Genomic DNA, 144,179 nt, shown 5'->3' on the forward strand with positions numbered 1-144,179 from the left:
CTAGTCGATGAATTTGACTTTTAGTCGATGATCAAATTTCATATCCCGAATGAAAAATTCATGCCTATGCTAGAGTTTAATCATCTTTGGTAATCTGCCGTGCATTTTATTTTATTTTATTTAGTTGAGCGAATTTATTTTCTCTTATTTTAGTGTGATAAATTCAACCCCCTATTATATATATAGTATAATTTTAGATAACCGAATATTCAATATTATTATTGTTCCCTATGGAGACGACCCTACTCACCGAACTACTGCATTTTGCAAGTTTTTTGTGGTGTAGAAACTGATACTTTATTTTGCAGCTTTGACGGGGCTAGCATCCACCTTATAGCATGTCTTCCTTCTTATTCTTTTATTCTTATGCAAGTTTTTTAAATCTAATTATTGAAAAGATTCAAATTTTTCTTTCATTCTAATTTTAAGTCCGACAAACACTCTATCATAAGATAAACCTCCATGACAAAATTGTGCTATTAAAGCTACTAATTTGGAAAACAAAACTTGAATTCAAACATATTTAAAACAAATTCAATCAACGGAACAGAGACGAGGATCCCTAAACTCTAAGAAATTGCTCCAACCCAGAAATCTAACTTTACTCAATCTAATCACTTGCCCATCTGGTTTCAATCCACTAGTTCAAACCGCAAGTTTACGGATTGAACCGGTGGTTCGGCCCTTATTTATTGTTGAGATATTTTAGATATTCAATTTTAGATTTAATAGATTTATATTTAGATTTGATCTTTTCCATAGATTAGATTACTTAGATTTGAGTTTATCGAGTCTATTTTATATGGCCTATATATAGGCTCCTTATTTTGATGATCAATAATACAATCTCATTATTTCCCCCTAAAATTTTTACCATGGTATCAGAGCACGGTTTTCCAAAACCAAAACCCTAGTTGCCGCCGCCGTTGTTCGTTGCCCATTGTCCGCCCTTCTCCGGCCGTCGTTTTTCGGTCGCCACCTCCTGCTTTGGTTCCCTACGTCGTGGTGTGGTTGGCTTTGTCATCGGAGTTGATTTCGATTTGCGACTGTTACCGATTGGATTGTTCGATCTACTTTCTTTATTTGGACTTTGATTTCGTGATTCACATATGTTTATACAGTTTTTTTTTGCTATGGAGCGTATGGACGTTCATTTACCTATTACTACTATCTTGTCCGGCGATAATTATGATCTTTGGATGCAGTCTATGAAAAGTTTCTTAATTGGTAGGTAGTTATGGCGAATTGCCACTGGCGATATCCGGCCACCTGTCTCTCCATCTCTTTTTGTGAATGTTGATCCCACCTCTCCTGCGATTTAGGTACACTTGACTCCTTTTGATACTGCAAAGGAGGCATGGGATTTCATCGCTGCTCGTTTTCAGACTATAGGTCTTGCTCATTATTATCAGCTTTGCACCACGCTGAGCTCCACCCGACAACAACCTGGTCAGTCTGTTAATGAGTTTCTTGCTTAGGTTCAGCCTATTCGTTATCGTCTCCGGCAGTCACAAATTAGTCAGGACCATCTTGACCTTATTCAGATCTTGATGGCCCTTCGACCTGAATATGAGGTTGTTCGTGCCTCACTTCTACATCGACATCCATTGCCTACTCTTGATGCTGCCATTTAGGAGATTACTTTTGAGGAGACCCGTCTCCAATTGGCTAAGACACCAAGTTCTGATTCTGCTTTAGTTGTGTCTCGCCAGTCCCAATCTGCTAGTATTGGATGTCGAGTTTGCAAGTCTCCTGATCACACTTGGTTCACCTGTCCGAAGATTGAGTGCCACTCATGTCGTCTGTGTGGCCATATTGCTCCGGTCTGTCCCACCAGATCTCAGCGTTTAGGTAATTCTGCTCCTAGACATTCCGGAAGCTCTGCTCCCAAACCTCGGGAGCCTAGTGGGTCTTCTTCGATTATTTCTTCTACGATTACAAATGCTACTACTGATGAGACTCAACATTCGTCTTACAATCCTCATGACATAGAGCCATTATCAAACAGGTTATGCAAACCAATTCTGCTATGTCTACCACTCCAGGTACATCTACTTGGTATTTTTATTCTGGTTGTTGTCACCACATAACCTCTAACCCTCGTAACTTGACCTCTATGTCTCTTATCTCCCATTTACCGCCTATGCATATTGCCAATGGTACTACCATGCATATTACTCACACCGGTTTTGCGTCCTCTCCTTCCCTATATCTCTCTGATACATATCTCTCTTCTGGTGGTGTGCAGGTTCAAAATTCTCAGACGGGTCAGCTTCGCGGGACGGGATGCAAAACGGGTCGGTTATTTGAGCTTGAGTCTCTCCATACCTCCTGCGCATATCCCCGCTCTGCAGCTCTTACCTCTGATTCATTTAGTTTTTATTGGCATCTTCGCCTAGGTCATGCGTCTTCCAGTAAGCTCCAGTCACTTCATACTAAAGATCTTAGGTCCAGGTCATTTTGAGTCTTTTAATTGTGTCGATTGTAAACTTGTCAAACAACCTGCTCTTAGTTTTTCAAAAAGTTCATCTATCGCTACTGAACCTTTTTCTTTAGTCCATTATGACATTTGGGGTTCTTCTCCTGTTGCGTCCGTCAGTGGTTTTTAATATTATGTTATATTTATTGATAATTTTTCACGATTTACTTGGATTTATTTTTTTAAAAATTGTTCTGAATTACCCTCTATATATGCTCAGTTTGCTCAGATGATTCACACTCAATTCTCTCGTCTTATTAAAGTCCTTCGTACTGATAATGCTTGTGACTACAATACGTCATCATTTTTACAGTTTTTATCTAGTCAGGGTACCTTGGTACAACGTTCCTGTCCTTATACGTCCCAACATAATGGGCGGGCAGAACACAAATATCGTCACATTCTCAATACTGTTCGTGCTCTCCTTCTTTCTGCTACACGTCCTGATCGTTTTTGGGGGGAAGCAGCCTTAACTATTGTTTACAACATTAATCGATTACCCTCGTCAGTCCTCCATGATGTCAGTCCCTTCGAGCGCCTATTTGGTCAGTCTCTGGATTATAGTTTGTTCCATCCATTTGGTTGTATGTGCTTTGACCTCCTCATTCCCCATGAACGGACAAAGCTTCAACCTCGAGCTCGTTTATGTTATTTCTTGGGTTATGGCGATGAACACAAGGGTTATAGATGTTGGGATCCTATTTCTAATTGGTTGCGCATATCTCATCATGTCATCTTTTGGACTGCACCTATTTCTCCACCTCATCCAAGTTTAGCACACCATTTCACTCATCTCCTCCCTTCTTTTCGTCTTCTCTCTCTGATCTCTTCCCAGACACCTCTTCCTCTTTTTCTCTTGCCCTTAAGAAAAACCCCTATTGGGTGCAAGTGGATTTTTAAAATTAAGATACACTCTGATGGTTCTATTGAGCGCTACAAGGCTTGTCTGGTGGCCAAAGGTTATTCCCAAGAGTATGGAATTGAGTGTGAGGAGACCTTTGCTCCCGTTGCTCGTCTCACTACTGTTCGTTGTCTTCTTGCCGTTGCGGCTATTCGTCAGTGGTCCCTTCTTCAATTAGATGTCAAAAATGCATTCCTACATAGCACACTTTCTGTTTATATGACCCCTCATCCAGGTTTCTCGTCTTCTGGAAAAGTTTGTCGCTTACGCCGTGCTTTATATAGGTTGAAGCAGGCCCCTCGGGCTTGGTATGCCATATTCAACGCTGCACTATTGGAGTTTGGTTTTACCACATGTGCTTACGACTCTGGCTTATTTCTTCATTGTTCTTCATTTGGGATAGTTATACTCTTCCTTTATGTTAATGATATGATCATCACGAGAGATGATCCATCTGGTATTTCTAATCTACAGGCATATCTTAGCCACCAGTTTGAGATGAAGAGCTTGGGTCCCCTTCGTTACTTTTTGGAGCTTGAAGTATTTGATTCTCCCGATGGTTTCTTTTTGTTCCAACCTAAGTATGTCTCCGATCTTCTTGCTCGAGCTGGACTCACAGACTATCAGGTAGCATCTACACCACTTGCCTACGACGTTCAACTTACCCCTCATGATGGCTCTATTCTTGATGATCCTACCCTTTACCGTCAGCTTGTTGTGAGCTTGATCTATTTGACTGTCACTCGACCAGATATTGCTCATGCAGTCCAAGGACCTCTCACCACTCTTCCTTCTTACATATTCTTTGTTATGTGAAAGGTACTCTTTTGCATGGATTACACTTCTCCTCTAACTCGTCCTTGACTCTCAACGGTTACTCTGATGCTGATTGGGCTGGTGATCCCACCAATCGTCGCTCGACCACTGGTTTCTACTTCTTCTTGGCTAATTCTCCCATTTCTTGGCGCAACAAGAAGCAAACTTCAATTTCTCGCTCGAGTGCCCAGTCAGAGTATCGTGCTCTTGCTGACTCTACTTTTGAACTTTTATGGCTTCGACGGCTACTCACTGATCTTGGTGCCCCTCAGCCATCTTCTACGGCTCTTCATTGTGATAGTTAGAGTGCTATGATGATGGCCCATAATGATACTTTCCACGAGTGCACCAAGCATATTGACTGTCACTTCATTCGACAACATGTTGTCAATGGAGTAGTTCATCTTGTTCCAGTATCTTCTGAAGATCAGACAACAGATATCTTCACCAAATCTTTTCTTCCAGGCGCTTCTAATTACTCTTGGACAAACTCAAGTTGGTCTCTACTGCCCCATCTTGAGTTTGAGGGGGGATGTTGAGATATTTTAGATATTCAGTTTTAGATTTAGTATATTTATATTTAGATTTGATCTTATCCATAAATTAGATTACTTAGATCTGAGTTTATCGAGTTTGTTTTGTATGACCTATATATAGGGTCCTTATTTTGATGATCAATAATACAATCTCATTACTTTCCCCAAAAATTTCTTCCATTTATATTTTATCAAACCGCCGGCTGCGATTGTGGAATGTTGCGAGCTGGAGGCGACTGAGAAGAAAGGAGAGGAAAAAATAAGGAAGAAATAAAATAATTGGAGAAAAAGAAGAAGATACAAAAAGAACCTAGTGCTGCTGCGGTGCAACCACAGAAAGAACGTGGTGCGGCTACGTCAGCGACCGTGAAGAAGAAGGAAGAGGAAAAATAAGGAAGAAATTATTATATATTATTCCCTCCGTCCCATAACAAAATATTCATTTTTCCATTTTAGCCCGTCCCATAACAAAGTATCCATTTCCTTTTTTAGTAACTGTACTATCTACCTAACATTACAAATACCCTTACCACTTACAATATATTACACAAATGTTATTACCTTTATATCACACATACTAATAAGGTTATTTTAGTCATTTTTACTTTATTCCTAATACATCCAAATATAATACTAATATTTCTAAAACTACGTGCAAAAGCAAATGAATATTTAGTTATGGGACGGAGGGAGTACTAATTATTATAGAAGTAAAAAGAAAATAGAAGAAAGAAGAAGATGGGGTTGAGAAAAAAGGAAGAAAAAAAATAATAGAATAGAGAGAAATTAAAGAGAAATACATAAAAAATATATAAATAAGGACATAATGATCAATTATATTAAAAATTTAACATGTGTTAGTCACTATAAGAAAAAATTATTTTTGTAACAAAATATTTTTATCTCTAAATCTACTTTTTCCGTTACTAATGACATTAGAGACGGAATTAGGAATGAAATCATGTTAGTTACGTGAACTTTAGGGACGTAATTTCGTTACAAATATATTATTTTTTTGTAGTGAATAAACTTTACAGGTGAGGACGAGTATGCAATATTTTAGAAACTAGAAGTAGTTTTTCTTTTCTTTTTTTTTTTTTTAAAAAAACAATGTGAGGTTTTCAAAAAATTTGAAAAATCACAAGTCAATTTTTTGCTATTTAATATAAAGTAAAAGTATTTTATATAATGTAAACATGTACTTTCTGTAATGTATTAATAAGAAAAATATTATAATTATATTTTAAATTAAAAAAAAATAATTGTTGAATGCTACTAATGTAGGGAGCAATAGATCCAAGTTTAGGGTGGCTACTAATCTAGGGAGCAATAGCTCCTCAATTTGTAGGTATAAGTGTGTCTATGTTAAATGATTCAATAGATCCAGCAATAATTATCTTTAACATATTCATACTTATATCTTCACTAAGACTGTGATTAGCATGCTAATTGTGTTGTTAATCGATTCGTTTGGATCGTTAGATAAGAATAAGATACATACAGAATCCAAAAATGGGTAAATAAGTAATTTTACATTTATTATTGCATATTCATTTCAGTGTTGACTATGCTCACAAATTGTGCAGTCTACACATATTGAAGTTACTAGATCTACACACAAGTTTCTGTGTACAATTACGTGAATTAATTATCTCTTTTTTTTATTTGTGTTGAATAATAACATACGCAATATTTTTTCGTTATGTTATGATTGCTTAGTTAGCATTGGGTTAACACAAACTATTTAATATTCAAAGATTGAGCTATATTAATTTATTTTTATATATTTGTATAGATTGTGACTAGGTTTTCAATTTTTTTATATGGTGACTATGTGTATAGTAAGTGCTGATCGACTAAAGCTATAGCAAATTGTGCCTTTAAATTGTTTGTAAGTTGAATTAAATTTTTATTAGTATATATGTATATAAAATATAATTAAATTGTTTTAAGTTGCAGTTATTATACCTTGAGGAAAAGAGGAATATCATCATAAATCAAAATTGACTTAATATGTTTTTTAATTTGAATTTAAATATATTACTTATCATAATCATAATTATCTATTTTTTAAAAGAAAATATAAAAGAAGATACTGCAGAGAAAAGAGGAGGAGGAGGAGGAGAAGAAGAAGAATAAGAAAATTTTGTTATTTTGAAAGAAAGAAGAAGTAGAAGCTGCAGAGCAAAAGAAAAAAGGAGAAGAAGATGTTAGTTACAGATAATAACACAAGAGATATTTATCTTTAATGCAAAATAATATGTTTTAATCATAACCATTGAATTATTTTACAATCAAACAGATTAGCCGTAATCACTAAATAAGACTTACTAGTTAATTGAATGAGTTCAATCCTCAATAGTTTAGCTCGTCTACTAACTTTAGTTCTCAGTAAAGTCTGCTGCATGCATAACTGATGCATATATGGTTTAAATAACTTCACTCCAGATTCTGTCTAATTAAATGTTTGTGTTCTTTTAGTCCCTGCAACTGCAAGCATATATATATATATATGTATAGGCTTAGTTAGTCAATTAATTTAGGCTTACTTATTTGATTTCACATATTTTATCTGTTATAATTAATTTGACTGCTATCAACTAAAGTTGTATAGCTGGGCTGGATATTAAAACTTTGAGTTACTCATCGCTGGAAATTCCACTACTTGTACTAGAAAAATTAATTGTCACTAAATTAAAGACACCAAGGCAGCTAAATTATAATGGAGGTGGTGGCGTCGGTGGTGGTGGTATAATTCACTTGCTGGCTGCGGCCTATATTCCCAAATTAATAATATGATGGTATATATTAGCTTTCATATCTGAAACATATTAAAGTGACGCTCTTTTGAGATTGTTTCTCATTTTCTTTATTATTCAATATGCAAATTAGGCTCAACGGACAAGTGACACTAGGCGACCATGTGTAGCAAGTGACCTAAGGCATCGGGAATTTGAACTCATGACTACATGATCACAAGTTCAACTCCACACTACCAAGCTATCCCTTACGGGACAATTATTTCATTTATACATATCAATATCATACCTTACAATTATTTCAACCTTAGAAATATATTAAAATGAAAATAATTGAAGTTAGATATTATTGAATATTACTATATATATATATATATAATAACCCTGCATAATTGGCCATTCATTGAATTTGCTAGATCTTTTGCCTGGCTACTAACATTTTTATTGATTTTCATTTTCTAGGCAATTTGAGTTATTAATACTTATATGTAACTTATCAACCCTAATTTTCTAGACACTAAAGAATTACAATACCGGCTACTCATTTCATCCATATGTCTAGATGGATTTAGATTTTTCCATCTAAGTTTTCTAAAATCTGATAGATTTTCATACACAAGATGGTAATGCAAATTAATGTTGAGAATTACTTGAAAATTTAGATACAGGAATGAGCGAAAAATTCAAACAAGCGCCAACTTCAGAAGTTTAATCCGATTATGTGAATTTGTATACTTGAACTACACAAATCCCCATAAATTAATATCATTGGATTTGCAAAATTCTTGTCTTTTTGTGTATTTGCTCGGAATTGACGGTCGATGTTTGTATAGATAGAAAACTAACAAAATATCAAATAATAGAGAAGGAAAATAAACTTTATTTCTCGATTCTTTTCTCTACAAAACTATTATAATATATATAAATATATATAATAGATAAACACAAATATTACTAATTTATTATCCAATATTCTCAATTATGATATTAATTGAGAATAATCATATATTATTATATAATTTATTATTCAATATCTACTAAATCAAAATATATATCAAACTTTATTATATAATAACCAAATTAATATAGGATTATTCTCAATTAATATCATAATTAAATTCTATCACCCTCCCTTAATTATGATATTCCGCATATTCCATGCTTGCGAGGCTTGTTTGAGTTCATACAAGGCCTTCTTCAATTTATACACCTTGTGCTCACTTCCATGCGATTGAAATCCGGGAGGCTGCTTCACATAAATCTCCTCTTGAAGTGGGCTGTGCAAAAATGCGAATTTTACATCCATTTGATGTATATTCCAACAATTTTGCGCAACTAACGCTATCAACAACCTTATTGTCTCCATTCGAGCTACAGACGCAAATACTTCTTGAAAGTCGAATCCGGGCCTTTGTTCATAGCCTTTCGCCACAAGCCTCGCCTTATACCTTTCTACTTCTCCATTTGTCTTCAACTTCCTTTTAAAAACCCACTTGACATCGATGGGTTTACAACCATATGGAGCATCCACAAGCTCTCAAGTATCATTTTTTTCGATGGAACTCAATTTCTCCTCCATAGCTTTCACCCATTTAGTATTTTTCATTGCATCATCAACCGAGGCAGGTTCGCAATCTGCATACATAGTCATATGCACAATTTCTCCATCATTAGAAATGATATCATCATCAGAGCTTTGTATCCTCCATGCGCATAACCCACAAAGATGGTCTTTTTCTCCACGATCATCAAGCTTTGTTCGAGTGGCCGCCGGAATGTGTACATAGACCACGGAATCAAATACTCTCAAATGTTGAACTTTAGGTTTGATTCCGCACCATGCTTATACCGGCGTCAAGTCACGAATAGCTTTTATTGGAGACCGATTCAACAAATACATCGAACAAGCGACTTCTCCCCAAAAGGAATTCGGAAACCCTTTGGATTTCAACATGCTTCTTGACATATCCAAGATGGTTCTATTCTTCTGCTCCGCAACTTCATTATGCTGAGGAGTGTAAGGTGGAGTTATCTAACGCTTGATATGACATGATCCTTTAGAAAACTCTTGAACTCGGAAGAAATATATTCACCGCCGCCATCTGTTCGAAACCTCTTTATAGTAAAACCACTTTGTTTTTCTACATGAGCTTTAAATTTCATAAAGCTTGTGAACACTGCAGATTTCTTAGGTAACAAATAAACCCAAATCTTTTGAGAAAAATTGTCAAGAAGTACATGTTGTTGCCATGAGATTCAACACTCATCGGGCCAAAAACATCGGAGTGAACAAGACCCAATAAGTGATTCGCCCGCCAATTATTTTCAGCTTTGAATGGTCTCCTACTTTGCTTTCCTAAAATGCATGTTTCACACACTTGATTGGGGTGATTGATCTTTGCCAATTCTTTCACCATATTCCTTTGAGCAAGCATTTTTAAGCTTTGAAAATTCAAATGACCAAAGCGAAGATGCCATAACCAAGACTCATATTTCACCATTGCATTAAGACATGTATACACATCGCTAGGAATATCAACATGAAACATACGATTCTTTGTTAAAGTGGTCTTCAAAATAAGTGTACCTTTTCTGTCGAGAATCGAAAAATCACGCCCTTTAGAATGCATTCCATATCATTTCTCCAACAATTGGCCCATGCTTAGGAGATTACTTTTCATAGCAGGCACATAGAAGACCTCTGATATAAAACTGTGATCTCCATTCCTTAGCTTAATAAAGATGCATCCTTTCCCTATAACCGGCACTGTGTTATCTTCGGAAAACTTAACTTGGGATCGGACTGATTCGTCAAGTTCAACAAAAAGCTCGCGTCTACCGCACATGTGATTCGTACACCCGGTATCTAGAAACCATGTATGAGAGTTTGACACTTCATTGGTGGAAGTAACCATAAAAAAAAGCATGGCCATGATCATCTTGATCGTCATAATCTTGCGCATAATGCGCCTTTTGGTCAATTCCTTTGTATTTGCATTCATTAGAATAATGACCGAATATATGAAAAGTATAACACTCAACATGTGACTTGTCAAACCTTCCTTTGTTCCGACCACGCCCTCGACCACAATCTTTGTAACTTTGACCTCTTTGATGGCTTTGATTGGAATGATCAAAATTATTCCATCCTACCCAACTTTTTCGTGTTGATATTGTATGTTATGGCGACCACCACGGCCACATCCTCTTCCACGTGAATTTCCACGACTTGTAGTTTCATCGCTTTGTTTGATATTAAATGACACCAAACCTTGGAAGGCTTGCTCAATTAGCTTCTCCATTTTTTTTTTCATTCATACGCTACTCATGGGCTTGTAATGTGCCCGGTACTTCATCAACGGTCATTGTGGATAAATCGTGAGCCTCTTCAATGGCTACGACAATATGCTCAAACTTTTCCGTTAAAGTTCACAATATTTTCTCCACCTTGTCTTGTTCACTAAAATCATCTCCACATGTCTTCATTTGATTTTTTAAAGTCAAAAGACAACTTACATACTCCGCCACCGACTCTGATGGTCCCATCTCCAGAAGCTCGTATTGTCGTCTCAATGTTTGCAATTACACTTTTGTAACCTTCACATCACCTCTATATGTCATCATCAATCTATCCCATGCTTGCTTTGATGTGGTGGCTCCAGCAATTTTCTCGAACACTTCATCGGTAACACCTTGATGAATAAGATATAGAGCTTTTTTATCTTTTTTCTTATTCTCTCGATTGGTTGTCTGTTGTGCAGCAGTTGCACCCTCCGGAAATGCTGGAACACCTTATTCAACAATATTCAGTAATTCATGAAAATCAAAAAGCACCTTCATTTGGACGGTTCATCGATTAAAATTTTTTCCATCGAGAACCAGCACGGATAAAGGGATTGAGCCTTTCATGGCTTTGGCTCTGATACCACTGATAGAAAACTAAAAAAATATGAAATAATTGAGGAGGAAAATAAACTTTATTTCTTGATTCTTTTCTCTACAAAACTATTACAATATATATAAATATATATAATGGATAAACACAAATATTACTAATTTATTATCCAATATTCACTCAATCATATATTATTATATAATTTATTATTCAATATCTATTAAATCAAAATATATATCAAACTTTATTATATGATCACCAAATTAATATAGAATTATTCTCAATTAATATCATAATTAAATTCTATCATGTATGAGAAGGAGTTCTTCAGTGTTGAGCATGGTTCGCCGTCGTAGATCGGTGTGGCTGATCGGTCCTTAATGTTCTAGATATGTCGTGGCGTATCGGTCGCGGCGTATCGAGCAAATATCAGCCTATATGATTATTTTTCACAAAAATTTGTATTTTTTAATAAAATAATAATAAGCAATTAAAATACATCAAATCATAAACATAATCATTTTTCAAAATATATAATATTAAAGAAAATAACCACGGAGGGTGCATGCCTCATACTGTTAACTTCTCAAACTGATCAACAAATTTTGTTTGCAATTTCACCGTATACAACAAAATATTAGACAACACCACATGCACTTCATAAATCCTAGGACATGTCAAAAATATAACAATGCAAATATCTCTATGTCCATAAATAACTATAACATAGATTTTGTATAGGTCGCATGGAGTCCCATTATCCAAGACCCAACAAAGGTATCATCATGTGCATAAACCTTCAAAGATGCACTGCATCGAAGACCAACAACATGAATGCCAAAAGTCATATTTTTGAACAAAAAAATAGCAACTGACTTTTATCTAGATAAAGATTCCAAAACCTAAGATTGTTACATTGAAACCCAACACCAAATTTCCACCATTCTAGCTCATACCATGGCCGTTCCCTGAAATTAAACAGTCCTCTGAAATTAAACAATCTTTATAAGTAAAATTATATTTAAGCAACCTCAAGTTGTTACATTTCAATAAAAATTAGAAATAAAATTTTATAAGATGTTTAAACTATGTTTATGTTAAACATTTATATTTATCATTCAATACCATGTGGAGTGTCGTGGAGCTTTAAAACCATTTCCATCTTCTGATCGATCATAGTATAAATATCATTCTCTAAATGAACCCCTTCCATATACATCAAAACCTCGATATTTTGTACTATCATTGCTTCTGCTTGATGAAACATACTTCTGTCTACGATCATCAATATTACCCGAACCAGATGTAATCCCTTCATAATATATTCCAACCGGTTGGTTGGATCCAAAGATAAGAAGATTGGCTGAATCCTGAAGATGTCTGGGTAGATTAGATAAAACATATCCCAAGTAATAGGGATAATGATATGCATTTGGTTGGTCCCACTCGTGTCTCCTCAATCTATTACTCGAACTTTGGGAAGAATCTTCATAGGATTAACCTATATTCAAATATTGCACATGTTCATGAACTCTAGAATATCTCCTAGTATCTGAAAAATTTGAAGCATCGGCTTCACTTGAAAATTCTGTTAAACTATTTAGAAAATCTCTTTGAGCTTCTATTCCAGGACGATATCCATGATTAGTGTCTTGGGTAGCATAATAATTTTCATTTCTTTGAGCCCATCCTATATCACTTGAGTATTGACTATCCCTATAGCTTCCACTCCCACCACTACCATCATCAGCACCACCACCACCACCACCACCACCACTACCATCATCACCATTATCATCGTTGCTATTATTCTTATCTTCACCATTAGTTGATGAAGATGAAGATTCCAATATGATTGCTTTTATTTTTCTTGCTCACATTTTTGTTTTCTGATTTTTTCTCTTTGGCCTTCTTTTTTCCATCGGCTATAAACTGAGATAAAAATATATTGTTGTCATGATCATTATGTTAACTGTCACTTTCATCTCCACTTTCATCAATAGCCTCATCCAACCAATTCAAATAACTATCATGAATAAGTGGAGATTCATTTTCTCTGACCCATTCATCTAAAATATTATTTTTATAAAAAATATGATTCAAATCAATCGGGTCATAGAAATCATCTGTGTATGTCCTTTGCATAAAATATTTCACCCGAACACGCATGTTGTAGTGAACATAGACTAGCTTATGCAGTTTCTCGATAGCTAATCTATTCCAAAGTTTAATATGAATCAGAGATCACGTACTCCAATTGCGCTCAGAACCAGATGATGTGCATGCTTGCTCAAAACTTTTAATGCAATTTTTCGTAAATTGGGGGCTTCATCACCATACATATTCCAAGTCAACTATTAAAAATGGTAAAAAAAAATTAATAATTATGCAACATATTATAACATGTCAAAAAAACATAATTGAATGATAAATTTTATAATGCATACCTGGTAAAGATGTAGCTACAGCTCTAATAGCAAGTGCGCTTCCAAATTCTCCAATTTTGTTAAATATGTATTTATCTATAAACAATATAATGTAAAATTATTAGAAAACAATATATATATATATATATTTATATGTTTGTATAACAATGCACAAATATATATATATTTCTTGAATGTTAAAAAAATTATTTGAAATATTATTTATAAGTTTCACACATTTTACCTCATTCATAGCCTTTACTTGTATATCCAAATCTGGCTCGAGTCTTTTAATAACTTCTTTACTCCTTTTCGAACCTCCGATGAATCAAATTCACAATTTCCAGAGTATTGAAGACCATGATTTAAAAAATAAGTTGCATCAAATATATTTCAAATTATAAAATAAAACAAACGAATGTAAAAAAAAACAAAAAAAAAAAATAATTACCTGCAACATGCAAATCTTGAAGCAATTGGTTATACCAACTTTCATCGATGATATCCCAATATTGCTAAAAATCTTTCACTGCGGTTTTAATTGTCATTTTTCCCTATCCATTGCCTCATAAATTATAGGTACTGTAGGTTTTTTTTATCTTGATCAACTACTTTTAAAACCTTCACCAAAGGTTCCATAACCCCACAAACTCGGCGTACCCATTTCCAAAATCTTTCATTCAGAATCATGTCTGATATATCTCCAGCTTTATGTCTTCTTCTCGAGGTATTATTGTACTCAACCTATTCTCTAGAAGTACTCATTCTTTTCAAGTCAGTTGCATATCTCAGAAGAATTTCCATTGCAACAAACTCGGTTGCAAATCTTGTTATGCCTGGTCGCAACAAATCCCGACCATTCGTATATGTTTTAATCAAATTGACCACTTTATCACTGTTGTATATAAATCTTGTAATTCTTCTAACTTCTTTTATCGTATCCTTCAACCGAAAATATATCTCTGATGTCTTCTAATATCAAATCAATGCAATGCAATGCGCAGCGCATGGAAACCAAAAAATGTGTTTCTTTTTCCTCATCAGTTTTTTCCCAACAGCCTTCATACTAGCTTCATTATCAGTTACAATTTGTACAATATTGTCAATCCTACTGAATCAACAACCTTATCCATTAGGGTGTAGATAAAGTCTGTAGTCTTTACCTTATTCGTACAGTCAAACAAACTGTAATATATCATATCTCTGTCACAGTACTCCATAACATTTATGATTGGATCTTTTGTGCGAGTACTCCAACCATCACAGATAATTGTACATCCATGTGTTTTCCATTTATGCTTTAAAGAATCAACATATTGTACAACTTTTTGCATATTTTCGTTCAAATATTCACTCCCAATTTGCTTACCAGTAGGCCCTTTAACTCCAGGTCCATCGGATGCAATCGTGTCAATCATTGTTTGATAGTAAGGACCACTATCGGCAGCGTGAAATGGTAATGCATTAAAATGAAAAAATTTTGAAATTGCTCTACCCACCTTTTTCGCATTATCTTTCGTAAACATACTTTTCAAAGACTTATTCTTTAATTGAAACATGTATGGATCAAGATTTTTTTGATGCAAACCTTCTGTCTTTTTCGTAGAGCTTTCGAAAAAATTTATTTTACCTCCTTTTGTATTTGAACTGCTTCCTCCTACAAAGATAAAAAAAAATATGATTATATATAATTGTTATTTCAAAATAAATATACTAATATTTAAATATATTTTATAAAATTCAATAAATATACCGGCTTTAAAATTCAAGCTTGGTAGATCTCTAGATACAGATTGTCTACGTTGCTGCTCTATAAATTTCATATTTCTGCTTTCAGCCATTGCTCTTTTTAATTGTTTTCTTTCAAAAGCATCTATCTCAACTTCATTTATTTCAAAAACTTTATCTTCTTCCTCATCATAATCATCTTCCAAACGAATGGAATTGTGCAATGCTTCTAAATTTTTTTATTTGCTACTCGCATACTTTTTCCTTGGATCAAATGTTTATTTAGTAACTCTCTTACTTCTTTGGAGCTCTCGTACATGCTTCAACTTGACCTGTAACATGTGCTATACGTTGTTTCATCCTAGTAATCCCACCGTGAACAATTTTTCCACAATAATTGCATTTTGTTTGTTTTCTATCTTTGCTGATAGGAGTAGCATAATCCCAACCTATTATGTTGTGCCATTTTACACCAACTCTGAAATTGAATAACAAAATTTTAATAACATTTATAAGTAGTAATTCATTAGTTAATTGGACAAATTATACATATTGTTTTATTAATAAATCAAACTTATACAAAAATTTAACTAGATAACTAATTCGTAAGACTTAGACTTAGAATATATATTTATTAAAATTATATATATAAAAAAAAATTAATTTGAATAAAACTTAATTTATATAGATTAAATTAAATTAAATACAATTCAAAATAATTAAACCTATCAGTTAAATAAATAAATACTTCAAAATTAATTTTAATCCAAAAATTAAATAACAAAATTGATTTTATACTGTATTTTAAAAAAAATTAAATTAATTAAAGTAATAATATAGTTAATTACCACACGCCTTTCTTCCACGGCGACTCTCCAGCCTTTCTTCCACGGCAAATGTCCAGCAGCACTGAGCGGACTATTCTTCCTCCCCAAATCTCCAACACGGCGACTGTTCTTCCTCCCCAAATCTCCAATACCGGCCGAAGCTGAGTTTTTTTCAACACAATACCAACAATCTTTCTTCAATAGGTGAAATTTTTTCTCCAACCCTTCATCCACATAGACGATTCTTAGAACCCACCTTCCCCAACACGATCGATAGCCAAAACTTACCTTATTCACCAACAACAATTATTCTCCATCCTGCCGCCAGGAACAGAGAGTAGAAGCGAGCGACAAAGAGAAAATAGGTAATGAAATGGATAAAAATGAGTTTTAGATAAGATTTGTGTGGATTGAAAACCCTTTCTAAAAAATCGGATTTTTGTATTAAACCGGAACTGTCCCGAGGAAGCACCCACATATTTTAGCCATGACACCACTTAAGTCATTCTCGGGGGAATATCCAAGAAGTTGATCAAGTTGCCCATGGCACAACCAATCTACTCGAGGCGCCCTTCTCATGTTGCCCGGGTCAGTTTGGATTTATTATCTGAGATTGCCTGGGCATATGTTCCTTATGCAGGGCCAGTGGTCCCCAGAATTTTGTCATGTGGCCAGAACGTGTCCATGTGCGATATCTTGATGCGTGCTACGCCACATTGATGGTGTCCTGGTTGTAAGTTTGGGGACATAACTAATTGTTGTATTTTTAAATTAAAATACCGATTCCCTTCCTTTCATGAATAAACATTGCAATACGGGATGTTGGCACTAGAAGCTTCCGCGAATACGGTTGACAATTAATTGGGAATCACCAAAGATGTAAAGAACCTTTGAATCCTTATTCAATAAGATGAAAAGTCTCATGATCAAAGTCTTTTGCCACAGAAAATGCAAAATGCAATATAGATATGGTGAGTAAGGTCATCTCCTTAGGGAAGCAATAAAGATTTAAAAACTTGGTAATTTATAATTAAATAACTATATATATATATATAAGGGGGGATTTGAGATTTGATTTACTACGCTAAATAAAGAAGGAGAATAATTCAAATTAAAAAGAAAATAAACTAAGCTAAAATATAACCAAATACCAAAATTAACTAAACTCTAGCCTAGACACAAATCCCCGTTCTGGTTATGAAAATTTGTTCATCGACCATAATCAAGTTTATTGGATAAATTGGTTATAGTTGATCTCCACGCATTCACAACCAACCTTTCCTTACTTTGTCGATACCTAAGGTACGACTGTTAGCTATTTCCCTAATCGAGTGAGAATCCTAGGTACGACCGTAGTATTGCAAACTTGAAAGCATTGAGAACTAGAAAGGCCCAATTCAAATTAACCAAATTCCTACGATGATTTGTTCGAAATTGATTTTAATTCCTCCTAGAGTATTCTTCCTCAAGGTTGCTACTTCAATTGAATGATTACACAATTACGGGTGTCAATCCTCAATATAGCTATGAAATCTTAAACTAATACGTGGCCACAAATATCAATTTAAGATTTCTAATCTCGCCAAGCAGAGAAATTAAAAATACCCAATACCAATAAACATCAAACTAAAATCAAAATCAAGTCCCGCAAATTCATATCCCAAACTTCAATTCATACCTAAGTTAGAAAATAAATTACTCACAATCCATACAAATCAAAAACACAAAGAAAATTAAGAAGTTTATCTTGCCTTCAATCTTTGAAAATCGACAACAAACCAATTTTAAGAATGAAGAAAGAATCCCCTCAAAGTTTGTCTGCTCTGCTCCCGGGAGTTTTCTGTACTGCGTTCTTTCTTGCGTCTCTTCGCCCTCAAAGGGTTGATGTTGTGGTGAAGAACGTGGTAGTCACTTTCTTTCCCCCTCTCCAATTGAAAATCGTGTCTCTTAATTCTCCATCACATGACCCCTTTTTAATAAGATACCCTTTGCAATTAAATCTCCACATAATCTTTTTATTGTCAATTTACTCCGAATGATGTTTTTGTAAATTTTCATATTTTCCACATTGTGTGCTTGCGTGATCACCTCTAAACTCTTTATGCGTTCTGCTCATTTTCTCCCAAACGCGCCCCAAAATTTGACAACTCCATGAAACCTATTACACAATAAAAAACACACCATAAGGAGCATATATACAAAATTCTGGATCAAAAAGTTGCCCAAAATATAGCAAAATATTATCATATATAACACATATCATCTTCTATTTGATTTTATTATTCAATGTGCTATCCTCAAGTTGTAGGACATACCGCTTCGGTCCACTAGTGGGGCTTGTTAGAATAACTCTTGCATCAAAACTATTCCTTGTTGTTGATCCATTGAACATCATTATCCATGAGACAAGATTGATATATTCCATGACCATTGGATCTTTTTCGGCGAGCCATTTGTGGTGAGTGTAAAGTATTCCATAGCCTGCCCTTTTTACTTCTTTTAATGGAGGAATCAATCTGACCACTTACTTCAAAAGTCAACCTTTAGGGTAGGTTAGTGTTGTAAATAAATCAAATAATTGTGTTCGATTCTATATTTGATTTAAAAATTTGATATTTGTATTCAAAAATTTATGATTCGAATTCAAATATAGATATTTGATTCGATATAAAAAATTATATAAATAATACTACATATATATATATGTATTTTCCAAAATAAATAAATCAAATCAAATTTATTTATTATATTACTTTTCAAATTAGGAAAACTATTTTTTTTGTTCCGTATATGACCACATCAATATTTTAGTAATATAATTAGACATTGTATTAAATTAGTCTCACAACTTCAAAATTTTGGCAGAAATGATATTCATGCGCCGGAATTGTTGACGTGACATGCCGGAGATTGTATGGGTGACACGTAAACAATATTTGAAGATCATTTATGCTAAAGATTGTTATATATGGGACTAATATAATAAATATTATAGTTATGAGACTAAAATGATTCTTAAATATTTTTTACGTGTCATCCATATAATTTCCAACGTGTCACAAATTGTGCTACAGCAGAAACTCTGGCACTTGAAGATCATTTATGTGAAAGCTTTTTAGATATGGGACTAATCTAATAAATATTCTAGTCATAAGACTAAAATGATTCTTAAATATTTTTCACGTGTCATCTACATAATTTTATGCGTGTCGCGAACCGTGCTACATCAGAAACTCTGGCACTTGAAGACCATTTACACCAATTTGTTTTATTACTTATGGGACTACTCTAATATATGGTCTAGTTATAGTCTTAAAATGATAAGAAGAGTCACATACCAGGCTAAAAAAAGATTTCCCTTTAAAATTTTACATAAATAAATATACAATATAATTAATATTACAATTATACAATGATATGTTTAGAATTGTTAGAGCAATAAAATCTATGTCAATTTGAAAAAAAATGATAAATAGTAGTTACGTGCATTCTTTTTTTTTATCAAGTTGGCTTAATATTGTTGTTGAAATTTTGAATGAAAAATTTCATAACAAAGAGCTTCAAATCGAATCAGATAAGAAAAAAATGAATGAAATCTTGAATTGAGTATTTGAATAATATTTTTACAATTGTATTTAAAAAAGTTTAATCGAATAATTTGAAAACTATTTCGAATTAAATACGGATATTATTTTAAGATTCTAAATGAATCAAATATCGAATCGAATAGTCGAATATTTTCACTAATCGAATCGAAGACTGCAATATTCACTTCACTTTGATTCATAGAAAATCCTAGGTTAGGTTGATTAAGTAACACGTTGACAATGTTGACGCCACAAATTACAAAGGTTTCTCGAGGCAAAATATAATGTACCAACTTTGTGCATGTATATACATGGGATTAATATAAATTTTCAATTTGAGAATATCTAATCTTTTTTCCATTTAATATTTTGCTCACGTAGTATATAGATTGTTTGGTATTGTCGTCCACACTTTGAGCTAACAAGGACCCAATAATATCCTCTACCGAGATGTATAATTTCAGTGGCTTGTCATCCTGAGGTGAGACGAGGACAAGAGGTGATGAAAAAGGCTTTTTTATTTCTTCGAAGGCCTATTTTTGTTCATGACCCCAGATGAAGTCATGTTTGTCCTCAAGTCGTAAAAGCTTAGTTCCAATCTTTTATTTTTCCAGCGGAGTTGAATATCGTATTCACGACATGTTGGTATGTGACATCTGCATTTTTAAGGCTGAATAGCATGACAACCTATTCGTAGATGCTTAAAGCGCTTGGAGGTCTAAATATAGTTTTGGATACATCTTTCTTACCTATATAAATATGATTATAGCCAAAATAACCATATTTTAAAGATAACCCCGCCACAACTTCAATTAACTTTTCCGAAATGGGTATTATATATTCATCTTTTCTAATAGGCAAGTTCAAGTTTCTAAGATCTATAAAAATCACATAAACTGGCCATTTTTATTTATTATGTTTACAATATTAGACAATCAATTTTGATATCTATTTCTAATGAAGTTTTCCTTCAAAAGGTTTTTCAATTTCGACATTAAGATTGGGTATCAGTGCTGGATCAAAATGCCTCAGCGGCTGCTTGTAGGGGTGAAAATCGTCCTTGATCGGAAGCTTGTGTTCTACCACCTCCTTTGCCAATACCAATAATTTTTATAAGACCAAATCAAACAATCTTATGTGCTAAGGGATCCTGAGCTTCTGATGATTGGCAAATATTGATGATAGGAGAAGGATTATCATCCAACTACTTTTTGTTCGTGGTCTTGGTTTGGTGCGTAGAGATCAGAGTGTCAGAAAGGGACACATACCCAAAAAGGTTCTCCAACTGTTGATATAGTTTCTGGATTGATACCAATATGTTAAAATTTAATAGTTGTGGTCGGCCTCATCCCACACTGTATATACAATTTGCAAACAATGGGATACAAACTCAAAAAGATCCCAACGCTTGGTTTCTATAGAAGCTATGGTCGCATCGGTTCTATATTTTTCAAATACAAGATCAATTCATATGGTTTCATTTATTTCTAGAAAACTCATCATCTCAATATCTGACTTTAACATATCATCCTTGGTTTTAGCAATTTTCCATAGTATTAAATACGATATGACATCCAAAAGTGCATCGTTGCCTATAAACACTATATCGATCAGCTTTCCGTCAAGATGAGGCTTAACGTATAATAGATTTAACTTGCTGGATGAATCGGGTGGTAGTGGCATGAGTGTATTAGAGGATGGATAGTGAAGTTGGGTTCTCATATGGTCAGTGGCTAAACATGCCCATAGATCCTCATCTTCAATCCATGTGTCAATTTTGGGCCTATATTCATCGTAAACTGCAACCATAAAAATATCTACCACTGTGTCATTCTCTGCAATCAAGAGATTGTCTTTCTGAATCAAGTTTCGAATTCAAAAACAAAAGTTGTTGGAATTGATCAAATTTTTTCGAGATTTCCAAACATATTTTTATCCTATAACATAGACGGATCAAATGAAATGAATGAAAAAAGAGATAGTGGAAAATCTTCTGATAAGTTTACCTATCTGAGCGTTGTTCCTTTGTCAATGCAATACATGTATCTAACTCTTGGAGATATTGTTCGTCTTCGGTTGCCCAACCCTTTGGCCACACTACATCCAAGTCTTCTTATGTGATATCCCAAAACATAATGACTATGAGCCCAAATCAATGCGATCGGCATGACTTTTTTTACGTCATCGTGCATCTTTTTTATAATTTGCAATGTTTCAGTAGAATATTTTGTCCATGATGAGACGACATAATCATTTTTTTTTGCGAAGAGTTGACATGATGGGCATGGTTTCTTCCTTTATCTATGTTGTACATCATCACCCTTATATCCCAGGATGCAGTCGGACTGTGTTTGTTGGTTGAACATTTGGTCCTCCTTCTAGGCTGTTATGTTTGGTCATAACATTGTCAACCAATGTATGTATCCCCAAATCTTCTCTCCGGTGATAGACAAAATTATTTGGTAGGGATCTTGACATCTTTAAGGGCGAGACCCAATTGCTAAGGTATCGGAGTTCCCAATTTTTATTATCCAACACAACAACTGTAATTCTTGTTTGGTCATGATTTTCTTTAATAACCTTCTGAACATCATTGGGGAGATCACGATAAATGAAATTGAAGAGTTTTCGTTGTTGTCCTACCCTTCAGGCCACATATTATATTTTCCGTTAGCGTAGCTAAGACCATGAGACTTCAAGATTTTACAATTCCAAGTCTCGTCTAGATATTTTTCCTTCTTGGCTTGGTGAAAATCCAAAGTTACCCTTGAATGTCTTGGAGAAAATATCATGGGTTCATCATCATATCATGGCGGCTCTTCGGAATACAAATGTACGACTTAGGGACAAAATTCATTACCATAATGGTCGCGGGTAGAATTTACCCACCAATTTTAGAGATAGATTATGCTAGCGGACTCATGGTTGGGTTGAGAATCCAATTTTAGTGTGTCTGCTATAAAGCCGTCCTAAAGGCCTAATGATACTTCTGAAATATCGGCGTTCTCAACTTTCGTCTTGCCTTTGGTTCACCTAGATAAAGACCATCATCGGGTGCTCTATCGTCTCGAGGGGGTACCTCCTTTAGTAGGCCGTACCATTATGGTAGCAATTTGAACCTTACCAAAAGATTCATTATCCACTTTCATACTAACGAGTTTGAGACACTTGCTCTTCAAGGATTTCTGTATATTCGTGTTGAAGTGAAGTCAATTTATGGTGGCATGTCAAAATAAATTGTGCCACTTGTAATAGTTTTGTCCCTTGATTTTTTGGGGAGGTCAATCTCTAACCTTTAGAAATACAGATTTTATTGTATTTTAGAAACTCATTAACAACTACGTCGGTCTGCGTAACATCGAAAAAACAATCCTTAGTTTGTAACTTAGGCATATTTTTAGCCTTTGGATATTTGAAATCGGAGCAAGTGTAAGGCTATGCCAGTACCAGCTCCACTACAGGCTCCATAATAACGTCCAGAAGTTCATACCTATCAATCATATCCTCCATATCAAATACAACAACTTTAGTGTCTGACTCATTTTTCTTTGATCTCTATCTCATGAAAAAAATGCTCCAGGCTGCGAACTTGGTTGTTAATTGGGAAAATATTTGAACTTCATGAGCTTTGAGTGGGTCGCGTTGTCGTGTCTCCATGTTCCTAATTGTGTTATTGGAGAGGTTAAATCGTTGATGGTCACTAACATAGCACCTTAGTTCTTCTGATTTTGTAATGAAGGCGGCGGTCGATTCCCTAAATTCTTGTTTTATTTTCATCAAATCAATGAAAGTAGTTTCTAATACGGGATTATAGAACCTGTCATGGGAATCTCATTCTATTTGAGTCCAACTATGTATGAAGTCAATGCAGAAGAAAGAGTACCACATAAAGGTGGTTCTGGCAAGACTTAATGAAAATAATTGTAGTTTGTAAAATTCATTAAAGGATAATTCCGCAATAAGGATTGTAAATTTTTCTACATGGTTTATAGACAACTAATTGTCTTCTTTTAAGATTAAGAGAGACCCTGTAATCCTAACTTGACAAGGCAACTAATAGTTGCCACTCTAACCACTTCGAAAAATATTTTTGGTGTACAAGACCTTGCTGGCCCTAGCCTTGGACATCAAGGTGTTGTTGCATGACATCTTGCACTATTTGTTCTACATCAGGTTATTTATGTGCGAATATTACTATGGGTTGTGGATTCCACACCGGCGGTTGTTCCAAAATAGTACTCATCCTTTAAGCTGTAGGTGCCTGCAATTGGTGGAAGTTGGGTACGGCTTTGATAATGTTGTTGTATTGCACATATGGCTATTTTATCCAATGTTACGAAGTGGGTTGTGGATACGGCTCGCCATTGTGTATGGGTGCCATAGCATAATATCTTTGGGTTTGTGATATACTTTGTGGTATGCCGTATCTTGCTGGTGTTGACGTTTGAAAATAGTGGAAAAAATATATATGGCCATTGTTGGCTGTGATTTCCAAACTCAGCCAAAAATATTGTGGATGACTTGTTGGCACATTCCTTCATATAGTAAATTTGTACTTGTGTGTGTAGCAAGGTTGATGCTTCTTGGCCTTTATATAGTGCTGGTATCTCCATCCTAGTTGGAGTGAATTCTTTCGGAATGGATGGTGGCAGAGGTGGAAGGTCCAAAGATGCAGTCTGGACAACATTGGTGTCTTTTGCTGATATCGCTGCTTCGAAATGAGTAATCAGGCGATGTAGAAGTTCTTCTTATCTTAATCTAATGAATTAAGGAGGATTTTTTGTGAAAGAAAATTTTTGCTCCCACTAGGTATACCCAAATATTATTATAGGTTGAAAATTTTCAATTGTACAATAACCAAAGACTTCTTTTTGACAATTTAGAGTAATTAAATTCTTAATTCGTACCAAATACAATATTCAGAAATTTGATAGTGAAGAAATCTAGGATGAAAATAAATATAGAAAATAAAAGTACAGGAATAAAGATAAAAATATTAAATTTGATCGAGATGCAAAATCTGATTTACAATGAATATGACACGCCTATTTATAAAATCTAAGCGTTGTCTTCTAAATTAGCACAATTTTTGTAATTGATTAACAATGTGAATGCATGCAACCATTTGGTATAAAGACATAAACTACCTAAAAATTTGTATATTTTTCTAAACATAATCTTAACCAAATATCTTGGCCCCATTCTTAACTAAATATTATGGTCATAATTGAAAGATATTCTTAATTTGATATCTTATATGAAAGATATTCCCTTAATACCAAACTCTACAATGAGTGGTAGGTTGGGAAAAATTGGGAGATAATATTAAGATGAGAATAAATTGCTGCCAAAATTATCTTTATTAAAGCATACTGGAGCCTATATATATAGGCTTAGTCCAAAAAATTCTCAAATGGTTAACAGACTTCAAAAGACTCTCAACAAATTTAATAACAAACTCTGACTTAGTTACTAGTAATTCTAGTAAACTCTTATTTAAATAACACCTGAAAAATGAAATAATATTTCAACACTCCTCCTTCATTTGAAGGTGGCAAGACCCAATTTTATGCTAAGTTCGTCATGGTTGGCTTGAGGTAGACTCTTTGTTAACACGTCAGCCACTTGCTCTTCACTTCGACAAAGTTCAAGCTGGATTTTCCCTTCATTGATCAGCTCCCTTATGAAATGATGCTTAATCTCAATATGTTTTGTGCGACTGTGATGGACTGGATATTTTGCTAGCATGACAGCTGATTTGCTGTCACATTTAATGACAGTGGGGTTGTTTTGTTCCTGTCCCAAGTCGCAAAGAATTCGTCGTCCCAGACTGCTTGACACCCTGCTGCAGTGGCTGCCACATATTCAGCTTCTGAAGACGACACAACTACTGTGGGTTGTTTTTTTTAGTTCCAGGAGATTGCAGTTGTCCCCAACATAAAGCAATTTCCAGATGTGCTTCTTCGATCATCCAAGTTTCCGGCCCAGTCACTGTCCGTAAAGCCTTTAAGGCTGAAGTCCTCAACTTTGCAGAACCAAATTCCAAAATCCTTAGTTCCAGCCAAATATCTTAAAACCCTTTTTGCTGCTCCAAGAAAATGTTGAGTGGGCTTTTGCATAAATCATGACAACACACCGACTGAATATGCAATGTCTGGTCGTGAGTGAGTGAGATAAATTAACCTCCCCACCAAACTTCGATAGACTGTTGCATCTGCGAACATTGTGTTGTCGCAAGCAGTCAGCTTTTCGCCAATGTTCATTGGTGTTGCAACTGTATTGCATCCCAACATATTAGATTTCTTTAATGTCTCCTCCATATATTTCCTTTGTGTCATGAATATGCCTTTACGGTCTTGAGTGATTTCCAATCCCAAAAAGTATTGTAATTCTCCCAAGTCGGTCATGTCAAACATTTTCTTCATTGATGTTTGAAACTCATTTATGAGATGCACAGATGAGCTCATGTATATCATGTCATCAACATAGAGACTTAGAATAAGTAAATCACATGTACCTCATCTTTTTATATACAACGTCGGCTCATTGGGACTTTTTTCGAATCCAGCTTTTTGGAGGAAGTCATCAATCTTGATGTACCAAGCACGTGGAGCTTGCTTAAGTCTGTAGAGAGCTTTATGTAGACGTAATACTTTTCCTTCTTTATTTTCGAATCCAGGTGGTTGACTAACATAAACTTCTTCTTGTAAATCTCCATTTAGGAAGGCAGACTTGACATCAAACTGATAGATTTTCCATTGTTGCTGTGCTGCAAGTGCCAAGAGAATCCGCACCGTGTCAAAACGTGCTACTGGAGAGAATGTTTCCTCATAATCGAGTCCATGTTGTTGTGTGAAGCCTCGAGCTACTAGTCTGGCCTTGTGTTTCTGAACACTTCTATCGGGCAGATATTTTTTCTTGAAAATCCATTTCAAGCTGATGACTTTCTTGCCTTCTGGGAGATCAACCATTTTCCATGTTTGGTTCCGCTCGATAGCTGATAACTCCTCCTGCATCGCATTTCTCCACTCTGCCTTCTCCATTGCTTCTTCTACTGTCACAGGATCTGCTGCAAACAGAACTAAAGATGAAGCATCCTCTCCCTCAATCTCAAAGCGACGCCTAGGAATTTGGCCACGTGTGCTTCTGCGTAGTGTGGCTGGATCATTGGGTACTGTCGACTCTTCCAGAGAGGATTCTGTAGGAGTGGTGAGATCGTGTTTGGTTGGTGTCAAAATCTGAGGTCCATCATCTTCCATCAACTCAATTTCAACCATTGCAAATGTTGTGTTTCTGATCTTTTTTTATGTCCAGTCCCACGTAGCCTGCTCATCAAACACAACATTTCGGCTGACTGTAATTTTATGATCCATAGGATCATAAACTCGATAAGCCTTTGACTTAGTACAGTAGCCAATAAATATGTATTTTCGTGATTTTTCCGCTAGCTTATGCTGAACACTTGAATGTAAGACATAACAAATGCATCCAAACACACGCAGATGGCTTACCAATGGCTTGTATCCGCTCCATACTTCATATGGAATCTTGTTCCATACCGCTTTCGTGGGTGAAAGGTTGAGAATATAGGTTGCAGCAGCCACTCCTTCAGCCCAAAAACGGTCAGGCATTCCCTGAAGTTTCAGCATTGATCGAGTCATTTCCATGATGGTGCAATTTTTTCGTTCGGCCACACCGTTCTGTTCGGGAGTGTAAGGAGCTTTGATTCCATGTTCATTGCAGTACACATCAAATGTTGCTGATGTGAATTCTCCACCACGATCTGTGCGAAGTGTTTTAATATACTTTCCACTTTGCTTCTCAACCAAGGCCATAAATACTTTGAATGACTCAAAGCATTCCGATTTTTTCTTTAAAAAGTATACCCAGCTCATCCTACTGAAATCATCAATAAATAGAAGGAAGTGCCTGCTCCCACCTAGTGATTTGGTTCGCATTGGACCACAAACATCAGCATTGCTGAGTTCTAAGACATTTTCGGCCCGCCGAGACTTTCCGCTAGGAAAAGACTGCCTTGTTTGTTTTCCAGCCATGCATGCCTCACATACATTGCCTAGAGGCTCAATGATAGGAAGGCTTTTCACCATGTTCTTATTTCTCAATAGCTGCAACCCTTTTATATATAAATGGCCATATCGCCGATGCCATAATTCACCTTCGGTAAGAGTTTTGCTCATCATAGGACTTTCTGTTGTAATAGAGAAATCCAAGGCAAACATTCGATTTGATGACATATGAGCACACACAAGAATTTTGTTGGCGATCTTATCTTTCACAACACATTTATCATCCTCGAATGTCACCGTGTAACCATATTCAATTATTTGTCCAACACTTAATAAGTTATGTGCTAAACTTGGAGCAAAGTACACATCTTTAATGAGAGTTTTATTGTTACCTGCTCCAACCGAGATGATACCACTTCCCTCAATTTTTAGTTGTTGGTCATCTCCGAGCCTTACTTGCGATTTCACAGTCTCATCAAGCTTTTTAAATATTGAGCGATCACCATTCATATGATGAGAGCAACCGCTATCTATATACCAGAGGTCGTTCTTCTCTTCGTGTGCACCCGCCAATGCCATGAACAAATAGTTTTCTTCATTTTCCTCAGCATATTGTGCCTCTTCTGGTTTGGACCAACAGTACTTGACTATGTGCCCAGATTTGTTGCAGTATAAGCATTTCAGTGCACTATTCCTGCCACGACCTCGTCCTCAATAGTTCCCTCGACCTCTGCCTCGGTTCAAGGGTTCAGGCTCTCCTTTGGTTTGAAATGCCTTCTCTTCCTCTTTAATGTTGAAGCGATTGATCCGTACTTCGTGTGCTTGAAGTGATCCCATCAATTCATCAACTGTGAAGGTTGATAGGTCTCGTGATTCCTCAATCGCAGCCACCACATGGTCAAACTTTGCTGGTAGGCTCCGTAGGATCTTGGCGACTACTGTTTGGTCGGTTATTGTATCTCCGTAGGACCTCATTTGTGCCACAGTTGTGCCCACCTTTGCCAAATATTCTTGCACAAATTCAATTTCAGTCATGGAAGATGTCTCGAATGTGCGTCTGAGTGTCTGCAATTTCACTGCTATTACTTGGGCAGATCAGATCCTTTATACTCATTTTTTAGTGTGGTCCAGGCTTCTTTGGTTGTGGTGGCTCCTGCAATTCTAGAGAAGATTGAATCATCTACTGCATGCTGAATGAAAAAGAGTGTCTTGGCATCACGCTTCCGCTGTTCTTTGTTCCGATTTTCATCTTCTTTGAATTCCTCATACCCAGTTTCCACATATTCCCATAAATCCTGGGATCGAAACAAGGTCTTCACTTTGATGCTCCAAAAATTATAAGACTCACCTTTAAATACAGGTATTTGTGATTGATTAGCAGAAGGGAGATTTGGAGCAGCCATGGCGAAGACGCAACCTGGCTCTGGTACCAGTTTTGTTGGGAAAAACTGGGAGATAATATTAAGATGAGAATAAATTGCTGCTAAAATTATCTTTATTAAAGCATACTGGAGCCTATATATATAGGCTTAGTCCAAAAAATTCTCAAATGGTTAACAGACTACAAAAGACTCTCAACAAATTTAATAACAAATTCTGACTTAGTCTACAAGTGATTTTAGTAAACTCTTATTTAAGTAACACTTGAAAAATGAAATAATATTTCAACATGGTAGCCGTTCCTCTCTAGATTCATTCTCACCCGGAATACCTTTTTACTTTACTTTACACACCCGGGGCCCCCTTATTTCTCTCTCTACGCCCGGGTGGTTCCAATCCATTTTACTGTCAGTTCCGAATTCTATATGAACCATATCTTCTTATCTGCAATTATTTATTCCTTGTTCATATTTGGTTCCGTGCTTTCTATTCCCAATTCTATCCGGAACACATCTGCACATGCCAAATACATCCTCACATACCATGGTTCGCCGTCGCGGATCGGCGTCGCGGATCGGCCTTTACCGTTCCAGATACGTCGCGGCGTATCGGTCGCGGCGTATCGGTCAAATATCGGCCTATATGATTTTTTTATATAAAATTTATATTTTTTCAAAAAAATAATAAATAATTAATTAAAATACATCAAATTATAAATATAATTAATTTAAAAATATATATTATTGAAAAAATATATTATAATTTATAATAGATCAAAATTTAAAATGAATAATATTTCAACTAAATTAGCGGATATATATATATAAATGTAAATGCTAAATTTTATGTTTTGCATATTGTCATTATACTAATAAATTTATTTTAATAACAAAATGATGTACCTTGTGTCCGTCAATGTCAAGATTTCATCTTTATCATCTGCATTATATAAATAAAAATAATTAGAAAAAAAATACAAATAAAATTTTATAAAATGTTCAAACTACGTTTATACTAAATATTTATACTTACCATTCAATACCATGTGGAATGTCGTGGAGGTTCAAAATCATTTTCATCTGCTGATCGATTATATTACGAATATCCTTGTTCTGGATTCATATTGCTTGGATAAGGAGAGATGTTCGAACCATATTGATTTTCTCTAAATGAACCCCTTCCATATACATCAAAACCTCGATATTCTCTATTATCATTGCTTCTGCTTGATGAACCATAATTTTGTCTACGATCATCAATACTACCCGAACCAGATGTAATCCCTCCGTAATATGTTCCAACTGGTTGGTTGGATCCAAATATAGGAAGATTGGCTGAATCCTGAAGATGTCTGGGTAGATTAGATAAACCGTATCCTGAGTAATAGGGATTATGATATGCATTTGGTTGGTCCCACTCCTGTCTCCCCAATCTATTACTCGAGCTATGAGAAGAATCTCCATAGGAATAACCTATATTCAAGTCTTGCATATGTTCGTGAACTCCAGAATATCTCCTAGTATCTGAAAAATTTGAAGCATCGGCTTCACTTGAAAATTCTGTTAAACTATTTAGAAAATCTCTTTGAGCTTCTATACCAGGACGATATCCATGATTAGTGTCTTGGGTAGCATAATAATTTTCATTTCCTTGAGCCCATCCCATATCACTTGAGTATCGGCTATCCCTGTAGCTCCCACTACCACCACCACCACCACCACCACCACCACCACCACCATCATCATCATCATCATCATCATCATCATCATCATCATCATCATTGTTATTATTCTTATCTTCACCATTAGTCGATGAAGATGAAGATTCCAATATGATTGCTTTTTTTTTCTTGGCCGTATTTTTGTTTTCTAATTTTTTCTCTTTCGCCTTCTTTTTTCCATCAGCTATAAATTGAGATAAAAGCATATCACTGTCATGATCATTATGCTCACTTTGACCTCGATCTCCACTTTCTTCAATAGCCTCATCCAACCAATTCAAATCACTATCACAAATAAGTGGAGATTCATTTTCTCTAACCCATTCATCTAAAATATCATTTTCATCAAAAATATGATTCAAATCAATTGGGTCATAAAAATCGTCTGTGTCTGTCCTTTGCATAAAATTTTTTACCCGAAGACGCATGTTGTAGTGGACATAGACTAGCTTATGCAGTTTCTCAATAGCTAATCTATTCCGAAGTTTAGTATGGATCAAAGCCCACGTACTCCAATTCCGCTCACAACCCGATGATGTGCAAGTTTGACTCAAAACTTTTAATGCAATTTTTCTTAAATTAGGAGCTTCATCACCGTACATATTCCACCAGTCAGCTATTAAAAATAAATAAAAAATTATTAATAATGCAACATTTTATAACAAGTATATTTAAAAATATAATTAAATGATAAATTTCATAATACATACCTGGTAAAGATGTAGATACAGCTCTAATAGCAAGTGCACTTCCAAACTCTCCAATTTTGTTAACAAATATGTTTATCTATAGACAATATAATAGTAAAATTATTAGAAATTAATATATATATATATTTATATATTATTTATAAATTTCACATAATTTACCTCATTCATAGCCTTTACTTGTATATCCAAATCTGGCTCGAGTCTTTTGATAACTTCTTTTACTCCTTTTCGAACCTCCGATGAATCAAATTCACAAGTGCCGGAGTATTGAAGACCAGGATTTAAAAAATAAGCTGCATGAAATGTATATAAAATTAAAAAATAAAACAAACGATTAGCACAATATAAAAACAAAAAAATAACAAGAATAGTTACCTGCTGCATGCAAATCTTGATGCAATTGATTATACCATCTTTCATCGATGATATCCCAATATTGTTGAAAATCTTTCACCGCAGTTTTTATTGCCATTTTTGCCCTATCCATTGCCTCATAAATGATAGGTAGTGTAGGTTTTTTATCTTGATCAACTACTTTTAAAACCTTCACTAAGGGTTCCATGACCCCACAGACTCGGCGTATCCGTTTCCAAAATCTTTCATTCAAAATCAAGTCTGATATATCTCCGGCTTCATGTCTTCTCCTCGAGGTATTATTGTACTCAACCCATTCTCTAGAAGTACACATTCTTTTCAAATCGGTTGCATATCTCAAAAGACTTTCCATTGCAACAAACTCGGTTGCAAATCTTGTTATGCCTGGTCGCAACAGATCTCGGCCATTCGTATATGTTTTCATCAAATTAACCACTTTATCACTGTTGTATATAAATCCTGTAATTCTTCTGGCTTCTTTTATCGTATCTTTCACTGACAATATATCTCCGATGTCTTCTAACATCAAATCAATGCAATGCGCTGCGCATGGAGACCAAAAAATGTGCTTCCTTTTCCTCATCAGTTTTTTCCCAGCCGCCTTCATACTAGCTTCACTATCAGTTACAATTTGTACAATATTGTCAACCCCTACTGATTCCACCACCTTATCCATTAGGGTGTAGACAAAGTCCGCAGTCTTCGCCTTATTTGTACAATCAACCGAACTGTGATATATCATATCTCTATCACAGTACACCATAAAATTTATGATTGGATGTTTTGTACGAGTACTCCAACCATCACACATAATTGTACATCCGTATGTTTTCCATTTCTGCTTTAAAGAATCAACATACTGTACAACTTCTTGCATCTCCTCGTTTAAATATTCACCACCAATTTGTTTACCAGTAGGTCCTTTAACTCCAGGTCCAACCGATGCAATCGTGTCAATCATCGTTTGGTAGTAAGGACCACTATCGGCAGCGTGAAATGGTATTGCATTAAAATGAAAAAATTTCGAAATTGCTCTACCCACTTTTTTTGCATTATCTTTTGAAAACATATTTTTCAAAGACTTATTCTTCGATTGAAACATGTATGGATCAAGTTTTTTTTGATGCAAACCTTCTGTCTTTTTCATAGAGCTTTCGAAAAAATTTCTTTTACTTCATTTTGTATTCGAGCTGCTTCCTCCTACAAAGATAAAAAAAAAAAAAAAAAAAGCATATGATCATATATGGTTGTTATCTCAAAAAAATATACTAATATTTAAATATATTTTATAAATTTAATAAATATACCGGCTTTAAAATTCAAGCTTGGTAGATCTCCGGAAACAGAATGTCTACGCTGCTGCTCCATAAATTCCATATTTCTGCTTTCAGCCATTGCTCTTTTTAAGTGTTTTCTTTCAAGAGCATCTATCTCATCTTCATTTATTTCAAAAACTTCATCTTCTTCCTCATCAGAATCATCTTCCAAACGAATGGAATTTTGCAATGCTTCTAACTTTTTTTTATGTGCTGCTCGCATACTTTTTCCTTGGATCAAGTGTTTTTTTAATAACTCTCTTATTTCTTTTGGAGCTCTCGTGCATGCTTCAACTTGACCTGTAACATGTGCTATATGTTGTTTCATCCTAGTAATTCCGCCGTGAACAATTTTACCACAATAATTGCATTTTGCTTGTTTTCTATCATTGCTGATAGGAGTAGCATGATCCCAACCAATATCTCTGTGCGGTGCCATTTTACACAAACTCTGTAATTGAATAATACAATTGTTAAAATATTTATAAATAGTAATTCATTAATTAAATAGACAAATTATATATTAGTTTATTAATATGTTTAAGTAGATAACTAATTTGTTTATATAAAAAATATAGTTAAAATATTAATTTTTTACAATAAATTTACAATTAATACAAATTTTGTCTAAAATAATATTAATTTTAAATAATAAGATTATAAGTTATTTTAAAATATTAATTTTAATGAACTCAATTTATATAGATTAAATAAAAATTAAATACAATCCAACACAATTAAACTAAATTTATCAATAAATTAAACAAATTATTCTAAATAATTAAATCTAAAATAATTAAACCTATAAATTAAATAAACAAATTAATAAAAAATAATTCAAATTTATAAATATTTAAATTAATTAAAATAATATAATAATTAAATTTACCTTCCTCCTTTCTTCCCCTCCCTCAGAACGCAGAACCCAGAACTCTTCCCCTCCCCCAGAACGCAGAACCCAGAACGCAGAACGCAGAACTTTCCCCCTCCCCCACGATTTCGTTCAGACGCGAACAACTTCCCCTCCCCCACGATTTTCTTCACCGACGCGAACGCAGAATCCTCCCACTTCTTCTTCCCCTCCCCCACAATTCTTCTTCAGACGCGAACGCAGAACAGAGGTCTTTCCTCCACGATTCTTCTTCAGCGCACTGGTAAATGTTTTCTTCTCCGATCTGATCGAATTGAGATGAATTGTTCGAATAATATGAATAAAAAGTAGAAAATCGGTAAAAATAAAATTTATAATGGGTTTTATAGATAAGATATGAATGGATGGAAAAATTTTGGGCAAATATCGGATATTTTTGACGAATGACCGTTCCGGTTCCGGATCGGCCGAGTCGGACCGGACTCGGCCGATCCGGCGAACCATGTCACATACCCACACATTCTTAAAATCCTAATTTGGCTGCAATGTTTGTTTTGATTCTATCAATTCACATCCCGAGGCGAGGCGTCCTTCACTTCATCTAAGTTGTCAATTTTGGACGGTACGTAATAGTTAAAAAATCAATACATTAATATTATTCAATAATAATTTGGCTAAAAAATTATGAAATCTCAAATAATTTTATATTGTTTGTTCTTTACAAGATATTTTGAAAGAAGATTCTTTCTCTGTGTGTGTTTTTTTTCTATTCTCTTTGATTTATAATTTTAATTATAAAAACATTTAGATATTTTCGTAATTAGCTCTGCTTACTTGCCATACTAATTTTTTTGGTTACACTGTATAATTTTTATAATGCCTATTTTGCTCTATTTAAATTAAATTATCTCACAATTGGTTCTAATATTAAATAATAGATGTGTGTTGCTCATGTGTGTGCTATCTTCACCCATATGATCACACTACTGTTTTTGACGTGTAGATTGCGGTTGGGTTTGTTTTCAGGTTTGGATTTTGGACTGTGATTTGAATAATAAAAAAATTTATAGTTGTATGATATGATATAAATATATATTGATGTGATGTTTTAAATATAAAATTGATTTTTAATATAATATAAAAAATAAATGTTTGATTTTATATTTTTGGGGAAAAAATTTGTATGAATAGTATAAATCCACACAAATTCTTCAAACAAACACACTTGATGAAGACGGATATTGTATTTTTTGGAAAGAATGCTGATTTTCCCAAACAACAAATGTAAAATATGTGTATAACATATATATTTATGTATTTCATACAAGTACATTTGTGAAATAAAGACATGTTCTATTGTTTATACTTGTAATGGTATTATATATGAGTACATCGTGCGCTAAAATTAACTGTTGCATGTTCTGTATGAGATTTTATCACGTATTGTTAGTTTATGTATTGTATTTATATTATATATGATCTGTTATCTGTAATAATATTGTGTGCCGTCACTATAATTTTTTAATATTGACATGTTAATTTAAATATCTCCATTTTCGTGGACACTTTAGATGACTAGACATACATATTAGAAGTAGGGTGCCACATAGGCAGCCCAATATATAAGTGTTAAATTTTGAAAGATCAAATCCTCTCAAATCATCCAAAGAAATAATATGGAAGATAAAGTGTTTCTTTAAATTCTCTAAAGAAGCCATTCAAACCAAATTGGAAAAGATAAATTAACCCATAAAGAAAATCAAATGAAACGTTTAAACAATATGACGGGTTTTAATCCAAAATATATGTAATTTGTAGACAATTATGTATTTATGAAATAACACGATTTTATTTATTTATTTTCTATTACTTCATCTTAATTTTGGAATGTACGATACATGTATCCTTTTATTCAAAATTTGATTTTTAACATAAGTTTTTCGGTAAAATTCATTGAAGCCCCTTGGATCCTAATTCCTGGCCCTGCCCATGGATCTTCTGTTCCATTAACACACCCCATCCCCTATCCCCACACACATAGTATGAGAGATAAAATTTATTTTTGGGACAAGAAGATCCAATTTGCTGGCCCTAACCCTTCTAGAAGGTTCCGTTTGCAATAAATAATTTGCAATATAGGGCTCATACGAATAAAACTCGAAATCAAACCTTGAAGATCAAAAGACTCCAAGATCAACACCGCATGACAAGTACAACCCCGATTCGAAATAAAACTTTTCTACTTTGCATCATGTAACTCCTCAAATTAAGCACATGAATAAACAATAAGCCACATGCTATTTAGATTACAACATAATAAAAGGGTAATCACCAAAATTAGCAAAGGTGGGGGCATAGGTAATATAATTTTTTAAAGTAAACTATAACATCTTATCTTTTTGTTAAGAAGATAATGGGAATATAAATTTTTCTGTGTTATTGTTGAATTTTAATCATACACTATAAAAAAAAACTAATATTAATTAAAGAATTGCACATGGATATATATCGAATGGAGACTGTGGGACTCGAATTCGAGGCCTGGGACCTGATACCATGATAGATGATCCGAATGACATTCTTACCTAAAAGCTTTAGATCATCTAACACAACCGTATCTACAGTACAAGATAATTAAGATGACAATCGATAAGTACAAAATTACCTAGAGCATGAAGCTAATTAATTCTAAGCTCCCAAACTTATAATAATCTGTGTATATTTGTGCTTAAATTAAAGTAGAGAGTAAGTAGTTATCTTGGTTTTGGTGCCGTGCGGTGCCTGCCTGATCGATCAGCCTCAAACTAGTCTTGCTAATAACAATATATAGGTAGGAGGAGAGGTTAATTAATTGGTATGCAATAATAATTCCAATTTATTAATAATATATCTATGTATATATATGGCGTACCTAGCGGCACCTCATGAATTTATGGACTTGTAGATCAAAATATGAATATATATATATATATATATACATATATAACTAAATAAATAGAATCAACGGTCTATTATGCTAATTTTATTTTATTTTAATTTAATTATTTGATTTAGTTTTAGCATATTTCGAACAGTTGTCTTTCAATATTCTATTTGAATAGATAACTTAACTTGTTTATATATGTAAAAAAAAAAAAATTACAATAACATAATCTTCAGTTCACTGTATCATTAAATCAAAGTCCTTTTATCTTCTTTAATTTTATTGGACACTATAGTGAAATTATGAAGAAATAAATAAATAAATAAAAGAAAAATATGAAAAATATGATAAACTGTAATGATATTTAGAATGAAAAAAATGTATTTTTTTTATATAATATTATAAATTAAAATAATAAAATTAGGGACAAATAGAGTAATAGATTTGAAATAGGGGGACAAAACTATATATTCTCTCTGCCCAAAGAAGATGTCTTATTGGGAGTAGGCACCACGAAGTAATAGTATCTAATTGAAAGTTAATGAATAATAATATTTAATTGAAAGTGGATATAAAGTAAAAACTAAAATACATCATTTTAAAAAGTAGGTTAGAGTAATAATTAAAGATAATTTAAAAAAATAAAAATAATTTTGTTATAAAATATAACCACCATTACTAAATAAATAAACAAGTCAATCGATTAAATTAAAAAAAAAAATTATTTTTACTTTAAAAAGAAAAAAAAAAAAAAAAAAAGAAAAGGTTTGCCAAGGCCCGATCCGTCTGTGTATATATATATATATATATATATATATATGAATACATGCATGTACTATTTATTTATTATGTGTATGTACTCCAAGCCAACAGTGAGGAAGATAGATAGATAGATAGAGCTGGGAATGAAGGTGGCGGTGGTAGGCGGCGGCATAAGTGGCCTGGCGGCGGCAGCCTTGCTGGCGAAAGAGGGTGTGGAGGTAGTGGTGTATGAGAAGGAGGCTGCGTTGGGCGGCCAAGGCCAGGCTATGCTGACAGTTACAGTTGATGATGGAACAGTGCTTGATCTGGGCTTTCTGCTCTTCACTGATCAGGTAGGTAAAGTAACCATTTGTATTTTCATTTTTCAGATGTAAGCACTAAGCAAGCAAGTGTCTGTTGTCTATATATTATATGCGGTGGCAAAACGTTGTGTTGACAATGGAGACTATAAATACATACAACCTGGCCTGGTCAGCAGGTTACTGCTTGTCCGGAAGTTGTGGAATTTTTGGAGAGTCTAGGGGTGGACAACGAAGTCTGGAATCGCATGTCGTTTTCTGTGAGCCTCGATGAAGATGACGATGAAGGCGGATGCGAATGGGGAAACCGCAATGGCTGGTCGAGTTTGTTTGCACAAAAGAGAAATGCACTAAATCTATCCTTCTGGAAAATGATACGTGAAGCAATCAATTTCAGGAAAGATGCGGCAAAGTTAGTGATGAGTAACCCAAAAGCTCCCATCCACGTATCTATCATTTAATTTCACATCACATCACATATGCATATGCGTATTGCAGCTACATTGATGAGCTTGAAAGAAATCAGGGCATCGAGAGGAAGGAAACACTCGAGCAATTTGTGCAGCGCGGTCACTACTCTCAGTTATTCCAGAAAGCTTTTCTTGTAAGCATATATATATATATCTTAACAAATAGTAAATGCTTTCTCTCTCAAGTTTTGCTTTCCAAATTTTCTTTGTGCAGATCCCGACATGCTCTTCGCTGTGGCCATCGTGCCCTTCACAAGTGATGAACTTGTCTGCATTTTCCGTGCTCTCAGTTCTGCGCAGTCACCACACTTTTCAGGTAATGAATTATGTATTGAAATTTAGCATTCCAACAGTGTATAACTATGATTCAATGCACTATCTATGACCATCGTAACAATTCTCTCAGCAGCTCTTCAGTTGTCCTCAAAAGCACACTGTGAAATGGCGTTCACAAAGTTATATCCACAAGGTTAGTCTCAGATTCCTAAATAGAAAAAGTAGTATCATTGATTTAACACTGCACTCAGCATTTGGTTTAATTTAGATTCTGACACAAGACATTGATGAATGCAAACATTTAGGTTGAGAAAGAGCTGGAAGGTAGAGGCTGTCGAATAAGAACCAATTCCCAAGTACATTCAGTTTCAACAAATGAAAATGGTGACCTAAGACAATAACTGATCTATTCTGTTGTCGGCTATATACTAATTACTATGATGCTACCTTCTTGGTTGCTGCAAGAAGAAGAATTCACACAAGAAATGAAAATTGTGCAGGTTGTATTGTAACCTGTAAGGATGGAATGGAACGAGCTTATGATTGTTGCGTAATTGCAACGCGTGCTCCTGATGCGGTGAAACTATTAGGGGAGCAGGCAACATACGACCAATTGCGAATACTTGGTGCATTTCCTTATGCCTACAGGTACAGTTGCTCCAATATTCTCTGCAACTCATCTGGTTAGATATCTTACCTATCTTGTCATGATGCATGCAGCGACATCTTCCTCCATCACGACACTAATTTAATGCCAAAGAACCCATCGCTATGGAGCTCAACAAATTTTCTGACTAGTGCTGATAACAAAGCTTACATTACCTACTGGCTCAACAACATCCAAGTACCTAAGATTATTATTATTTCTGTCCTTTCACAGTGAACCTCATTTGTAGTTTAATTAGCTAGTGCAATAACTAACTAACTCACAGAATATAGGTGAGACAAAGCCCCCATTGTTGTTGACGGTAAGTCCACCTCAGACTCACAGGCCTATAGGCATTGTGTTTGAGGGGTCGACCAGCCGTCCAATACCTTCCGTTGCTGCATCAAAAGCCTCATCTGAGCTCATCAATCTCATACAAGGAAAGAGGGGACTCTGGTTCTGTGGATCATATCAAGGTGCACCTGCCACTATCTATACAAGCTTTTTCAGAGTTTGATTCTTCATTCATTCAGTGTGCTTTAACCTGTTACTGTTTACAGCCTATGGCCTCCCGGAAGACAGCATAAAGGTACATGAACCTCCATCCTTGAATTCAATGCTCCACACTTAAAGCCACCTATATATGTCAATGTCAGATATTACAATCCGTATGTTGATCACCACAGGCTGGTATGCTTGTTGCAAATACATTGCTTCAAAAAAGTTTCTCTGTTGCCAACACCTTAAAACATTTAGTCCCATCCTGGCCCGAAACTCTGGCGCGCCTTCAAGTTACAAGGTTTTTCGAACGATTCATTGCTTCAGGTTTCCTAATGTAAGGTTCTTACACAGTCTCAGATCGTAATCGAACTAAGATGCAACATTAATTTAACTCATCTTAATTTCTATATCACACCCAATACAAACTGCGGCGAAGCAGTTTAATGGAAGATGGCGGAGCAACTTTTGCCTTCAAAGGTTGTAGAAAAAAGAGCAATTTAAAAGTGGTTCTGAGAGTACACAACCCCCAGTTTTACTGGAAGGTAATATTGCCTTTTGCACGCAGGAAAAATGCTTTATATATATTGAAACAACAGGTAGAATAAAATCTGTTACCACGCGTTGTTGTAGGTTGCAACAGAAGCAGATTTAGGCTTTGCAGATGCTTACATCAATGGCGATAGTTCATTCCTGGATAAGAATGAAGGTCTTCTCAACTGTTTCCTGGTAATGCAATGTAATTAAACAAAAAGCATTTCTTTTGATTAGAGGAAAATAGGACATCCTAACCTTCGAATGGATCTGCAGATGTTTTCGATCAACACAGATTTATACACGCAAACCTCAAAACTGGAAAGGAAAAGGTAATCATGTATGCAACGTACGATACACTCCTTTCCTTTCTCTGCTGCGAATTAAAGTCAAAGATTACCTGGTGCACAGGGGATGGTGGACACCAATGCTTTACACTTCCCTTGCTGCTTCAGCCAAATACTTCTTCAAGCATGTGGTGAGGTATAACACAGTGTCTGGCGCTCGTAAGAACATCTCACAGCATTATGACCTTGTAAGTATGTTTTTTCCCTCCCTGCATGTAAGACTACTGATCAATAAAGATACGCCAATCTCAAGTTTCCCATCTTCTTTCCAGAGCAACCAACTATTTTCACTATTTCTTGACGAGACTATGACCTATTCGTGTGCTATATTTGAGGTTAGTACGTATCTATTTTTATGCATTAATGATTCTTAAAATTAAAGATTCTACTTTATTATGTACATACATGCTCTCTTCTCTGTTGGTTGGTTTGAAGAATCCGCATGAAGACTTAAAGGCTGCACAGCTTAGAAAAGTTCATCTTTTGATCAAAAAGGTAAACCATTTTGAACACTCCCAATGCCTTTGGAAAAGGTTAAGTTTAATTGGTATATATATTGTTTCCAATTGTAGGCAAGAATCAGCAAAGAGCAGCATGTACTAGAGATTGGGTGCGGCTGGGGAAGCTTGGCATTCGAAGCAGTCAAGCTTACCGGATGCAAATACACTGGCATTACTTTGTCCCAAAAACAATTTGAGTATGCACAGCAGAAAGTGAAGGAAGCTGGTCTGGAGGTGAATGTTTAGTTTATTATATATTCATTTCAACAATTACTAGTATTTTGTAGAAAGCCATCCCCACTTAATTCTCAACATCGATCTCATTGTGGTTGCAGGATAAGATTGAAATTATTCTGTGCGACTACCGTGAATTACCTAAGGGCCCTAAGTATGACAGAATAATATCATGGTAACTTAATTATTATTATGCCAATTAAACTCTGAAAACTCCTACTAGTACGTACAAAACCACCATCAATATAATATTCTTTTTATTGAGAGTTGTGACGTTACAGTGGGATGATAGAGTCCGTGGGGCATCAATACATGGACACATTTTTCAGGTGCTGCGAATCTGCATTAGCCCCAAATGGAATTATTGTTCTTCAGGTAACATTAACCATTTTATGTAATTGCACAATATAATGGCTTCTTAATTGCAAAAAAACTGCTTGGGTATTTCATGGCTGCTCTATCCATTCCATACAGTTCATATCAATGGCAGAAGCAAAGTACAACGAGTACAGGCACAGCCCTGGCTTCATCAAAGAATATATATTCCCGGGTGGATGTATTCCTTCACTCAACCGAGTAATCTCCGCCATGGCCACCGGATCAACACTCAGGTAAATCAAATCCCTGCTCCTATATATATATATATGGTGCATTACACTACTTGAAGAATTAAAGTTTGTTTTTGGTTGTCATTTCCTCTTTGGGTCGCAATATGCTTTCAACATTTGTTATCTCCAAAATTTCAAAGATTGGATCTACTTATCATCTCATATTTCCACATTTCTTTTAAATAACAAGGCAAAAATACTTAGTGATTTAAAAAATTGCATTATTCTTTTTTTTTTTTGTTTTAATAAATACTACAGAAAATCTCTTTTTAGGGGATTCTATGCAATACCTTTTAAAATATAAAAAGATTTTATCCACTTTTTAAATCATAAGAGAATATGGTGCAACTTTTGAAATTAGATCGTGGGTTGTAATTAATTTTTTCAATAATTTTTTTATATAAAACATGATTTATATTAATAGTGCAATAATATATATATATATATGACATCTATAATGACTATACTGTTGAGGCATAACTTATATGACATTTAGACATACATTTTTCATATATTTGTAATCAACCTTATATCATCATATAATCAAACATTCCAAATAATAACCAAATAGCTAGAAACCTCTCTTTCCATGGACGGACTCTTTTAAGGTAAGCATACTAGTACATTTTAATTACACTTTTACAAATTAATGTTTGTATGTAGTGTGGTACACCTAGAAGAGATAGGATGTCATTATTTTCCCACTCTCCGGCGCTGGAGGGAAAAGTTCCTTCAAAATCAAAGGTAAATAATTATATACATATATGTTGCATTATTACACTCTATATAAATAGTTTAGTTCCAAATTAATAATTTTTTTTGGAATGTGTGGTGTTTTCAGTCAAGTAATGGCCCTTGGATTCGATGAGAAGTTTGTAAGGACATGGGAATATTATCTCGACTACTGTGCTGCCGGATTCAAACTTTGTATGATCGGAGATTACCAGGTATACATATATATATATATATATATATGAGATTAATGGTCATTGATTATTATATTTCATGTGGTGATAGAACTTGACGCCTAACTAAATTTAGTTATGTTATATAAAATTTCTTGGCATCCAGATTGTGCTGACACGACCGGGAGATGTTACCATCTTTGACAGCGGTCCATACAACCCAGTGCCTATGCCAGAGGCTCGTTGACCAACCTTATAGAATGATATTTTTTTATTAATTTTCGAATGGTTATGACTTATTTTTATAGCAGTTAATGTGGAATATACAATAAGAAACTACTATTGCCCCCATTAAAAATTAAATGTCTAAATTAATGTATTTTGAAAGAAATAAAATTTCAATAAAATAAATATATGGTATTTAATTATGCACATATGTTAATATTTGTACAATAAAAATATCAACCATTAATGCAAAAATCCGCTTAAAATCGAAGATATCGTACAAATATTATGTGCATAAATAAAGCCATAATAAATTTGGCAACAGAATAAATTAATCTTATCAATAAATGAAGTATATAAATTAATATCTTCCGAAAAAAGACAATGATATAAAGATCTTGGCGAGAAAGGAAGATGCACAATCAAATCCGTCAAGAATGAAAAATGACATCTGATGGAAAATGAAAGATTATAAAATCTTTCTATTGGCCAATCAGAACGCGCCATGTGGCATCATTCAAAAAGGAAGCCGAGGTCACCCCTCCCCTATAAACAGGAGCCATGGCCAGTTCGTTTAGCACATCGAAGTTACATCGAGGATTCAAGTAAAGGGGTAAGTCTCTACACTCTCTCTGTATTGTCCTTCATGTTCTTCGTGTCCTTCGAAGCGTTTTTCGTCGAAGGTCACTGATTTGGACACGAATCGATGAAGTTAACGTTCTTCGTCGTATGCCCAAACCGGAGGAAGGATCAAAGTTCCCAAAGCCGTTGAGAAATTCGTCAAATCCAAGGGAAGGTCTCCAAAGTTCATCTCAAAGCTTCAAGGTAGTCATCGCGTTCTTCACCAAATGATCAACTCGACCCTCTTCGATCCAAAAGTCAAAGGGACACGCTACCAAAAGTGTTGTGGGGCACAAAATCCACCTCTTCAAGGATCAAAGCTCCAAAAGCCGTTGAAGAATCCATCAAAGCCAAGGAAGAGCATCCAAAGTTTATCCCAAAGGTTCATGGTGTTCGTCGTGTTCTTCGTCACAAGCATCGACTCGGCCCTCTTCGATCCAAAAGTCAAAAGGACATGCCACCAAAAGCGCTATGGAGCACCAAATCCACCTCTTCAAGAATCAAAGCTCACAAAGCCATTTCGATCAAAAAAATAAAAAATAAAAAAAGCTCACAAAGCCATTGAAGAATTCGTCTAAGCCAAGGAAGAGCCTCTCAAGTTCATCCCAAAGCGTCAAGGTGTTCATCGCGTTCTTCACCAAAGCATCAACTCGGCCCTCTTCGATCCAAAAGTCAAAGGGCCACACCGCCAAAAGGTTATGGAGCACCAAATCTACCTCCTCAAAGATCAAAGTTGTGGATCATCCAAAGAAGATATCAACTCCAAAGACGATGATCAAATCACCCACATGGAGACCGAAACTCCCCAAAAGGCGGAAAAGCTGACGAGGACGTCCAATCTTCAAGCATTCAAATGCCCGTGGGACCCATCACTCGAAGCCGAGCTCGTCAGTTTCAAAAATCCGTCACTGCATTGATCAGACGATTTTTCATGGAGAATCAATTTAAGGATGATGCTAGGAGACCACTTAGCCCTCACCTGACGCTCTTTCAATGGGACCCGCAAGAATCCCAATTGAAAGATCAAGAGAATCACTAATCATGGAAGGTTATCAAGGGAATCATCACTTATTGAGAGAATCACTAATCATGGAAGTATATCAAGGGAATCCTCACTTATGGAGAGAATCACTAATCATGGAAGTATATCAAGGGAATCATCACTTATGGAGAGAATCACTAATCATGGAAGTATATCAAGGGAATCATCACTTATTTCCTTTAATTATAAGTTTCCATATAGTATAATTCCATATCTAAAACTTTCTTAATTATTTATTTCCTTATAGTTAGACTTACCTTTTGGTTTGTTTCCTTTATTATTTGTTGCCTTTTATTTTCCTCAAGGACCTCTATATAAGGTCATTGCCTATCATTGTAATGCGCACCTTTTTTACATCTTGAATCGAATTTCACTTTTATAATTTTCTAGTGTTAGGGAGTGATTTCCTCGCATTTAGAATCTCAAATCGGGTCTTTGGAGTGATTTCATCGGTACGTGGCTTCCAATCCTTTGTAGTGGGATTTAGCCTATTGTTTGTGTTTTACCTATGGATTGATTTCAGGTCCGAGACTTATTCTCGTGGTTGGTTATCATCTATACTAATTCACATTCTCTGCACTATCTTTCTTCTTCCTTCTTTTTTCTTTTATACATATTCTTAATCCATTTGTTCTATTGAACTTCGTGGGTAAGAAAATTATGTTGGTTATAATTATACGCGGTCGGGTCGTGTCATCTGGTATCAGAGCTAGTTGATACAATCTCTTTATTAATATCACGGTTCTTATTTGAAAAAAATAAAGCAAAAAAAAAAGGTCGAAAAAAAATAGCAAAAAAAAACGAAAAAAAGAGGCAAAAAAGAAAAAGTTATTATCAAATATAAAGATATTTGTTATTTACTTCTAGTTCTCGAATCATCTTTTCTTTTATCAAAAAAAAAAAAATCTATTTAGATTATTTGTCTTCTACCTTCATTCTGAACTTATATTTCTTTTGGTTTCCCTACTGTTTTGGATTTTTTGGCTATCGTCTTTGGAAGAATTCCATCGATTTGATTTGAGTCCTTTTTGCGAGACGGAGAGGTACATAAGGTGTGCAGTGATACACGAGAGTTCTAGTGAGGTTATTTTCTTTTTTTTTTCTTTCGTCTCTTTCTAATGGCAGGGGGTGAAGGATCCAATTCTCAACAAGTTGATGTACAAGGTCTTCTCAATACCATTCTACAAGAGTTCAAAACTCTTCATCATTCTGGATTGGAGTTGATGAATAATAGGATGGATCAACTGGAAGAGAATCAACAAAAGTTACAAGAGAATATCCGACCGTTACCTGAAGCTCAGAGGCGAAATGATGTTCAACCGCATTTGAGGCCAAGACGTAACATCCGGCCCCCATCACCGCACAACACTGACGAACCCGATGATAAGGAGTTTGGAGGAAATTGGGAACGACCTAGGCATCATAATAACCATCACCGACGGGATGGAGAAGAGGCGATCAACTCGATCAAGTTCCAAGTGCCACCATTCCAAGGAGGAGGAGTACGATAAAAAGGTTGAAAAACTTCTTCTACAAGCCGATATCCATGAAGATCAGGAGCAAACGATGTCTAGATTCTCGATTGGGCTTCAAAGGGATATTGCTGATGCGGTAGAGATGTACCAATACGTGGACCTCGAGGAGATGGTACACTTGGCCATAAAGGTGGAGAAGCAACTAAAATCAAAGCGGATGCAAGGTAATCCGTTTAAACTTTCTCCAATTGTAGGGTTTCCTAAAGCGCCCCTTCCACAACATATCAACAAAGGAAAAGAGATAGTGGGAGTTGATTCGACGCGCCCTAAGCCGCCAACACACGGGCCCCAAAGAACACTACCCGTAGCTGAGATGTGTTATGTTTCAAATGCCAAGGCCGAGGACATTTTGCGAATCAATGTCCAAACAAGCGTACTATGGTTCTTACGATCTCCGGTGAGTACGAATCCGAATCAGAAACTGAAGAGGTCATTGAGGCAAATTCCTACCACCAGGAAGCTGTAGAATCCATACCGGAGTCCAATTTGACGTTAGTCACTCTCCGAGCTCTTAGCACTCTTCCAAAGGAGGTTGACGATACCGAACAACGCGAAAATTTATTCCATGGAAGGTGTAAGATCGCGACTAAGGTATGTAGTCTTATCATTGACGGTGGTAGTTGTACTAATGTCATTAGTGACCTCGCAGTGAAAAGACTTAATTTAAGGATGAATTTGCATCCGAGGCCTTACAAACTACAGTGGCTCAATAATTGTGGAGAAATCAACGTCACCAAACAAGTGTTGGTGGAAATTGAACTACAAGGTTACAAGGATGAAGTAAAATGCGATGTAGTTCCAATGCAAGCATGTCATACTTTGCTTGGGAGACCATGGCAATTTGACAAAGAAGTTGTACATGATGGCCGCCGTAATCGATATACTTTCACACATGCCGGACGGACCATAGTTCTAAAGCCGTTGAGTCCTCGAGAAGTAAATGAAGATCAAAAATACTTGTACAAGCAGTTTGCCGCTGAAGCAAGAGAGAAAAGGAATCAAAGGAAATACAACAAGATGGTGGGCTATGTCCCTGAATCAACTCTATGTGAGGAATCCAACTTGAAGCCCTCCTTAGAATCACTCGCAACAAAAGGTACTCCGCATACAAGTGCATCTACTCTTTCATATAGCCTAACTACCCCACAACCTCTCAAATCTTCATCCTTACCAATAAATACATCTGCCCCGAGCCACTCTCAAATACTCTACCCTTCTACTCAAAAATCAAACACGAGTGTAGTGATTCAGGGTGAAACCAGCTGGAATCTTAAACACAAGAGTGAGAGGTCTAATCTTTTTATGTGTAGGAAGGAAGCTTTACACTTAGAACATGGAGTTCATTGTCTGCTATTACTTTCTAAACCTTCTTATTTTTCCATGAATGACTCTAAGAAACTTCCATCTAGTTTTTCTAACTTATTGTAGGCGTATAATGATGTTTTTCCTGATGAAGTACCCCATGGTTTACCACCCACTCGTGGAATTGAGCACCAAATTGATTTTATCCCGGGAGCATCAATTCCTAATCGGCCAGCCTATCGAGCCAACCCGGATGAGGTAAAAGAAATACAAAGGCAAGTCGAGGATCTACTGAGCAAAGGTTGGATTCGTGAAAGCCTAAGTCCTAGTGTTGTACCTGTCCTATTGGTGCCAAAAAAAGATGGAGGTTGGCGCATGTGTGTGGATCGTCGAACCGTCAACGCTATAACAGTTAAGTATCGTCATCACATTCCTAGATTAGATGACATGCTTGATAATTTGGGTAGTTCTGTAATTTTTTCAAAAATTGATTTAAAAAGTGGCTATCACCAAATTCGGATGAATCAAGGTGATGAATGGAAAACTGCCTTCAAGACTTCTTTTGGTCTATATGAGTGGTTAGTTATGCCATTTGGACTTACCAATGTCCCAAGCACATTCATGCGTTTGATGAATCATGTTTTAAGGAATTTTATAAATAAGTTTGTGGTAGTATACTTTGATGACATACTTGTTTATAGTACTTCTATTGAAACACATGTTGAACATTTACAAGTAGTTTTAGATGTTTTACGGGCTGAGAAGTTATATGCTAACTTGAAAAAATGCGACTTTTGTGTCGACAAGTGCAACTTTTTGGGTTTTATTGTAGGAAAAGATGGAGTATGTGTAGATCCTGCGAAGGTTGCAGCCATCCAAGAGTGGCCTACACCTACTAGCGTACGTGATGTCCGCAGTTTCCATGGCCTTGCAAGTTTCTACCGTCAATTTGTGCGAAACTTGAGCACTATTGCAGCACCCTTAACTGAAGTTACCGAAAAGGAGGATAAGTTTGAGTGGGAAAGTGAACAACAAAATGCTTTTGATACTTTAAAATCATAACTTACATGTGCACCCGTACTTGTTTTACCTGATTTATCTAAACCGTTTGAACTTGATTTTGATGCCTCTGGTGTAGGTATTGGCGCTGTCCTCTCGCAAGAAAAGAGACCCGTTGCATTTTTCAGTGAAAAGCTACATGGCCCTGCATTGAATTATTCAACCTACGATAAGGAATTGTACTCCTTAGTGTGGGCCCTGCAAACATGGCAACATTATGTACGTCCTCCCGAAGCTGAAGGTGCAATTCGTCGGTGTACAACGTGCCTCTCGTTGAAGTCTACTGTTCATCCACGCGGTTTGTATACTCTGCTACCTATTCTTGAATCTCCTTGAGTTGATATTTCTATGAATTTCATATTAGGTTTGCCTAGGAGTAGGTCTGCTAAAAATTCAATATTTGTTGTGGTTGATCGCTTTTCAAAAATGGCACATTTTATTCCATGCACAAAAACCACTGATGCTTCACATGTTGCTTCATTATTTTTCAAAGAGGTTCTTAGATTGCATGGTGTTCCAAGATCCAATTTTTTTATAGGGATTCTCGATTTTTAAGTTATTTTTGGAAAACACTTTGGGCTAAATTAGGTACAAAAATGTTTTCCACATCACACCACCCTCAAACTGATGGTCAAACAGAAGTTGTTAATCAAACTATGGGTAGCTTGTTACGTGCCTTAGTTAATGAGAATTTGAAGAGTTGGGAAGAATATTTAGCTCATACTGAATTTGCATATAACCGTACGGTTCATAGCTCTACGAATTGTTCTCTATTTGAGGTTGTTTACGGTTTTAACCCATTAACTCCTCTTGATCTTATGTCATTGCCACGCAATGAGCACGTTAGTTTTTATGGCAGAAAAATGGCTGAATTTGTACAAAAACTTCATTCTCAAGTTCGGGATAACCTAAGAAAGGCAGCTGACAATCACGCAAAACAAGCTAACCGTGGGCGCAAGAAAGTTGTTTTTTTAGATAGGAGATTGGGTTTGGCTACACTTAAGGAAGGAAAGATTTCCAGAATTGCGAAAGTCAAAACTTACTCCCCGTGGCGATGGATCTTTTCGAGTGTTGGAACGCATTAATGATAATGCCTACAAACTTGAACTCCCAGGTGAGTACCAAGTTCATGCTACTTTTAATGTTTCTGACTTAAGCCTTTTTGATACAGCGGATGAATATCTTATTCGGGAGAACAAGAAAGCTTTTCAAGAAGGAGGGAATGACGAGGACGCCCAATCTTCAAGCATTCAAATGCCCGTGGGACCCATCACTCGAAGCCGAGCTCGTCAATTTCAAAAATCCGTCACTGCATTGATCAGACAATTTTTCATGGAGAATCAATTTAAGGATGATGCTTGGAGACCACTTAGCCCTCACCTGACGCTCCTTCAATGGGACCCGCAAGAATCACAATTGAAAGATCAAGAGAATCGCTAATCATGGAAGGTTATCAAGGGAATCATCACTTATTGAGAGAATCACTAATCATGGAAGTATATTAAGGGAATCCTCACTTATGGAGAGAATCATTAATCATGGAAGTATATCAAGGGAATCATCACTTATTGAGAAAATCACTAATCATGGAAGTATATCAAAGGAATCATCACTTATTTCCTTTAATTATAAGTTTCCATATAGTATAATTCCATATCTAAAACTTTCTTAATTATTTATTTCCTTATAGTTAGACTTACCTTTTGGTTTGTTTCATTTATTATTTGTTGCCTTTTATTTTCCTCAAGGACCTCTATATAAGGTCCTTGTCTATCATTGTAATGCACACCTTTTTTACATCTTGAATCGAATTTCACTTTTATAATTTTCTAGTGTTAGGGAGTGATTTCCTCGCATTTAGAATCTCAAATCGTGTCTTTGGAGTGATTCCGTTGGTTCGTGGCTTCCAATCATTTGCAGTGGGATTTAGCCTATTGTTTGTGTTTTACCTATGGATTGATTTCAGGTCTGAGACTTATTCTCATGGTTGGTTATCATCTATACTAATTCACATTATCTGCACTATCTTTCTTTTTCCTTCTCTTTTCTTTTATACATATTCTTAATCCATTTGTTCTATTGAACTTCGTGGGTAAATAAATTATGTTGGTTATAATTATACGCGGCCGGGCCGTGTCAAAAGCCAAACCAAAGATCGAAGCCGCGGATCGTCCAAAGAAGACATAAAATCCAAATCTAGGGATCAAATCGCCTGCACGAAGACCGAAGCCCTCCAAAAGCGGTAAAGTCAAATCAAAGATCAAAGCCTCGGACCTTTCAAAGAAGACAGCAAGTCCAAAGCCGGCGATCGAATCGCCTACACGGAGACCAAAGCTCTCCAAAAGGCGGCAAACCCAAATCAAAGATCAAAACCTCGGATCGTCCAAAGAAACCACCAAATCCAAAACTGATGATCAATTTGCCAACATAGAGACCGAAGCTCTTCAAAAGCAGTAAAGATAAATCAAAGGTCAAAGCCTCGGACCGTCCAAAGAAACATCAAGTCCAAAGCCGACGATCGAATCGCCCACACGGACACCAGAGCTCTCTAAAAGGCAGCAAAGTCAAATCAAAGATCAAAGCCTCGGATCGTCCAAAGAAGACACCAAATCCAAAGTTGATGATCAATTTGCCAACATGAAGACCAAAGCCCACCAAAAGGTGGAAAAGCCAAATCAAAGATTAAAGCCTCGGATCGTCCAAAGAAGACACCAAATCCAACGTTAATGATCAATTTGCCAACATGGAGACCAAAGCCCTCCAAAAGGCGGCAAAGCCAAATCAAAGATCAACGCCTCGGATCGTCTAAAGAAGACATAAATCCAAAGCCGATGATTGAATCGCCCACACGGAGACTAAAGCTCTCCAAAAGGCGGCAAAGCCAAATCAAAGATCAAAGCCTCGGATCGTCCAAAGAAGACATCAAGTCCAAAGCCGACAATCGAATCGCCCACACGGAGACCAAAGCTATCCAAAAGGCGGAAAAGCCAAATCAAAAATCAAATTCTCGAATCGTCCAAAGAAGATACGAAATCCAAAGCTGATGATCAATTTGCCAACATGGAGACCAAAGCCCTCCAAAAGACGGCAAAGCCAAATCAGAGATCAAAGCCTCGGATCGTCTAAAGAAGACATAAATCCAAAGCCGATGATCAAATCGCCTACATGGAGACCAAAATCTCCAAAAGGCCGCGAAGCTAAATCATACATCAAAGCCTCAAATCGACCAAAGAGGACATCAAATCCAAAGCCGACGATCAAATCTCCTGCACGGAGACCAAAGCCCTCGAAAGTCCGGCAAAATCAAACCGAAGACCAAATCTCTTCGGATCAAAGAAGCCATAGAAAACCAACTTGGAAGACAAATCGACCTGGAAGGAGAATCAAATGATCCATTTAGAGAATAGGACCCGCTTTAAATCTAAATCAAATATAATTCGTACAAATTTTGTATTTATTGAAAATAACACAATTTTTTGTCCATAGATTTTTGGCACGCCCAGTGGGACCTCTCTACCTTTCATCTCTCCTTCCGACGAACTTTAAACAACCAATGGCTTCCTACAAGATCAAAACTTCCAATGTTGCATCGAAAGTTGTTGTTCAAGCCGCAACCGCCGCCAAAGAAGTTGGCGCACCCATCGTGTCAAAAACCTCAAGCGCTTCGAAAAATACTAGAATGACACCACTAAGCATGACCAAAAGAGCATTGTCATTATCTGAAGACACTTCTCCAAAAATCACAGAGCAAAGTCCACTCTATGAAGAAGACGACAACTTCAAGGGTACTGCCACACTGTTCACCCCTTAACAAATTGCAAGTCATTCAACTGCATCAAGCTCTGATCCGGTGATGACTACTAACACTTCAAATATTGAGAACCCAAAGCTTGTGGATCAAAGTCTGCTCTGAGAGGAAGACCAAAGCTTTAAAGGCACTCTCATGCCACCTACTCATCAGACGACTTCAAGTCATTTGACTGCATCAACTTTCGCTCCAGTAATGACTATCAGCACATCAAATATGGAAAACCAGCTTGCTTCATTGGTCAAAATCGTTGAAGGAATGTCTCAGCACATGCAACAACAAGATGCCCTCATCGGAAAAATTCTCACAAAGCTGGACAAGCCTGAAGAAGCCGGCCATGCAAATATGGAAAACTAGCTTACCCCATTGGTCAAAATCATTGAAGGCATGTCTCAGCATATGCAACAATAAGATGCCCTTATCGAAAAATTTCTCACAAAGCTGGACAAGCCTGAAGAAGCCGGTCATGCAACCGAAAAGCAACCATCTTCCTCCGCGGTCCAAAATTTTGCGGCAACATTTGTGGAGCAACGTCATGGCAAAGAAAAGGTGGCGGAATCAAATCCATTCCAAGGATCATCCTACTCATTCATCCATATATCTCAACTTAACAAAAATATCAAGGGGGCAGTTAAAAGAGAATTTGAAGGGAGTTCAAGGTCGATGCACACTTACGTCAAGCCTTACACTGCAAGGATTGATGCCCTCAAAATGCCAACGGGCTATCAACCACCAAAGTTTCAACAATTTGACGGCAAAGGCAACCCAAAGAAATATATAGCGCATTTTGTCAAGACATGCAACGATGCTGGAATATATGGAGACCTCCTAGTCAAAAAATTTGTGCGGTCACTAAACGGAAACGACTTCGACTGGTACATCGACTTAGAGGCTGGTTCCATCGAAAATTGGGAAAAAATAAAGTATGAGTTCTTGGACATGTTCTACAGCATGAACAAAACCGTCAGCATGACCGAACTCAGCAATATCCACCAGTGGAAAGATAGCCAGTAATTGACTACATCAACCGCTGGGAAAAAGTCTAAGCCTAAACTGCAAAGACCGTCTGTCTGAGGTTTCCGACATAGAAATGTGCATTCAAGGAATGCAGTGGGGCTTGAAATACATCCTGCAAGAAATCCGACCCCATAGTTTTGAAGAACTCGCCACTCATGCTCATGATATGAAGTTGAGCATAATGTCTAGTGGAATGTATGGATCGCCTACTGAAGATTTCTCAGAAGACGAGAAATACAACACTTCAAACAAAGGGGGGAAGTCATACCTACAACACTCCTGGAAATGAGAATAAATTTCACTCTCTTATAAACGAGGATAAACTTTCTTCACCCTCTTAGAAACGATGATAAACTTTCTTCACCCTCCTAAAAACGAGGATAAACTTTCTTCAGCCTCCTAGAAATGAGGATAAACTTTTCTACAACCTCCTAAAACCGATTTCTCCAATCTCCTAGAAACGAAGTTAAACTTTCTACAATACTCCTTAACACGAGAATAAACTGTTTAACAAAAAAAAACAAATTAAATTTGTTTTGAACTACATAGGCAACTTGGAATATAACTCCGAGTACAGTCCATTATGTCTGAAAAAAAACCCTAAAAAAATAAATTGGGCAAAAAAAAAAGTCCAAAAAAAATCGGGCTTAAAAAAATATTTGGATAAAAAAAATCTTTTCCAAAAAAGAAAAAGAAAAAGAAACAGCACTTCAACAAAAAAAAAAGAATAAAAAAAATTTCAATCAAAAAAAGAAATTCACTTATGTTCCGAGACTCATTTACGCCTTAAACGTTTTGCGTCGGCTTCAACAAGTCTTGATGGGGCATTTTGTAGGCATTAAAAATTAAATGCCTAAATTGAATTAAATATCATGTATTTTGGAAGAATATAAAATTTCAATAAAATAAATATATGTTATTTTATTATGCACATATTTTAATTTTTGTACAATAAACATCAATCATTAATGCAAAAATCTGCTTAAAATAGAAGACATCATACAAATATTACGTGCATAAATAGAGCCATAATAAATTTGGCAACAAAATAAATTAATCTTGTCAATAAAGGAAGTATATAAATTAATATCTTCCGAAAAAAAAACAATGATATAAAGATCTTGGCGAAAAAAGAAAGGTACACAATCAAATCCGTCAAGAATGGAAAATGACATCTGATGGAAAAGGAAAGATTATAAAATCTTTTATTGGCCAATCAGAATGCTCCACGTGTCATCATTCAAAAAGGAAGTCGAGGTCACCCATCCCTTATAAATAGGAGTCATGGCCAGTTCATTTGACACACCGAAGTTACATCGAGGATTCAAGCAAAGGGGTAAGTCTTTAGACTCTTTTTGTATTGTTCTTTATGTTCTTTGTGTCCTTCGAAGCGTTCTTCGTCGAAAGTCACTGATTTGGCCAAATGATCCAATATTGCTTGACGAATCGATGGAGTTAACGTTCTTCGTCGTATGCCCAAGTCGGAGGAAGGATCAAAGTTCCCAAAGCCGTTGAGGAATTCGTCAAAGCCAAGGGAAGGTCTCCAAAGTTCATCTCAAAGCTTCAAGGTAGTCATCGCGTTCTTCACCAAAGCATCAACTCGGCCTTCTTCGATCCAAAAGTCAAAGAGACACGCCACCAAAAGTGTTATGGGGCACAAAATCCACCTCTTCAATGATCAAAGCTCCAAAATCCGTTGAAGAATTCATCAAAGCCAAGGAAGAGCATCCAAAGTTCATCCTAAAGCTTCATGGTGTTCATCGCATTCTTCGTCAAAAGCATCGACTCGGCCCTCTTCGATCCAAAAGTCAAAAGGACATGCCGCCGAAAGCGTTATGGAGCACAAAATCTACCTCCTCAAAGATCAAAGCTGTTGATCATCCAAAGAAGACATCAACTCCAAAGCCGACGATCGAATCGTCCACACGGACACCGAGACTCTCCAAAAGGCAGAAAAACCGAACCAAAGATCAAAGTTGCGGATCGTCCAAAGAAGAAATAAAATCCAAAGTTAAGGATCAAATCGCCTTCACCGAGACCGAAGCTCTCCAAATGCAATAAAGCCAAATCAAAGATCAAAGCCTTGGACCGTCCAAAGAAGACATCAAGTCCAAACCCGACGATCGAATCGTCCACACGGAGACGATAGCTCTCCAAAAGGCGGCAAAGCCAAATCAAAGATCAAAGACTCGGATCATCCAAATAAGACACCAAATTCAAAGCTGATGATCAATTTGCCAACATGGAAACCAAAACACAACAAAAGGCGGCAAAGCCAAATCAAAAATCAAAGCCTCGGATCGTCTGAAGAAGACATAAATCCAAAGCCGATGATCGAATCACCCACAGGGAGACCAAAGCTCTCCAAAATGCGGTAAAAGCAAATCAAAGATCAAAGCCTTGGACCGTCTAAAGAAGACATCAAGTCCAAAGCTGACGATTGAACGCCCACACGGAGACCAAAGCTCTCCAAAAGGCGGCAAAGCCAAATCAAAAATCAAAGCCTCGGATCGTCCAAACAATACACCAAATCCAAAGTTGATGATCAATTTGCCAACATGGAGACCAAAGCCCTCCAAAAGGCGGAAAAGTCTGAAGAAGTTAAAGCACCGGAAAATACCAATCCCCCATAAATTAATTTTTCAGAAAATATTGCCAGTGGTAGTGAAGGTGATAAATGTACTGATAATACATAGTTAGATGTATCTGATTTTCTAGTACACCATGAAGGTGTATACTATGAAAATCTCGAAAGTGCGATATAATAGTACACATATAAATATGTGTATATTTTTGTAATCCATGTATTTTTTTATGCTCTCTATATTTTGTAGTAATATGACAACTATGTATGTTTTTTCCAAATTTCTGATATATTTATTTTTATATTTCTCCCAGAAGAATAAATATGAATGTTGAGCACACTATAATGAATAATATGAAAGACAATTCATGTCTCATTGATAATGCATCAACGCACACCATTTGAAATATAAGAAATATTTCACCAACCTGAAGTTGGGAAAAATTGAGGTAAATACTATAAGTGGTTGTGCGAAATTAATTGGGGCTCTGGAAGAGCGATAATATTTCTCCCCGAATGAGTAAAACTTGATATCCAAAATGCATTATATTCTAGTAAATTCCAAAGAAATTTGTTAAGTTTTAATGATATTCGCATAAATGGATATCATATTGAGACATCAAGTGAGTCAAATAATGAATTTTTGTTGATTACAAAATTCATTAATAGACATAAATATATATTAAAAAAATTGTCTTCATTGTCTTTCGGATTATATTAAACAAAGATTAATGCAGTTGAAACATATCTGGTAGACCAGAAGTCTACAGATTTTATGATTTGGCATGACCGGTTTGGGCATCCCGGTAATACTATGATGAGACAAATTATTGAAAATACCCATGGCCATAACTTGAAAGATCAAAGGGTATTAAATACAAATGAGTTTAAATGTGTTGCTTGCTCAAAAGGGAAGTTAATAACTAGACCATCATCAGCAAAAGTGGGAACTGAATCCCCTGCATTTCTAGAACGAATTGAGGGTGATATATGTAGGCCTTTAGATCCACCATGCGGACCATTTCGATATTTTTTGGTACTTATCGATGCATCTACTAGATGGTCGCATTTGTGTTTATTATCCACCCGCAATTTGGCGTTTGCGAGGTTGCTTGCTCAAATAATTAAATTACGAGCTCAATTTTCAGATCACCCAATAAAGAAAATTCGTCTTGATAATGCAGGTGAATTTTCATCTAAGACATTTGATGATTATTGCATGTCTATTGGAATTGACAATGAACATCTTGTACCTCATGTACATACTCAAAATGGTCTAGTTGAATAACTTATAAAACGGCTGCAATTAATTGCAAGACCTATGTTAATGAAATTCAAACTTCCTGTATCTGTTTGGGGATATGCAATTATACATGTTGCAACACTGATAAAATTAAGACCGACAAGCTATCATAGCTACTCCCCAGTACAATTGGTGTACAATGAAAAACTCAATATTTCACATTTGAGAACTTTTGGATGCGCAGTTTATGTGCCAATTGCACCGCCCCAACGTACAAAAATGGGCCCCCAACGGAGATTGGGGATATATGTCAGGTATGAATCACCATCTATCATTAAATATCTTGAACCGTTAACTGGTGATTCGTTTACAGCTCATTTTGCTAATTGTCATTTTGACGAGTCGCATGTCTCGACATTAGGAGGAGAAATTGATCAACTGAAAAAAGAAATTATTTGAAAAATACCATTCAGATTTCTTGATCCTCGTACAAGTCAAAGTGAATTAGAGGTGCAAAGAATTTTATATTTGCAGCGAATAGCAAATCAGTTGTATGATATTTTTTGTGACGCCAGTAGGGTCACTAGATCTTTTATAGCTGCTAAAAACGTACCTGCTAAAATTTTTATTCTTGGAGACAAAATACAAAGGGCTAATGAATCAAATATACTCCTAAAGCGTAGCAGACCTATAGGTTCCAAAAATAAAAATTCTCGAAAGAAAAGAGGAACAAATGAAAGGGTTTTGGATTTGAATCCTCAAGAAACAAGTAGTAACATGGATCAGATTTTTAAATAAATTGATCCTGATAAACTTGATGAGGATGGTAATCCTAATAGAATTTCTCCTAAAGAGAATGAAATTATTGAAAATTCAATAAATTATGTTACTACTGGAAAGCATTGGAACCGAAATGATAGAATTATGGATAATGCTTTTGCATATAATGTAGCACTTGATCTAATGGAAAATGACGAGGATCCAGAACCTAGATCAATTGATGAATGTCAGAAAAGAATAGATTGGCCAAAATGGAAAGATGCGATCCAGTCTGAATTAAATTCATTGGAAAAACAGAAAGTTTTTGGATCCATCGTTCAAACACCTGAAGGTGTTAAGCCTGTTGGCTATAAATGGGTATTTGTTCGAAAGCGAAATGAGAATAATGAAATTTCCAGATATAAAGCAAGACTTGTTGCTCAAAGTTTTTCTCAAAGACTTGAAGTTTATTTTAATGAAACATATTCTCCAGTAATTGATGGAATAACATTTTGATATATTGTCAGTTTGGCAGTACATGAAAATTTGGATATGTGTCTGATGGATGTTGTAACTGCATATTTATATGGCTCATTGGATAGTGATATTTACATGAAAATCCCTGAAGGATTTAGTATGTCTGATGCATACAAATCAAAGCCAAAAGAATGTTATTCTATTAAATTACAAAAGTCTTTGTATGGGCTCAAACAATCTGGTCGCATGTGGCATAATCGTCTCAGCGAATCATTATTGAAAGAATGATATGCCAATGATTCTACTTGTCCGTGTGTTTTTATAAAGAAATATCGGAGAAATTTTGTAATAATAGTTGTTTATGTGGATGACTTGAATTTAATTGGAAACCCTGGAGAGGTCCAAGAAACTGTTGAATATATGAAAAGAGAATTTGAAATTAAAAATTTTGGGAAAACGAAATTCTGTCTTGGTTTACAAATTAAACATTTGGAAAATGAGATTTTGATACATCAATCTGCATATACCCAGAAAGTATTGAAAGGATTTAAAATAGATAAAGCACATTCATTAAGTACTCCAATGGTCTTTTGAACTCTCGATCATATTAAAGATCCTTTTAGACCAAAACATGAGAATGATGAAGCACTTGGTCCTGAAGTAGCATATTTAAGTGCTATTGGTACACTAATGTATCTGGCTAACAGTATTAGACCAGATATAGCATTTGCTGAAAATTTATTGGCCAGATTTAGTGCAATGCCAACACAACGACATTGGAAAGGAATCAAACATATTTTTCGTTATCTTCAAGGATCTATTGATCTTGATCTATTATATCCAAAAGAATTTCGACATGAATTGATTGGATATGCAGATGTTAGGTATCTTTCTGACCCGCATAAAGCCAAGTCTCAAACTGGCTATATGTTTACTTGTAGCGGTACAGTGGTATCTTGGAGATCCACTAAACAAACATTAACTACCACATCTTCAAATCATGCAGAAATAATAGCAATTCATGAGGCCAGTAAAGAGTGTGTTTGGTTAAGATCAAAGATTCACCATATTTTACAGAATTGTGGTTTGAAATCTGAAAATGATAATCATCCTACTATTTTGTACGAAGATAATGCAGCTTGTATAGCAATTGAAAGAAGGATATATCAAGGGACATAAAACGAAACATATTTCACCGAAAATTTTCTTTAGTCATGATCTCCAAAAAAATGACGAAATAAATGTGCAGCAGATTCGATCAAACCAAAATCTAACAGACTTGTTGACCAAGGCTTTACCGACCGCAACGTTAGAGAGATTGGTAAAGATTATCGGGATGCGTCGATTGCAAGATTTCAAATGATGTCCACATCAAGGGAAGCGATATTTCAAGTGATGTCCACATCAGGGGAAACAATATTTCAAGTGATGTCCACATCAGGGAAAGTATTCTTAATGCATGAATGACGTACTATTTTTCCTTAACTAGGATTTTTGTCCTATTGAGTTTTTTCCTAGTAAGGTTTTAACGAGGCGTATTTATTGCAAATTAATGACACCTAAGGGAGAGTGCTATGACACGTGTAGTGTAGATGTCAATCATTTAATAGCATTTAGATGACTCATTATGTATTGCATTGGGTATAAATAGCCATAATATTATTCATAATGATGCGTATAAATTTCTCTCTACGACTCTCTCACTCTTTCTATAAATATATAATTTTCATTTACTATCTTTCAAAGCTTTCTCTCTCTCTTCCCATCTGTATATATATAATATAGTACATATATTTGTTACTACATACTTATATATTTATACTTTATATGGTATATTTTATAACAGTAATTATTTACATACTCAAAATTTTTTTATCTAACTTTATGATATCAACTCATATTTAATTAATATAATATTATATGGGCAAAATAGCATAAAATCTCCCTGTGGTTTCACAAAGTTGCTAAAAATCTCCCTGGTTTTAAAACTCCAAAAAACCTACTTGTGGTTTGTAAAACGTTGCACACTCGCCCCTCCCCTCTAAATTCTACTAACATAAGTTAAATTCTATCATAATGGACCGTTATACCCTTTTCTCCCTCCTACTTTTTTTTCTTCCCTTTTCTCCCACACGCCCACTCCCATCTTTTTTTTCTTCATTTCTCTTCTTATTTTTCTGTAATTTTCTTTCAGAAGATCTGTGAAAAAATTGTCGGCGGAAGTATTAACCCGTTGTTTGTTCGCCGAGGAAAGAAGCTGCTGGGAACCGCCGCCGCTACCGGTCGCCAGGATGGGCTGAAGTTGTTTGTCAATCAGTCAATTTGTGGAAAATATTTATATTTTTCTTTCTTCTGGGTCTTAATTGTTTGAGTTCCTTCTTCTCCTTCCCCAATTTTTCTTCACACTGCATAGCCACACCAGATTCTTTCTCTTATTTCTTTTCCCCAATTTTCTTTCTCAATTCTTCTTCACCCGCAGCCGCAGCCGCATGCAACAGGTATTTTTTCCCCAATTTTTTCCTTTCTTCTTCTTCCTCCCAATATTTTTTTTCCTTCTTCTACTTCTTCTTCCATAATTCTTCTTCTCACAGCCGCACCAAGTTCTTCTCCAATTATGAATTATTTCCTCCTAAAATTTAACCTAAAAATATCTGAAAAATGGAGAAAGAAACATAAATTAACACAGTTTCTCTGCACCTTAATAAATATGAGAAGATGAAAAATCACAATTCTCTATTGATTTTACTAAGTTCTGTGTGCCTTCATTTTTTATGAATATCGGTTGAGAACGTGATCTATCCGCTTCAAATTTTTTTATTCTTTGAATTAAATATATTATGAATTTTGAACCTGGACAATCGAGTGAAAAGAAGACATTGTGGAAGAACTAAGCTGTATTGAATTTTAAGGGAGAGAAAAATGCATATAATAAAGTCATAGGGTCATTTTAGTAACTTCACGTACAAATTTATCATTTTGAGAATTTTACGCTATTTTGCCTATTATATGCAATAAAATATGTATTCAACTCATACACATTTTTCTTGAAGGGTAATTTGCGTAACAGGGATAAAAAAATTAATAAACAATGGGCGGAGAGAATAGGTAAGTAGGTTGAGGTTGAGAGTGATCAAATTTCAAAAGTTGGGACTTGAGAATGGAAGCCATGAAAAGCCATGTATGCTAAACGAGATAAGATATTTCTGTAGGGATCTTTTTCTCTTTTGGCCTTGAGATAGCGAATGCTTTTCCGTATCTCCCTCTGTATCTCTAGGTACAGTTCCCCTGCTCTCTCTTTATCTCTCAATACATCCTTTCTTCCTGATCCATTCATATTAATAACTAACAACACATTATTGGATTTAATTGAAATTAACATAACACGCCACACCTTCTGTTGGGATCGGCTTTCCGAATAGGAAATAGAGGCGACCTGGTAGTTTCGGCACACACACTGGATAGTAAAAAACTTGCTTCCCCCCCATCTCGTCTTCACTATTGTTCCTGTACCAACATTACCACCAGACCAAACCATGAATTCAGAAAACAGCAGAAGCATATGTTGATGAAACAAAATCATATCGAGAATAGTTTAGCATGCATATAGAGAAACAAGCTGTTTTAGGATAATCAGTGCTTTTTGATGCATACAACAGAAACACATACATCATCTACATAAAGATCCAGGTGTGCCATCAGTGTGTTATCCACTTCCTAGAGTCAATCGTTGTTTCAAGAAAAGCGCAGTTTACCTCAAGCTGACCACCTCGCTGGTTAGCCCATCTATGAAGGTCTTCAGGGCTGGAATCTTCATTTGATCATTGTAGTCTAATATCAACTGATTCACAACAAAATAAATAAATTATCTTCTAACTGCGATAAACAAATGTGTATGATCACAAGAGCAATACTTCCTATCCAAGGGAAGGGGAAGTCATTAAGTGTTGCAGACTTGCCTCAACCATATCATCCTCCCCAATGGCACCAAAAGGCACAATTTTGGCCCCAAATCTCGCAGCCATCCGAATAAACTCTGGTTCTGAAGGCCAGATCAACTTGTATTCATCACCCTAAATGTAACAAGAAAGATAAGGAGAGTTTGTTGACAAAACTGTAATGCTTCAAAAAAACAATCGAAAGGTGGAAAACGGACACACAAACCTTCCCATGAAAAACCTCTGATATGCCCCCTGGATACAGCAGTACATGACACTTCAATGATAAAAGCTTATACATATTTGTTGCTGTTACTGGAACTCCACCATAGTGTCTCATCCAGTCGAAGAGAGACAAATCTGGCAAATTTCCTTTCTTCAATCTACTGAAGAAAAATGGATGTGCCATCACTCTGAGCAGGATGTTCCCGTCGAACCAAAACCTGGATATTAAAGGTACGAGGTCCATTCCTAACATCATGTGGTTCCCAACAAATAAAACTGGTCCATCAGAGGGAATTCCTGCAAGTCCCCAAACAACATTCCTCTCATCCACAGTTGAGAGCATCACAGGATTGAGTGCCACATCCATCCACCTGAATAATTTTACTTTGACGGTGAATAGCCATTATCTGCAGATGTATATCTCTAATATATAGAAAACGACTGTTTCAGCTAGTGATCAAAATAAAACCTGATATTTAGTACCCTCACCCACTAATCAGTAATATTGCAACACAAACTGGAAACTAAGACAAATTGAGATGTTTTTGAGTTATTAGCACACTTATTACCTGAACGGTTCATAGGTTTTCTTATACTCCGAAGAAGTTGGTGGCAAGAAATCTAAGACATGATCAATTGTTGCTCCCCGACGATAATAGCAAGATCGCTTTATGGTTGCTACCAAATCAAAAGTATCATCCTGGAGATAAATAGATTGTACCCATCATATTTCGATAAATCAACCAACATGCAACTTCACATTTCCATATTAGCTAAAGATGCTGTTTCTATAAACAACTCAGCACTGTTCTATGTTACTGAATGGCAGGCAGAGGGGGAGGAGAGAAGAGAGAGAATATATTGAAATAAAATGGCTTTCTAACAAAGTTTAGATGACTAAAGCACTGTTTATTTGACGTTTCATTGATGGTCCACAATATGCGGAGATCAGAGAACTTTTACGTTACCAAGAATAGTGGATTGCTCTTCCCAGGAAACGAACGAACATCAGAGTGTTGAAGCTTGCTGTGTAGTCTTTCACACTCAGTTATATGAGAAACTAGAATATCACTCCCACTGTATGAATAATGAAACTGAGAATCATCAACTGTATGGAGAATCCCTATTGAAATGACATATTCATATTAAACTCTTATTCTATCTGATTGTACTAATTAAATCCCAGTTCAAAGAAGCAACCTGGTAAGTATGAGGACCTGAGCTTTGACAGAATGAAGATTAAAATTCAAAAATATCTGCATCTCATCCATCATTCTCAGCTTCCACAAAATTGTATCTATTGTCATTCCAACTTTATATATAGATTACAGCAGCAGAGAAGAAAATGTGATTTCTAAACAGGGAGTCTAAACCTGGTATCCAGCTCACATGTGGTCCAGCCTGCATAAGTCTATGCACCACATCTGACAATGGAACAACACTTTGCAGCAAAGATTTGTTGATCGTTGAAGCTGCAGCAAGATGAAATAAATGAGAAGTATGAGAAAACTTCCATATTATATTTAATATTTCAAAAAATACAAGCTTCGCACCAGGGTTAGCTAAGATTAAGATGAGATCAATATCAGGGTTCTGCGCTGCAACAACTAGTGCAAGAGAAGCTCCAAATGACTCTCCCACAAGATATGTTGGTCTTGCCGCTGCTTGCTCGATCTCGAACCTAATGGTGCTCTCTACTAATGCTACTAGATCTAGGGAATCAAACACATGTTGGAAGCCTTTTCCTAAAAGTTAATATGCACAGCTAATGTTGGAGGACTGAAGGCTGAGAAAGACCCGAAAACCGTGTCCGATCAAGAAGAGGAATGTGCAAGCACCATATATCGAAAATCCTGGACGACACAAATTTAGAAGAGAATGTTAACAAGAGCAGGACCAGATTTAAGAGTAAATGAATATCAGTCAGTAGTGTATAGAGTAGTTGGTGCACACAAAGGAGTACTGAGAAGTGATGATGATTAATTATATATCATAGCCAAGGGCATGCAACTTTGAGCGCAACTTACTCGCCGAGTTTCTCATGTTGCAACTTAAGACCGAATCCATCTCCATCAATCCCTGTGAGATTAAAATATTCATGTAATTGAAAATTAGAATAGAGAAAATTCAGTGATAAATAATTTGTGACTTTGTCGTTCAATCAATGACGATGACGATGACGACTATAGTCTATAGCACATGGTAATATTCATCAAACGGTGGACTTAACATTAATTCCCCAACCCAGAGTAACTTAAATTACTATTTTAAGAGGCACGAGTAACACAAATCGCTATGATCGTATATTTTGAGCAGTTCTGAGATGTCTATCATATCTGTTTATGATTCCAAACAAATTCAGCAAACATTAATGCCTGATATGAAATATGTTCACCGAGAATGACTGCACAATTAAGAATATTATGGAATGGCGACTTCAATATCACTGTCTCTGTCATGAATAAAGGAAAAGGAAAGGAAACCTCAACCTGGTAAGAATAGCAGACGAGGAGAGCCTGAGGAGCGACTGCTACATTCCAGAGGGGAGAACCACCGCGGCGGTTCACCTCCACCGACTTTATCCAATTCTCTCGACTGCTCGCCATTATCATTTGAGCTCAGACGCGCACTCCTCAACCTTCGAACCACGCGAGAAGCGATTCGCTGCCTGCTTTTGCCAGAACAAAAACCTACCTCCAACTTGATTCTAGGCCGCCGGAGGTAGGGAATCTGAAAACTGGCTCCGACGGCCGTCTTCCCGACCGGAAGCATTTCGCCAACACCGCACTAGACTAGAATCCTTTAGAGCAACTCAAACCCAGGCAATGTGTCTCTATATTTGCTGGGTCAACGCTCCAACGCACCCTTTACTTCTGCTTTTCGATTCAATTCACGCATACAGAATATAGATTAAAAAATTTGTTGTCCCCGGTGCACGGGGTGAGCATTCTTATTTTCGGTCCGAATTGATTCGAAAATTCAAAATTTTTGAAAATATCAATCCGAATCGAACCGAAATAATTGAAATTCGAAATATCCGTAATCCGAACTAAAAAAATCGGAACCAAACCAAAAAATCCGAAATTCTAAATATTTTTATTATTTTTTTTTTAATTTTTAAATTCTTTTATATTTTATTATTATTTTATAATATTAAATATATATAATATATAAAATTTAAATATATTAAAATATAATTAATAAATTTGAGTTTTTTATATTAAAATATAATATTTTATTAAATATGTATAATAAAAAAATATATCAAAATGTTATATTTCGAATTTCGAATTGGTTCGGATTTTAAGTACACCGATCCTATCCGAAAATCCGAAATTTGTTAAAAATTCAATCCGATCCAATCCGAAAATTTGAAAAATACGAACCAAATTTAAAATTTCGATTTGGTTTGAATTGAATTTTCGGATTTCGGATATTTTGCTCACCCCTAACGGTGCAGGCTGTACTCATGATCTCTGGTTCTTAATACTAGTCCCTCTTTACCACGTAACGTATCCATTTATATCCGTCTCACATTCAATGGGAAAATAAGTACATTTTAATGTTATTTTAAATTTTTTAATTTATTTTTTTAATTTTAATTAAATTAATTATTTTTATTAATATATTTTTAATTATCTACTAATTACATCCCTCCGAACATTCAGTGTCTGATCTGTGAACTTTTTAAATCCAAAAACAATCCACAGACTTTTTAAAATCTAAAAAAATCCAATGAAATCTCAAATAAGTAAACCCTTCTTATAAAACCAAGCATATATGGCATGTTTCAAGCCACAGAAAGCACGCCGCAACTTGCACACTTTAGAAGGTGTAGAACCTAGAGGCAATGTAATATAAACATCCTCAAAGAGATCACTATGAAGAAAAGCATTCTTGACATCCAACTGCGATAAATACCACTTACGAACAACCACAATTGCGATTAGACAATGAACGAAGGTAAGACATGCCACCAGAGCAAAAGTCTCTTGATAATCAACTAAACAAGTCTTGTCACACTCAACTGATCCACGAGACTTAGTTTTTCTTGAAAATCCATTTGCAGCCAATAAGTGTTTTATCTAGAAGTAAATAAACTAAATCTCATGTATGAGTCTTCTCTAAAGCCCAAAATTCTTCAGACATCGGTTTTCGCTACAACAGATCATAATTTTTACTTCATGAAATGATCTGGGCTCATGCAGAGATAAGATAGTATAAAAATAATGATTATCATGCGAATGAGAAAGTGGATGACTTACTTGATGTGAGCGCCAATGTATGACAGGTCCAGGCATTGTAGTCGGACTCAGCATCCGAAGAGGATGTCGGATATGGATTAGAAGCCTCAACTGTAACAAGATATGGACGTGAAGATGAAGTCGTAGGGTCAGAATCAAGGAACAAGAGAGGACACGGCGATAGGATTGAAGGTGAACCAGAAATAGAGGAGACATGGAATTTAGACATGGTGGAAAATATGACACTATCTCAAAAGGTTACATGACGAGAAATATGCAACCATTTAGAGATCGCATCTCAAAACTTATAACATTTATGCTCTACCCCAAAACCTAAAAGACAACATAGATGCACATAAGGTTCTAGTTTGGAATGTTCATGCAGAGGGATAAGGACAAACTGAAACAACTTAATGGACATAGGATACTATAATCGGGTGGTTAACCATACAGACATTCAAAAGGAGTAACATTATGGATTGCAGAAGATGGAATATGATTTATAAGATAGACGGCAGTAAAAGCAGCTTCCCTCCATAACCTATAAGAACAAGAGGTAGACAAAGAGATGCATGAAAAATATCTAGAATGTGACGATGTTTGTGCTCAACGTGACCTTTTTGTTGAGAGGTGTATGGACAAAAACGCTGAATCACTGTACCCTAAGCAGAAAGAAAGTTTACCAAGGGAGAACCCTTGTATTAAAGGCCCTTTATTAGTAAGAAGAGTTTGCATGTACCATAAAAACTTAGTCTTAATCATTTGGGCATATTGAATGTATATTTGAGGTAATTCGGAATGGTGCTTAAAAAAATATATTAATATTCCCTTTGTCTAGACGAAAGAGTTCTATTTACTTTTAGCACGAAAATTAAGAAATATTATATTATAATAATAGTTGGTTAGGTTAAAAGACAAATTTGCCCATTGGCTTTATTTGTAATGAAATGGTATTTGTGTAAAGAAGTGTTATTCAAAGGGTATTTGTAATGAGTAGTGGGGTAGGTAGTTATTAAAAAGGAAATATATCTCTTATAAGTGGACATCCAAATATAGAAAGTGTAACTCTTGTAGCAGGATGGAGGGAATATAAAATAGGAATAATCAATTATGAATATGATATAATAACAACACACTCATATAATAAACAGAAGAACCCTAAATATCATAATAAACCAAAGAAAATGGTTCAATTGCAATTGACATATTTTCTAAAAAGGAAAAGACTGGGTATTTTCCCAAATGACAGTGTAAGCAATTAAATAACTCAAAAGTAGTATAACCCAAATGACCATTACTAACCAAAGATTGAATTTTAGAAAAGAATGCATGAGCAAGACGAATGTGCCATTAGAGACTAGGGGAAGACATGGTAGTAATAAGAGTATGAGTAGCAACAACAGAAAAATTGTAGGAAGAATTTTCAGAGATTGTACCTTAAATAACACATTTCGACCTGCCCAAAAATTTGACCCGTATGTTGATCCTAAAGATGCACAGTAGAAGAGAAGAAAGTAACAGTAACTACATGATCAACTAGTTGGTCAACTGATACAAGATTTAGAGTCAACTGAGGAATGTAGTAAGTATCATGGAGATATATAAATGGTAGAGATACAAATCCGGAATGAGCGATAATCATGTGGCTCCTATTAGTCGTCTGTATAGGCGGTGAAGAGGACACATGGTAGGACCAATCAAAAGACTAAGTGTAGGTGTCATATGATTGCAGCAACCAGAATCAAAATACTACATAGAACTACCTGAATTGACCATGACAAAAGAGGAACCGAAAGGAAGGACTTGATGTGAGAGAAACACGATATTCTGAAATTTTGTAGATGCAGGCTGATAATACGATCAAATACTTCATGCATTCCAAGGTGTACGAACACAACAATTCTAAATGATATCGCCTTTATGATAATAGTAATGACACTCCACTGCCACAATATGACTACCGATAGATAAACAAAAACAAGAAAAAAAAATCTGAAAAAAAAAATCTCCTCAAACAGAAAAATAAATTACACATCAGATAGAGAAAATTTTTTTCCAAGACTATATGTAATTCCGGATTTTGGCATGTATGAAAATATTATTATATCAAATAAATCTATTGATGATATTAATAAAAGCAAAAAATTAATATTATAAAATAAATTTTATTTTATTTTTTATATCGATTATATTTGAAAAGATTGTGAAAGGATAAATATAAAATATATAATATAATAACAAACATGATAATGTTGAAGATAATATTGATAACGATGAATAATAATAATAAAATAATAAAATACTACATAATAGTATAAAATAATATAATATAATAATATATAATTGAATTAAGAAATAAACAAACCAACCTTACCTTTGATAAGCAAAAGCAAACACAGGGAGAAAATGAGGGGGAAAAGAAAGGATGAAGAAAAAAAAAATTGGCCATCCGATTTTAATTTCGACTGTTGTACGTAGAGTTTAATTGTAATTCTAAATATGAATTTGGATATTGATGTATTAAATTAGAAATCCTTCAAAAACTCATATTTGACTATTTAGCTATTTAATCGATGAATTGTTAGTTAATAGCCTTATCTTAGTCATAGGGTTGTATTCTGAGAATTTCGTATTGATCCAAGAGAAATTAAAAATGACAGTATGTTTTGAAACCCAATGAGTTAATTAGAGAAATTAGTTTTTGAATAAACAGAAAGCTCATATGAATAAACATGTAGCTCATCTAATTTGAGTAAATAATGAGGCAGGTTGTGAGAGCGCGCTTCTGTCCTCACTCACTCACACCCTGAAAGACTTAACTCCAGATTTCTTTCAGTAGGGCTTCCGAAAAGGAACATGCACATTATTAACATCAGTAGTACATTAAATCCATTTAATCTATATTCAACCTCGGATGGTCTGACATCGGCTCATCCACAAAAGTTAGCCTAACACCTGCCCAACTTTGGGGTATTACACAGGTGTACGTTGAGGGAAATTTGGATAAAATCACAAAATTGAAGATGTTTCAACAAAGTGGTAAACATTTTGGAATTAAATTTAATTTTAAGAAATTAGTTATGCATGTGCATTCGATTTTGATTTTAAGGTTAATGTGATATTATGTGTATAATGTTGTCAATGCATGTATATATATTTATATATGTGTGTATGTATGTATGCATGTGTGAGACTTCATATTTTATACTATTTGATATGTATATTAGATTGTGTTGGCGAATTTCTGAATAAATATGATAGGTAAGTTGTCTCACCAGTCATTTTCACTAAATTCACTTGTTTCACATGCTACATAGATATCGCATGATTTATTGAATGTGTTTTATGAATCTATTGTTTAGTCGCTATGTGTAGTAGTGCTCGGCGAGGGAATAATTCGGGTTGGGATATTCGACCCCGAGGTACCGTAACACTTTGCCAATAATGGAGGATAGTAGTCCAACAAATGGATGACTTTGAAATTATTTTTTTTCAATAGACTGAAAAAACAAAATTCATCGTATGTTTGTGTTGTGAACTATTGTGTGGTGTTTGTTCATTCAACTCTTGAATATCAATTTTGTGATATGAATAATTACTCCCTTCGTCTCTAAACAATTTATTCATTTTTCCAGTTTAGTCCGTCTCATAACAAAGTATTCATTTTCTTTTTTAGTAATTGTACTATCTACCTAACTTTACAAATATCCTTCTAATTTACAATATATTATACAAATGTCATTACATTTATTTCATACAATACTAATAATGTTTGTTTAGTCTTTTTACATTTACTTCTATTATATCCCAATACAATAATAGTATTTCTAAAATTCCGTGCAAAAAAGAAAAGGATAGATGCATATGAGACTGAGGGAGTAGTTTTTTTCTTTAATATATATTATGCATTTGAAAATTTTATTAGTGAAAATTGTGATTTTAAATTAAAATTTAAAAGTTTTAAACTTAAACAGATTATGCAGATCATATTAAAATTGATCTAATTAATAAAAGGTCAAGGTTGCAAATATCAAATATTTAATTAAATGGGTCAGGTTCAGGTCAGAAGTTTTCTAACCTGTTTATAGCTTACCTAAACTTGAATCCAACCTAACTTGATTCGTTTGCCAACCTTATGTATATATTTATATATGTGTGTACATATGTATGTGTGAGACATCACATTTTATGCTATTTGATATACATATTTGATTGTCTTGGTGAATTTCTGAAAAGGAGAATAGTGTGCCTCTCACCATCTCTTTTCGGTAAGTTCACTTGTTTCATGTGCTACACATTTATTGCACATTTTATCAAATATATTTTTATAGATCTATCATTTAGTCACTGTGTGTTGTAGTGCTAAGCGAGTATCATCTGGGGTTAGGATATTCGACCTCGATGTATCGTAACACTTTGGGGATAGTGGACGATAGTAGTTGGATAACTGGATGACTTAGTCGCACGATCATTTAGGAATTAGACCTATTGTAGTTGAGACGTATTTGATATAATCATTCGTGTAAGGTGTTGTTCCACTTATTCGACTGATCAATGGTGAGATCTACCGATAGTTTAGGATCATATGTCAAACTCCAAATGTGATTCCATTAGAGCACGCAAGAAGGAGTAAAGTTTCCGAGTTTCCCTTGGTTATTCCAAGTTGCACGGATTCTACTACATTACATATGGTCGGGCTAAATAGGAGGATCCTATCTTCGCTATCACGGACTATGGGGTGTCTTGTTGTTAATAAAAACAACATCAGCTATCCATGTATTGATTACAAGGGTTGTATGGCAGATATATGGAAATGACTGGATGATTGTTATGTTCTTATTGACTTATCAGGTCTTTCCCTTGAGCTGAGAGTTTTTAGGCTATTTATTAATGATGATCTAGTAAACCTAATATTATTATGGTACCGATGTTATTCTAGCTACTCACTTAAATGAATATATTTATGTATGTACACAGTTAGTTGAGTTCCATAGCATTGTTGCATTATTTCATTGTTAGCATATCATGACACTCATTTTTTAAATGACAGAGATTATACTTCCTTTTAAATTATGATATGACATATTTTATGTTAGCTCTTAAATTAGATATAACTTTAGACTGGTTTTTTTTTTAAAAAAAATATATTTGGTTAAGGTATGCATAGCATCTTCGAAACGGAGGACATTTCGGGATATAGAAAGACGGGTTGAGTGAGTGAACTTTTTCTTATGTATCATATATAAATTTCTAATTGAAAAACACTTTATATTTAGGAGTGTGTTTTTGTAAGTATTCATAAACCGGTTTGTGGAATAATAAGATATTTTTATAGTTAAGTTTAGTTTTTTAACATTGTATTGTGGGGCACGAAGTAGAAAGTGACGACCTCATGATGCAGTGTAGTGGGAACATTTCTAGTATGAACCAACTTGGGGTGTTACAAGTTGGTATCAGAGCATATATTTGTTAGACTTTGGCTCTTTGTATTAAAAACTGTTTTGAAAATAATAATGATAATGATGATATAGTTCTTGTATTGGTTTTGGTGAGGTTTAGATTATGTAGGTACATTCATGTTTATGTATTTTTATATTTTGATTTTTATACTTGTTTTAGTTGTATTGGTGAGTTGATGTTGAATTAGGGAAGTCGGGAGCAGTATGTCAAATTTTTGAGGTGGTAGTATACGTTGGGCTATTCGAAGCCCAGAGCAAGATTCTTTGTCTAATGAGTCACTATATCATGTGCTAGAGCATGTACTAATAGAGAAACCTAGTCAAGATTTCTTCCGACAGTTTATGAGTGCGATGATGCCTTAATAGCAAAGTTTTATTGATGTTGTGATGCAGCGTAATCTACCAATATATTCTGGTTCAATAGAGCCTGGAGTTCTTAAGTTTTGGGTTGAGAATATGGAAAATGTATTTTGTGTTGTTCAAGTTCCACTAGATGAATGAGCTAATATTGAGGCCTATTTCTTGGACGGCCGAACAAATTAGTGGTGGTTAGCAGAGAAAATTATGGGTGTAGACCGTGTGGATATGACTTGGGATGATTTTAAAGTAAAATTAAAAGCTAGGTTTATACTATTGTATGTTCAAAAAGTAAAAAAACAAGAACAATTGGACTTAAAGCATGGCTCAATGTTAGTTGAGGGTTATTTTGTGAAGTACAATGATTTTGAGATGTACCTTTCTGACTACTTTTCATGTAAGAGAGATAAAGTTGACCATTTTGTAGATGGATTGCAGCACATAGTTTAAGAAGCTTTCTGGACGTATTTAGGATGTGGAAGGGAAAAACGACGAGGTCAATGATAGTGGTGGTATAGATGACCTACTAGATCCATTCCTCCTCCGTTCATGGCAGAGGTTTTGGCCTAGAAAGAGAACATTTTCAGGTGGAGCAAAATTTGGTTATAGAAAGTGTTGATGTCATGGCGCCAGAAGAAATCAACTTTGTTCATGAAGAGCTACAAAAATAGATGATCGCCGATAGGTTTCTGGCATAGCGTCGGAGCCGGTCACCATTACAATTTGATTCTCAACTCTAGCAAGGAAAGAAAGTGTTGCTCCAGTCTAGGGCCGACCATGGGCATGGGCAACCTGGGCCCACGCCTAGGCCCAAAATTTTTAGGACCATTTTGGAATTCCTTTTATTAAAAATATATATGTCTATATAAAATAAATATTACTCCATAAAATATGTATAAGATTAAAATATTTATCTTAAAATTTATTTGGTTGTATTTAAATTTAAATTTTGGCTAAATTGCACAAAATTTACCTGTGGTTTCACGAAATTGCGTCAAATCCCCTATACTTCTAAAACTGCGTCAAACTTCCTCGTGGTTTCATAAACTCTACGTCTAACCCCCTCGACGCTCCTTATTTAACGGTATTTAACCTAAATGCGCCCAAACTGCGAATAAATTTTAGAATCTCAATTTCTAAACCCCTAAAATTACAAATATATTTATTTTTCTTATATTTAGCCTTAAAAAAATAGTAAATATACTCAAAATTAGTTATTTTTCTCAAGAGTTTATTTTTACTGTTTTTTAAGCTAAATATAAGAAAAATAAATATATTTATAATTTTAGGGGTTTAGAAATTGAGATTTTAAAATTTATTCGCAGTTTGGGCGCATTTAGGTCAAATACCATTAAATAAGGAGTGTCGAGGGGGTTAGACGCAGAGTTTATGAAACCACGAGGGAGTTTGACGCAGTTTTTAAAGTCTGGGGGATTTGGCGCAATTTCATGAAACCACAGGTACATTTTGTGCAATTTAGCCTTAAATTTTTTAGGCAAAATAGCAAAAAATCACCATGTGGTTTTCAAAATTTGCTGAAAACCCTCAATAGTCTTAGAATTATATAAAACCTACTCGTGATTTCCAAAATATTACACACTCGTCCCTCATTTAAAAATTGGACTAACGGTGTTAATTTTTTAATTGTTTAACCGTTATATCCCTGAATTCTTTTTATTTTTGACTATTTATTCTAAGTTTGACCAAGTTTTATTTTATTTTTTATCATATATACATACATACATTTACATAAATATACATACATACACAAACATATATACACACACTGTTGCTCATCTACTTTCTTTATCTTTCTTGTTTCTTCTTCTTCTCCATTTTTTTTCCACCTTTGTATCTTCCTTTTTTACACCTAAAAATACACACATACATATATATATTCTTCTTTCTTTAGTCTTTTTTCTTTTTTCTTCTTCTCCATTTTTTTTTCACCCACATTTCTTCCTTTTTTTTACACATAAACATACACAGATACATATATATTCTTTCTTTTTCATCTTCTTCCGTTGCCTGCCTCATTTTCTTCTTCTTTCTTCTTTTTTTTTTCTCCATTTTTTTCACCTCTATTTTTTAAAGTTTCATTTCAATTTAGGAAATTGATTATCGATTTTGTTTGTTAGATTCATAGATCGAGTAGCTAAATCATAGAATCTAATTATTTTTGTACTAATTTGAATTCGATTAAAACCCTTACCAATTTGAATTTGGGGAATTTGAAGTTTAACCCAAATCTTGAGAAAAAACATACCCAATCTGAGAAATTTTGAGAAAAACATGCCTGTTTCATACATAATATCATCGCCCGATTCTGAATAAGGTTTTTATTGCCTATGAAGTTTTTGATTTTCAAGTTGAGTTTATGTTGCAACAATTCGAGTCTCATGATGTGCTTTAAATTTAGTTTAAAATTTTGCTCAAATTTCTTCTATTATGTGAATTGGGGTGAGCTGGAACGGAGGAATAAAAGAAGAGGAAGAATAGAAGAGAGAAGAGGAATGAGAGAGGGAAGGGGAAGGAGAGGAGAAGGAGAATGAGAGAATAGTGCATAAAGTTAGAAGGTCATTTTAGTAATTTTATAGAGTGATTTATCACTTTCTGAACCAAAGATTGCATTTGAAGCGCGCGAGAGACACTCTCCGTTAAGTTCTAACGGAAATGAGTTTTTCTGCAACGTTTTACAAACTATAAGTTAGTTTTTTGGAATTTTAGAACCAGATGAGATTTTCAGCAAACCACAAAGGAGTTTTATATTATTTTGGAGTATTTATTTTGATTGATATAATATTTATTAAAAAATAATATTACATATTTTTTTTTCTGATAGAACTACATAAAAAATATTTTAAAATAATTAAAAATTATTAGTATTTTTTAATAATTTATATATAAAATAGTTAAATACGACCACATCTTTTATTTTTACATGGGCCATAAAAACTAAGGACTAGTCTTTACTCTAACCACTATCTCCTCTTTTCGTCCCACTTTTTAATCGTGTAGCCCGTGGGGTCCGAACCGACATTGCAAGCAGAGACAGAACTACACAGGGGTTAGGGGGCAATTGACCCCAACCCCTCAATATAGGGTTTATTTAGTGTAAGAAATGATAAAATTATGTATTTTTTTATTATTTGTCCCATTATTTTTCAATTTTTTTTTTATTTTTTTTTATTATGTGTTACAGTGTAAAAAATAATAAATTTTTTGCAGTTTTGTTAATTTATACTTTTAAGTTTTAATTTTTTTTAGTAGAAATTATTGAATTTTATTAATTTTTCTTAAAATATTTCTCTAAAAATTTAATTTTTAGCGATTTTTTTTCCTTTTTTCTAATTTATTCGGTTGAGAAAAATCAAAAAGACAATATTAAATAAAAAAAAAAAGTAAATTGACATTTTGCCCCTTTAAATTTTTAGGGTAAGTTCCGTCACTGATTGCAAACAACCGACGGAGTCGGTGCCGCCTCACATTTGCCGGTATCGTCAGCGGCTGAACCTTCCCCTAAATTATACTCCCTTCGTTCCAAACACTGTGCAACATTTGTGTTTGGCACGGGAATTTAGGTGGGGAGTATTAAGTATGGTAATTTGAGATAATTTGGATATTAAGTGATGTCATTGGAGAGAGAAATGATTATTTGTTTTTTTATTTGAGGGATGTGATGGGATAAACTGAAATGTATATTAATATATGTATATATATATTATTAATTATTTCTAAATTTAAAAATATTGCAGTGAATTTGACCCAAACAAAAAAAGAAACTATTGCAGGGTGTTTGGGACGGAGGGAGCACTTCAGATTGGATAATGGAGCAGTAGAGAACCCCGACAGCTGCAACGAAGCAAGGCTGAGTGGAGACCAAACAACTGAACAAAGATGATTAAGTGTGGAGGATTGGGACCGACCGGCTGTGTTTTGTTTTTGTTGAACACTGTTGTATTGGTCCAAGATCAAAGGCTACGTCACAATCTGTTACTATTATAAGCAAGGATAGAACAAAAAGTGGTTAAACGTCGATTAATTTTGAATTTTTTCCCTATAATTCTTCATAGCATAGAGTTCAGTATAATAAAATTATTCATACGATACACTATAATATATATATATATAATGTTACGTAGCCATTAATGCAATCCAAAAAGAGAGAGAAGAGCCTGTTGGAGAAACTGTACTTTCATTTATTTCTCATGCACATTCATGCATGCCCATTTATAGGCAAATCAAATGATACATATATGGTCACAAATTGTACAACATTTTGTCGACGTGAATGATATGTATAGTTACGATCAGTATCCAAGCTTTATATACGTATGTGCTATGTGTATAACATAATCATCATCTCAAACCTGAAAAGCCTCTATAATCCTAAAACCTCACCAAAAGCCAAAAAAACACACATTTACACATTTCGTTACTGCCATTCATTTCTTACAAAGCGTATTTATATGTAACATGTATGGTTTGTAGATTCTAGATTAACCAACAAAATATCCATAAAATTGAAAAACTCATAACTTCAACTTCAAGAGATGCAACTTTCAATGGCAGATATATTATTTTTCTCACAAGTACTAATGGAAGATCAGGAAGGAATGAAGGTGGAGTCACACATGGATTCTTTTCATGTGGAAGCAAGCCCAACATGTTAATTCAATCCATCCATCAAATTCCCTTTGACGATGATGATGTACAGCATTTCAATTCATAGGTTGAATTCGTCTTGATGATGATGATGCCTCATACGCCTGCGGTGAGCACGCTTCTCCTTCCGTGTCTTCCTAGCTGACATGTTCGCTGTGTTATAATTAGGAACTGTTTCTGGGCCCCCAGGAATGCCAAAAACAAAATCAAATGGACTTTCCGCAGCATCATCAACAGCATTGACCTAATTCGCAAGGAAACCAAGAAAGCAAAACTAGAGATGGAGTCCGATTAAAAAAAACAAAAAATAAAGTCATCAATAGCTAATTCGTTCCTTTCTTTTCCTTCTCCTTCCCATGACAGGAATATCATTTAGATAGTACAAATAGATTCACTCACATTATCGAGCTTGAGCTTTGACCTAGTTCTTGTCATATTTGAAGTCATCTTGCCAGCATAATTCTTTGAATCAGTTTCCTCACTATAAGATGTATTTCGAGAATGAGTAGCAGGATCACCAAAAAAATTTCGGAAACGCCACCTACGTATTGGCTGGTCTACTGATGAATCATCATAAACTTCTTCCATGTAAAAATGCTTTGAGAAATTTTGGAGTACCCATGGATAATTGTGGTATCTTTGCAACAATCTACAGATGAGAGACCAAGATAAGTCCGCAATTCCAGGAATATTGAAAAATTTGTGCATAAAAGAATTTCAAACTCAGTTTCAGTGTTCTTAGCGTACGGCAACTAGAATCATTTTACACTTATTTATTTATATTACTCGAACCAAAAAACCAGCATATTGTCAGGAATTTAAGGAACTCACATATTAGCCAATTCTCCCTGTATCTGACTTCCTTCCAAAGAAAGAATATGCTCAACAGATGATTCGACGGACCTACTAAGGTTCCAGAGTCCACAAGTAACAGCAGCCCCTACAAGTATGTATAAAACCAATAATAATATAATAGAATCATCCATGCAAATGGTCCACTTAATATATCAATTACATGATTCTACTTCCAAACCCTACCATTAATATCTTCCATACAAATATTTAAATAAGTGCAATGGTTGACAGAAGCTGGCAGAAAATAAGTAGGCATACCCGAAAGTTCACCAAAAGAAAACAAGCAACAGAAGTTTATACTATGCACCAATAAATAAATTAATAAATGTGAGATGAAAATGAACAGGAGGTCTTGCCCATAATTAGATTATCACCAGTTACCATAAACTTTAGCTTCGAATTCTAAAAAATGTATACAGATACTTAAAAATTAGATGAAAATGAACTGGAGGTCTTGCCCATAATTAGATTATCACAAGTTACCATAAACTTTAGCTTCGAATTCTAAAAACTGTATACAGATACTTAAAAATTATAACCCCCTCAAATAAAGGATGCATCATTTATATCTTATGAAATGGTATTCCTTTAATCAGTTGCTATGGCAACGATAATAAAACTCAAACTCCTCCACTTTTGAAGTCCCAGGATAATATCACCAGATCTTGAATTCTCTTTTTTTTTTCTTTTTTTTTTTCATATATAAATATAATTATAGCATCTCATTGGCACATTATTTTTCCATAATGAACATGGTCGGTTGCTCCTGAAGTGGTCAAAAAAGGCTCCTCTAGTCAAAATACAAACATGAATTCAAAATTTATTACTAAAGGATCTACAACTGGAGGCACAAAGTTAAATGTAAGAGTAAAAAGACAAGCAACTGAAAAGTGCATATAATCCAAAGAGTGGTATTTACCGATTGTAACATTCAAGCGGAATAAGTTGTTTAGCCTTCGGGTTGCTGCAAGCAGGGAACAGAGAAAAGATGAACAGTGATCATAAAAAATAAAAAAAAGAAAAAGAAAACATCCAAGCAAAAGATAGAAGACATGTAACGTATTAAATAATGAAAGGAAGAGGTAATATTGTGAATATGTCATCTCTGCATCCCTAGAAAGCAATTATTTGGACGAAGTATTCAAAAATTAGGCATATAAAACATCCAAGCTACTCAATTGGAATTGAAAGTGTTTGAGCTGCATAAAGCCAATTTGGAGCTCGGGTTTTTTTTTCCAAAGTTTGGTCGACTTCAATCCAACCTAGTACTCTACCTCATTACTGTTAAATAACAGTTGCACCGGGAGATGCACCATTGCACACATATCCAGCATTACAACTTCCCAAGAAGTGACGGTACTAATTAAATAACTATCCCACCCAAAAAGTTTGATAAGAAATCAAGAACAACTAATTTCCAAGGACATTCTAAAATCACCATTCTTAGATTCTTCAAGCGAGCCTGTTAATGGAACAATCCAAATAAATTTCGTGTGAAGAACAAGAACAAGATACCCGAGTTGAATTTTATATAAAACGACAAACAAATTTTATTGCATAGAATACAAACCTAAAAGCGTATCATTCAAACTCAAAATTCAGCATCCAAAACCACTATCAGCACAACCCACAGTATATACCTAGCCATGTAACAGCGGAAGCGCCGCCCGACCCGACAGTAAGATCTCTCATAGCCTTTGCCCTCCATGTCAGCAATATATTTGCTTCTTCAGGTGATAATTTCTCCTGCTTATTAGTTGTATTCAATTAAACTTCAACAAAATAATCGGTGAATATTGATCTTCACCTGTATTCACCCCCCCCCCCCCCCCCCGGGCAACCCAAAAAACAGAATTGAAGGTGTACCACAACACACAAGCGAAAACCTAAATCGAAAGAAACACCGTACTTCGGAACAGCAAAACAACATTGCGAGTAGCAGGAGCATCAAGATACGAATCCACGAACCTTCTTGGAGCGAAGAACTTGTTCGAGATCGAGAAGGGCCACGGCCACCATTTTTCTCGATGTCAAATTGATCGTCCTCTAAAGCATTTGTTTGTGCAGTTTTGGGTGATGTTATTATAAAAACAAAAAAGTCTTTCTAAAATTATTAAATTAGGGTCTCTTTATTCTTATTGAGTTTTTGAAAAAATTTGATATTAAAATAATATTTTTTTAAAAAAATAAATAAATATATAGTCAAAATTTGAAAAATTTTAGTGGAGAAAAACTCTAGATTTTTAATATTTATTTATTCATTACTATATTATATTTTATTCCTCTCATTCTATTATGTCATATTTCTTTTGAATCAAATTTGAGAAAAAGTTTATTAAAAAGTAACTTCTTTTAATTAAATTAATATCATAATTATAATAGCAGAATATATTTTTATTTTATTTAATATTTTATGGATAAAATAGATATAAATTAATTTTATTATAAATAATTTATTTTTTATTTCAGCCGATTATTAGTGTAAGTATATGTAACAATACTAAATATAAAAAAATAAAAATATAAATTTGAATTACTTGTAATAAATTATTAATTTAATTATTTTAAAATATAATTTTTTTTCCAAATTTTATACAATTCACTCCCTTCTTCTTTTTAATAATATTAAATAAAATTATTTATTTTTATTTTTATATTATAAATTCAATAGAACATCACTATCTATTATATTACATTAAATAATTATTTTAATTTTAAAAAATATTACTCCCCGTCCTACAAGAAGGTTGCTATTTGATTTTTGCGTAATTGTACTTAACATTAAAAATATTTTTATATTTGAATAATTTACTCGACAAATATCATTATATTTGTATTATAAGAGACTAATAAATGTATTTTTGCTTTTTTTCTCTTGATTTATATCCTTATTGATATAATAATTAATATTCAAATATGAACACACAAAATGACTGTGACAACCTTCTTGCGGGACGGGAGGAGTATTTAAAATATGAATCCAAAATCCAAAATCTTAACCAAACATGTCATTAGGGTTTGTTAATTACGAAATGTATTGTTTAAAATATTTTTTTTTTATTTTTACTTTTATTTTTTAAAAAAGTTCAGCTCGGTCCAGCCATGATTTAGTCTGATTTTTGTATTATGCTTAAGTATATCCATTTTTGTTTATTCTAATTAAATATAACTAAAAATATGGATGATTCAGTATAACATAGAGAAATGCAAAGTCATATTATATATTGTTCCGAAACTTTCATTATGCTAAAAAACTTACCGATATCATATCAAACAATTAGTATACTAAAAATCGGTATATACTAGTATTTCATACTGAAATATTAAAGAAAAAATAATTCTATAATTTAAGAAAAATATATAATTTTTGTATCAATATATCGAATTATCGATATATAGCGACATATTGAATATAAAAATATCAATATAATATATGTTATTTCTGTTATATACCAAAATAATTTCGGTATTTCGATATATATTGATAATGTCAAACTATATACTGATAACGTATCGAAAAAGTTCGATACAATATCATACAAGATTGAAATTTTTAGTATACCGAAAGTTTGAAATTTTTGGCATCATGATATTTTTTACAATTCGATATCTTTACCTCTAACTAAAAATAATTTATTGAAATAATTTTGGGTATAAAATCTGGATATATGTTCACCCAACAAAAACATTTCAATATATTTCACAATTAATATTACTCTCTCGTCCCATAAGCAGACATCCGTTTGTTTTTTGTACGGAGTTTAAGGTATATTAGTATTATATTGATATATAGTAGAAATAAAATTTAAATGACTAAAATAACCTTATTAATATTGTGTTATATAGAGATAATAATATTTGAGTAATATATTGTAAGTTGTAAGAGTATTTGTAATGTTATGCATATATTATAGTTATTAAAAAAATGAAATCGATATTTTGTTATTGGACAGATGAAAATGGAAAAATAGATTATTTGTTGTGGGATGGAGGAAGTATAAAAAAACACAATATAATACACATTCATATAATATATAATCTATATTTTACATACGCATAAAAAGTTAATAATTCAATATAAAATATTAGTATTATTTATTTACCGACATATTTTTACATACCTAATACAAAAATACTTCAATCCAAAAAAATAAATAAATATATCCTAAATAGATTAATTTTAATCCGTTAAAATTTAATTGCCATTAGATTTGCTAATTCTTTTCTTTTTACAGAAGGTGATATAATTGAATAGGACAACTAAGAAAAATTGAAAAAATTTGATGGGATAAAAGGAGTATTAAAATTTTATGTTACATTCATAACATAATATCAACATAAAAGAAAATAATTATATCAATTCAAAATTTAATATTCAATGCTCAAATGTACAAAAAAACCCTCACAATGGAACTTTCATTCACTTATTATTATTGTTATTATTATTCTATAAAATGGTCATATATCTAAACTCCTATACATATCTTGGGGTACATATCTTTTCATTTCTATCCTTATTGTTAGTAAAGGCCGCTTGTATGGGTTGTTTTATAAGGGGCTTGTTCTCACAAACTTTTTTCTTACACAATTATATATATATATATATATTATTATTTCATAAAAGTTAATATTTAATATAAATATTTTTTTTTATATTACTAATACAATTTTCTATACGTCACATCAAAATAAAAATTTTAAATCAAAACATTAAATAAACAAACCCAGATTGCAACAAGTTGTAAAAAGATGAATTTCTTTATGCAAAGGTGTCATTTTGTTTAACCTTATACTATTGGCCGACACAAATTTTTGGCCAATTCAGGAACCCAAAATTTTTTCTTATTTGTTTATATTTATGTATATCCATTGAATTCATTTTTCCAAATAAATAAAAAATATATCAATATGCATAATTTTGTAAGGAATAATTTTATTTATAATACAAAAAATTTAATTCCCCCCAAAAAATAAATTTGTAAATATATTTTTAAAAAACAAAATAAGGAAAAATGGGAATGGAAAGCCAAAAACATTTATAATATTTTCCATAGACACAATCATACCACATATTGGTTAAAGCAGATTAGCTTCTTGGCCGATGGCCAATCACTTACATGTATTAAAGAAACTTTATAATACACCCAAAAAAAAAAAAAAAAAAAAAGGGGAAAAAAGATTTGTTTCACGTTTTTTTCTTGACACAATGATGCTATGTATTGGTTATAGAAGACCGGTTAACATTGTGGCCGTTGGCTGATCACATGTATTTATAGAAGAATGTGTGCCAGCGGATATTATAGCGTGTAACCAATCAGTGTAAGAGTTATCCTATTTGTGATCTGATTTTAGAATTTGGCGTTGCCGCTTGCTAGATCTGTTCGTTGGACAACATAATATGAGCTGCCAACAAATGGATTCATTTATTATAATATTAACAATTTGTTAACCATTTTGATATTTTTGTGGTATTGTGAAAGTTAGAAATGTGTTGTGATCGCTGCTATGATGCACTATTTTCTGATACCGAATTGGTGGAGTCCTGCTCTTATGTTGGTGGGCAATCGACGGCCATCACGTGAAATTATCCCACTGTCAACTTTGGCGTGAATGGCTAGACAAACAAGGGCATGAAAATTTGCCTTGACCTTTTACTGTTTTGAACTGTTTGTGGGTGCTGGTGACTGTGGAAGCTTGAACCAAATTGGAGAATTCCGAATTTCCTTTATCTAAAGCAAATGCTTACTGTGTAATGTTGTAGACAATAGTGAATTCACCATTGCTTTTGTCCACTAAAAATATAGTTATAATTGTGATGTAGCCGATGAGGGGAGTAAAAAGATACACAATCTTTAGTATTTTTGAAAGAAAAATTACTTTTTATTATGTCCCTACTAAATTACATATCTTCGATAAAAATAGGAGTAGTCTCCCAAAGTAAAATGATTATTATTGAGACTAAATGAAAGCAATTAGCCTAAATAAAAACAATTAAATTCAATGTCTTATTAAATCCATAATTTAATAGAATATAATTTTTCCAAAAATTGAATCGTGCCTTCATCTCCATCAGATTGTCTCGGTACTATTTGCCCAAAACACTTGTGGACCTATTTAATACATATTCTCATGTTTGGGCATCAAAAGACCCCCTCCCCCAAAAGGTATTAATATACATATGGTTGTGCATGCGGGTTGAACATTGATGATTTAAGAGGATAATTCAACCACAAAGTCAAGGAAATTTAGTAGGGGTTTGGGGGCACAGTTATTGCCAGAATTTTAGGGATTAATTTGCATGCACAAATCCAATTTAACCATTTGTTACGGCGGCATCTGTTCAGCTAAAAATACTCATAGGTCCTGCGAATTTTTCGCCCATCAGCCCTTTTTCCTTGGCTTTGTTGTCGGCCATTTTGTTCCGCTACGCACGGCCAACTTTGACAAAGCGCTTTTCAGGCAGTTTGGGTGATTCTCACTGGTCCTACTTACTCTACTTCTCCATTAGAGCTACATCCCGGCTATTCTCTCCCTGACGCAGGATATAGTGGTACTATTAGTACTCGTGTGTTGGTTTCCTGCATTTCCCTCTCAACTTCTATTGAATGAGAAATCAAATTCCTTTGGGTTTTCAGATCCCCCATTTATCTGACGTTCCGTACTTCCCACCTCCATCTTTAACACACCCATGGTGCCTATTCCATCATTTGTAGAGGGAGTCATATGAGGAATTTTTCAGTGGTGTTGAAGGGTTCCCTGCCCAGAATCCGAATTTCGAAGCTACGAGATCCATCCTTACGCTCGACTTTTTTCGTCATTCTTGTTGGTGAGCAAATTATGTTACCTACTTTGTAAAATGCTTGGCCATTGGTTATACCGGGGTATTGCACATGTCCTTGCTTTAGGTTCTCTGTGGCCCCAACCATCTACTCTTACTTCTGTAAATTTGGTATATTGAGTTCTTAGGTAGGTATGGGAAAATCACCGCTATATGGTTACCTGAGTTAGAAAATAAACGGCTGTTTGAACAAAAAATGGTTGAGTTTAAGATAAATTCCCTTCGCCTAAGATAAGCCCCCATATTGGGGCTTTTAGTAATTACTTTAAAACCCACATCAATATTTTCTCTAATCGACAAATCAGGTAGAGTTTTTCTGCAATTTCATAATGATTTATATTTGCAACGCTTTGTAAATAACCTTATAACCTGCTATTGGTTGTTTAATTGTAAGATGTGATGCCAACACATTTAACAAATATATAAATGACATGAACTCAATATTGTAATAAGGGTTGATCTCAACAATGCCCTGTGCAAGAAATTTACAAAGTGTGAGATGGCGTCTGCAGCGTCTAGATTCTGCTCAGAGACTTACACTTTTACAAAATTTCCCTTCAATGACATGGATGCCTCTGCAATACCTCAATGCAGACATTATGGAGCTATGTCTTTTTCTACAGTGAGTGAAGAATATTTTGTTGTGGAGGTGGAAGCTTCTATTTGGCGCCGCTAGAGGTACCTGATGTATTAAATGATATAATTACTTTTAAACACACAATTTCCCAATAACTTAATGACTTATATCCATACATACAACAATTCGTTTGCTTTTTCTACACTTGGAGTGAACTATGATGTTCCACTATGTCCTAATAAACAAAACTTGTACGGTTTCCAAGTAAATAGAACAATGCATCATTGTATTAACTCATTGACATCTAAGAAAAGTGTACATAAAAATATTCAACTTCACTACTATGACCATAGATCTCGTGGCTCTACTTATGTCTATATCAATATTGAATTCATATGCTTTATTTTTTAGACAAGTATATACAATATCTTGTCTAGATAATTTTAGGATCTACTTAAACATGAACCATCATCTTGATCAAAGAGTTTAAAATCGTCTTACCGCTAATGATATTTTTATTATCTGGCAAGATGGGCAAAATCATCTAGAAAATGTTCATCGTGATATTCAAGTTTATCCCGTTGATGGAAATGAAGAAAAAAAAGTCTTGTATGTTTACTTTGCTTTTGATCCAATTGAATATTATTTAAGTCATCCTTATTGGCATCCCGGTTGGCATGTAGGATATTGCATTGCTTCAAATGCTTTGTCTGATGAATCTGCTAGTACATTTTACTTATACCTCATGACAAATGAAGATGGCGCAACCCGTAACAATGCACCTCTTAGGATTTTGGATTCTGTTTGTCCATATCAATCCTTCTTTTTCTTGTATTCATTAATGTATATGTATATTTTTTAAGTTTTGGCAGAGCCTAGAAAAAGGCAAATTTTGGATAAAAGTCATGTTTTAATGAGAGAATTTTGTTGCACACCGGATGTCTTTTACAACAATATATTTTTGATCAATACATAACAATAGAAATTGAATGCCTCGATTTCTTTCTCTTAGGGCAATCCCAAAAATAATTCGAAAGAAATACTTTAAGGAATACTAGATGCATATCATAATGAAAGCAAACATAACTTGTCTATGATAGAAAAACCTATTGTACTTCTTTATTCTTTTATTGGCCGCCCTTGCGATATGCAACAAAAAAATATATGAATACTATGACACTTGTTCAGATAAGAGGGCTTCCGTATATACACATTCTATTAATAATCCATCAACAATCTAAGTTTCAAGTCCCAACATCTTGTGATTCTTTTATTTTTTCAAAACTACCTTATGAAGATGAACAACCTTATTTGTATAATTTAGTTTGAAAACGTATGTTTCATGGCCTGTGGCCAGATGAATAAGCAATGCTTGTATGTCAAATGGCAGAAGAAAAAACCAATACTCCATAGATTTTTTCGATGAAACTACACATATACCAAATGGTTTTCTAAAACATAGAAAATATACTAATGGGTCAACTGCACATGCTTGTCGACGAATTTCAGACAACTGATGGGTTGTCCTATATAATCCATTTTCGCTATCTAAATATGATTGTCCTATAAACATTGAGATATGTTCGACAATCAAACTTGTCAAATACCTATACAAATACATTTATAAAGGCCATGGCGTATTACATTTTCCTTCAGTCAAATATCTGCAGAACAAGAAATTGATTAAATCTCAACTTTTCAAACTAGTCGCTAGATACCACCTCCTGAAGCTTGATGGAGTATCTTTAGCTTCTCACTTAACAAAATACACCTCATGTTCTTGCGCTTCAACAACATATGCCTAATTACCAATATACAATATTTTGAGAAAATATCCAATTACCAATATTGTAGAGACATTCCCAAGCATACAATGCTGATTGAATTCATTAAAATGAATGTTGAAAATAGCCATGAAAAGAACTTACAATTATTATACAGAGATGTTCGCAATACTGTGTATGGGATCACTCTTCTCGGACATGGCACCAAAGAAAGCAAGGTTTGGTTATTGGTAGAATTGAGTATGCCCTTCTGAAAATGAACGCTACTTCCTTTGTATGTTTTTTCAATATCGCCAGGCTCCAACCTTGTTTCAAGACTTAGCAACTATATATCAATGGTAAACACTGCGAAACATTTCGATGTGTTTGTGTTGTATTAGAATTGCTTGACACTAACTTATGTATAATTGATTCTCTTTGCGATACCTCAAATTTCCAATTACCATCAACGTTCTCTAAACTATTTGCAACTATAATTATATTTTGTAATCCTACAACTTACTCAATTATTATAGTACATGTTTCACCATTTTTATCAATCTGAAACAAAATGGCCAAACGACACGTTCAAAATTTAAACTTTCCCTTAATGTTTTACAAAATAATTTCTGCAATATTTCAAAGCAATCTAATCTTTCCAAATAGTTAAAAGAAGCCTATCTTATTATTTGAAACAAGATTTCATTGGCCTGTCGTGAACTTTTAGAAGCTTTAGACAATATATTACATGATATAACTTATTTTAATGAACATTTTGGAGGGAAGGTTGTTGTATTTGGTGGTGATTTCAGACAAATTACGCCGGTCATACCAAATGTAATAAAAGAAATATTTATTGAAGCCAGTGCAGTCTCATTAGAATTATTTAAAAATGCCACAAAAATTCACCTTTAACTGAATATGCGTGCGCAGAATGATCTTGAATTCTCAAGTTATCTTGAATCTACTGGAAATAATAAATGCCATAAACATTCAAATGGAAATGTAAAATTACCCTTGAACAAGCTACTACCATTTGAAAAGTCCAACTTAGAAGCATGAATTGCAAAATATATCAAATTCTGATATTAAACTCAGGATCTTCAAATTTGTAAGTGAACTGCTCCATCTTAACCACAACCAATGAAATAGTTGATCAAATTAACAATAAAATCTTGGCCATGATGGTTGGGGAATCAATTACTTGTATTGTTTATGATATTACAATAGATCCAAGTTAACAAGCACATTACGAAGACTATTTGCACAAACGTTACTTTTGAAAGAAGGTGTACAAATTATGTTGCTTTGTAATCTCAATCCATTATCAGATTATTTGCAAGAAAGTGTCACAAAATATTATTGAGGCTGAAATAGTCATAGGTCATTCTTTTGGAAATACTTGCTTTATACCTCATATACCTTTAGAATAAAAAAACATAAAGCCTTCAGGAATAGATTATAGAAGGATGCATTTTCTTGTAAAATTATCTTTTGCATTGATTATAAATGAAACACAAGGACAAATTTTAGATGAGGTCGGTATCTATCTAAGAGAATCAGTTTACATGCATGGAATGCTTTATGTTGCCTTGTCCCATGCCAAATCTTACAACTCTTGAATATTGTTCTATGCTCTTTATCAATTTCTAATTCTCTTGTTCAATGGACTAAGAATGTTGCTTACCGAGGACTTCTTCACCTAGCAGGCATTAATTTTAGGGAACTTAGAATATTTCCTAGGGAAAAAAACTTCACCTATCACCCATTAATTATTAAATGATTACATTTTCTTTTGTGACAACCTTTAAAATGATTTATATATTTTTAGCTTTATAGGTGCATACTTGCCTGCCAAACATTGCTTAAGTAGATCCAATTCTCGCATTATTACTAGCCATTTTTTACTATAACGTTGCACATATTATATATTTGTATTAATTTTAAGTTCTAGCCATTGTAGAAGCATAATTTCAAACAGTTAGATTTTCTAAGTAGCCTACAATTTCGGCCGCCAAATTATGGACAAATGTCTTTAACCTCTGCAACTAAATTCACTCATTTCATGTTTTCTGGATATCAATGTTGAGTAGGCCTTCTTGGATACATTTGGCTATTCTTACACTAGCCTTTTTACTTGCTAAACTTTGTTTCCTTGTAGTTATGTATTTTGACATTCAAATGATCTTCATTTTGACAACATTGTAAAGAGTGTGCTTACAATATCTACCAGATAGGAACCCTTGGTTGTTGTGACTGTAACTACATAATCACTTGTTCAAGACTGAAGTTGAAAGGTTGACATCCAAGGAATCTTTATAGCTATTAGAATAAGCAATCTCTCGCATCAGTTGAAAATATGCTCCCCTTTACAAGTTTGTTGGTCTTAATCAATGTAGCTTAGCTTGCATCAGTTTCTCATATTAACCTTAAGAATCTCTCCACTTGATATGTATTCCACTTTCTCATTAGTGGAAGTGGGCTAGCAATATACCGTCCTCTTGCAAATAATATGTATAATATTAGTGAACGAATTTCATCGGTCACGTTTGGATTGTGTTACTCTACCCAATCTGGTGATAATCTGAGTATTAACTTTCATTTATGTTTTAGGCTTGTAAAGTTATTTTCTTTCTCGTCATACTCAAACTATTGGCCGATACAATTAATTGTAAACATTATAGTCCATAGTGGCCAATAAATAAAAATCGGACAAGGTCAGTGTTCAAAGTACTTGCTTGGATATACATAAAAATAATAATTCCTTAAATAACGGGGCCTGTAAAATCAACCATGAGTCACTACGTCTGATGTGCTTTGCATAACTTGTAACTACTGTTTAATATCAATTCAGATGTCATTCAATCATCAGTGTTACAAATGCCATCAGCTAAAACTTCTTCTTTCAAAATTAAACCTTCATATTGTAGAAACTACAATAGTATATAAAAACAACAATTCTATACCACGTTTAAAGCATTTCAGCTCTCAAATACCAATCTTCTATGGCCTCATTTTTCGGGTATGTCGACCTTGCTTCACTCTTAAAACCATGAATACTTCTAGTATATAGAAATACAATTTATTTTGAAAAGAATTCAATTTTGGATTATATTATCTTATTTTCTCTTATATTGAATCCTGTGTCAAAAAATGTTCACAACATTACCTACAACGCTGGCCATTTCTCATCCCTTGCAAACATTTCACACAAATATATATATAACGTTATTGAAAATAGAACACCCATGGCCTTCCTACCTACTCACAATCTTTTTGGAAAAAATCTCTTAACTTCAGGCCCATTTTATCAATTAATCTTTTCTTGTACGACAACCATCGTTATTTGGTACAACAGAAATATTTAATTCTAGCAGTTTTTCCCATGTTGTAGGATGTGACGCTATTCCTAGTACTGATCATTTTATTTTTACTACGCGTATATACTTACATGTATAAAACAAAGTTTATATATATGCATATATCATACAATTTTAAAAAATATCATTTTATATGCTCATGGATTTTTTAAAGCTTAAAAATAATTTGTAATTTTATATTTTATTTGAAAATATGTTAATTTATTCTTACATCCAATCTATAAATTTAATTGCATAATTGCTACTTACACATATTGCACTCTGAAGTTGTAGGCCACCAACTTTACGTAATCATTTGTCCTGCCACCTGCTTAAGATATAAATGACTACTTCATTTTAGCTTTATACTCTAACCCCCTTTGTAGCCACAATAACTCATACTCACCTTAAAAAATTTCTTATACCATATACTAGGTTTGATGCTCCTCAGAAACTCATAGTTTCAAGGACTTAATTGTAGCTTCCAAAAAAAATGGAGAGCCCACTTGCAGAGATCGAAGCTTTAGTTACAACTTTTGCACTCCTAATCCCAAACCTTATAGAATGGACCGTTAGAGTAATGTTACTAGAAATTTTCCTCCAAAGGGTTTCTTGGTGGTCAGGAAACTGATACAAAATGTTTTTGTTTATTGATTCCAAAGTACGTACCCAACAAATTTATTATCATGCACTGCAGTGGAGGATTCTTTCAGTTTAATAATGTTAGGTCATCTTCACATATATATATATATATGGTGGATTTTTGCTCATTTAGCTATGAGGCCATCATTTTCGTCTTATTTACAAACCTTGAAAGATAAAAACATTAATTAAAAGCTATATGCCCTTATTACATTCATAGGTAATTTTTTTTGTAGTACTTGCATGGATAATCATGACCAAGCGTTTGCCTCCGTAACAATGCCTATTTATCCGTTCGCGCTTCCCCTTTCTATTAGCCAATTCAACCTTGTTACTCTACCAAAGGTAGTAAGTTTTTTAAGTCCGATCATGAACATATTTATTCTCATCAAATTGATATGTACGAATAAACACCTACCGTGTTATGACTGAGTTTGTTGTTGAATATATTATGAAGCTACCCTTCATTGCATCATCATGTGCTTACATGCACTCTCATTGTTATTATGTACACATGCAATAATATAATTAGTTGCCTTTCATCGTTCCTTATAGTTGAAGTCTTTATCAATAGCTCCCTCACCAACAAACTTTCTCCAACCGTAAAATTCCATGTTTAAATTGAAGAGTCCTTAGATTGTATATTATATTTATTAAATACATATAAAAAGTATTTATGTTTTTTTTTTTACAAGTTTTAGAAGATTTCATTAGAAATAACTTCAACTCAAACTATAGAAATTTAAATCAATTTAATTTATATTATATATATATTTACATAATGAATAAAATCTACATATTCTTACACAATCTTCAATTCTGTATAAATAACAATTCCGTCCATGTACAGGGAACAAAACTTCACGGGCGTGCCTTCAACCCGGATACATCCAAAATTGATGAATGCATATATTTATTCCATATGTATGATATTTTTGGAGATTAAACCAAACCCTGGAACACAACATTACCCCATTACAATCTGCCAGTCCAAATTACACTTAATTAATAATCAAATATAACTCCAAATACTGACAATCCAATTGACATTAGTGTTGACAAGCTTTATATAGTTAGTCTCTTTTGTTGGGGCGAATGTTTGGGGACCAAAATTTTTATAGGTAAGAAGACTTCCTAAATCATATATATATATATGTTGCATTAATTTTTATTTAAAGAATTTGTTGTCAATTCATTTGAGGGAGTTATTCTTACATTAGACATTAAATGTTTCAACTTTGGCATACTTAAAAAATATAGATATGTTGGGAATCGTTGTTACCGTAGGAATTCCTAAGAAAAATTCAACCGAAAAGTTGATAAAGATAATTATTGTGGCTCAAGATTATTTGATGCCTATTATTTCCTCAGCTTATTACCATTTTTTCTTTGCTTTTCAACTGTTTATGCATTTTCTCCTTATGGTAGGAAAACAATCCGCCAAAGTAATACTTTGGAATGATCTTGTTGAGGCTGAGGGCAGCAAAATAACAACAATTATTTCGGAAGACCTGATAATTCTAGCAAAGAATATGAAAACCACATCATTCGAAGGTCTTATTTGTACTTATAATTAACATTTATACAGTAATAAGAGTTCTAAACCTGGGCAAATTTTTATTCTTAATATCTATTCTGAACTATTGATGCAATTGGAATCTCTTAGGAATGACAATGGCAAGCATACTATTCAACCCCCCTATCTAGAGAAGCTTACCCTTACCAAATGGTCAAAACAAGAAAAGTTATTATTTAGTCACGTTTTATTTGTACAAATATCTATTCAACATCTATCTTTCTAGAAAGAGAGAGAACCAAAATTACATCGATGAATTGGTGATGCAGAAAGTCTGTATAGGATCAACTACGGAGTGTTCATCACCCAATTCGATCTTCTAGTCAGTTTTTACTATGCAGGAACCACCTGTTCTTACCTTTCAATAATATTTCTTGTTTATTTGCCGATGGATTCATTACTTAAATAGATTCATTGGTGAGCAAGGAGAACATCATGTGATGGCCAAGTTTCAGATCAGCATTCCCTCCAAAATGAAACTATCATATGGTGCTTGTTCAAACTGTCAATCACTCAAAAATACCCTTGAAATGCTCTTTCCACTATTTTAGATGCTCAAGTGTCAAAGTGTCTCACCAAGGTCATTACGAAGAACCTTTTTTTCATTTATAGCTACCAAATTTATGACTTAATCTAATTCCACTATATCAGGTACTTGGTCAATATCAATTTTTTCGATGCAACAAGATTTCTAAAATGTATTGCTTATGAAAATATTGCTACATTGCTTCTAGATTGTGAACCAATACAACTGTTACAAGTATACATGGTTTCAACAAGAACAACAATATAATCAGTGTGATCATTTGTACAATGCAATTGCTTAACATTGACGTTACACTTTTTCCAAGCTTAGCAAACAACCACAATTTTATGCATCATTTGAATTCATGAGGAAGAACATGTTTACAAGTTACAATGATTACCAATATTTTGATTTTTCATGAACTTGTTTCTTCAAATTTATGACTATAATTACCTTGTGTAATCCTCTCCCTTAGGAAAATATTGCACATTGTGATGGTCTATAACGAGGCTAGGAGGAATACAAACTTCATGTTTGGTGTTTGAAAGAAATATTCCACCTCACAAAGGTTTAGTAATAATAGTTTCACTATCAACACGTCCGAACTAGTTAACTCATGTAAATAATTATCATCTCACAATCAGCTATATAATATAATTACTCTTTATTAATTACTCATAAATAAATCGTAGGTCGCTTGACTGATGCTACCGATGATGCTTCTGCAATCACCCCAACTCAAATTACTAAAAGATTAAGTAGTAATGCCCAGACAGACCCGTTCCTAACTTTTTTAAGGCCTAGGATAAAATTAAAATAGTGCGCCCTTAAATATATATTTTTATATTAATATAATAATAAAAATTAATTTTATAAATATTTTAAAAATTAACTTTAGTTTTAAAATTAAAATTTTATATATTAATAAAAGATCAAAATAATTAATGTGACATTTTAAACATAAACTTCATTTTTAGTATAATCTAAAAGCAAAAAATATTTGTTTGATTTAATATTTTCTAAATATTTTTTTTTATGAATAATAAAATTTTAAAAGATCATCCAATCAAAAGTGATTTCTTAATTTATAGAATTTACAGTTTTCAAAATATTACCACAAAAATAAAAATATAATTATAAAAATTTAAATATATACTCATGAAAATAAAGATAACAAAAATATACATATGTTTCTCTATCATATCTTCATAATTTTACTTAGCTCACAATAAAATATAATATAAAGTTATAAAACTAAACTCTAAACATATCTATTAAAACATACGTATAAGCACATAATTAATAAAATTAATTTAAAAATAAATTAGTATTAAAATAATTTATTTAAAAAATAAATACAAAATAATTATTTTACTTAAAAAAAACTGTATTTTATATACAACTTACTAATATTAATATACATATATATTATTTGGGGCTACTTGGCCCCTTTGTGAAAAATGAGCCTTGGCCCAAGGCCGAGCTTTGCTACAAGTCTAACTCCTCACATAGTTAATATGAAGGTCACTCTCGAGTCTTAAAAATTTAGCAACATATAAAAAACTAATTTTCTCGGTGCATTTTACTTTGAAAATTTGCTTTAGTGTTCTTACAAGGCTTACATAATCACATCACTACTTTAAAAAATGCATTATATTTCATAGATTTATACATGCAACTAGGCATAAAGATTTGTCCCTGCTTCTTGCTAATAATGAGGATGATAGCTTCAATCCAACTCTTGATAACGAAAGCATTCAAAAAAGCCCCGCCAAGAAAAGCCAAACTAGTACAAGGTAGGCCAGCAACTAAAAAAGGCAAATATCCAACTTCTATTTTCTACTTGCAGACTCAACAACCAAGAGGAAACATTAGTATGAAATACGAGTCCTTCCCAAACACCCTGTAAGACTTGACGTTCGAAAGAGAATGCACATTATTAACATGAGTAGTCTATTCAATTTATTTAACCTCTAATCAACTTCAAATGATCTAATACTAGCTCATCCACACATAGGATTTGGCCAAAAAACGGCCCAACTTCGGGGTATCACATCCTCTCCGACTTTATAATGCAACGTCTATGTTGCACCCAATAATCGTCAACTGGTAGGCCCCTCAACAGTCAGGTCAACGACTATGGACTGACGCAGGTCAACTCTAATACCAACTGTGACACCCTGGCTCGCAAACCATGCAAGACCGGGCATTTCAGGATCGAAAAGTGGCCCCATAAGTCAACACGAGTCAATCCGGCGTGCTTCTGTCCTTTCTTTCCTCACTTATGTGCACTCTCAGAGGAAAAACTAAGAAAATTTGCACGTCTATTATCAAAACACCACATTTAGGGCTTTTATACCATTTTATTTCTAAAAATACATAAAATATTTAGCAAAATAATTTCTTCAAGAATTTTAGCCAAAAAGCCTATAATATTAAGGAGCTATACTTAATCGAGTTTCAAGCAATCGGAGGGAAAGATCTCAAACCCGTTGTTTCAAAAGATTAACTATTAACAAATGAAATTAAACCAAATGAGTATTATACCACCAAAAAAACTTCAAATAACACAAACAAACAAAAATGGAAGGACACACCTAAGTTTCAACGGACGCTTTCGAACCAAATCAAAGAGGGTTGCAGGCCTACAGTTGTTTATGGGCAACCTCAACCAGACGATAGTGGAGCAGTGGGAGACACGAAGCCTGAGCAGTGGCGTACTCGCTGAACAGGCGGTTGGGCTTTTTTGTTCTTTAGACATTTACACCAGCGGGCGGCGGCAACTGTGAAGAAGAAGAAAGAGGACGAAAGAAAAGAAAGGATTGGGGAGGAAAGAAAAAGATAAAAACCGGTGGGCACGGCTGTCGTGGATCTGAAAAATTAGAATGAAGAAGAAGAAAATCAAAGAAGAAGAAGAATTGTCAAAGAAGAAGAACACTTAGGGGGTGTTTGTTTAGGGGTTTGGATTTTGAGTTGAGATTTTAATAGTAAAAATTTTGAATTTGAATAGTTGTATGATGTGATATAATTATGATGTGATATGAAGAAGAAGAAAATCAAAGAAGAAGAAGAATGAAGAAGAAGAATTGTCAAAGAAGAAGAACACTTGTGTGTTTGTTTAGGGGTTTGGATTTTGAGTTGAGATTTGAATAGTAAAAATTTTGAATTTGAATAGTTGTATGATGTGATATAATTAGGTGTTGATGTGATGTTTTGAATGTAAAATTGATTTTTAGTATAATATAAAAAATAAAAAATATGTGTTTGATTTGATATTTTTTGGGGGGAAAAAATGAGATAAATAGTGAAAATCTAATCCAATCCCCAAAACAAACACACGAAGCAGCAGGACGGCGCTGGCGCTTAGGGCTTTTTAGTTTTGATAATTTTATTTTCAGATATACGTTATTAATTTTAATTTTAAATATATCAATTATTTTAATTAAACTTTTATATATTAATTTTAATTTTAAAAATACATTCATTATTCTAATTTTAATTATTAATTTTAATTTTAAATACACCTATTATTTTGATTTTAATTTTATTTTTAAATACTCATTATTTTAAGAGGGACTTTGATTTAAATCTCTACGAGGTAAATAGCATTTAAGTTCAGTCCCTTCAAGCTATTTTAAGGCACTGCACTCCCTACTTTTGTAAAATATTTACAGATAGCTCCCTACTACACATTTTGCCCCTAAAATGATGTCTATTTGTAACTAATGTATTATGTACTTACGTTGCGTTTATGTAAACCTACATTCTTTATTTACATTCTTCATTTTGCCCCTTGGTTTATTATTTATATACTATAGTTGGTTACAAAAATAACAGAATTTAAAAATACACAATCTCAATCTTTTTTTTGTTCAGAAAATTTTCACCTTCCACTTTTAGGTTGTCGTCTCCAACTTCCATTCTTGAAATCATCACCGCCACTGCATTGAAAATTTTTTGGATCAAAGACCAACCGAGAGGATAAAACAAAGGTGCACAATCTTCTCGAAATGTAGAAAAGAGTTTCTCTCCGAAATGAAGTTTAAGAATTAAGTTAATTTTTTTTGTGTTTGGTATCGATATTTTAGTTATGTACTTTCAAATGCCAACCGAGCTTACTTCGACATTGTAACTCATCATCGTTTCAAATATAGGTTATTTTGATTTGTTTTAAATTGAAAATAACCTTATTGTATATAGAAGTGTCTTCATTATCATACTGTTAGGTTTAGTTTTATAGTAAAACAGTTGCAGTATGAGGTGGGTGGAGTGATAACTAAAATTTGTATGTTGTAATTTGTACAAGTTCACAGGGAATTTATATTCAAAAATCAGTGGGCTAATGTTTATAGAAAAGCGGTCAGATATATTAATATTTGTGGTTGTAGACCCTGAGTAGTTATCACAATTATTTATACTCTTTTTACTGGTGAGTTTCCAAGTCGAACACAAGGATTTTAAGTCATGAATTTCAAAAGGTGAAGATCTTGAAAAAACGACGAAAATTGCAGTAAGGGATCCGCTTTGCAGCGGATCTAAATTTCTAATCTATTAAAAGCGGTAAGTAAAGCGGAAAAAGAGGGTGAGCGGAAGCGAGCGAAGCGAGGGCGTAAAATGAAGTGCCAGCGGTAACTAGGTGATCGAGACATGAGCGGAGCGGAAACCGAGTGAACGGGACATGGATGATTGGCGATTACCGAGTGATCGGGACATGAACGAATGACACAATTGTTTATATGTATATATAAGTAGGTGACAGAGAGTGAAGGAGAGGTGTTGTGTCTGACTTTTGCGTTACCAAATAGATAGATTTCCCTGGATGTAATGAACGAGTGGTGTAAGTGTGTTAACGAAGATAGATGTATATTACGGAAACGGTTACAGGGAGATGATGTAAGTATCTAAACTGAATTGTAAAGAAAACATAACACTGAAATTTGACCTTAAGGGATTTACAACAAGACTTCAATGACACCCAGAATTGGAACATTATAAGAAAGAAACCCTATTGTCACTAGGAATCTCTGTGACCTAATAGACCACCGTCTATGCCCCATTAATTATCCCAACTTCTGCCTCATTAGTGGCTTTACCCTTCTGTTACCTCTTTTTAATCAAAATTGAATTCAGAACAGTAGTTAAGCAGGTCGACAAGGCTCCCGCGTACTTAACTACATTGAACTACCTTGGGACCACTTTTGGCGCAAAACAAGGTTTAGATTAATCAATTCTTCTCGTGCTCTAAACTAGTGAGATGAAGTTCTTTAAATTCAAAGTTTATATAAGTATGGATAAAGTGTGGAAGGAATGAAAATAAAGAACTGAATGATATTTCATTAATTACTACTAAAGTTGAAAAAACTAGAACTACAAAGCTGTAATTGAAAGTAGTAATCTAATCTAAGAAAGCGGTAGAGACTTGGCTAAGGGAGAAGGGAAATCCGTACTCCCTTGGCCATTCTTATGGAGAACTCCCTTACAGAGTTGGAGCTCTCGGAGACAGGAAGACAACTGGACTGCGCGGAAGTAAATGCTAAAATACTTCAAAAAATTGAAGTTATTTACATAGAGATATCTAGCCCTATTTATAGTAGGTGAAATGGGATGGTTGCAAGCAGTTACTGGGCGGTTCCAACCGCTGGGAAGTTAGGCGGTTGCTGGTAGTTATTCTGTTGAAGTAGTTGCTGGCCATAACTCACAGGGCGCCCGCTTCACTTGCGTTGAATTGTAAACACACAGATCTTCCTCGCTTGCCGGGAAGTTGGAGGGCATCAGTGCAGCTTGGCTCACTTGTGCTGGCTGGTATTGAAATGGCTGTACCGCTGCAGTTGGAACACTTAGTTGAAATCTGGTGACATTCTACATTGGCGTCTGAGCTATCGCTTGCAAGCGGGAGAGGCTATCGCTTGTGAGCGGTGGAAGCTACCGCTTGCCTCTCGTGCCTTAGTCTTTTTCAGGGGATGCTTTGGGCGCTTGCGAGCGGAGGTGGCTACCGCTTGTGGTGCATGCCTTAGCTTTTTTGGCATCAGACTACCGCTTAAAAAGGGGCAAAAATCGTTAATAATCTCAACAACGAACTCTGGATCATGCCAAGCGATATAGATCCATAATGTATGCCATTAACGGGTTATTATGGTGGTTTTTATATAGAAATTTGAGTAATACACATTTTTGTTAAGCTAAGAATATGCTCATATTTGGAGTCATCAAACCTCCTCACACTAAACCTTTGTTCATCCTCGAACAAACTGAATTTAAGGATCAAAGAGTTATTCTGTTCACTACAATCAAGAATTGGTAACAATCAGTGCCATGATTGGGAGCAATGTGAACCTCAAATAGAAACAAATGAGCCATAAGTATTCAGCTTGCCATTTGATTTAACACGATTCGAGTTATCCCGGTATCGTCTACTTTGTTTGCTTGGCAGGGAATATTTTTTTGATCAAGGAAACCTTCGGCCGAAGGGTACGGAGAATCATTTTTTTTTGGATCAAGAGTTTCAAACAAACATTGTGTCTGCTCAAGATCTTATTTGATTCTCACGCACCTAGGCCTTTTCAGTTCCTTTTTAATGATAGGTCCTCCCTGCTTCGCTCACATTGTGTCTTAAACAATATTTAAGGATATCTCTTTTCAAGTTATTTCTTATGAACAAATTCGAAAACATAGGTCCGCTTGCCCTACTGAGTATGGAAAAGTTTGAAACGAAGGGGGCACTAATCTTCACAAGTCTTATTCGCTGTTACTTAGTCTAACGCTAATGTTCGAGTTATAGTGAAGTTCGAGGGACAATTACTTGGTCTGATGTGTTTAAGTCATCTAACTCTACTCTAAAACATATCACAGAGTTAAATCAGTAGGATATTACGGGCATTTCAAATATGAAAACATACTTCAGATTATGTTAGGCATACAGTAAAGAAAAATGTCAATTTGTTACCAAAATTGTTATTTCGTTGATCAATGTTATATACAACCCTTGCCATTTCTAAGTTATGTACATGGGGGAGGACCTTCCTTCATTTTCTCTTCTCGCTCGAAGGTCCTCGCCCTTGAGGAAGGTTTGGAGATATTTGCCGCACTAGGTCTTCCATTCTCTGGAGACTTCTAGCTGTGTCAAGCTGTTGTTCCATAAGTATGGCATTTTGTTGGGTGATTGCTGCGAGTGCTTTCAAAATTTCTATCAGCGATGCACCCATGCTTGCAGCTTGAGTCTCCAGCACTTCAACCCGTGCTTCTAGTGCGGCACTCGCCTTCTTGCCAGTGGCCAGTTCCCCAGCCAAATTCCTTTGCATAAGTGTCGATCAATGTCTGGGTCATCAAGTATTGGCTGAGTATGGCTGAGTCGAGTTCCTCCAGTCTTCTCTCAATGTTTTTAGGTGTTGAGCGAGGAGCTGATATACCTGCTCCTTCCGCTGCTGGTGACTGTCTCTCGGACTCAGCCGAACTGATCTCCACTGGCTCTTCTTTCTTTTGGAAATCGGGTACTGGTTCAGGGGTGACCTCCCCGAGCTCTGCCTTCTTTCGCTCTAGGTATCTTCTGAACCACAGCTGGAGTTGGGTCAGCGGCTTCCAATATTTGAGCAACTTGACCAGCACCTTCATCTTCCTCTTCTTCTGTCGCTCGAGCTGCCGCAGTTGTTCGAGGCATTGTATTTCGGCGAATAGCTGAGCTTGTTTCTCTTGGAACTTCTTTTCCTCTTCATCCTCCTCCTCATCGATGATTATTTTATCTTATTTGGCTGAGGCCGGAGTCAGAGTTTCTGCAGGTGTCCTAGTCATGGTTGGTGTTCTTGGGCTGCGTGGGAACACTTGCAGAAGTGGAAGATTTGAAATTACTGCCTCCACCTCTTCGGCTTCATTGGCAGCTTCAGCAGTTGTGGCAGCGGAGACCTCGGTGGGATATTCCTTGTAAGACTCTTCTGTGACGTTGATCCCGCCGATGGTTTCTTCTGTGAGCACAGTCTCCCGCTCCTCCTCTGGTCCAGAAGCAGTAGGCTCTACCACTCCCGACTGGTTAACGGGTTCGGTTTCATTGCCTGTTCCAGCAGCAGTTGGCTCGCCTGCCCCCTGCTGGTCGAAGGGAACAGGTTCATTGCCAAGCGGACTAGGCGGCTCGGGTGACACCTCCTTTGTCGCTGGTCTTAGTGGTGAAGGTCTTTCGGGTTGAGCGGTGGGTTCTCTGATAGCGATCCCCTTCCGTAGTCTGGAAAGAGGGATCGTGTCCTCACTTGCTTCCACATCCACCGCTTTCCCCTTCCCTTTTTCATGCCCTGTCGCTCGCCGATGGGGTGTTGGATTTTTTCGGAGTGCTTCCTTGACCCTCGGCTTCTTGACACGCGCTGGAGCAGGATCTTCCTTTTTCTTTGACATCTTCTCACCAGCGGCCACCTTCGGCGCTTTTCCCCCCTTATCACTCCTGGCCAATTCTGCCCCAAAAAGATCCTCCTCTATCTCCCGAGCGAAGTGGAGGGCTTCCTCCTCCTTATCGACGGGAATTTCATTGGAGATTGTTCTCTTAGAATCAGGTTCGGCAGTGGCCTCTTCTGGGTCCACCTGGGGTGTCACCTCATCTCTTATTATTCCCCCCCCACAACCTTCATCTTCCTTTTTGGTGGAGGGGGCGCTGCTGCTTGAGCCTTCCTCTTTTTCTGCTTGGGGATAAGAGTAAACTCCCTGGACTCCAACCATAATTTGTGAAAGGCCACCGGAAACAACAGCTTCATTTAAAGTTCTGGGGCTGGAGTGGGCAGATCGACGCCCGTGCATCGGCATAGCTCTGTGATTAAGGTCCCGTGACCAAGAGTTCTATCTCAATTTCTTCTATCCCAAATGTCTATGCCGATGATTGCGCCCAAATCCACGTCAGCAGTCTCCTCCAATATCGAGCGCAGGGCAAGGAGAAAGTCAGGGCGAATGTCAGTGGTGTGTGTGGTGATCATTACTCTGCTCAGCGCCCACTTCACTCATTCCTTCTTCTCTTCGTCTACCGACCCAAACTTCAAGTTCCTCTTTTCATATGCAGAGGCGATGGTGAAGGTCCTATAAAGCGTCTGCAGCTCAAGCGAGCTGCAGGTCTCTGTTGCTCTTAGCTTGTCTCGCATCTCCTGGGTGGGATAGTGGTATTCCCAACCTAGGAGTCGGTTGATCTTCCTGGCTGAGCAGTCTACCCATCTTCCTCTGATGTATACGTTCCGTAGACTTTCAGCCTGGTTCAGATTTACAAGAATTCCCTTACCAGCGAAACATCCATTGGATCACTGGGATTCTTGATCAACCATGACAGGCCTTGCTCCTCCAGCCAGTCAGCGAGCGGGCCTGTGATCTTTTTGGGGTCAAATCCTCTCTCGTAGAGGATCCCCATCGCCTTCATCTTTTCGTAGGCCGCTGCTGCCTCAATGTTGACGAAGTGGAGGCCATCGAATTGTTTGGACCTCAACACATCCTTGGCAGCATCTGCTGCGTTCTTCTTGGAGGTGTCGCTCCTGAACGCCTTCATTCTCCTAGGTGGTGCCTCATGGCAGACAAGTTTGTCCTTAAGCTCCTTCAGCTGGTACTCCCTCAGCTCTTCGTAATCCAACCACCAGTCGCTCACCGGATACCTCTGCTCTGTTTCCTCTGTATACTCAAATCTAAGGTAGTCCTCCGGGAACTCTGGGATAAAAATTCTGAAGGGAAGTGACTTCAGCTGCCTAAGCTTCCCCCAGTCTTCGGTTAATTCTAACACCCTTCTCCTCTGATAGTATGCCTCAGGCGGCGCTGGCTCCACCAATTCAGCCCCTGAGGTTGTTGTTACCACTCTTCGACCGTCTGTGGATTTGATCGTTTGGACTCTCTTTTCAATCTTTTCCTCAACCTTCTCGAATTCCTTCCTTAACGCTTCTCGCTTAACTGGATCTATTTTGTCAACCTTTCCTGATCTTAGGGAGTTATTGTTTAATATAAAAAATTTATGAATCCTGCCTAACTATTTTAAAATGAATCCTGCCTTACTATGTATAGGCAATCATTTCAACAATCTCAGTGATTTTAACCCTAGTTCTTCCTCCTCACAATGAAACAGAACACTACTGTGAGTGTTACGTTGTGAAAAAGGGAAAAAATCACAGAAAAATATATAACATACAAATTATTGTAAAATTGATCCGTAGAAAGCAAGTATATCAGTTATTGTATCTAAATCTAGTAAATAATAGACCTAGATTCACATAAATCAAACGTATAAACATTTTTGCAAAAATGAAGAACAGACAGTTAACACAAAAATAATTTGTGATTATGTGTTATTGACCATTTAACCAGAGAAAATCAACCATGAAATCGAGTTTATGGACTAAGTTTAACCTAGATCTTACCTTAGATGAAGTTATTATTGGTTGAATAGTCGAGATTTTGAAAAATTTTGGTGTGGAGAATTGGCGGTTACTAAAGCGTCTTGAGGAAGTTACTGTAGGGCAAAAGTGGAAAATGACTGTTGACTGGGGGGCAAGCCGAGCGCTGCCTAGTCCATTATATTTACTTATAAAGGTATAAAGGTGGGTTTTTCAGGGCGGGTGAGCGGGTAAAGCAACACTTCTATTTACCTAAGGGTGACACTCAAACGGTGGCGGAAGCGGTACTGGGTGAGCGATCCAGCTTTCCCAGTATGTATCAGGGTGAGACAAGCGAAGCGATGGGAGGCTTGGGTTAGACTTAGGTTAGAAGTTAAAATTCTAACATCAAACTATTCCTAAAAACCAATAATCCTAACTATTTAAAGCGATAATACTATTCTAATGAAAATGATAACAAAAGCTGTAAACATAAACTATGAAAACGATAAAAAAAACTGTAAATTCTAACTATGAAAGCGGTAAATTCTAACTAGGAAAGCGATAAAAGAAAGCTATAAAATTGACGGATATAATATTAGGCTTTTGGATTCTTTTTGTAACTCTACCACCGAACGAGCTTCTGAACCTCCACCAGATTAATATTTGCATTGGCCTGCTACAAAATAGGCCATTCGATATAAGGTTTCAGCCTCGCTCCATTGACAAGGAAGGAATCGCTTTCTCTAAGGTTATCCACATTGCTGATCCTTATGGCTCCACTTGGTAGCACTTTTCTGACAATATAAGGCCCAGTCCACCTTGATTTCAATTTCCCTGGGAATAAGTGGAGCCTAGTGTCGTATAAAAGAACCTTGGATCCCTCAACGAATTCTTTCTTCTTCAACTTCCTGTCATAATAGAATTTTATCCTTTCCTTGTAGAGTTTTGCGCTTTCATATGCAAGATATCGGAATTCAGTCAGATCGAGCAATCTTTTGGCGTGCTTCTCCTTCACGGGGAGAAGATCAATACTTAGATACTTGATGGCCCAATACGTGCGATGCTCGAGTTCCAGAGGTAGATGGCAGGCTTTTCCATACACAAGCCGGTATGGGGACATTCCAATTAGAGTTTTGAAGGCTGTTCTATATGTCCACAGCACATCATCCAATTTCTCTGCCTAATTTTTTTGACTTTTATTTACTGTGGTCTGGAGGATATGTTTGATTTCTCAATTCGAAACTTCCACCTGACCGTTCGCTTGTGGATGATAGGGGGTAGTCAGATGCTGACGAACACCATATTGTTGAAGGCAGGATTGCAGCGCCTTATTCACAAAATGGGTGCCTTCATCGCTAATTATCGTTCTTGGAACCCTGAACCTTGGGAATATAGTATATTTCAGGAAGCGGATCACAGATCGAGCATCATTAGTAAGGAGCGCCTGCACTTCAACCCACTTGCTCACGTAGTCCATCGCCACCAGGATGTATAATTTCCCATTTGAATTCGGAAAGGGTCCCATAAAGTCTATCCCCCATACATAAAAAATATCCACAAACAAGACTCCAGTTTGGGGCATCTCATCTCTCTTCGAGATAGATCCCAATCTTTCACATTTGTCGCAAGATTTGGCAAAGGAATCTGCATCTTTCTGTAGGGTAGGCCAAAAAAAGCCTGACTGTAAAACTTTGGCCACTGTGCGCAGGCCAACGAAATGCCCTCCTACATGGGACCCATGACATTCATTTAAGATCAGCGGTATCTTAGATTCTGCTACACAGCGGCGGATTATCCCATCTGAGCCAATATTAAACGAATATGATTCATCCCAAAAATAATCCTTTGCCAAACTGAGCAATCTCTTCTTTTCCCGTTGTACAATATGTGCTGGAAATTGTCCTGTAGTTAGGAAATTGGCCAGGTCAGCAAACCATGGCTCCTTCGCTTGCACCAGGAACAATTTCTCGTTTGGGAATTGTTCGTTGATACCAGGAGATATGTCCTTTTCTTGCCTCAACCTACTGAGGTGATCTGCCACATGATTTTCTTTCCCTTTCTTATCCTTGATCTCAATATCAAATTCTTGGAGCAACAACACCCATCTGATCAACCGGGCCTTCGTCTCCTTCTTCTCCATCAAGTATTTGATAGTTGCATGGTCAGTGTGAACGATGGTCTTGCTTCCGATAAGATACTGTCTGAACTTCTCGAAAGCGAAGACAATAGCTAGCAGCTCCTTCTCGGTTGTAGTGTAATTATTTTGAGCAGAATCCAGCGATTTGCTTGCATAGTAGATAACATTCAACTTGGACTCCACCCTTTGTCCTAATACAGCGCCGACGGCATAGTCGCTTGCATCCGTCATCAACTCGAATGGCTCGCTCCACACTGGTGCCGAAATTATAGGAGCGGAGGTCAACTTCTCCTTCAAGACAAGAAAAGCCTCATCACACTCGCTTGACCAATGAAAATGAGAATCTTTGCATAGGAATGTGGTTAGCGGTTGTGTGATTTGACTGAAGCCCTTGATGAAACGATGGTAGAACCCTGCGTGTCCCATGAAACTTCATACTTTTTTCTCATTCGAGGGCGCTGGCATTTTTTTGATTACACTAACCTTCGATCTATCTACCTCAATACCAGCAGATGAGATCTTATGGCCCAAGACAATTCCTTCATTCACTATGAGATGACACTTCTCCCAGTTCAGCAGGAGATCAATCTCGATGCAGCGGAGCACTTTTTCTAGGTTATTTAGGCATCTGGAAAATGTCTTGCCATAAACCGAGAAGTCATCCATGAATACTTCTATACATGAATCCATGAGGTCACTGAAGATATGGTACATACACCGCTGGAAGGTGGCCGGGGCGTTGCAGAGCCCGAACAACATTCTTCTGTAAGCAAACGTCCCATATGGACAAGTGAATGTGGTTTTCTCACAGTCCTCCGGCTTGATGGGAATTTGGTGGTAGCCTGAGTAGCCATCAAGAAATAGTATTATTCGTGTCCTGCGAGCTTCTCAAGGCATTGATCAAGGAAGGGAAGCGGGAAATGATCTTTCTTCGTGGCTGCTTTCAATCTTCTGTAATCAATGTAGACCCTTCATCCAGTGACAGGTCTTGTCATGAAGACCCCCCTCTCGTCGCTTGTTTGTTCAACAAAGCCTCTTTTCTTGGGAACCACCTGGGTTGGGCTGACCCACTGGCTCTCACTGATAGGGTATATGATTCCTACATCAAACAACTTGATCACCTCTTTCTTTACTACTTCTTGCATATTCTCGTTCAATCGCCGTTGAGGCTGTCTGCATGGCTTGGTGTTAGCTTCCAGTCTAATATGGTGCATGCACACCGCTGGGCTGATTCCTTTGATGTCTGTAATCTTCCATGCAAACGCCGCTTTCCTTATTTTGAGAAGTGAGACGAGCTGAGCCTCTTGGTCCGGCAACAGTGAGGCGGAGATTATCAGCGGGTAACTCTCCTCCGGGCCAAGGAATATGTACTTGAGGTGCTCAGGTAATTTCTTCAGCTTGTCCTTTATGTTGGTGTCGCTTGCTGATTCTCTCGTGGCTCGTTCAATGGACTCAGTGGGTGTTGACATTTCATCGCTTGTCTCACATGAGTCCTCTTCAACTTCCAGCTCAAGCGACCTATTATCTGAAATTACTTCCAGATTTTCAAGTGTTATATAGTTTTCAAAAGTTGATAATTCATTTAACTTATTAATAAAATCACAGTTTTCTTCCTGAGGTTGGCGTAGTGCTTGGTTCATGAAAAATGTGACTTTATCGCCACCGAAGCTCAATGAGATTTCGCTTTGGGCGACATTTATAGTGGCTCGAACGGTGGCTAGAAAAGGTCTCCCTAGAATGATTGGAATTTTGCAATCTTTGCTCATTTCCATAATAACGAAATCTGCAGGGAAAATAAATTTGTTTACTTGCACGAGTACATCACGAATAATTTCTTTAGGAAGTCTTATTTATTTATCGGCAAGCTGAATTACAGTTCTGCATGCTTCTAATTCATAAAGCCCTAATTTAGAGAAAAATGAGAAGGGCATAAGATTGATACTTGCTCCTAAATCACACAATGCCCTAATTGACTCTAAATTTCCTATTGTACAGATAATAATAAAACTCCCAGGATCGCTGAGTTTCTTTGGGAGGTCCTCCTTAAATATGGCGCTGCACACACTCTCCAGCTGCACTGCTGCCGCTTCATCAGGAAATGCCCGCTTGCGATTGGTTATATCTTTAATAAACTTAGCGTAATGTGATATCTGTGACAAAGCATCAACAAACGGTATAGTAATTTGAAGACTACGGAAAGTATGTACAAACTTATCAAATTCCTTGGAATTGTCCTTCTTCCCAAGTCGTGCCGGAAAGGGGGCTCCAGCCAAGGGCTGAGCGGGACCCTTTTCCTTCGGTTCAGGCACCTGAGCAGCTGGTATCGCTCGTGGTTGGGATGGACCCTCTTCCTCAGCTGAAATCTGTATAATTTCATCATGCATAGGCATGCTAGCAACAATAGGGGTAGGAGGAGTATTAATACCTCTGTCTGGCAGCGGTGGTGATTGCGTCCGCTTCCCACCCCTTATTTTGATGGCCATTGCTTGGTTCGGGACAGTCTCGACTGTCCCAGGCAACGTTCCTTTCAGCTTCAGGTTTATAGCTTCAGCTATCTGCCCAACTTGAATTTCCAGCATTTTAATCGAGGCAGATGTGTTTCTTTGGAATTCCTGATTTGCGCGCTCTGTGTTCCTTCAGACTCAGCGGTGCCTGGGCCGCTGTGGGAGGTTAGGAAAATGCAGGTGCCTGCTGTAGAAAGTGGGGGGCTTGAAAATATTGTTGTTGATGTGGATAAAATGCCCCTTGATGATATTGTTGCGCAACGAACTGTTGTGGCCTTTGAAATTGTTGCTGAGGACGCGGTCTAGCGGGGCCTTGAGCCTGCCCCTTATGGAACTGTTGGAATTGAGGGGCATTCCTACCAGCCATATAATAAACCTCCGCTGGGTTCTGAGCCTCTTCAACCGAGCACTCAGCAACCTGCGGACCTTGGTGGTCTATAAAGGCGTTTTCCTCAGCTTCCGCAACCTCATGCAGCGCCTGTTTCCCTTTAGTACGCAGGTTTTGCCTCATGAGCTTAGACAACTCTTTGACTTGGATAGACAGACTGTCTATCCGTGCATCGTGAGAAACGAAAGTAGAAACCTGGTACAGACCCCTCGATGGCTCGGGCCTGTTGGTCTCTGGCCAACTAGTCTGATTGGCCGCCATCTTCTCAATCAAAGCCCTCGCTTCTGAGGCACAACGCCCCATCAACGAGCTTCCTACCACTGCATCAATCGACATCCTTAGTTCAGGAGTGATTCCTGAGTAAAATATTTGAAGCTCCATGAAGTCCGGAATTTCATGATAAGGACAGTTATGGAGCAATTGTTTATATCGGCTCCAGGCTTTGGGAAGGGTCTCGTCATTCGCCATCTTGAAAGTTAGTATTTCATTCCTCTGGCGAATGGTCTTTGATACAAGATGGTATTTGCTCACGAAGGCCTACGCTGCTTCCTTGAAAGAGACAAGAATGGGATAAAGATTATCGAACCATTTCTTGGCTTCTCTTGTTAAAGAAAATGGAAACAGAATAAGTTTTGCAGCGTCCTTCGTGATGCCGTATGATTTGGAGGTGACAACGATCTTGTTGAAGTTCTGAAGATGCTCATACGGGCTTTCATTGAGTAGCCCATGAAATTGGCTCTGGCTCGTCAGGCTAACGAGCGCTGGTTTCACCTCATAATGGCCAAAGCCTCTGGGCACAAAACTAGTAATTAGTGTATTATCCAGAAGGGACTGGTAATGAACGTCCGTGGGGACTTCAACAAGCGGGCATTCAGGAGCCTTGTGTCCCTCAGCCCTCTGGTTAGGCTCAGCAGTAGGTGGTGGGGGAGTGATGGCAGCGGGAGTCGCAGCAGTGTTGGCAACTTGAGCCGCTTGGGAAGCGATAAACTCCCCCTGCGCAGTCTGAGCCTTCTCCACTTAAGCGAGGTGCCCTTGCAGCCCCGCCATTCCCTGCTGGATACTACTGAGGGCTCTCATGAGCTGCTCCTCAGTAGGTGTCAGCGCGTGAGGAATGACAGTGGGGACTACAGTGGGGATATGGAGCGGCACCTCCTGCAAAGATGCAGATGTGGCAAAATTTGATGAGGTCCCAGTGGTAGTCTGGAAAGCTCGGACGACAGTAGAAGGAGCGGTGGCATTTCCTTGGTTAGCCATGAGTTTTTTTCGTACTTGCTCTCGGAACAGACGTCTCTGTGATCGAGCGGAAGGAGTAGGACTCGTGGGACGCTGAAAATGCTTCAGACCCCTACATAATAATAGCCACACCAAATAAAAAGTTAGTAAAAGTGCAAAACACAATTACGAAGATTTATAGAGTAAATTATGGCGCTTCAAAAGATCTCAACCAAGATACTTTTCATGAGTTTAAAATCCCCGGCAACGGCGCCAAATTATGATAACTAAAATTTGTATGTTGTAATTTGTACAAGTTCACAGGGAATTTATATTCGAAAATCAGTGAGCTAATGTTTTATAGAAAAGCGGTCAGATATAGCAATATTTGTGGTTGTAGACCCTGAGTAGTTATCACAATTATTTATACTCTTTTTACTGGTGAGTTTCCAGGTCGAACACAAGGATTTTAAGTCATGAATTTCAAAAGGTGAAGATCTTGAGAGAACGACAAAAATTGCAGTAAGGGATCTGCTTTGCAGCGGATCTAAATTTCTAATCTATTTAAAGCGGTAAGTAAAGCGGAAAAAGGGGGTGAGCGGAAGCGAGCGAAGCGAGGGCGTAAAATGAAGTGCCAGCGATCACTTGGTTACCGCGACATGAACGGAGCGGAAACCGAGTGAATGGGACATGGATGATTGGCGATTACCGAGTGATCGAGACACGAGCGAATGGCACAATTGTTTATATGTATATATAAGTAGGTGACAGAGAGTGAAGGAGAGGTGTTGTGTCTGACTTGTGCATTACCAAATGGATAGATTTCCCTGGATGTAATGAGGGAGTGGTGCAAGTGTGTTAACGAAGATAGATGTATATTGCGGAAACGGTTAGAGGGAGATGATGTAAGTATATAAACTGAATTGTAAAGAATGCATAACACTGGAATTTGACCTTAAGGGATATACAACAAGACTTCAATAACACCCAAAATTGGAACATTATAAGAAAGAAACCCTATTGTCACTAGAAATCTCTGTGACCTAATAGATCACCGTCTATGCCCCATTAATTATCCCAACTTCTGCCTCATTAGTGGCTTTACCCTTCTGTTATCTCTTTTTAATCAAAACTGAATTCAGAACAGTAGTTAAGCAGGTCGACAAGGCTCCCGCGTACTTAACTACATTGAACTACCTTGGGACCGCTTTTGGTGCAAAACAAGGCTTAGATTAATCAATTCTTCTCGTGCTCTAAACTAGTGAGATGAAGTTCTTTAAATTCAAAGTTTATATAAGTATGGATAAAGTGTGGAAGGAATGAAAATAAAGAACTGAATGATATTTCATTAATTACTACTAAAGCTGAAAAAACTAGAACTACAAAGCTGTAATTGAAAGTAGTAATCTAATCTAAGAAAGCGGTAGAGACTTGGCCAAGGGAGGAGGGAAATCCATACTCCCTTGGCCATTCCTGTGGAGAACTCCCTTACAGGGTTGGATCTCTCGAAGACAGGAAGACAACTGGACTGCGCGGAAGTAAATGCTAAAATATTTTAAAAAATCGAAGTTATTTACATAGAGATATCTGACCCTATTTATTGTAGATGAAATCGGACGGTTGCAAACAGTTACTGGGCGGTTCCAACCGCTGGGCAGTTAGGCGGTTGTTGATAGTTATTCTGTTGAAGTAGTTGCTGACCATAACTCCCAGGGCGCCCGCTTCGCTTGCATTGAATTGTAAAGGCACAGATCTTCCTTGCTTGCCGGGAAGCTGGAGGGCATCATCGCAGCTTGGCTCGCTTGTGCTTACTGGTATTGAAATGGTTGTACCACTGCAGTTGGAACAGTTAGTTGAAATCTGGTGACATTCTGCAGTGATGGGCGTTTGAGCTATCGCTTGTAAGCGGGAGAGGCTATCGCTTGTGAGCGGTGGAAGCTACCGCTTGCCTCTCGTGACTTAGTCTTTTTCAGGGGATGCTCTGGGCGCTTGCGAGCGGAGGTGGCTACCGCTTGTGGTGCATGCTTTAGCTTTTCTGGCACCAGAATATCGCTTAAAAAAGGGCAAAAATCGTTAATAATCTCATCAACGAACTCTGGATCATGCTAAGCGATATAGATCAATAATGTATGCCATTAACGGGTTATTATGATGGTTTTTATACAAAAATTCGAGTAATACACATTTTTGTCAAGCTAAGAATATGCTCATATTTGGAGTCTTCATGGAGTTCAATTCTTTTCAAATATCGTTGGTGTCGATTTTTCATGTGACGTTTTTACGTATTGAACGTGTTTGTTGATATCTCTATCACATTATTGGTTGTTTATGTATTTATTTTGTTGATTTATGAAAATTCTGATTTTTTTCCCTATAATGCGTTAATGCCTCAAAATGCTTTTAGTTACAACAAATAATATATAATGTGTATCCTAATTTTCAATTGGTCTTCCTCTATAAGAAAGTTATATACCTATATAGTTATATCGTAAACTTGAATCGGTGTTGTATATACTCTTGCAGACTTATGTATGTGTTTTAAATATTTCTAGACCCAAGGTGAGAGCCATGATTGCGGGTCATTAGTATGTTTGTTCTCTGAGAGTTACGCTTTATGCAACACGAAATTTATCCACCTAGCAGATGAACTACCAAATTTAACGATGTCAAAACATATCGAACTAAATTTATTGTGAGGATTTATCAGGAGATCGTAGAGGTGTTGTATAGTATCATTTTTTAGATTTATATGTTAATTTTTATGCATAAATTGAGAAAAATTAAAGTTTGAAGCATATGGATTCTAATTTGGAATAGTTAGTCATTGATGTTATATTTTGCCAAGAAAATTTGAGATTCATTATAATTTCTAATTTAACATATGATATATGTGATACGCATTAAATATAAACATTAGTATTAGAGGTACGTATACACATAATTAAGATATTTGCTTTGGTGCACAAAATTTCACGGTTGGATGTAGAGAAACCCTTAAATTTGAATAATATACTTCCAATGAAGACATGTGTTCCTTATTTAACTAACTTACATACTCCTGACACGATTACATGTACTTTTATTAAAAAATAGGCTTTACATATTCGATATATAATAAAAAGATGTGTACTCACCATACTATTCTGAAAGCACCGATTGACACGTTTAATGTACACCTCAATGACAAATGTTTACTTATAGAGTGGATAGTTCTAATATGTCTCATGTATAATATTTACTCTGCATATCTTCTAATTCATTTATTTGTGGGGATGTTTTTTCCTAGTCTACAAAATGATAACATGGATAAAGCCAATAAAGAGTGTGAGGGTGTCGAGATATCTTTAAGTGGACAAAGCCGACGAAATTGCAATGATCTATTCAACCCACAACTGTCTAAGGTAGCTACAATTATGGTTGGGTGTCGAGAGACCCCTAAGTAGGAGTTGGATACCTCTAATGATGATATTTGTTCATGTATTCATTAAGGTAGATACTTCTAAATTTATTGAATGTACTCATATTAAGGAATGAACTTTATAAGTAATTTTATTTATATTTGACATATATTGAGAATATATGTACTCCTCAAATATTTTGAAAGCATTGATGACACGTTTCATGTACACATCGATGACTAATACATTCCTTATAAGATGAGATGATTCAATATGCCTCATGCATAACATTTACTTACTATACCTAACATAGTTGTTCTTGTTGGGAGTTTATTCATACTCTAAAAAATACTTGCATAGGCAATCACGATACAAAGAACATTATGCATCATTAGCTATGTACTAACTCCAAAATGTTTATTACTATGGTTCACTACATGATATGTTATGTCATATATATTCTAAATGACATTTTCATCTATCCTTGAGTATATGGATAGATGATCTCATAAATCATATTAGAAATATTTGTTGATGCACAGTAACTTCCGAAAAAGTGGGTATGATATAATTAACTAATAGCTATTTGATTCAACAGTAATCAATGACAAATTTTGGATAGATTTTTAAATACTCATGTTTACAATAATTATACCTATAACGAATATGAATACTTTCATACACAAAGATGCACCCTCTTACTCGAATATGTATACATCTGATATTAATGAATATGTTCCCTGAACGCCACAATATACTCGTATTTTGATTGTAGCAACTTCTTCAAAAATATTAAATACCCTTATAAATAAATTTGATTTATGTTGCCGGATGGAATAAAACATCCTGACAAAAGGTAATAACATTATTTAGTGCACCAAACTATTCAACGACTCGGTTATAGTATTGTTTATTATTCCCCAATCAGTCTCTTGAAATAGATAATTCGTCTCATACTAGCATTGCAGTTGAGCAATGAAGTTTCAGGCAATTGGCATGGCCTCCATAACATACGCTATATGCTGCTCAAAATCCTTCTGTAGAGGGACATAACTGTCTTGTTGAAAATGAATGTCCATCGCTTCTTTTTGTGCATCGGATATCTCCGCATTACCCATATGAAATGTAATTACTTTTTTGTACATATAATAATAAATGACATATATTTTACATATAGCTGAGTGTGAAAGTTTTCAACTAGGTGCCGAAGACAGTATGCATAGTGGGCTCTAGAAAATATCGCACAAATTGACTATATAAGTTCCGAATATCTATCCGAAAAAAGTGTACTAACTCCAATTATTGACCATAAACATAAAGAACAAACTTTAAACTACAACAAAACCATTCCCAATTTTTATCATTTTTTGCAAACGCTATTGCATAGCTACAAGATTTTAACATTATTTAATGCAAGCACATAAGATAAATATCAAGGCTCATTTATGATTAATTATAGTATGTACCAAAAAACCAGGGTATTTTCAAACAAACGCATCATACGATATCAGACAACATGGTTATAAGATTAATGAATATAGGTATACTACACTGGCAAAAAGCACCTGTGAAAATACCTACGAATACTAGCAGGGAATCGCAATGGTCCCCACAAAACTTTTCCCTTATATATATTTTCCCAAATGAAAGGTTATAATGAAACCCAATTAGCAGCTACTGCAATCATAATTTCAAACAAGACAACAATCATCGAAATAATAATAAAATACTTACTAGAAGCAACCACAAGCCCTAACAGAACCATCGTAATTAACTAACAAAATAATTGCACCAATAGAACATCACACGCTGAAGAATCGAACATTATTCTTACCAGTTTCTTCTTTGCGTGCAATAAACCTAAAATTTTGGATTTAGATTTGAAACCCATCATAGTCACCAACGATCACATACTCCTCTTCGCGAACAAAACCGAACGATGTAAACAATATTTTTTCTTCGCACAAATGAAACCAAATACTGGACACAATTTCTTCCTTCGCCCGAAAGCAGACCTACAAATAGAGAGAGAAAATTAATATTAATAAAATAAATTTTGGATTGAAGGGCAAAACTGAAAATGAAAAAATAATGGGAAGTAAACGGAAAAGATTTTTAAAAAAGGGGGGCGTGCATTATTTATTAAAATGGTCTAGGGAGTGAATTTAAATGTGAAAATAAGTATGGGTATTTTATTCCAATTGTCCGTTATTTTAATTTTAATTTTTATATATTAATTTTAGTTTTGAATACACTCATTATATATATTCTAATTTTAATTTTAAATATACCTATTATTTTAATTTTAATTTTTATATAGTAATTTTAATTTTGAGTATACCCATTATTTTAATTTTTATGTTTATATATTAGTATATAAATATTATATTATATATGTATATATATATATATATGATATATTATTAAAAATTATTTTAAAGTTAATTAAAATTTAAAATGAAAACTATTGTAGTTATTACGGAAAAAATACTGCAACAAAAGCATAAAGGTTAACCAATCAAAAAAATACATTTGTAACGAAAATATTTAGTACAAAAAATAGTTTTTGCAACAAAATATTTGTAACGAATTAGAACCCGCTATAAATGACCATTTTTTTTAGTGACTCTTGCAAAGAACACTCTGCCATTTCTCTTATTTGTGCACTCACATCAGCCATCGGTCACTCCCCACTCCTCATACATTTGATGACAATCGGATCACACATCAGACCTTTCTCCTAATATAAGTCACGTGGTCGGGCTTCTAACATCTGTAGCTGCCACGTGGACCATTTATGAGAAATGGGGCAAAATAATCTTCAGGTTTGTGTGGAGCCATTGCAAAATTCCTTTTCAACAATCTTTGTTATTGTGGGTTGAAAATTTCCATGCGAGTGATAACTAATGGCTTCTTTTTGGAGGAATTAAAATAATTAAATTTTTAATTCATACCAAACACAATGTCCATTTGATAGTAAAGAAATTAAGGAAAAAGAAGAAAATGCAAAAAACTAAATAAATTGCGGAAAATAAAAAAGAATATAAATTTGATATAGATGTGTGCATCTAAGTTACAATGAATACAAAATAACCTATTTATAAAATCTAACAAGTGTTTACCAATTGACATATTGTTCTAACATATTAGTAATATAGATAGACATTACCCTTGGTATAGGAAATAAGAAATTTATAATAATCAATATTTATTTTTTAATTAAATCTAACTTTGGATTTCACCAAAATATCCAGTTTGGATAATCTTGAAACCTTGTACCAAATTTTGATATTAACAAAATTCAAGACATAATAAAAGATAAAATTTGATATTTATATCAATAATAAAAGTTTTGGTCATTTATTCGCAGTCATAATCAATTTTCTATAATCTCTTTCCTTCCTAATTAGACCTTGTAATCTTTAGACATTATATCTGTCTAAAATGTTTCCTTGGTTTGACCCTTCTCTATGTGTACATTTATTTTGTCCACGTATCTGACACAATCAACCTCCAAGCGCAAATAGAATTTTTTCTTTTTCTTCATGGACCTCAAGTTTCATGGTTTCAAATTTAAATATATTTTTATCCTTGTCTATGGATTTTTCTGTTTTCATGGATTTCAACTTATATATGTACCATATTTGAAAAATATTTCTTTCCTTATCCATGGACTTTATGTAATACCTTTAAAGTTGGGTCGGTGCTAAACCAACTATTGTGGATGAACCGGTGTCAGACCATCTGAAATTGAATAGTAAATAAACAAATTTAATAGACTACTAATGTTAACAATGTGCACACTCTTTTTCGGAAGCCCTACTGAAAGAACTTTAGAGTTAACCTCTTGCCTAAGAGTAATTTGAGAATAAGTGAACCCCGGAGTTGGGCTAGTGCTAGGCCAACGCCCGTGGATGAGCCGGTGTTAAACCATAAGATATTGAATAGTAATTAAATAGATTGAATAAACTACTCATATCAATAACGTGCATATTTCTTTTTGGAATCTCATTTGAAAGAACTCTATAGTTAAGTGTGTTTGCCTTAGAGTAATTTAAGGATGGGTGACACCACGGAAATCTCCTAGAGTGCGCGTGCTGGAAGGACTTTTGTTGACCTGTGGGGATAGTCTTCAATCCTGACACGCCCAGATTTGCGATAGCCCAAAGTTGTTGACCGGATTCTTGATGGGCCTAGCAGTTAGGGATCCTTGGGGTGCTATATAGATGTTACATTCTTAAGTGGATGAGGATGTAATACTTCCGGAGTTGGGCCGATGCTAAGCTAACTCTCGTGGATGAGCCGGTGTCAAGCCATCTAAGATTGAATAGACTACTTATGCTGACATAAGTGCAAAAAGACTCGTGTTGACCTGTGGGGCCACTCTACGATCCCGACTAAATTTTCCATGGATTTCCCTGTTCTCATGAATTTCAACTTATCCATGGTATCATATTTTAAAAAAATATTTCTTTTCTTGTCCATGGATTACCTTTTTTTCATAGATTTTAACTATTTTTTCATATTTTTCTTCATTTTTCATAGATTTCAATTTTTACATGGATTTTCCGTTTTCCATAAGAACATAGGCCTTTCTTAGGCCTTATATTTATTTTATTCTAGTACTATTATTCTTATTAATTCGCACACTCGGGTGGTTTTTAAGGGTTGGTCACCATTGGAATGTCTATACGACTCCACCATTTGATGCATCCGGAGGATTTTTTTTTTATGGAAACAATATTTCAACTTCAAAATGTTTATATTCTTTTGTATAAAAGAAAAAAAATTCTATACTAAACATTATGATCTATATTTTCTTCATAATTTATTTATGAAATTAAAGAATATTACCATCCTGATACTAATACATATATATATTTATACTTTAATTTCTCACATTCAATGTCTTGAAATAAGCGATTTACTATGGTCGGGTAGTACACATTTTTATACAACCAGATGCGGTGTGACCTTATCATCCACAAAACACCTTCCAAGGTTTAACTATTTAATAGTGCCAAAACATTTCAACCCATAACTACATGAATGAAGAATGGGAGAGCAACTGTTATGAACAAATATAAAAAAATCTACAATTTTTAATGCTCTTTGCAAACCCCGCCATGTCCCAACTGCAAATTAAATTCTTTAAATAATTAATAGATATTGCAAATTTTATGAATCAAAGAAATTCTTAAAAGCTGTCAATGACCGATGGCTCAGATACACCCAAGAGCCAAGGCCTCTTCTATCACCTATCGATGTAGTCGGCTTATTCGACCCTGCACCAAGAACATGTGTTCTGGGTGTTTAGATTGCATCATGTGTCACAATCTGAAAATTACCTTTTTTAAAAAATAAAAAATTTAAAACTCATATTCCACAAGAATCCGAAATGCAATAAATTAAATTTTTCTCTCTTCTTTTCTTAGGCTTTTGCCATTGTCGTTGTCACCATTTTCTTCTTTACTCCTACGAATATCGTGCAAAATGCTTATGTCCGGAGAAAATCTTAAAATCAATTTTTTTTTAAAAAAAAAAGAAATTTAAAACGCATACTCCACAAGAGTCCCAAATGCAACAGACACAATTTTTCTATCTCTCTACTTCGTTTCTACATTCGCCACCGCTATCGTACCATTTTCCTCTTTGCTCCACAAACACTGTGCAAAACACATATGTCAAAAGACAATCGTGTTTGACAAATTGGGAGAATAAGAATCAAAGTAGTTCATGGTCCCTTCCTCCTCGACGACTGAGGTTGATGGACTGATGGAGCTGGAAGGAAGCAACTAGGTCAAAGGAAAAAAAAATTCGGGTGAGAGGTTGCAGATCCATGCCCAGAGGAATCAAAATGAATCTCTAATTGTTAGCAATGAAAAATAATTTTAATTTATTCTTTATCTTCTAATACAGAATAATCCTCCACCAAATCTAAAAGCTATTGTTATTGTATGAAATTCAACAAAACAAAGTAAAATCCGAAAATAGATTTTGAACTTGATAAATTGTGCTTGAAAAGATAATACTAAATTTAAACTGATTAACAACGACAAGTTAATGAAGAACAAATTCAGAGAGTTGTTTTGAGAGTCATCATTTCCTCAATCTCATAATTGAACTATTTACCAATCCATCGGTATCCATTTGAACGGCTTGATTCGGTTACCTAATCGCGGGGTAGCCGTCTGACGGTTGGACCCCAAAAATTCAACCGCCCCACATCAGATGGCTTGAAATTTTCCTAACATGGCTCACTGGTTTTCGGGCACATTAGCCGAATCATTGCCGTCTCCGACCTGTTCCCCTATGGCCAAAAAACCCAAGCAGACCATCGGCCCACCGAGTCCAACCCACTTCGCCTTATAGGCACCAACTTGATTGGATATTTGGACACCCATTTCACTTTGTGGGCCCATGGGCCAAAATCCTAATTTTCAGATTTTTGTAGTTCAACAACTTGCCTCCCTCCAAAAGAATGTCAAGGGTCACGTCTCGGGAGGCAGTGAGACATGAGTGTTGACATGATAGTTTCTCCCTCTGCCTTAGAACTATAGGCACATCATTTCGACGGTCAAGTGGCGGAGTGAAGGATTTTAAAACCTTTTTCAGTCATTCCCAACTCTTCTTCTTCTTCATCGGTGCGCTTTGTGTTCTTTCTTGCCAAGCTAATTCTCCCATCTTCGTGTAATCTTCCCAAGAACGACCCCATGCTCTTCCCAAAATCCTTTAACCTGAACAATGGAGATGACATTAACCATTTTGTTCGATGGATCCTCTTCTTACCCCGCTCTGAACTCATCTCTGGCCACCACTCTGGTGGTGTGCCCTTTTATCGCCACTGTGGAGAGTGGAGCCTCAACTCTGAATTTCCTCCAACACAACTGTCACCTTGCCAATCATGATAAGGCGTTCAATGCTACATGTCTCTGGGTAGGGATTAAAACCAATATTTTGGATCCCAAGGACGAATTATGCACTTGGTACGAAAAGGTGGAAAAAAAATTTGGAAAGCAATGGCAGCAACAAAGACTAGACAAAGCCATTCTGATGTCTTGCCAAACTTGTAACATCTAGGACACCATCATTCTGGGAATGATTGCGTTCTAGAATCCGGAGGTTAGTGCCTTCCTACTACCATCGGGACCCATCGGCCTGATCCTGCTGGACTATTAATGATAGCCTATCTTTCGGTTGTGGGGGAAGCCCAGTGGTCGGAACACTGGAGGGCTTTTAACCTGAGGCCAACCAACCCAGATGGAACATAAAGGCCACCCTAAAAATAAGGTGTGAAGATGCACTATGGCACCAAAGACACCCCAGTGACCGATGAAGAGCATGTTTCCTTCCTCTTGTACTAGCTCTGCTGGTACATATTTCCCTGTCCTTTTCCAAATAAGCCTCGAGGTTACCAAGATTGATAATAACTTGTTACTTAGATTGATAATAACTTGTTATATTCGGCCCCTATAGGTATGTCATCTGCGCGTCCTCCAAATCCATTACCTACACCCATACTAACCTTGTCATCCACCTTGCCAAGGGCCGATTTCCGTCAATCGGTACCCTTTTCCTGGCCGGCCTTTTTAAGGGCCTTGCCAAAACTGGCCCGAAAGTCTCCAGTTCCGCGAAAATTGACACTATTTTTTTTGGTCATGTTTGGTTTCTGGAACTCTGGTTCCACCTATATTTCCTAACCATCTTATTCGGTAGACCTCATGTCATACTTGATTCAGACATTTCATTTGGTCAATTCCTTCACTTCCTTTGCTCTGAACGTTAAGAGTATTAGGACCCTAAGACCGCCATTAGAGCCATTTTGAATACCAATTTCTCTGACTCTGATTATTATCCTTACCCCCATTTATCAGCGTTTACAACTCCACCCTTCTACCTGCCTCTTTCCATTCAGTTTCCGCATCCACTACCATCCACTCTACCATACCCCATTTTTATTAATTCTTAGGATGCGGTTTTGCCGGCAAGAAAATCGAGAAAATTGAAAAGGCATACATTTTCTTCCCTTGTTATCCCCATTACATTTCCCGTCAGTTCGGATGCCGCCAAGGCATCCCGAATTTGATTTTCACCACCACTTCATCCGCACTCACGCCCAAAATCTTGTCACTGAACATTTCATCAAGCCACATACTGATTGCCTCATTGCCTACCTTACCAACCACGCCTATGCACCCTTCTGCAACTGTCCTAACACCGTCTGAGCCTTTCGGGGATGCTGGTCGGACCTTGCCTGGCCTATGGTTGGGAGACCCATTACCGATTTTCTGAACATTATTTTTCCTCCAGCCACCCAGTCGGGGTCCCAAATGATTCTAGTCCCTCAATCCTTAATAGGGAAAGTGACACTTAACCTAAAAAAAATACTTATATTACTTCAATTTTTTCCAGCTATTGTCAATCCGACCACCACTCCAACCATCCTCCCGTCTGACCAGGCCAACCATATGACAGGCGAACAACAACTGACCGTTGCGACCAGACCGACTTCAATTCCTCCGATAGAACAAACCCTTGCTCCCGAGGTACTTTTCCAAATTCCATTGTACTTGGTATTCCAATATCGTAGCGCTCGACCTTAACATCATGGGCAAAACATTCGGGGAAAAGCCAGCCATCCAGCAGACTTGGCAATGACCGACCGTGATATAGGGGGAAGATTCGAGAGGCAAGCCCCATCCGCCGGTGCCCACAAATAAGGTCCAGTTGCTTCTGCCGAAGTCCAAGATTGAATTCCTCCTTAGGTATCCTCTCGCTTCAAACTATTACTTTTTTCTTGCTTTTCTCACACACCATACTTTTCTCAGGAAATTGAAATTCCATATGAGGGTTCAGGAATAATGAACCAGAGAATTAATGACCAGGGTGCAGAAGCACCGGTCGGGGGGCAAGGGTTGCCAGAATGAGCCGAGAGGCAAATGCCGCCCGAAGGAGCTCAAGCACAACCTCAATCCCCTCTGTGCAATATCCTAGACAAAGAATCTCTCGCTGTAAGTTCCCTTGTTCAATCTAAGTCATATACTTTCCAATAATCAAAATGCTTTCTCTTTTAGGAACCTAATCCTTTTGTGTCGAGGGAAAATATGGTTGGTCCAACTCAGGAGGGCCCCGACCAATCCCCATCCAGGGAAGAAGTTGCGGCGCTAACTCCTAAGGATTCGGCATGGACATTGACGGCTCCGACCAGGCCTCAACCTCCGTCAAATCTTTCCACCATTTTGGCCCCATCAGCCCAAACGGCTTCCCTAGGTCAGGTAACTGAATTCGCCATCATTTTCCTTGTAGCAACATATCAACAGAAAAATTAACCACAGTTCACATTGTAGGATCAGGACTTCCTTACCCCCCCTCTCCACTGTGTTCCTCCCCACCAAAATTCGATGGACGCTATCCAAGATTGCTGGAAAAACTCTTGCCAGCTTGACTGAGGGCGAACTGAATGAACTAATGGATGGTCTTCTCAGTCTGTTGGGCAACCAGCAACATGACTCTCCTGCATGCCAAGCACTCGACTGGATCCCTGAGAGATTATCCGAAGTTATCGTGGACTTGCTAGTCCTTCAATTGGCTGCGACCCAAGACCCCTAATCATCCATCCCCACAACTGACACGATACAGAAAATCATAGATGATATAGATTCGGCGTTGGGCCAATCATAACAACGAATAGAAACCCCTCAACTATCAAAGGAATAATGTTCTGCAAACATAGAAAGAAACAAGCAAGAGATTGTGTGTCTACAGAAAGAACTGAAAAGACACTACAAAAAAATAATATATTTGTAACGGAATTCCGTCCCTAAATTTCACGTAGCTAATGTAATTCCGTTCCTAATTCCGTCTCTAATGTCATTAGTAACGGAAAAAGTAGATTTAGAGACAAAAAAAAATTTTGTTACAAAAATGATTTTCTCTTGTAGTGAGACAAGAGAAGAAGTTGGAGGAATTGAACAAGTTCTTGTCCGACGAACACCAGATCGTACATAGCCAATCAAGTCATCAGGCTCGTGAGCAGGAAGTTTCCCTCCGAGTTCAACAAAGAGTGTAAATAGATCAGATCCGGGCGCGGCTGTTGCTCCGCGGCGCTACGGGCTCGAGAGGACCTCGTCCATTGCTCAAAGATGGGCGGCCCGACTGAACCCAAAATGGTCAGACATAGTGACTCCCTTTTGTAAAGACTTTGTGAATCTTCACTCAATTAATGACATCATCTTCTTTGTTCTTCCTATTTTTTAGCAACATTTGGTTGATCTATAATTACGATCCCCCAAACTAGGCAGAAACAAAACAAACCAACTGAATAAATAGTCCATCAAACCCTTAACATTCTGGAAAAAACTATTCACTATAGCCTTTCAAGAAAATCCAACATGTCCTCCCAACAACCTCGCATTCGTGTTCCAACCAGTAACTAGAAGGTGTTCTTCAACCATTTTTAGTCGGTCAACACCCCGTTTCTGTTCATGCCGAAGATTTCGTGCAAGTTCTGAAACAACTCGATTTCAAATTTAAATTTTCTCAAAGAGGACGTCGCACCTTACACCAAACTACTCGTTTAATGAAAAAGGTGGTGGAGAGCTACGATACTTCAAAAGACATGCTCAGTCGTTTCCCCGATCTAGAATACCACATGGACCTGATAGAACACCACGTAATAGCCATTCTACCCGATCTCAGTTGGATAAGTGAATTCTCTTAGCAAAGAGTAATTTTACCTGCTTACACGTACTCCTTGATAAAGAACGTCAAACTGGAGGATATTAAGAAAATGACTTAAAAAACCTTCAAAGAAATGTTGGAACAATAGGAATGATACCTCCCCAATTTGGATGACCTACTGGATGAGGAACCTCCTTTCGCTGTTGATCCTTGGACCCCAAAATCTGAAGATGACGATGAAATCCCATGTATCACCATCCCAGACGAAGATTAGACAGGTCATGACCGAATCTAAACCCCTATGCTGGGTTAAAAAATAAAGTGACCATTAAATGGGTTATGTGACTCGAAAAGGCAGGATAATACCTATTCAAGTATTTAGCATTAAACTTTCAACATATACAATTGATCAATTTTGTTTTAGGTTGGCAAAATAGTCTTCCAAACTAGGTCACTTTCTTTAAACCTTTTCGTACCAACCTTTTTTTTGTAATACCTTATTCGGGTCTGGCTTCCCTGGTGCATATGATCAATGGCCTCCATCCGAGACACATCCAATTGTTCTAACTACTAAAACCTTCTTTGATTTGTTTCATCTCTGATGTGGCCTCTGCCAAAGTTGTTCGGCCGTCGGTACCTTTACTTCGGCTGGCAGGACTACATCTTGCCCAAAATTGAGTTGATAAGGTGAGAACCATGTAGCCGAATTCCGGCTATTCCGACGTGTCCACAAGGCTTGTGGCAGAAGCATATGCCACTTTCTTGGGTTATCATTGATCATCTTTTTGATGATGTTGACAACAATTTTGTTTTCTGTCTCAATCTGTCCATTTGCCTATAGGTAGTACGGTGAAGAATAATGTAATTGAATATTAAAATTAGCTAGAAAATCCACAAACCTTTCACCAGTAAACATTAGTCCTTGATCTGTCACAATAGTGTGTGGAATTCCGTAACAAAACATAATATGATCCCGAATAAAATCCATCACCTTCTTTTAAGTTGGATTTTCAATGGGATAGATTCCACCCATTTAGTGAAGTAGTCCGTTGCTACCAAAATGAAACAATGCTACTTAGATGATGACGGGTGAATTTTTCCAATAATATCCGTGGCCCACGCTTTGAATGGCCACTGCTTGATCATCGTCTGTAATTCCACATTCGGTAAGTGATTTAGTGGCCTGTACTTTTGCATTCTCCACACCCCTTAGCAAATTTTATGCGATCATCGAACATCTTAGGCCAAAAATATCCCAATCAATGAATGACTCACTTCATGTTCAATCTTGCTCGATAGGCTCCGCACATCCCACTATGGAACTCCTGCATGACAGCTACTGCCTCTTCAGGCCCCCAGCACCGAAGAAGAATATCATCAAGTATCTTTTTATTAATGAATCATCGATTAACCAGAACTGTAGAGTTTTTAGTCGGACGTTGACCACAACCGAGGAGTTCGGGTTATTCAAATAATCCCTCATCTCATTTTTCCAATCTATGGTTACAGTCATCTCATGCTCGTGACACTAAACCTTTCCTTGCTCAATTTGTCCTTTTGCCTTGTGAGCATTTTGTGCCAAATCATCTGCCCAACGGTTTCTTGTCATAGGGATGTGTTCGATTGTAACTTCAGCAATTCTAGACAGTAGTCCGCTCACCATATCCTTGTATCTTCTCAAGTGGGCTAGGTTTCAAGCGTATAACCCAGCACCTGGTTAATCACGAGTTGAGAATCCCCTTTTATAATTACCGATGGAATCCCTTTTCTCACAAGAGCTTCCAACCCAAGAATCAAAGTTTCATACTCTACGGAATTGTGCACCATAGCCTCCGATTGCAGCCAAAGTTTGACCTGTTGGGATCCAGGATCCTCTAAAACCACCCCAGCCCCCGAACACTCTCGAGTACTAGAACCATCATAGAACATAACCTAAGGACGGACCCTCATATAGGCTTCCTCATTAAAGCCTTGTCGGTCTCCCTCGGAAAAATCTGCCAAGAAATTGGCCATTGATTGCCCCTTGATGGCTTTGATAGGCTTGTAAGTCAAAGCAAAATAGGCTAATTTGATTGTCCATTTCATCAGCCTTCCTTGCATATTGGGTCATTGGAGAATTAACTTAATAATATCAAATTTATTAATCACCTATATTTCCCTTGGCAAGAGGTAGTGTTCCAATTAGTACATGCATACACACCAACGAATAACACATCTTTTCGGACATAGTGTAATTCAGCTCTGGTCCAGCTAACGTTTTATTGAGATAAAAAATTGCTCTCTCCTTACCATTATCTTATTCATGAGCAAACAGATAACTCACCATGTTGAATGTATTTGCCAAGTACAATTTGAGTGGTCGGTTATATCAGGGTGGAACCAAGATTGATGGTTTGGTGAGAGCTTGTTTAATAGCATCGAGAACCTTTTGTTGTTCCTCACCCCAAGTAATGGTTGGTGTTGTATTGGTTTTCAAGAGCTTAGTAATTGGTTTCACCTTACCAGATGCATTTGCTATGAATCTTCTCAAATAATTTATCTTCCTGAACATGCTCTGAACCTCTTTAACCTTCTTAGGGGGCCAGATATCCATTATGGCTTTGGCCTTATTAGCGTCTACTTCAATATCCTTTCTATGAACAAGAAAACCCAAAAAATTTGTAGCTACGACCCCAAAAGCACATTTTGTAGGATTTTCATCTTAATGTTATACTTTTCCATTTTAACGGATGTCTTCTGAAGATCAGACAGGTGCGTCTCAAAGTTGGTAGATTTAACAATGACATCATCGATATAGACTTCCATAGAGTGCCTAATTAAGTCTTGAAAGATCGCATTCATAGCTCTCTGATACCCTACATTTTTTAAGCCAAATGGCATAACTGTCCATTCGTAAATTCCAAGAGCTCCAGGGCACCTAAAAGCTGTTTTGTGAATGTTTTCTTTGGCTAAGAAAATCTTATTATTAATGTTGAAATGAATCTCAATTAAGAGCTTCTCTCCTGTTCGCTCAAATCATTTTTCTCAAAAAATAGATTTTTTGCATCATAAAAAAACCCTTTAGAAACGAACATAATTTTCAAATCTTTACAAACTCTTCAGATGTTGAATAATACTTCCTCAGGTGATTACATGCAAGCTTATAATACAAGGTAGATGAAAGTATCAAGTATGTAGAATTGCACTTAGTAGGCACATATTGTCGTAATGTTGTCCAAGAGTCAAGTGAACATTGATTAACAGATGCTAAGAAATTTTGTTTCTGTAATTGTGGCTCTTTAATATACTTGACACATTCAAAAAAAAATTCAATTTATTCATCAACTTTGTCAACCCCTCGTGCACAATAAGACTGATAATATGATAATAACAATAAAGCTGCAAAAATTCACCACGAAAAAAAAAGTATGTCCCCAAAAATTTCAGCAAACACACCATTTGCTGATGCATTATCTATTGTAATAGTAAACATCTTTTTATCAATACTCCAACTAGTCCGCAAGACACAAATCGTATCACAAAAGAAATGCCTAAAGTAGGGTGGGACATATTAGAGAAATTGATGATTTTCTTTCGTAACACCCAATCGTCTTCAATATAGTGTTGTGATACCCCTAGAATTAGGCCAGTGCTAAACCAACTCCTGTATATGGATAAGCCAGTGCTAGGCCATCCAAAGGTGAATAAAGATTGAATGGATTGAATAGATTACTTATGTCAACAATATGCATATTTCGTTTTGGGAGCCCTACTGAAAGAACTATAGATTTAAGCGTAGAGTAATTTGAGGATAAGTTACCCATTAGGAAGTCTCCCATGGTGCGTGTGAGTGAAGATAAAAGCGTGCTGGAAGGACTCGCATTAACTTGTGTGGCCAATCTACGATCCCGACATGCACGACTTTGCGTGGCTTGCGGGCCATGGTGTCACAGTTGGTATTAGAGCTGACCTGCGACAACCTGCGGTTGTTGACCAAACTGGTGATGGGCCTAGCAGTTGATGATCCTTGGGGTGTAATATGGATGTTGCATTCTTAAGTGGGGGAGGATATCATACCCCACAGAGTTAGGCCGGTGCTAGGTCTACTCTCATATATGGATAAGCTAGTGCTAGGCCATCCAAGAGTTAATAGAGATTAGTGGATTGAATAGACTACTCATGTCAACAATGTGCACATTCTTTTTTGGGAACCCTACTTAAGAACTCTATAGTTAAGTGTGTTTGCTCTAGAGTAATTTGAGAATGGGTGACCCCTGAGAAATCTCTCAGGGTACGTGTGAGTGAGGATAGAAGTGCCATAGAAGGACTCGCATTGACTTGTGGGGCCATTCTACGATCTTGATACGCCCGACTTTGCGTGGCTTGCTGGCTGGGGTGTCACAAGTGCACTGTCAAGCACAGATAACTATTTGTGGCAATAGAAGTCCACAAATCAGATGTAAAACAAATTCTATTAGAGCATGCAAGTATTTGTTCACCAAGTCTAATTGCTTCAGTCATATGCTTCTTAATCATATCAATTTTAGCAATACTCTTAAATAACTCATGCTCGATAATTCTTGTTTGTATTTGTTCACCAAGTTAAATTGCTTCAATCATATGCTTCTTAATGATATCAATTCTAGAAATATTCCTAAATAACTCATGCTCGATAATTCATACAACAAGAAGGATCCTAAAGAGTTCTTGATCAAATTTTCGTATCCTTACACCAAAACTATTATTACCAAAGTCTAATAAAGCAATACTAATATATTTAGATAGAATCCTTGGGCATTTATGTGGGCATTGTAAGTTATTTGTACCATTTATTAAATTGGCCCTCCAATAAATAACCCACATGCTTTGCAATTAAATTTTAATAGTTTGCCCTCCTCTTGTGGAAATAACTCAAAATGTTGTCACACTTTGGACTTTACCTTTCTTCTACGTTTGGAACCTGATGTTGCTTTTGATTTTTTTCGATCCGTCTCTTGACTTGTAGAGTTGGATCCCAGAAAAGTGACTTGGGGATCCATACTTCATCCTCATTATGAAGAATCTCCACATATTTATTTGAGTTCATAATGACTTGTATAACATAAAAATACAATCATTTGGTATATTATTGATTTGCTTCAATAATATACAAACTTAATTAATCACTATTCATGGCCTATATCGACCTTCGAAATAATAGCAAACATTACAAAAAACTTAATTTCGTGAGTAATTACGGATGTGTACTCATGGAATCAATATCGTGAGTAATTACTCAAAAACTTGAAATTTACTCACTACCAAAAAAATGGTCTTTCACCACGGCTCGACGGTTCATTACAATAACATCGTAACAAATAATGGTTATTGTTACGACAAGTTCCGTGACCAAAAAATATTTTTTGGTCAACGTTTCAGGTTCTTTAATTACACAAAATAAGCCATAACAAAAATGGAGTTGGTAGAATTTGTTCAAAATAACATTAGTTACGATTGTGCTTCGTAACAAATGGCGTATAAATTTATTTTTAAAATTTAAAAGATATTTTGGGTTTTAAAAAGGGTAAAAACGCTATAGCGCTTTTGGAAAACTAAGAACGATTTCAAGGCGCGGGCTTTCTTCTTTCCCTCATCGGTGCCGAATACATTCCACACTTAGCTAATTTCAGAAAGTTAGGGCACAACTCATTTTTCGATGCGATTTGAAGGAGCTTACGCGACGTACTGGGCGAAGGTGGGATCGAGGAGGTTAATCGGCACCGGCGTCCAGGTAATGTTTTTAAGTTATCTCAAGTAGTATGAGGATCGATCCACGGTTCTTCGTCACATCCTCTGTAAGGAGAAATCGAAATAGGGCATCGTAATATTCGTCTTCTTTTTCAGGTGGTATTGGGAATTGTATGGCTTGTGTGTAATAAAAAGAACTTGATTAGTTGGTAGGATAACATATTCTTGTGTTAGAGAACGAGTAGGCAGATTGTTTAAGTGCCCTGTGAAGTTTGATTTATTAATGGTGTAATTTTATCACATGATTATTTTGGTTCTGGAATTTTGGTTTTGGTCTGCTGGTTTGAAAGGGAAGAATCTCAACTTGCACCTATTCGACTCTACCCTGGGATCAGTATGGGTTGAGGTGTTTGTGTTTTTGGCTTGTTGGTTAAGATGGGTGATGAGCCTCCTCCTCGTGACTCCTTTGTTGGAGTCGTTGCCAACCATCCTCCGAACCCTCTAGACAAACAACATCCCCTTTCAACCAATTATTTTCTTTCCATTCCCTACCCGAAAACCATTGGTTCTACTACTGAACACAACAATGGCCCTGCGCTGGAATTTTCAAATGAGGAGACTGCTCTTCTGGCAATTGATTTCAAGTTCTCATTGGTTGGAAAATTCACTCAAGGATATTCCTCATGGAAAGCATTGTTGGGATACGTTCAATGATCTCAAGTTGAATGGGGAATTCAAGTTATTACAAATCAATTTTAAACATATTTTGATTCGCCTTGCCAATGAGGAGGATTACACTCGGATTTGGACTCGAGGAATTTGGTTCAACAGAGGCTTCCCTATGAGAGTTTTGAAATGCAATCCTTCTTTTAAACTTGGAATCGAATCTCTAGTAGTACCATTTTGGGTTCAGTTCTCTGTGCTTCCTGCCCAATTATGCCAGAGGGATGCTCTTTTTTCTATTGCCTCACTGATTGGTACCCCTCTGAAAGTGGATACGCCAACAGCTCCCAAGGCTAGAATTTCAGCTGCCCGAGGCTGTATTGAAATTGATGTGTCTCGCCCTCTGATCGACAAAATCTGTTTGCTCATTAATGGAGTTGAATTGGAACAGCAAGTGCAAAATGAGAAAGTGCCGAAATATTGTCTCTTGTAAGCATCTAGGACATGATTTGGAAGGATGTCTTGCTTCATCGACTAATTTTGTCTCGAATCCTAGTAATAAGGAGGATTTTGGACATAAACAAAAGGAACTAAGAAGCTTCTTGTAATGAAAAAAAGAAGATCAGATTCCAAGAGATAAATCCCAACATAAGGAAGGCTTCACTGAGGAGGACCTTACTGGAATGGATAAGGTGAACCCTACTTGGGTTCAGGACAATGTTGATACTAATGAAGACTCAAACTGCTCCAATGGGTTCAAACAGCGGGATCTTCGGCACCTCTTAAATACAAAAAAGAAAGGGAAAAGAATAGAAGTTGATCTGAAGGCAACAGAAAAGAATAGAAGTTGATCTGGAACTCACGGCCTTATCAAGTTCCAACAGAAACTTATTAGCTTGAAGCAGCATCTAAAATGGTGGAATAAGAACATCTTTGCCATTGATTTCCACTTGTTGATCAAAGCTGAACAGGATGTTCTCAACAGTGAAAGAATTGAGCAGCAACAATCAGAGGCCAATCTCCTTGAGCTTAGTAGATGCAATGCTATGTTTACTCGTGCTCTAGCATTTGAAGAAGAGTTTTGGAAGCAAAAAGATAGATGTCGATGGATTGTTGAAGGAGAAAGGAATACTAAGTTCTTCCATGCATTAGTTAAAAGAAGGCTCATTACGGAAGGCTCTCGGCACATTACTTCTCAGGAAGAAAACAAAACCTCCGCAGTAAAATATTTTCAGAACCTCTTAACCGATGAAAAGGTTTGTTTGGGACACGCTCCACCTGATCTTTACCAGCATGAAGCTTCCTCTTATGATAATGACATGATCTGCAGTACTCCGGGTCTTCAGGAAATCAAAAGTGTAGTTTTTGCAATTAACAAAGATAGTGTTGCTGGACCTGTAGGCTTTACTAGCCTCTTCTATCAACATTGTTGGGACATTATCCACGAAGATCTTATTGCTGTGATCCAAGAATTCTTCACTGGATCTCCCATCTCAAGAAGTTTTACTGCCTCCACCCTCATCCCTTTGCCTAAAGTCGATGACCCTGTTTATTGGAACAACTTCAGGCCGATAGGCTTGTGCAACGTGGTTAACAAGATCAAATCCAAAATCTTGTGTACAAGGCTAGCCTCCATCATTTCTCCCATGATATCCAAGACTCAGAGGGGATTTTTCAAAGGGCAGAGTATTGCGGATAATATCTTACTTGCGACTGAAATGGTTCATGATCTCAACAGCCGCCAAAAAGCACATAGCCTCATCATGAAACTTGACATGGAAAAGGCTTATGACAGAGTTAATTGAAGTTTCCTACGCGATGTGCTTTCCAAGTTGGGGTTTAGGGATTCATCCATCAACCGCATCCGTGCTTGTGTGGATAATTGTTGATTCTCTATACTTATTAATGGCACTGTCTGTGGGTTCTTTAAATCCTCCCGATGCCTCAGACAATGAGATCCCATCTCCCTTATTTTATTCAATTTGGAGTTGCATAAACAACAGTAGAGTTTTGTTGAAACCTGTAGAATATTCATAAGTAGGTGCTATTTGCATACTTGCTAGCTTTGCTTACTATGTGAACGATTGACTTATAAAAAATTTGATAGCACCGATTTGATCTGTTAAATTGTCATATCTTGCATCACTGCTAGTTACTGGTTCCATGAAATCTTCTATGGAGTTCTAAAACTGGTATATATGGTTCTAATTCAATCCGAAAAAAGAGAATGCAAAATGTGAATTAGTGCATGTTTAATTAATGTAGTACTTTGTGTCGTTTTCATTGAAAATTAGTGCATCTTTAACTTATGTTTTTTTATAGGAAGTGACCGTGTGTCAACATAGGCGTGCTGTGCTCATCCAGGATACCCAGCCTTGAGTTTACCGAAAGGTCTGCTTTCTTTTTGACGCTATGCCACTGTGCAGAAACTTTTCTGTGATGTTTGTTTATTGGGTGGGTGGTGCCATGAAGTGTTAAGTGCATTCCCATCAATCTGAAACATTTTTTCCCATCAGATTTCAGAATTATTTCATATTTGTTTTAAAGGGTTTCTACATGGGGCGTAACCAACATAGTAAGGACCCATGATCCTTGTCGGCAAGATTGAAAATCATCATCACCATGAATTCTATCCTACAGATGATCATCAATGTGCACTAGCTGAATAACATATTCAATTTCATCATTTTAGAACACATCTATGCATTGAGAATTAACTCAAATTGCATGCTTAATGACTTTGCATCAGCTTTGCTTTTCACAATTACAATGGTAAAACATATGCTTGCCACTTCTAATATTTGTGTGGACATAAGGCAAGAACTGCATGTAATCTCTTATTTATTCGTAATTAAGTAATTATTTTCTTAATTATATTAAATTTGACGTACTAGCATTACATATCCTTCATCTCTAGCATCGACATCGTTGTCTTTTCTTCTTAGTTTCACTGTAATAAAGTTAGAATAGTGAGAAATTTGCCTTGTGTCTACAAATGGCCGATCAGAAATTGTGATGGGGAGTCGAAATCCATTTATTACTATTTAGGGGGCATCCATATAAGGGTTTGAAGTGGGAAGGACTGCTTATCTTAAACCATGTGGCTTAATGCTACGATAAAGTATAATGCTAGTGTCATATATAGCATCCGTGTTTCCTAGTATATTGGTGAAGGTTATTTTATGTTTATATGTAGAGAACATGGACTTCTAGAGACGTAAATGCATTTTATGCAAACCGATGAGATAAATTTATTCTTTTAAGTTTGGGGTCTACGTCCGTGATAGGACTAAAACATTAGGTTTTTGGTTGCATGTTACGTTGATACAATCGCATGTACTACCTTGTTAGATGGACAGGAGTTGGATAGACGATGCGAACCATATCTCGGCTCAATATTTGGATGGGGTCAGGGCTTTCTTAGATTTCGCATTCAAAGATCGTAGCTCTGAAGCTTGCATCTATTGCCCCTGTACGTCATGCGGAAATCGCTTAACGAAAACTCGTAGAGATATCTTGCTCCATTGTATTCGTTATGGTTTCGACCAAACCTACAAGGTTTGGACTTGCCACGGAGAATGAGAGGTGAACCCTGCTGCTTCAAACGACAACGTGCCAATGCATTGAGAGGATGAACTAGAACTTCTATTGCGAGAGTGTGCATATACAGAGCACACCGATGATGTTCCAAGCGGAAACGCACCTCACAGAGATGAAGAAGATGAACATATACATCTGGGCAGTAATGGGTACAAAAAGATGTTAGAAGATGCAGAGAAAGAGCTTATACCTGGGTTCAAGAAGATGAGTAGACTCTCATTTATCGCACGCCTTTTGCACTTGAAGGTTTTGTGCCACTGGTCTAATAAATCTATTGATTTGTTATTAGAGTTGTTGAGGGATGCACTTCCGGACGATGTCGTGCTTCCGAAGAACTTCTATGAGGCTAACAAGCTGACGAAGGACTTGGGCTTCACATGCAAGACTATCCATGCATGCATCAACAATTGGATGTTGTTCATCGGGGAAGATGTTGACCGTGATGTTTGTGTGGTGTGTGGGGAAAAGAGATTTGCACAGGGTAAAGATAGATCTCCCGTGAAGAAGTTACGGTACTTTCCATTGATTCCGCGATTGCAGCGATGGTTCGTATCTTCGAAAACTGCATCTTCTATGAGATGGCATGCCGAAGGGCATGTAGACGACGGCAAGATGCGTCACCCGGCAGATAGTCCTGCATGGAAGAGTTTTGATCATCGGTACCCGACGTTCTCTGAGGAAATTCGCAACGTACGCCTTGGGTTGGCCACTGACAGTTTCAACCCTTTTGGGAATATAAGCGTCAGTTACAGCATTTGGCCTGTAGTACTTGTGATATATAACCTACCTCCGTGGCTGTGCATGAAGCAACCATCGTTCATCCTCTCTACAATCATAGACGGGACACATGGTCCGGGGGATCGGATTGATGTCTTCCTTCAACCTTTGATGGATGAGTTGAAGGAGCTCTGGTATGACGGTGTTTGGACATATGATGCGAGTATTAAGGAGGACTTCCAGATGCGAGCTGCATTGCTGTGGACTATTAGTAATTTTCCCGGTTATGGTATGCTGTCAGGGTGGCCGACTCGTGGGTCAAATGCGTGCCCTATTTGTGGTTTGAATACTCATTCCAGGTACCTTAAAAATGGCCATAAGTATAGCTACTGTGGGCAACGAAGGTTCCTGCCGGGTGGGCATAGAATGCGCTTTGATAAACAAGCGTTCGACGGTTCGATGTGCTTTGATGAAAAGCCATCTCGATTGACTTCCGCTGAACTTTAGCAGCAGCTTGAGGATGTGCCGACTGAATATCGTAAGGATGACATGATTGAGAAGCGCATTGCACAGGGATCTCGCAAGCGTCGCCGGGGGGTAGAAGGGTAGCAACAGACGTGGAAAAAAAGGAGCATACTGTTCGAGCTGCCTTATTGGGCTGAGAATGAGGTACGTCACAACCTCAACTTGATGCACATTGAAAAGAATGTGTGTGAGAATGTACTGTACACATTGTTGGGAACTAAAGGGAAAACAAAGGACAATATCAACACGAGGAAAGACTTGCAGATGATGCAACTACGGAGTTCTTTACACCCGGTCTCTGGCCCAAAGGGTGCTGTATATTTGCCGGCAGCTACGTACACTATGAGTAACCCTGAAAAACGGATCTTCCTGTCTGTGTTGAAGGATCTCCGACCACCTCATGGGTTCAGTTCAAACTTATTGCGTCGTGTGAAGGTAGAACAACAACTAATATGGGGACTTAAGAGCCACGACCGCCACGTTCTTATGCAAAGACTCCTACCTATTGCTGCCCGACGGTATACCCTTGTAACACAATTATATTAACTAACACAACTCATGCCTCCTCTAAATATAATTGAAGGAGCTGATTCAACACTTCATGTAGGTGTCTTCCCAAAAATGTTGTGCTCGTGTTGATTGAACTTTGTAACTTCTTCAATTCGATGTGCTCAGCTCACAACACAGTTCGTGAACTAGAGCGAATCCAAGCAAGAATTTCTTTGACTCTATGCCACCTTGAGAAGCTATTCCCACCTTCGTTCTTCGATGTAATGGAGCATCTGCCTATCCACTTGGCTGAGGAGTCTATGGTGGCCGGCCCGGTGCAGTACCGGTGGATGTATCCCATTGAGCGGTATTTGGGTACTCTGAGAGGTACGTACGGAACCGGGCACAACCTGAGGGTTCTATCGCACGTGGATACCTTATGGAAGAATGTGTGACTTTCTGCTTAAGATATCTCGGAGACATAGAGACCAAGGAGAACCCGGCTGCTCAAGGGGATGAGGAAGGGACGCAACACGGGAAAGGATTATTTGGTTCTAGGTTTAACCTTGATTACAATACGATGCGCCAAATTCATAGCTACATCCTAGGAAATATAGATGAAATCAGTCTGATACAAAGGTTATTCCACACCAAATTAACATTTCTTGTATGTCTATCCACTCTATGTTGAACAACTTCGACTTTTCTTTTTGCACTGTAGGATTCACGTTGATGCTATTAGGTCATGTCGAACGCGCGCACCTCCACGTGAGGTGCACCAGCAGCACAACGAACAATTTGCGTCATGGTTTCAATCATATGTGAGTGCCGTTCACATCGTCTCTACGTGGTATCTTGACTTCGCCCCCAAAAAAGATTGAAATCACGGGTGTTCATAAACTACTTTACCTGAAATGTAGGTAGATGACCCGACGAATGATGATGTGTGCCCAATCTCAGCAGACATACGTGCATTGGCCCGTGGACCATTATGCAGTGCAACACGGTACTCGTCGTGCATTGTGTCGGGAGTACGATATCGTGTTCAAGGTCGGGATGCAGGGAAGAGGACACAATGTGCAGGTGTTATGGTTACGGCAACTGCCTCAGCTAGGGACCATAACCCAAGAGAAAGTTCTGTGGCATATTACGGGATTCTTACAAACATTGTGGAAATGTACTATAGCAATCAAAAGAAATACCTCCTTTTAAAATGTGACTGGGTGGATCTGGAGAGAGGTTTTAAAGAGGATGAGTTCAAATATAAGCTTGTGAACTTCAAGTATTTGATGTACCCGAAGAACTTGCCCACGGATGAGCCCTTCATCTTGGCGACCCAAGCCAATCAAGTTTAGTACATTACAGACCCGGTTGATGAAGGCTGGAGCGTTGTTGTTCCGGTATCTCGGCGAAACATGTATGACGTGTATAGTACGATCGATCATAGAGATTCAGTAACGGGTTAGCTTTAGATGACGGAGGCATTGTAAAAGGAGCAGCCGACTACTGGCTAAGGGAAGATGTCGAGGGGTAGGTAGTAGAAGGAACAGCACAGGTAGACCATGCCGAGGCTTCAGCTCAGGATTCGGAGGAATCCTCCGAAGATGATGGTGCTTAGGGCAGAATGAGGAGAGCGGACATTTTTTATAGTATATTAACATAGCTTAATGAACGCCCCGATTTTGATGGTTTGGCAACCACACAACCTTTTGGAGTTCACGGTTCAGAATACATTACACATCTCAACAAATGGTCATTTTTGTTAAGGGCGTCGATGATTGAAGTACGTAATAGGTAACCTTTTTCTGACACGCATGTCGTTTCACAAGCTCTGTTTTTTATTTCCGTATGCTGAATCACTTTACATGCATAAATTGCGGTATCTATGTTGTGACTTCTTCCTAATATGGTGTTTCATACAGATTCCTGACGCTTGTACCTTGCAGGTTATAGGAAAATCTCAACGTGGTAATGTAGGAGGGTCATAGGATCCGGCTGCTTCTCCCGTAAGACGATTTACTCGGGCATCTACACGCAACAGCCCCGTAGAGGCAACTAATCCGGCTAGTAGAAATCCATCACCTATCCGCAAAAGCACGGAGAAAGCAACGAAACGGAAGGGATCTCGGGTATCACCATTGCTCCAGCGACTTCGCTCCATCACATCAGAGTGGGAGAAAGAGCGTGATGCTCGTACTCAAAGAAACAAAACAACATCTTCCACTCGATGGGCAGTGCTTCAGGATTCGGAGGGGATTTTGGAGGTAATGTGGTTTCTTTACGGAATTTGGTCCCTATTTAAACTATTAGTACAACACTGCTATAGGCTGACGCTATTAACCCCAACAGGAACACGATGAGAGAGATATCCCATCAGTCCTTGAACAGACGGCCCCGACACAGGACGAGGATGATACAATCCCCCCTACAGAAGCAGATGACGAGACACTTCCACCGACACAGGACATGGAGACTGCAGAGAGTGATATGCCATTATTGGGGGAAGAACCAGGTTCCGACCCGGCTCTGATGACAGGAACGGAGGTGGGCGATATGGCACGATTGGACGAGATAACAACGGATGGCGGTATGGAAATTATCCTTCTAAGATTATGTCTTGCATTTATTTTGATTTCAAATTTTCTACAAACACGCATCTACAATAACATGTAATCTCTTATTTGTACCAGCTGGTTCGTCCAAGAAAAAACAGGGGAGAGAGGCGGCAAGAATGCCGCGTGGATGGGGAAAAGATCACCAAATGCTTGTTTTCACATCACCTGATGGTAAAAGCATTGTTGGACCCGACCTAAATGAGTACAAGACAACTATTGGGGTCATTGCACGCAACGGAGCTCGACTTCCTCTAAATTACCCCATGTTTGTTGAAATACCGGACACGAAGAGACAGGGTGCATGGATGGAGGTTCAGGTGATGCAATGTTCATATAAAATGAAATTTCTTTAATTTCATTATAGTTGTATACATGGTCCTACTATCTTGTTTGTACCGGGCGATAACCATGTCAAATGTCTTTGCAAAGTAACAACGGATTACCAGACTCAGCAGAGAAAGTGGTCATGGCTGACCTAAGGGAAGTTTGGAGTCATTGGAAATACAACATCAAATCAACCTACTTTAGTCCGATCGAGGACGACGAGGAAGCATTGAAGAAGGTTCCCTCAAGCAGGATCGTGCCCGATCAGTGGCCAAAGTTGGTTGAGTACTGGCGCGACAAAAAGGTGAAGGTATGCAATAGGGACCAACCAAATTAATATACATTATATCTGCACAGGCGTATGGTGAGAACTAAATAATTTGATTCCTACGTAGCTTCAATCCAAGAAAAATGCGTCAAATGTACAGAAAAGAAGCTTTCCGCATCGTACGGGGAGAAAGTCCTTCACTACTCTCGCCGAGGAGGTACCTTTCATTATGTTTAAGTAATTAGTCATGCTATGCTCCATCCCTACATTCCTCAAAACATAGTTGTTTGTGTTTTGCAATGACATAAGGCCTTGTGTTGCTGCAGATCAAAGCGAAGGGGAAGGACCCCAACAATTTGGAGATTTGGATATTCAGTCGGACACAAGGCAAGGGGAAGGACGACCAAGAAACCGAGGAGATTTTGGTATAATAAATTTATTGTACCAATTAAGTGACAATTCAGACATTATGTACCTCTCTGACAATAAAAGCGAGTTCGGCCTCACTTTCTCATAGACATATTTACAAAATGAGCTAAACAAGATTCCCCCTGAAGGCGGACTTCTTCTGTTCGGGAGACTCTGTACCGACGGGCCCTTGGGGGAAAGATTAAGAAGCGGTCGAAGGTCGATAGTGCGGTAAGTTCAGCCCATCCCCGCAGCGAAGCAACTAGTTTAACAGATAGTGTAGCATTCGAGCAAGGGTGGGAACAAATACAGAATGGACTTGCAGAGTTGAGGGCAATGATGGTTGAGTTCAAAACTATCAAGTCTGATGTGTATGCATTCATGCACAGAAACTTCGGAACAGTTACTGGCCAGGCAGTAAGTATTCATAATATCTGTACATTTCGTATGAGTATCCCATGAGATTGGGATGGCTAATATGGGAATTTACCATGATATGCGCATAAATGACAGGGCACATCTCGTATTGATTCAGTATCTGAGCTTCCCAGGCCTGTGTCCAAGCCAGGTCTGACGGTATGATTCCGTCAAACCTTGAAGTTTCTTAGTAATCAGTGCAGTGCCTATTTTAGGCTACTCTTGATAGTCTACTACATTTCCAACTCATCTGTAATGTTTTGTTGTAGGTCAGCACGCGTGTGCTTCTATCATCCTGTACCGGTGAGAAAAAAGTTGTTGCGGAGGGACTTCTGCTCTGCCTCCCTGCGCCAGGTTTGTGCCATTGTCTTTAAGGTTTTTTTGGGAACTTTTATTATGCCTCGGCTATGGGATCGTAGGTTTTGTGACCGTTTGGGCCTCATATTGCTAATGATCATGGTTTTCTTGAGCCTAGACATATACAATGTTACGATATGTGGATTTGCTTGTGTTATGTACACTGTTTTTATAGGGGCAGTAAAGTCAGTGGTATTAAGCCGACTCCTATGCTGGTCTGGTCTTTTTTATCTTTTACATCACATTGTTTATGGCTACGCTGATATTACACTATTTGGGTACACTATGACTTTCCCCAAAGATGTTGAAAGTTGACTTTATTATTGAAATCCTATGCAGTCCCTTGCTGCCAAGGTGTACTTCGTGTTAGTGATGAGTTTGGTACATAAAATTTGATATATCAGTGGTCGGTACTCTAAACTTGGAACTGCATCTGCGGATGTCTGCTCGTATGTAGTGTATAAATGGTAGTTATTCTCATTGAGGCATAGTACTACGAAACATACATGGAGCCGTCCCATTTGGGGGTTGCCATATGGATATAGAAATTCGAAATACTAATTTTTATTTGGATATCGTACATGATATTCCTGGTTTACATTTGTTTATTGGAGGATGATTGATTTATAGATCGAGATGCAATCACATAGGAAATTAGGATATAATGTACTTTGGTACCTAATTCATGGATATAATACCATGTATTGTACGACATGTCTGAATATACATACTCGTACTGTTCTAGTTGTAAAGCTTTACACTTCTAATGTCTGTGTTGTGGCATGTTATACATACAGTTTGAACGTCTGTTGATATCTATGGCTCAATATACTCAAAAATTGTACTTGTGCATGCTGTAGGTGACACACTTTCCCTGGTCAAGGTCTTCGTGACATCCGCCTCAGTCCCGGACACACCCCTTATTTTGCCGACCATTGCTAGGGCGACTACCCTTCGCGATGTCGTTGGTGAAGATCCTATTGAGTGGAACTACAAGGACGTACGAATCTACTTTCATACCTTTCTTGTATTGCCTTCCGAAATTTATAAGAGATACGACTTAAAGTAATCTTTGTGTTGGCCATTGCAGCTCATGCGCCGCCCCTGAAGCGTATCTACCGATTCACCCGTGTTAGTTGCCCCGTTTGTCTTATGGAATGTATGTCGTACCTGTTTTTCGCTAGATTGTGTTGAGGCTATGTGAACGATATGTGGAATGGATGCATAGACCATTGGAGTTTTAATTCGTGTGGTGAACGATGTGGTTATCGATTGATGGATATCTGTACTTGCTTATTGTTAGGTTTGGTGTTTGAACTGTTAAGCCCGTTTTGCGGAACAGGATGTTGCTGTGTAGTGCTTGCTAGGCTTGTTTTATGGGTTGCTTTACTTTGTTGTTAGGTATGGAGATTGTTGAGTAAAAACTGTGGTGTCCATGTCCCTTAATGTCGGGATTCTTATGCATACTATGAATTAATGTTTGCAAGTATTGCCAATGATGATGTTTATAGCATTATGTGTATACGAAATTTCTTTCGGTATTGCGGAGATCACAGCAGGTCATTTTGTTACGCACAATTTCAATTGCAGTGTAACACCTATTTTTCGTAGCATGATATTTCTGCGTAACAAAAGGATGAAATACTGTGACAAAAAGTGGTCATTGGATGTTTGTTGTTTCAGGTTGTTCCATGACTAATGAAAAGTATATTTTTTATTACAGGTTCAATGTCGTTACAAATATTCGTAACAAAAACCAAATATGACAAGTGATCCCTTTAATGTTTTTGTAACGCGCCGACCTTTCGTAAAAAATATCGTAACTAAAAGCTCTGACACACGCGCGGAAGGATCGACATTTGGTTACGAGAGAAAATTCGTAACAACCAGCGTAACAAAAACCCTGCATTAAGGAGCGTTGACCGACAGTAATAGTTACGAAAAACCGCGTGGCAAAAAACATTCGTTACGCGAGTACACATTACGGAGAAAAATCGTAACAAAGGCGTAGCAAATACGCAAATTGCATGAATAATGGCTTGTTGTTACGATTTTCCGGCCGTAGTAGAAAACAGTTTTTTTAATAGTGACTTATAGTACCGGTATATATTTCTACCATAACAAACTTTTCAATACGATATGAAGTATGGTTCAAAATTTTTGGTCCGCTACAATATGTCATCCCTAAAAGTAACATAACAAACCCTAAATTGGAGTTTGAAGTTTGAATCCCTAATCTTCAACATTTACAATCGACTTTGCCTCTTTGGTGCTTCACAACGCAGCTTTGAATATGAAAACCGAAATTCTTCGCCTTTTTGCATCACACCTCGCAGCTTCGAATCCAATGATGGAAGTCAATTTGAACCCACTTCTTTATATCACTGTTTCAAATCCAAAGACTGAAATCGATTTGAAGTTTGAACCCATCTTCAAATCCATCTTCTTATCGGCACCGTTCTTCTTCGGACTTCTTCACATTTCTATTGTTTTTTTTTTCGTCTCTTCCGATAAGTCTTTGCATTCCTTTATCTCCTAGGGAGACATCACATTTCAATTGTGTTTGTTCTTTACCTTCTAAATAAATTTAATTTTTAGTCAAGTTTAAGGATTCTAGATTTTCTTGATTTTTAAACATGTAAGCAATGAATTGGTATTTGCATTATGCAAAATAGCATATGTTTCCTATGCGTATGGAAATATTTGTTTTTATTTTAGGTCCATTAAAAATAACTTGCTTAAATTTGGCATAAGGAACTCATACGTTAAGCTCATCACAAATCTAAAGTGTGATTTGATTTTTGGAACGCAAGAATCCCATAATTCAAAAATTATAGCACGGTATTGAAGATATTCTTATTAATTGCGAGTGAAGCTTTCAAATTGGTGTCCCTTTCAACTAAAAAAAGGACATATTACTCACGGAATGTTATCCGTGAGTATTTTGTTAGTAAATAACTCGTAAGTAATTACTTACTAGAAAAATTCGTGAATAATTTTGTAAGTAAATTATTCACGACAATACTCATGGAATTATGTCTGTTAGCAATTTACTCATGGACTTTGTCCATAAGTAAATTTAATCACAAAACAAATTTTGTCAGTAATTCCGTAAGTAAAAATCAACAAACTCCTTTATTTGCGATGGAATGATTCCATAGTAATTTCGTGAGTAATTTACTCACAGAATTTTCCCTTGCAATTCCGTGAGTAATTACCCCCAAAAATATTTATACTTCGGTTTATCCATACTTGTCCCAAAATATATATTATGACAACACAAATCCAAATTATAAAGTAAATCGAACCAAACCAAATATCCAATAAATAAAATACGATCGATTCACACGATATTTATAAGCGTAGTTCTATATTCAATGGATACCACAAAAAAACAATAAATATAA

General features: G+C 36.2%; 6 protein-coding genes across 7 annotated transcripts; 1 reads left to right on the top strand and 5 right to left on the bottom strand.

Annotated features, from left to right (window-relative positions):
* Positions 1-32,519: 32,519 nt before the first annotated feature.
* On the bottom strand, positions 32,520-33,938 carry LOC127250057 (uncharacterized). Its single transcript, XM_051273209.1, has 2 exons — positions 33,474-33,938; positions 32,520-33,366 (listed from the first exon to the last, which is right to left on the bottom strand). Exons 1-2 carry the CDS (start codon positions 33,919-33,921, stop codon positions 33,341-33,343), a joined length of 474 nt encoding a protein of 157 aa, XP_051129166.1. The 5' UTR covers positions 33,922-33,938; the 3' UTR covers positions 32,520-33,340.
* A 4,243-nt stretch (positions 33,939-38,181) lies between these two features.
* On the top strand, positions 38,182-43,703 carry LOC127250129 (uncharacterized). The gene is made up of 24 exons (XM_051273288.1): positions 38,182-38,370; positions 38,517-38,749; positions 38,836-38,941; positions 39,022-39,123; positions 39,214-39,276; positions 39,389-39,467; positions 39,584-39,731; positions 39,804-39,927; positions 40,016-40,205; positions 40,290-40,318; positions 40,416-40,564; positions 40,670-40,772; positions 40,861-40,956; positions 41,038-41,093; positions 41,173-41,296; positions 41,381-41,443; positions 41,544-41,603; positions 41,681-41,842; positions 41,944-42,017; positions 42,124-42,217; positions 42,317-42,453; positions 43,114-43,194; positions 43,292-43,397; positions 43,522-43,703. The coding sequence occupies exons 1-24, from the start codon at positions 38,182-38,184 to the stop codon at positions 43,600-43,602; spliced, it is 2,649 nt and encodes an 882-aa protein (XP_051129245.1). The 3' UTR covers positions 43,603-43,703.
* Positions 43,704-61,909: 18,206 nt separating this feature from the next.
* LOC127250836 (phytyl ester synthase 2, chloroplastic-like) lies at positions 61,910-66,052 on the bottom strand. The gene is made up of 13 exons (XM_051274267.1): positions 65,677-66,052; positions 65,215-65,266; positions 64,985-65,040; positions 64,741-64,899; positions 64,561-64,659; positions 64,388-64,484; positions 64,156-64,264; positions 63,757-63,887; positions 63,189-63,558; positions 62,984-63,097; positions 62,780-62,865; positions 62,419-62,531; positions 61,910-62,348 (listed from the first exon to the last, which is right to left on the bottom strand). The coding sequence occupies exons 1-13, from the start codon at positions 65,957-65,959 to the stop codon at positions 62,158-62,160; spliced, it is 1,860 nt and encodes a 619-aa protein (XP_051130224.1). The 5' UTR covers positions 65,960-66,052; the 3' UTR covers positions 61,910-62,157.
* An 11,600-nt stretch (positions 66,053-77,652) lies between these two features.
* LOC127250995 (uncharacterized) lies at positions 77,653-80,859 on the bottom strand. Of its 2 annotated transcripts, none has more exons than XM_051274513.1 (6): positions 80,736-80,859; positions 80,408-80,513; positions 79,687-79,731; positions 78,744-78,852; positions 78,312-78,561; positions 77,653-78,156 (listed from the first exon to the last, which is right to left on the bottom strand). In XM_051274513.1, exons 1-6 carry the CDS (start codon positions 80,784-80,786, stop codon positions 77,974-77,976), a joined length of 744 nt encoding a protein of 247 aa, XP_051130470.1. In that variant the 5' UTR covers positions 80,787-80,859; the 3' UTR covers positions 77,653-77,973. The 2 variants fall into 2 exon arrangements, with proteins under 2 accessions (XP_051130470.1, XP_051130479.1); XM_051274522.1 differs by having other exon boundaries at positions 78,014-78,186.
* A 20,926-nt stretch (positions 80,860-101,785) lies between these two features.
* Positions 101,786-102,826, bottom strand: LOC127249438 (uncharacterized). Its single transcript, XM_051272201.1, has one exon. It carries the CDS (start codon positions 102,824-102,826, stop codon positions 101,786-101,788), a length of 1,041 nt encoding a protein of 346 aa, XP_051128158.1.
* Positions 102,827-105,040: 2,214 nt separating this feature from the next.
* On the bottom strand, positions 105,041-105,484 carry LOC127249446 (uncharacterized). Its single transcript, XM_051272214.1, has one exon. The coding sequence runs from the start codon at positions 105,482-105,484 to the stop codon at positions 105,041-105,043; it is 444 nt and encodes a 147-aa protein (XP_051128171.1).
* Between the last annotated feature and the right edge of the window lie 38,695 nt (positions 105,485-144,179).

This window comes from Andrographis paniculata, unplaced genomic scaffold (assembly GCF_009805555.1).
Source record: "Andrographis paniculata isolate CXL003 unplaced genomic scaffold, ASM980555v1 Contig11END, whole genome shotgun sequence".
NCBI lineage: Eukaryota > Viridiplantae > Streptophyta > Magnoliopsida > Lamiales > Acanthaceae > Andrographis > Andrographis paniculata.

What these genes read in the sequence shown, in the direction of transcription:
- LOC127250057 (XM_051273209.1), bottom strand. Translation starts at nt 33,921, where the DNA reads ATGGCACCGCACAGAGATATTGGTTGGGATCATGCTACTCCTATCAGC. An exon ending in AAGCTTGAATTTTAAAGCCG is followed by an intron (nt 33,367 to 33,473) that starts GTATATTTATTA and finishes TTATCTTTGTAG; the next exon opens with GAGGAAGCAGCTCGAATACA.
- LOC127250129 (XM_051273288.1), top strand. Translation starts at nt 38,182, where the DNA reads ATGAAGGTGGCGGTGGTAGGCGGCGGCATAAGTGGCCTGGCGGCGGCA. An exon ending in TATGACAGAATAATATCATG is followed by an intron (nt 42,018 to 42,123) that starts GTAACTTAATTA and finishes GTGACGTTACAG; the next exon opens with TGGGATGATAGAGTCCGTGG. An exon ending in GCCACCGGATCAACACTCAG is followed by an intron (nt 42,454 to 43,113) that starts GTAAATCAAATC and finishes GTTTGTATGTAG; the next exon opens with TGTGGTACACCTAGAAGAGA.
- LOC127250836 (XM_051274267.1), bottom strand. Translation starts at nt 65,959, where the DNA reads ATGCTTCCGGTCGGGAAGACGGCCGTCGGAGCCAGTTTTCAGATTCCC. An exon ending in ACATGTGAGCTGGATACCAG is followed by an intron (nt 64,485 to 64,560) that starts GTTTAGACTCCC and finishes GAATGACAATAG; the next exon opens with ATACAATTTTGTGGAAGCTG. An exon ending in AGAGCAATCCACTATTCTTG is followed by an intron (nt 63,888 to 64,155) that starts GTAACGTAAAAG and finishes ATTTATCTCCAG; the next exon opens with GATGATACTTTTGATTTGGT.
- LOC127250995 (XM_051274513.1), bottom strand. Translation starts at nt 80,786, where the DNA reads ATGGTGGCCGTGGCCCTTCTCGATCTCGAACAAGTTCTTCGCTCCAAG. An exon ending in CCGCTTGAATGTTACAATCG is followed by an intron (nt 78,853 to 79,686) that starts GTAAATACCACT and finishes ACATACTTGTAG; the next exon opens with GGGCTGCTGTTACTTGTGGA. An exon ending in CAGGGAGAATTGGCTAATAT is followed by an intron (nt 78,562 to 78,743) that starts GTGAGTTCCTTA and finishes TCTCATCTGTAG; the next exon opens with ATTGTTGCAAAGATACCACA.
- LOC127249438 (XM_051272201.1), bottom strand. Translation starts at nt 102,826, where the DNA reads ATGCCGATGCACGGGCGTCGATCTGCCCACTCCAGCCCCAGAACTTTA.
- LOC127249446 (XM_051272214.1), bottom strand. Translation starts at nt 105,484, where the DNA reads ATGTCCCCATACCGGCTTGTGTATGGAAAAGCCTGCCATCTACCTCTG.